Source organism: Scyliorhinus torazame, unplaced genomic scaffold (genome assembly GCF_047496885.1).
Source record: "Scyliorhinus torazame isolate Kashiwa2021f unplaced genomic scaffold, sScyTor2.1 scaffold_151, whole genome shotgun sequence".
Taxonomy (NCBI): domain Eukaryota; kingdom Metazoa; phylum Chordata; class Chondrichthyes; order Carcharhiniformes; family Scyliorhinidae; genus Scyliorhinus; species Scyliorhinus torazame.
Window position 1 is genome coordinate 27177 of NW_027307878.1, and position 144179 is coordinate 171355.

The 144179-nt window shown below is 47.8% G+C and overlaps 1 protein-coding gene, 1 long non-coding RNA gene and 1 gene segment (V, D, J or C); 1 reads left to right on the top strand and 2 right to left on the bottom strand.

The window, feature by feature from the left end:
• Positions 1–9253: 9253 nt before the first annotated feature.
• On the top strand, positions 9254–39924 carry LOC140405618 (uncharacterized). The gene is made up of 3 exons (XR_011938718.1): positions 9254–9476; positions 30593–30731; positions 38007–39924. It is a non-coding gene; the product is annotated as an uncharacterized lncRNA (long non-coding RNA).
• Positions 10274–21821, bottom strand: LOC140405617 (uncharacterized). Of its 4 annotated transcripts, none has more exons than XM_072494163.1 (3): positions 21733–21821; positions 20354–20469; positions 10274–11738 (listed from the first exon to the last, which is right to left on the bottom strand). In XM_072494163.1, exon 3 carries the CDS (start codon positions 11620–11622, stop codon positions 10417–10419), a length of 1206 nt encoding a protein of 401 aa, XP_072350264.1. In that variant the 5' UTR covers positions 11623–11738; positions 20354–20469; positions 21733–21821; the 3' UTR covers positions 10274–10416. The 4 variants fall into 4 exon arrangements, with proteins under 4 accessions (XP_072350264.1, XP_072350261.1, XP_072350262.1 ...); XM_072494160.1 differs by having other exon boundaries at positions 21626–21779; XM_072494161.1 differs by having other exon boundaries at positions 20347–20469; positions 21626–21779.
• Positions 39925–41801: 1877 nt separating the features above from the next.
• Positions 41802–63579, bottom strand: LOC140405616 (Ig heavy chain C region-like). The segment is given in 7 exon segments: positions 41802–42251; positions 43726–44034; positions 44859–45170; positions 45370–45669; positions 61777–61817; positions 63017–63341; positions 63470–63579. Coding segments are annotated over 7 exon segments (1737 nt in total).
• Between the last annotated feature and the right edge of the window lie 80600 nt (positions 63580–144179).

Here is a 144179-nt window from a genome sequence, read left to right on the forward strand (position 1 = left end):
AAAATTTCAATAACCTCCAAGATGGGGCTGAAGTTTCCCATCAGCAGAAACAAACAGTGAAAGTGATGAACAGCAGAGTCCCACCCCTGCAACCACATGTAAACTCACCGCTCTCACAATAGGTGCTGTGACTGAGTGAACCCTTTTCACACACAGAGCAGGTGAATGGCCTTTTCCCAGTGTGAGTCTGCTGGTGCCTCATCATTGTGGATGGCTGAGTTAATTGTTTCCCACACACAGAGCAGGTGAATGGCCTCTCCACCATGTGAACCCGCTGGTGCCTCAGCAGGGTGGATGACTGAATGAATCTCCTCTCACACACAGAGCAGGTGAATGGCCTTTTCCCAGTGTGTCTGCTGGTGCCTCAGCAGGGTGGATGACTGAGTGAATCCCTTCCCACACACAGAGCAGGTGAATGGCCTCTCCCCAGTGTGAACCCGCTGGTGCCTCAGCAGGGTGGATGACTGAATGAATCTCCTCTCACACACAGAGCAGGTGAATGGCCTTTTTCCAGTGTGAGTTTGCTGGTGCCTCATCAGGGTGGCTGACTGAGTGAATCCTTTCCCACACATGGAGCAGGTGAGCGGCCTCTCTCCAGTGTGTGTGTGTTGGTGTTGCATCAGGTTCTTTCTGCTTTTCAAGCTCTTCCCACAGTCAGAACATTCTAAAGGTCTCTTATTGGAGTGACCACGCTGGTGTGACTGCAGGTGTTGTGACTGAATGAAATCTTTTCCACACAAGGAGCAGGTGAACGGCCTCTCCCCTGTGTGACTGCGTCGATGAGTTTCAAGATGGGATGGGTAATTGAATCCCTTCCCACAGTCCCCACATTTCCATGGTTTCTCTATGGTGCCGGTGTCCTTGTGTCTCTCCAGGTTGGATGGTCAGTTAAAGCCTTGTCCACACACAGACCACGTGTATGGTTTCTTCTCACTGTGAATGGTGGAATTTTTGTTCATGCTGTGTAACTGGTTAAATCTCTTTCCACAGTCAGTTCACTGGAACACTCTCACTCGGGTGTGTGTGTGTGTGTATGTGTCTCGGTGCTTTTCCAGTCACACTGATATTTGAAATCTTTTCCCACAGACAGAAGACAAACATTTCTCCTTCCACATTCAAAGGCCAATGAGATTCAGGTCCCAATGAATCGAGCAACTTTGTTGAATCTTGATGTGATGCTTAGTTTGAATTTCCCGTCTGTAAATTATCCCCGTTGAATATCCTGTAAATGGTGATTACCAAAGTCAAAGCTGTAAATCCCCGTCCCACACACTCTCCCTCCTCCCTGGGCTGAAATCCAAACCCATCTCACCATCTGCACCATTTCTTTCCTCCACTCCCAGTTTTCTCCCTCCCTTTCCTCTGCCTGGGTTCAGTTCTCCAGCTCCTGTCTGCAAACTGACAATAAAGTCAATGGGTCTTATAGCAGGGGAGGGGGGGGGCTCTCCTTATCCACCTGAGTCCAGAGCATGAACCCGCTCTGCACATGGTTCAGCTGACAATGCCCGAGTTCGGATTGATGGCATCTCTGGACCAATAGGAAGCAGCAGTTGGGCTGGAGGACCGAGCGGGAGCAACTGGTCCTCTAACCAATCGGAATGAATGAGGGGCGGGATTGAGCCCGGATCTGCCTCATTGGCTGAATCTCTGCATAATTTTGAAAACTGATTTGTCTCAAATATGAGGAGAAAAGTGGACCGTTTTAAAAATAAATTTAGAGGACCCAATTCATTTTTCCCATGAAGGGGCAATTTGCCGTGGCCAATCCACCTATCCTGCACATCTTTGGGTTGTGGGGGCGAAACCCACGCAGACATGGGGAGAATGTGCAAACTCCACACGGACAGTGACCCAGAGCCGGGATTGAACCTGGGACCTCGGCAAGACAGGCCAGCAGCACTGTTCAATTCCCGTACAAGCCTCCCCGAACAGGCGCCGGAATGTGGCGACTCGGGGCTTTTCACGGTAACTTCATTTGAAGCCTCCTTGTGACCATAAGCGATTTTAATTTCATTTCATTTCACATGCAGTGAGCGGGACTGCCCTGGAGCTCAATTATACTCAAATTCTGATAATGTTCAGGTTCTGATGAACTGAGTGACTCTGTTCGAACTTGATGTGATCTTTGATTTGAGTTTTCTGTGTGTAAATCCAGCCATCCCAACCCCCTGTGAAAGGAGTTTGCAGAATCCATCCCTGTCAGTCCAGCAGAGAAATTCACAACATTCTCTCCTCCGGCTGACAGGACAGGGAGTATCGCGCATGCGCCCAGAACCCGGGCCTCTCACTCCAGATGCGGTTCCGCCGCCTCCGCCGCACAGATATAAACCCGACACCGGCAGCTTCTTATTCCGGTGTCAGAGCTGCATCAGGGACTCACGGACCCTCTGAGGCACGATCAATTTGACGGAGACAAAGTTGAATCCAAACTGAGGCTTTATTAGTATCAGATGTGTGGGCTCCCACAGCAGCTGGCGAAATGGCTGCGAGCTGGAGGTCACGCATATTTATAACCCACCTCCTGGGTGGAGCTAGCATGCAAGGGCCACAGGTGAACCTGTAGTGCAGGTTCTACCGTACAACCTCTAATATCAGAACACAGTGGTTTACCACATTCACCCCCTGTTAAAATTGAGTCCGGCAGGGATGGTGGATAACCATGTACAATTAGCAATTTTTTATATTTACAGAGTAGTAAAAAAATGACTCTGGTCATCAGGCGATCCGGTCAGAGGTTCAGCCGGTCCGGTGCCTTGATGGTCTTTTGAGATCGACAAAGTGGTGACAGTGATGTTGGCGCTGTCGTGGTCGAAGTTGACTCCGGGAGCATGCCAAAATCCTCTTTATCAATGGGGGTGGGCAGGGGGAGGACGGACGGTCCTAGGGGGGTGGGGGGTGATGGGGGTGGCGGGGGAGGGGAGGGTGGCACCGGGGTGGTGTGAGGGTTGAACCTGCTGGTGCCAGGTCCCTGAGGGAGACGGTATCCTGGCGGCCGTCAGGGTACGCCACGTAGGCGTACAGTGGGTGTGCGTGGAGCAGGTGCACCCTTTCTACAAATGGATCCGCCTTGTGGAGCCGCACATGTTTACGGAGAAGCACGGTTCCCAGAGCTGTGAGCCAAGTTGAGAGCGATACCCCGGATGTGGACTTCCTGGGGAAGGCAAAAAGACGTTCATGTGGTGTACTGTTAGTAGCAGTGCAGAGTAATGAGCGAATGGAATGTAGTGCATCAGGGAGGACCTCTTGCCAGCGGGAGGCCGGGAGATTTCTGGACCGCAGGGCCAGCTGGACGGCACTCCATACCGTCCCATTCTCCCTTTCTACCTGTCCATTTCCCTGGGGGTTGTAACTCGTCATTCTGCTGGAGGTGATACCCCTGCTGAGCAGGAACTGACGTAGCTCATCACTCATGAATGAGGATCCTCTGTCACTGTGGATGTAGGCGGGGAAGCTGAACAGAGTGAAGATAGAATTAAGGGCCTTAATGACGGTGGCCGACGTCATGTCGGGGCACGGGATGGCGAAGGGAAACTGGGAGTATTCATCGATCACACTGAGGAAATATATGTGACGGTCGGAGGAGGGGGCCTTTGAAATCCACGCTGAGGCGTTCAAAGGGGCTGGAGGCCTTCACCAGGTACGCGCGGTCCGGACGGTAGGAGTGCGGCTTGCACTCCGCACAGACCTGGCAGTCCCTGGTGATTGCTCTTACTTCCTCAACGGAGGAGGGCAAATTTCGTGCCTTAATGAAACGGTACAACCGAGTGACCCCTGGGTGACAAAGGCTGTTGTACAGGGTCCGGAGTCGGTCTACCTGTGCGCTGGCACATGTACCTCGGGATAGGGCGTCTGGGGGCTCGTTGTGTTTGCCAGGGCGATACTTAATCTCGTAATTATAGGTGGAGCGCTCGATTCTCACCCACAAGATTTTATCATTTTTGATCTTGCCCCGCTGTGTGTTGGTGAACATGAAAGCTCCGACTATTGGTCAGTGAGGAGAGTAAATCTCCTGCCGGGCAATGTCGCACAGCCTCAACGATAGCCTGGGCCTCTTTTTCGACGGACGAGTGCTGAATTTCGGAGGCATGGAGGGTGTGGGAAAAGAATGCCACGGACTTGCCTGCCTGGTTGAGGGTGGTGGCAAGGGAGACGTCCGATGCGTTGCTTTCTACTTGGAAAGGAAGTGTTTCGCCTGCAGCATGCATTCCAGCTTTGGCAATATCAGCTATGATCCGGGCGAAAGCCTGTTGGGCCTCAGCCGTCAGGGGGAAATGAGTGGACTGTGTGGGTGGGCGGGCCTTGTCCGCATTGTTTGGGACCCACTGCGCGTAATATGAGAAGAACCCCAGGCAGCGTTTGAGGGCCTTGTGGCAGTGGGGAAGGGGGAGCTCCATGAGGGGGAGCATGCAGTCGGGATCGGGCCCCAGAACTCCGTTCTGGACCACGTAGCCGAGGATGGCTAAGCGGTTTGTGTGGAACACACACTTCTCCTTGTTATACGTGAGGTTGGGGAGAGTGGCGGTGCGGAGAAATTTAGCGAGTTTGGCGTCGTGGTCCTGCTGATCATGTCCGCAGATGGTCACATTGTCTAGGTACGGAAACGTGACCCGCAAGCCGTACCGGTCGACCATTCGGTCCATCTCCCTATGGAAGACCGAAACCCCATTGGTGACGCCGAAGAGGACCCTAAGAAAGTGATATAACCGGCCGTCTGCCTCGAAGGTGGTGTATGGCCGGTCCGATTTATGGATGGGGAGCTGGTGGTAAGCGGATTTCAGGTCTACCATTGAGAAGACCCGGTACTGTGCAATCTGGTTAACCATGTCAGATTCTATGCGTGGGAGGGGGTATGCGTCGAGCTGCGTGTACCTGTTGATGGTCTGGCTGTAGTCCATGACCATACGGTTTTTCTCCCCAGACTTAACCACTACCACTTGAGCTCTCCAGGGGCTGTTAATGGCCTCGATGACGCCCTCCCGAAGCAACCGCTGGACCTCGGACCTGATGAAGGCCTTATCCTGGGTGCTCTACCGTCTGCTCCCTGGTGGCGACGGGTTTGCAATCTGGAGTTAGATTGGCAGAGGGAAGGAGGATCGACCTTTATGGTCGCGAGGCCGCACACAGTGAGGGGTGGTAAGGGTCCGCCGAATTTAAGGGTCAGGCTCTGGAGGTTGCACTGGAAGTCCAGGCGGAGGATAAGTGCTGCGCAGAGGTTAGGGAGGACGTAGAGGCGAAAGCCGTGGAACTCTATGCCTTAGACTGTGAGTGTGACCGTGCAGTACCCCCGGATCACTACGCGATGGGATCCGGAGGCCTTACCGTATTTGGGTGTACAAAGCTCTCGGTGCTCCCGGAGTCCAGTAGGCAGGAGGTCACATGGCAGTTGACTTTCACACTGGTGGATGCGTTGGTCAGATTATGTGGTCGGGACTGGTCGATTCCCATGGAGGCGAGCCGTGGTTAATCGTCGGGTAGTGAGGCGGCCGATGAGTTGTGGTCCTGGAACGCCGTTGGTGTACATGTGCTGCGGGGTGGACAAGATGGCGGCGCCCGGAGATCCTGGGGATTACAAAATGGCAGCGCCCATGGAACGCATGTTGCGGGGGTGGAGCAAGATGGCGGCGCCCATGAAACGCACGCGTTGTGCGGGGGAAAGATGGTGGCGCCCATTGGTCGCACATGGCCTGGGGGGGGGGGGGGGGAAGAGGAGGATGGCAGCGCCCATTGTCTGTTACCGGCGGGGGGTGGGGACGACCGCGGCCGCTGGGCGGGCCTGGCACACCGCAGCAAAGTGGCCCTTCTTCCCGCAGGCCTTACAAAGGGCAGCGAGGGCCGGGGAGCGTTGGCAGGGATGTTTTTGCTGGCCGCAAAAATAGCTTCGGGGCACCCCGGAGATCACTGGCTGGCGGGTAGCGCAGGCGCATTGGGTGGATAGCGCCCCCGCTGGGGCGGCTGCATGTGGGGCCCATGAAGCGTAGGAGGAGTGGGCCGTGCGGTTGGGGGCGTCGGACTGGACATTGCGCAGGGCACCCGTCATGGAGAGCGCTCGAGTTTTAGTCTCTGCGAGGTCACGTGTGGCCCCTTCTAGGAGCCGCTGCCTGATAGCATCAGAACCAATTCCACGTCCTGGCAGTCACAGTCTGGAACTAGTGGGATCAGGGCCCTCCAGAAGTCCTCGATTGACTCACCAGGTAGTTGAGTCTGCATTGCGAGCGTGTGTCTGGCGAAGAGCATGTACGTCTTCTGTTCATAATTTTTGTTGAGTCGAGTCATGGTAGCGTAATTGGGCGCATCCTGGATCAGCGGGAAGACTTTGGAGCTGAGTCTGGAGTACAATATTTGAATCTTCTGAGCCTCTGGAACAGGGGTCGGCGCCGCGTTGATATACGCTTCAAAACAAGCTAGCCAGTGCTGGAAGTCCTTTCTGGCGTCGCTTGCGTGTGGATCCAGCTCCAGGTAATCTGGTTTAATCCAGAGGTCCATCTTCAGAATCGATACGAATAAATTGAGGCACGATCAATTTGGCTGGGGACGAAGTTGAATCCAAAATGAGGCTTTATTAGTATCAGATGTGTGGCCTTCCACAGCAGCTGGCGAAATGGCTGCGAGCTGGAGGCCATGCATATTTATACCCCGCCTCCTGGGCGGAGCTAGCATGCAGGGGTCACAGGTGAACCTGTAGTGCAGCTTCTACCGTACAACCTCTAATATCAGAACACAGTGGTTTACCACACTCTCCCCGTCCACCCCTCGGCTCCGTTTCTCCCTCCATTCCGCCACTTCCCTCACCGCCGGTGGATCTGACAAACAAGCTTCTGTCCCTGCACACCACCCGCATTGCACATGCTCAACGTCACAATGCCCGGGGAGTGATTGACGGCAGCTCCGGGCCAATAGCAAGAGGGGGTGGGACTGGAGGACTGAGCGGCAGCGGGTTGTCCTCCCACCGATTTGATTGAATGAAGGGGGGAGCTCAGCACTGACTGAAGCATGAGCCATACGAGCCCCAGGGCCGGAAGAAGGCGGTCGGGTTGAGGTCACAAAGGGTGAGAAGTGAATCCGGGGGGGGGGGGGGGGAAGAGGAGTTGTGAACAAAGCGGGAGGTTGGGAACCAGGGATGAGATGTTGGTGGAGTGGGAATGTCCCTGGGCGGGTATTACTGAGTCCCCGAGGGTAATGGTCTGAGGAGCTAGTGGAATATTCCCAGTTACCAAACAACTAAATTCAATTCATAAAACATAGTGAAAACTAGCATCAGTACTGGTAACCAGGCAGCTATCACTGGTTGTGTTTAAACGGATCTGGTTCACTAATGGCCTTTAGGAAATCTGCCATCCCTACCTGGTCTGGCCTACATGTGACTCCAGTGCCACAGCAGTAAATCTGCCCTCTGAAATAGCCCAGCAAGCCATTCAGTTCAAGGGCAATTCGGGATCGGCAACAAATAGTGGATTCACCAGTGATTCCCACAGGAATTGTCATTTGTGGGAGAGAATTCCAAATGTTTCCCAGACTGTGTGTCAACAAGTATTCCCTCATTTCACACTGAGTTCTGTGACCTGGCTACAATTTTTAGGCAATGTCCCAAGTCCTTACTCCCCAGTCAGCAGAAATCACCCCTCTCTGTCTTTGATTAAATCATGCTGTAATTTACTAAACACCAGGACGTGGAGATGCCGGCGTTGCACTGGGGTGGGCACAGTGAGAAGTCTTACAACACCAGGTTAAAGTCCAACAGATTTGTTTCGAATCACGAGCATTCAGAGCATAGCTCCTTCCTCAGCTGTGCTCCAAAAACTAGTGCTTCGAAATAAACCTGTTGGACTTTAACCTGGTGTTGTAAGACTTCTTACTGTGCCCACCCCAGTGCAACGCCGGCATCTCCACATCATGGCCTGAAGATGAGTCAAACAAGCGTCTGTCCCTGGGCATGAGCCGCAGTGCCCATGCTCCACATCACAATGCCCGGCGAGTGATTGACGGTAGCTTTGCACCAATAGGAAGAGGAGGCGGGACTGCTGGACCGAACGACAGCTGCTGGTCCTCCAACCAATCGGAGTGAATGAGGGGCGTGGCTGCTCTCAGATCTCCCTCATAGGCTGAGACTCTGCATCATTTTGAGTTCTTCCCATTAGCCACGGGTGTGGGTTCAAAAACCTCATTTCCTGTCTGAGAGATGTTGACCAATGGGAGGAATTGGAGGACTGGATGGAGTCTGCTCCTCCAGCCAGTCAGACCTGCCGGCTTTGTGTGAATAAAAATGGAGCTTCACACAGACTGAAACATGTTCCTGTGTCAAACATCTGAGTAAAACGTTTTCTTTCCACTTCAATGGACTTTTCTTTAGAATCCATTGACCCTTCGACAGAACTGTTACAAGGAACAGCAAACGTTTACTGTTTCTCTCGCCACAGATGTGGCACAGTGGTTAGCACTGCTGCCTCACAGCGCCAGAGACCAGGGTTCAATTCTGGCCTTGGATCACTGTTTGGAGTTTGCACATTCTTCTCGTGTCTGCGTGGGTCCCGACAGGTACTCCGGTTTTCTCTCACGAGAATGTGCAGTCTTGGTGGATTAGCTATGCTAAATTGTCCCTTAGTGTCCAAACGTGAAGTGGGGTTAGGGGGAAGAGGGTGGGGGAAGTGCACCTGGGTGGGGTGCTCTTTTGAAGGTTGGTGCAAACGCGATGTACCGATTGGCCTCCTTCTTCACTGGAGCAATTCTATGATACGACCAGACCTGTTGAGTTAATCTAGCATTTTCTGTTTTACTCTATATTACACACATTTTTAATCCACTAATTATATTTATTGAGCCACTATACCATCAACTACCTGGTGCAGTGTTATGTTTCAGCTATCCGGCCTTGAGTGACTGTGTGAAGTTTGCACATTCTCCCCGTGTCTGTGTGGGTTCCCTCCCGGTGCTCCAGTTTTCGCCCACCATCCAAATTGAGGTTGATTGGCCATGCTAAATTGCCCTTTTGTGTCCAAACAAAGGTTAGGTGAGGTTACTGGGTTACAGGGATGGGCTGAAGTAGGATACTTTCTGTGGGCCAGTGCAGGCTTAATGGGCCGAATGGCCTCCTTCTGCACTGTACATTCTATGATTCTGTTGGAATTTCTCTCCCACAGTCTGACCCAGTGGGTCTGTCTGGTGGTATTTCCCTGGTACTGTCCATGTATTTGAATGTTTGGGTATTTTAGGGAGCAGCTAAAACTTCCTTGGTTCTACCTGTGTCTTTGGTTAATGTGTCTGGAGTCTTTGAGTTCTTTCAGTCTATCTCCAATTCTCCTTCCTGCCTCGGGTGTATGGGTGTAGGTAGCTTGGTGTGATTCGTGTTGTTCTATTGTCTGTCTGTTTCCAGCAGGTATTGTTGCCTCTCGATAATGACTGTGCTGCTACCCTTGTCTTCTGGTCTTATGAACATATCCGTGCTGGATCCAAGCTCCTGGATTGTCTGAATTTCTCTCCGGGTAAGATTCTGTATTTATTTCACTACTATCATAGAATTTAGATATCATAGAATTTACAGTGCAGAAGGAGGCCATTCGGCCCATCGAGTCTGCACCGGCTCTTGGAAAGAGCACCCTACCCAAGGTCAGCACCCTACCCAAGGTCAACACCTCCACCCTATCCCCATAACCCAGTAACCCCACACAACACTAAGGGCAGAGACCTGATTGAAGGATTCAAACATGGGAATTCTGGGAAAGATAGTCAAGGATTTGGGAGGTGACAACATGTTCAAGGAGTTTGGAGAGGAGAGGGAGGTTGAAGATGGGGCAGTAATTTGTAAGGATGGCAGGGTCAAGGGTTTATTTTATTGAGGAGGGGGTGATGATGGCAGATTTGAAGGACAGAGGGACAGTACCTGAAAAGAGAGAAATGTTGACAAAACTCTTGGCACAGGGTAGTTAGCTGATCAGTAGCTCAGTGGGAATAGGGTCGATGGAGCAGGAGCTGGGTCTCATGGACGAGATGAGCTCTGAGAGGGCATGAGGGGAGATGGGAGAGAAAATAGAGAAAGATGTGGGTTCAGGGCTCGGGAAAGGATGAAATTTAGAGACAGTTTGGTCCGGTGGGCTCGTGGAAGGGAGGGAAGCAGCAGAGGCAGCTGATCGGATTTACTCAATCTCAGTCACAAAGAAGCTCCACAAGCTCCTCACATTTCTTGTTGGAGCTGAGGATGGAAGAGACAGGGGAGAGCGAGAGTACTTCAAAAGGAACTAACTTGTGTCAGAGATATTAGAAAGTTTCAACACACTGCGTATTTCACACAAATCTAATTTATTTGACTTTTAGCCAGAATATTAGCCCCTGTAAATGGGCTGGAGTTTGTTATCAGCAGAAAGAGACCCAAATGAACATGGTTCAGTCCTGAATGTGAGGAACAGCAAAATCCAATCACTGTAGTTACTTGTGGCCTCGTTGGTGTCTCAGCAGGTAGGATGAAGTGGTGAATCCCTTCCCACACATGGAGCAGATGAATGGCCTCTCCCCAGTGTGAACTCGTTGGTGCTTCTGCAGGGCGGATGACTGAGTGAATCCCTTTCCACACTTGGAGCAGGTGTATGGTCTCTCCCTAGTGTGAATTCGCTGATGTGCAGTGAGGTGAGATGATTGTCTGAACCCAGTCCCGCATTGAGAGCACCTAAACGGTCTCTTGTTAGTGTGAACACGTTGATGGCGAATCAGTTCCCCAGAACGTTTGTAGCACTTCCCGCAGTCTGGACATTGAAACGGTCTCTCATCAGTGTGAATTCGCTGGTGATTCAGAAGTTCGGATGACTGAATGAATCCCTTCCCACACTCGGAGCAAACGAATGGCCTCTCCCCAGTGTGAATTCGCTGATGTACAGTGAGGTGAGATGATCGCCTGAACCCAGTCCCGCAGTGAGAGCACCTAAACGGTCTCTCGTCAGTGTGAACACGTTGATGTTGTAACAGTTCCCCAAAACGTTTATAGCACTTCCCGCAGTCTGGACATTGAAACGGTCTCTCATCAGTGTGAATTCGCTGGTGCTTCTGCAGGTCGGATGGCTGAGTGAATCCCTTCCCACACTTGGCACAGACGAATGGCCTCTCCACTGTGTGAATTCGCTGATGTACAGTGAGGTTAGATGATCGTCTGAACCCTGTCCCGCAGTGAGAGCACCTAAACGGTCTCTCGTCAGTGTGAACACGTTGATGAAGCATCAGTTCCCCCGATCTTTTATAGCACTTCCCGCAGTCCAGACATTGAAACGGTTTCTCATCAGTGTGAACTTGTTGGTGACTCAGCAAGTGGGCTGAAATAGTAAATCCTTTCCCACACTTGGAGCAGGTGAATGGTCTCTCCCCAGTGTGAACTCGCTGGTGTGTGGACAGAGCGGATGGCTGAGTGAATCCCTTCCCACACTTGGAGCAGGTGAATGGTCTCTCCCCAGTGTGACTGCGCCGATGAGTTTCCAGCTTGGATGGATAAGTGAATCCTTTCCCACAGTCCGCACATTTCCACGGTTTCTCCTCAGTGTGACAGCATTTGTGTCTCGTTAGGCCTGATGATCGAGTGAATCCTCGTCCACACACACAACACGTGAACGGTTTCTCCCCACTGTGAACGATGCTTTTTCCTTCCATGTTCAAAATATAATGATATTCAGGATATGATAAATTGAGGACTCTGTCAGATCCTGATGTGATGTTTGGTTTGAGTTTCCAGACTTTGCAGTCTCCCCTTCAAACATCCTGTGAAACTGATTGAAAACAGAAAATAGGGAGTGAAAGAGAACCCACAAAAACACAAAGGCAGGTTGTGAAATTGAGCTGAATGAATCTGGTAATTTGTGGGGCCGGCACTGGGAAAAAGTGACCATGAAAACTGCTGCATTGTTGTAAAAACCCAACTGGCCTCTTTGGGAGGAGAGAGGAAGAGGTGAAGAGGAATTTTGTATATCTACAAGACATATTAAGAGAGTAGTTGGCAAAGCAAATTCGACCTTGAGCTTCATAAACAGTAATACTGACACAGAAACTATGCTTCTGGTGGCAAGGTGATGAGCACTGCTGCCTCACAGTGCCAGGGACTCGGGTTCAATTCTGGCCTTGATGACTGACTGTGTGGAGTTTGCACTTTCTCCCAGTGTCTGCGTGGGATTCCACCCGGTGCTCAGGATTTCTCCAACAGACCAAAAAATAATGATAATGATAATAGTTTATTGTCACAAGTAGGCTTCAATGAAGTTACTGTATAAAGCCCCTAGTCGCCACATTCCGGCGCCTATTCGGGGAGGCCGGTACGGTAATTGAACCCACGCTGCTGATCTTGTTCTGCATTACAAGCCAGTTGCCTTACCCCACTGTGCTATACCAGCCCCAAAGTCCCTGGTCGCCACATTCCGGCGTCTGTTCGGGAGGCTGATCCGGGAGCAAGTTAGGTGGATTGGCCTTGATAAATTACCCTTTAGTGTCCAGGGATGTGCAGATTAGGTGGGGCTATGGGGTTACAGGGTAGGGGTGTGGGCCTCGGCAGGGTGCCCTTTCAGAGAATCAGTGCAAACTCGATGGGCCGAATGGCATCCTTCTGCACTGTAGGAATTCTATGGTTCTAATTCTATTCTATGAATCTTTCTAAAGCTCTGGTCACCACTCTTCAGGAAGAATATGGAGGTTCTTGGAGAAGGTGCAGAGGAGATTTACCAGAATGGTTCCAGCAAAGGAGGTTGAGGGGAGATTTGATTCAGGTACACAAGATTATGCCAGGTTTCCATCGGGTGGACAAAGAAACTCTGTTTCCATTCACTGATCGTACAAGCAGTCAGGACACAGATTTAAAGTTTTGGGTAAAACCTAGATTGAATGATATAAGATCCTGAGGGGTCTTGACAGGGTGGATGTGGAGAGGATGGTTCCTCTTGTGGGAACAAGGGGGTCACTGTTGCAAAATAAGGGGTCACCCATTTCAGATGGGGATGAGGATTTTTTTTTCTCTTGAGGGTTGTAAAAGAGGGGGTGGCACAGTGGTTAGCACTGCAGCATCACAGAACCAGGGACCCAGGTTCACATCTGACCCTGGGTGACTGTGTGGAGTTTGCACGTTCTCCCCGTGTCTGTGTGGGTTTCCTCCGGGTGCTCCAGTTTCCTCCCACAGTTCAAAGATTTGCAGGTTAGGTGCTAAATTGCCCCTTCATCTCCAAGGATGTGCATGTTGGGTGGGATATGTGGATGGGGCAGGGTTGGGGGGGGGGGGGGGGGGCGGGGGTTTCGGAGGGTTGGTGCTGACTTGGGCTCCTTCTGCACCGTTGGGATTCTACAACTTAGAACTTCCGTCCTTAAAAGGCAGTGGAAGCAGTGTCCTTGAATATTTTTAAGGCAGAGCTGGATAGATTCTTGATAAGCAATTGGGTGAAAGGTTATCGGGGTCGGCAGGAATGTGGAGTTTCGGTTAGAATTATTGTATGATGGAGCAGGCTCGAGGGGCGACTCCTAGTTTGTGTGTAAGGAGCAGGCTCGAGGGGCTGACTCCTAGTTTGTGTGTGAGGAGCAGGCTCGAGGGGCAGGCTCCTAGTTTGTGTGTAAGGAGCAGGCTTGAGGGGCGACTCCTAGTTTGTGTGTAAGGAGCAGGCTCGAGGGGCAGGCTCCTAGTTTGTGTGTAAGGTGCAGGCTCGAGGGGCCGACTCCCAGTTTGTGTGTAAGGAGCAGGCTCGAGGGGCCGACTCCCAGTTTGTGTGTAAGGAGCAGGCTCGAGGGGCCGACTCCCAGTTTGTGTGTAAGGTGCAGGCTCGAGGGGCCGACTCCTAGTTTGTGTGTAAGGAGCAGGCTCGAGGGGCCGACTCCCAGTTTGTGTGTAAGGAGCAGGCTCGAGGGGCCGACTCCCAGTTTGTGTGTAAGGTGCAGGCTCGAGGGGCCGACTCCTAGTTTGTGTGTAAGGAGCAGGCTCGAGGGGCAGGCTCCTAGTTTGTCTGCAAGGAGCAGGCTCGAGGGGCAGGCTCCTAGTTTGTGTGTAAGGAGCAGGCTTGAGGGGCGACTCCTAGTTTGTGTGTAAGGGGCAGGCTTGAGGGGCGACTCCTAGTTTGTGTGTAAGGAGCAGGCTTGAGGGGCGACTCCTAGTTTGTGTGTAAGGGGCAGGCTCGAGGGGCCGACTCCTAGTTTGTGTGTGAGGAGCAGGCTCGAGGGGCCGACTCCTAGTTTGTCTGCAAGGAGCAGGCTCGAGGGGCCGACTCCTAGTTTGTGTGTAAGGGGCAGGCTCGAGGGGCGACTCCTAGTTTGTGTGTGAGGAGCAGGCTCGAGGGGCCGACTCCTAGTTTGTGTGTAAGGAGCAGGCTCGAGGGGCTGACTCCTAGTTTGTGTGTAAGGGGCAGGCTCGAGGGGCGACTCCTAGTTTGTGTGTGAGGAGCAGGCTCGAGGGGCTGACTCCTAGTTTGTGTGAAAGGAGCAGGCTCGAGGGGCCGACTCCTAGTTTGTCTGCAAGGAGCAGGCTCGAGGGGCCGAGTGGCCTGCTCCTAGTTTGTATGGAAGCAAGCAAATACAGCAGGCGGTAAAGAAGGCAAATGGTTTTTTGGCCTTCATAGCCGGATTCGAGTAGAGGAGTAGGGATGTCTTGCTGCAATTGTACAGGGCCTTGGTGAGGCCACACCTGGAATATTGTGTGCAGTATTAGTCTCCTTATCTGAGGAAAGATGATCTCACTAAAGAGAAAGAGCAGCAAAGTTTTGCCAGACTGATTCCTGGGATGGTGGGACTGACGTATGAGAGATTGAATCAGTTAGGATTGTATTTGCTGGAGTTCAGAAGAATGAGGAGGAATCTCATAGAAACCTATAGAATGTGGGCTGCACGATGGTGCAGTGGTTAGCACTGTTGCCTCACGTCGCCAAGGACCTCGGTTCGATCCCGGTCCCGGGTCACTGTCCGTGTAGCGTTTGCGCATTCTCCCTGTGTCTGTGTGGGTCTCACCCCCACAACCCAAAGATGTGCAGGGTAGGTAGATTGGCCATGCTAAAATTACCCCTTAATTGGAAAAAAAGAGAATTGGGCACTCTAAATCTATATTAAAAAAAAGAAAACCTATAAAATTCTAACAGGGCGAGACAGATTAGATTCGGGAAGGATGTTCCCGATGGTGGGTGTGTCCAGAACCCTGGGTCACAGTCTGAGGATACGGGATAGCACGGGCAGCACAAGTGGCTAGCACTGTGGCTTCACAGCGCCAGGGTCCCAGGTTCGATTCCTGCTGGGTCACTGTCTATGCGGAGTCTGCACGTTCTCGCCGTGTCTGTGTGGGTTTCCTCCGGATGCTCCGACTTCCTCCCACAGTCCAAAGATGTGCAGGTTCGGTGGATTGGCCATGCTACATTGTCCTTCGTGTCCAAAAAGGTTAGGAGGGGTTATTGGGTTACGGGGATAGGGTAAAAGTGAGGACTTAAGTGGGTCGGTGCAGACTCGATGGGCCGAATGGCCTCCTTCTGCACTGTATGTTCTATGACAGACCATTTAGGACAGAGGTGAGGAGGAATCTCTTCACCCAGAGAGTGGTGAGCCTGTGGAATTTGTCGCCACAGGAAGAATTGAGACCAAAACATTTCATGTTTTCAAGAAGCAGTTAGATACAGCACTCAGGGTGAAGGGGATCAAAGGATATGGGGGGAAAGCGGGATTAGGTGATTGAGCCTAATCAGCTCTGATCGTAATGAATGGTGGAGCAGGCTCGAAGGGGAAAATGACCTCCTGCTCCTATTTTCTACGTTGCTCTGTGTCTATGCACGTAAATGGTCCAGGAGGTATGAGGAAGAATGTTTTTACACAGCCAGTGGCAATGACCTTAAACTTGCTGCCTATGACGGAGTTTAGAAATAGACACCAATTAAATGATTTTTTTAAAAATTAGATAGAAACCTGAGAGAAATAAAGCTGTTAGGATACAGGGATAAAGCAGGAGAATGAGACTGACTGGATTGCTCCAGATAACAGTAATCTTTATTAGTCTCACAAGTATGAATGTTTGAGGTGAGGGACGCCGTCAGTGTCCCTGCTGATTTCACCTGTGGGAAGCGCACCCATCTCCAGCTCCTCAGAAACCGCGTTAAGGAGCTGGAGCTGGAGCTGGATGAACTTCGGATCATTCGGGAGGCAGAGGTGGTCATAGAAAGTAGCTTCAGGAATGTAGTTACTCCGAAGAATCAAGATAGATGGGTGATGGTGAGAGGGGCTGGGAGGAAGCAGTCAGTGCAGGGATCCTCTGTGGTCGTTCCCCTCAGTAACAGGTATACCGTCTTGGATACTGTTGAGGGGGACGACCTACCAGGGGTAAGCCACGGTGAACGGATCTCCAGCACTGAGTCCGTCCCTGTAGCTCAGAACGGAAGGAGGGTGAGCAGGAGAGCAATAGTTATTGGGGACTCGATAGTTAGAGGGACAGATAGACGGTTCTGTGGCAGCGAAAGAGATTCACGGATGGTATGTTGCCTCCCAGGTGCCAGAGTCCGTGACGTCTCGGACCGCGTTTTCAGAATCCTTAAAGGGGAGGGGGAGCAGTCACAAGTCGTGGTACACATCGGTACCAACGACATAGGTAAGAGAAGGGACGGGGATTTAAAACAGGAATTTAGGGAGCTAGGGTGGAAGCTGAGAGCCAGAACAAACCATGTTGTTATCTCTGGTTTGTTGCCGGTACCACGTGCTAGGGAGGTGAGGAACAGGGAGAGAGTGCAGATAAACACGTGGCTGCAGGGATGGTGTAGGAGGAAGGGTTTCCGGTACGTGGATATTTGGAACACATTCTGGGGAAGGTGGGACCTGTACAGACAAGACGGTTTGCACCTGAACCAGAGGGACACCAATATCCTGGGAGGGAAATTTCCGACGGCTCTTCTGGGGGGTTTTAACTAATTTGTCAGGGGGCTGGGGAAACGAGCTGTAGTCCAGAAGCCAGTGTTGAGAGTAGTGAGGTACTGAGGAGGGTATCAAGGTCGCAGGAGTGTACCGGCAGACAGAAAGGTGGGTTGATGTGTGTTTACTTCAATGCAAGGAGCACCCGGAATAAGGTAGGTGAACTTGGAGTGTGGATTGGTACTTGGTACGATGTTGTGGCCATTATGGAGACATGGTTAGAACAGGGACAGGAATGGTTGTTGGAAGTTCCGGGGTATAGATGTTTCAGTAAGAGTAGGGAAGGTGGTAAAAGAGGTGGAGGAGTAGCATTGTTAAGGATAGTTTAACAGCTGCAGAAAGGCAGTTTGAAGGGGATCTGCCGAAGTTAGAAATAGGAAAGGAGCTGTCACATTGTTGGGAGTTTTCTATAGGCCCCCAAATAGTAATAGAGATGTGGAGGATGAAATTGCAAAACAGATTCTGGATAGGTGTGGAGGTCTCAGGGTAGTTAACATGGGTGACTTTAACTTTCCAAATATTGATTGGAACCTCGAGAGGTCGAACAGTTCGGGTGGAGCAGTTTTTGTACAGTGTGTGCAGGAGGGTTTCCTGACACAATATGTGGATAGGCCGTCAAGAGGGGGGGCCACATTGGATTTGGTACTGGGTAATGAACCGGGCCAAATGTTAGATTTGTTTGTGGGAGAGCACTTTGGAGATAGTGACCACAATTCAGTGTCTTTCATTATTGCAATGGAGAGGGATAGGGCCATACGGCAGGGCAAGGTTTATAATTGGGGGAGGGGTAATTATGATGCGATTAGGCAAGAATTGGGAGCATAAGATGGGAACAGAAACTGTCAGGGAAAGGCACAAATGAAAAGTGGAGCTTGTTCAAGGAACAAATAATGCGTGTCCTTCATACACATGTCCACGTCAGGCAGGGTGAAAATGGCCGTGTGAGGGAACCATGGTTCACAGAAGAGGTTGAATGTCTTGTCAAGAGGAAAAAGGAAGAGTATGTAAGGATGAGAAAACAAGGTTCAGTAGGGTCGCTTGAGGGTTACAAGGCAGCAAGGAATGAGCTGAAAAAAGGGCTGAGGAGAGCTAGGAGGGGGCATGAGAAGTCCTTGGCGAGTCGGATCAAGGAAAACCCCAAGGCTTTTTACTCTTATGTGAGAAATAAAAGAATGACCAGGGTGAGGGTAGGGCCGGTCAAGGACAGTAGTGGGAACTTGTGCATGGAGTCAGAAGAGATAGGAGAGGTGTTGAATGAATACTTTTCTTCAGTGTTCACAAAGGAGAGGGGCCATGTTTTTGAGGATGAGTGTGTGATACAGGCGGGTAGGCTGGAGGAGGTAGATGTTCTGAGGAAGAATGTATTGGCAATTTTGAAAAGCCTGAGGGTTGACAAGTCCCCTGAGCCATATGGGATATATCCAAGGATTCTTTGGGAGGCAAGGGATGAGATTGCAGAGCCTTTGGCTTTGATCTTTGGGTCCTCACTGTCCACGGGGATAGTGCCAGAGGACTGGAGAGTGGCAAATGTTGTTCCTCTGTTCAAGAAAGGGAATAGGAATGACCCTGGTAATTATAGGCCAGTTAGTCTTACTTCGGTGGTCGGTAAGATAATGGAAAAGGTCCTGAAGGATAGGATTTTTAACCATTTGGAAAGATGCAGCTTAATCCGTGATAATCAACACGGATTCATGAAGGGTAGGTCTTGCCTCACAAATTTGATTGAATTCTTTGAGGAGGTAACTAAGTGTGTAGATGAAGGTAGAGCAGTTGATGTCGTATACATGGATTTTAGTAAGGCGTTTGATAAGGTTCCCCATGGTCGGCTCATGAAGAAAGTAAGGAGGTGTCGGATAGAGGGAAATTTGGCCAATTGGATAAGTAACTGGTTATCACATAGAAGACAGAGGGTGGTGGTGGATGGAAAATTTTCAGACTGGAGACCAGTTACCAGCAGTGTACCACAGGGATCAGTGCTGGGTCCTCCGCTATTTGTGATTTTTATCAATGACTTGGAGGAGGGGGCTGAAGGGTGGGTCAGTAAATTTGCTGATGACACCATGATTGGTGGAGTAGTGGATGAGGTGGAGAGCTGTTGTAGGCTGCAAAGAGACATTGATAGGATGCAGAGCTGGGCCGAAAAATGGCAGATGGAGTTTAACCCTGATAAGTGCGAGGTGATTCATATTGGCAGAAAAAAATTGAATGCGGATTACAGGGTCAACAGCAGGGTTCTGAGGAATGTGGAGGAACAGAGAGATCTTGGGGTTCATGTCCACAAATCTCTGAAGGTTGCCACTCAAGTGGATACAGCCGTGAAGAAGTCTTATAGTGTGTTAGCGTTTATTAAAGGAGGCTTGAGTTTAAGAGCCGCAGGGTTATGCTGCAACTATACATGACCCCGGTGAGACCACATTTGGAATATTGTGTGCAATCCTGGTCACCTCATTATAGGAAGGATGTGGAAGCATTGGAAAGGGTGCAAAGGAGATTTACCAGGATGCTGCCTGGTTTGCAGGATAGGTCTTATGAAGAAAGGTTGAGGGAGCTAGGGCTTTTCTCTTTGGAGTGGAGGAGGATGAGAGGCGACTTAATAGAGGTTTATAAGATGATGAGGGGGATAGATAGAGTGGACGTTCAGAGACTATTTCCTTGGGTGGATGTAGCTGTTACAAGGGGGCATAACTATAAGATTCAGGGTGGGAGATATAGGAGGGATGTCTGAGGTAGGTTCTTTACTCAGAGAGTGGTTCGGGTGTGGAATGGACTGCCTGCTGTGATAGTGGAGTCGGACACTTTAGGAACTTTCAACCGGTTATTGGCTAAGCACATGGAGCACACCAGAATGACAGGGAGTGGGATAGCTTGATCTTGGTTTTGGACAATTCTCGGCACAACATCGAGGTCCGAAGGGCCTGTTCTGTGTTGTACTGTTCTATGTTCTAAGAAGGCTTACATTAACACGGCAATGAAGTTCCTGTGAAAAGCCCCTAGTCGCCACATTCCGGCACCTGTTTGGGTACACAGAGGGAGAATTCAGAATGTCCAATTCACCTAGCAAGCACATCTTCCGGGACTTGTGAGAGGAAACCGGAGCAACCGGAGGAAACCCACGCAAACAAGGGGAGAACGTGCAGACTCCACCCATTCCGTGACGCAAGCCAGGAAAGAAACCGGGTTCCCTGGCGCTGTGAAGCAATGGTGCTACCGTGCCGATTAGAGAGCTGGCATGGACCGATTGCTTTTCTCCATACTGACAGATTTTTTTGCGCAATCTAGTTTTGTAATTTAACCCCGGGGCGTTAACATATCACTCAGGTAAATCTGTGCTACACTCCCTCCGAGGCCATTCTATCCTTCCTCAGGTCTGTTGCCCAGAACTGAACACAGTTCTCCAGGTTTGGTCGAACCAGGGTTTGTGAATCTCAGGGCTTTTCTAATCACACTGAGACCTGAAATCTTCCCTCACAGACAAACCTTTTACCTTCCACATCCAGATGCTGCTGATATTCAGTTTCTGATGAACCGAGTGACTCTGTCAGATCGCGATGTGACGTTTGGTTTGCGTTTCCCGTCTGTTAAACCTCCAATTCCAGTATCCTGCAGATTTACAGAAACCTCACTGTCAGTTTAGGATAGAAATTCACAACATTCTCTCCTCACCAACTTTGATTAAACGTATTCCTGGAGGTTTGATCACATGACCTGACCCCCATCCTCCAGCCATTAATCGGTCAACACATCCATCCTTGTGACACACTGCCTTCCTTGGCCAATTGGGAAGCAAAATGACTAATTACCTCAAAGGACAGTGTTTGACTGTCAGCCAATCAACCTGTATCCCATTTTCAATATTTTTATATCCGCTTAAGAGAAATGTTCAAAAAACTATTTTTTACAACCCTAATCATTTTCCAAAGATCCAAAAATATTTTCCACTGTCCTAATGATTTCCTAGGTATGAATCTCACCGAGACAGAAGGTAAAATTTGAATTCATTGCAAGTCTACTGATGACCATGAAACCATTGTCAATTGTTGTAAAGACCCATCTGTTCACTCATGTCCTTCAGTGAAGGAAATAATCTATCCTTACCTGGTCTGGCCGACACGATTCCAAATCACAGCAATATGGTTGACTCTTTAAATGCCCTCCGAGATGGCCGAGCAAGCCGCTCAGTTCAAGGGAAATTAGGGATGGGCAATAAATGTTGACCCAGCCAGTGACTTCCACAAATGATTAAAATAAAATCTGGGGGCAGCACAGTGGGCGATCCCTATTGCCTCACGCCGCTGAGGACCTGGGTTCGATCCCTGCTCTGGGTCACTGTCTGTGTGGAGTTTGCACATTTTCCCCATGTTTACGTGGGTTTCGCCCCCACAACCCAAAGATGTGCAGGGTAGGTGGATTGGCCACACTAAATTGCCCCTTAATTGGATCAAATTAATTGGATGCACTAAATTTCTGAAAAAAATAAAATCCTGTACACTCCACTCAGTGAATCCGCGAGAGTTGGCATCCGGTCCAGGCTCGCAGCGCATGCGCCCTGTGGCAACTTGTCCTCTGTGAAGATGGCGGCCGGTAACCCGGGCCTGTTACCGCTCAGCTCTCAGTCTATAGAGAAACGACCAAAGCCACAACAATCACCAGCTCTGAGGACACACCGTAGCTCCCTTTCCAATCTGAAAGCAGCCTGAGCTGGATTTACATTCCCCTTAATTGATCATTGCTGGGTGATAATCCTGTACTTCCTCACCTCACACCACTGTGACAGCACCTTCACTACACAGACTGCAGCAACTGACCAAACATCACCTTCCCAGTTATTCCTGAAGGCACCGCCTTCCCAACCTGCCCCCTTGCCTGAGATGTGGTGATCCTCAGGTCACATCACCGCCGGTCAGCTCTCTCCCGGGACCAGGCCCTGGTTCACAGCCGCCATCTTGGGGAAACAGAGCGCATGCGCTGGCGTCTTTGTGACGCATCAGCTAGTGGGTGGGGCCTTAAGGTTTCTGTTCCCAGGCGTGTCCTAGTGCCGGTGAGCGGTTTACAGGCGAAAAGGTTTTTAATACGTTTCACCCACTCCCAGGCTCCAGCTGATGTTTGTCGCCTGGAGGTGTCTATGGATCACGTGTACGTTCAGTGTGAGAGGCTGCAGCCTCTATATAGCTACCTGAAGGGGGTTATACAGCGTTTGATTACATCCCTTCCAGTCCATTATTAGGATGTTTGTGTGATATTTTCTTACCCTCAGTGTGATATTTCTTTATTTAAAATACATTTCAGCAGCAGGCTTACTGGTCATTTTTAATGGAAAGGAGGTTATTTATTATCACACCCTTTCCCTGGATGTTTGAACATCTCAGTCTCTCGTCTCTTTCACACTCACTGACACATACACAGAAATTAGGTACAGATCAAGTTAAAGCTGTAATGATGAAAATGGAATGTAGACTGCAATCTTTATATCGCTGCAGGTCTGTTGTCTTCTTGTTGAGCTGATCCTTTAGTTGGAGTGAAGGGTTTTTAGAAACAAATAATTCTCATGAGGCTTTGAAGCTTCTTGTAGATGAATAGCCAGGAGGTTGGTTCTCAGGTGGGTTTGGAAGTTGGAATAAGTTCAGTACTGTGGCTGCACTGGAAAACATTCAGCTCTGCTGTTTCAGTTGTTTCCTGCTGCTTCAGTTGCCTCTCACACACACACATTTTCTTTGTTCAGGGTTTATTGTACTGCATCCCTGACGATTAACTGCAGAGTTAAAACTCTGAGACCCAGAACATCCCGATACAATAGCAGTTTACGATGCTCACTCACGCTTATCTCTATCCCAATTCGAGCTCATTCTCCAGTGTTCAATACGGCACTTGGCGACTAACAGTCCCGAGATTTCATATTCCTCAAATGCTGGTTCACCGTGACACAACGAGACATTTAAACTTCACAGGTGGCTCAAAGTTTCCTTATTCAGGACCGTGTTTAACTAATTATTGGTCACAGAATCGAATATTGCCCACAGTTTAATGTCCATAATAACCTGTTAAATTGCAGTCATCTTGGCAGAGTTTGTGGATCTTACAGTCTATAATATCTAGTATCCTTGTGCCGAACGTGACATCCTGAATCTACTCTTGGGTCTGGATAAAACAGTGCATTGTAGCTGGGTGAGGACCTTGGAGGTGGGTGGGTGGTTACTCTGGCTGCTGACTGTGTTGCGTGGTTTTGTCTATTCCCAGTGGCTCTGCAGAGGGAGCATGCGGTATCCACCGGAATGCTTGACACCTTCCACAACCAGTGGAATGCTTGACACCTTCCACAACCACACCTCAGCGGACAGCTGTTTCAGAGACACTGGGAACAATATTCTGGTTCAGTTAGGAAGGTTCCCTACACTTTTGTTGGGACTTCTAGCTGATTTTGGTCTTTTTGTTTGACTGGACCACATGCTTGGGGAAAGCAAGAGAGGAAAGAAGGTTCTATAGAAACTAGAATGATCTGTTGTGAATTTCTATCCTATTCGTACAGTGATCATGTTTGGAAAACTCTTTTTCACAGCATTAAAATGGGAGGTTTGGCAGCTGGGCAACTCGAACCAAACATCATATTGAGATCTGACAGTGTCATTCAATTCATTACGACCTAAAAAACACAAACTTTCAATGTGTTTGCCTGTTCTGTCTGGGGGCAAAGATTTCAAATATCAGTGTGATACCCAAGTGAGAAGGTTCCAGTGAATTGACTGTGGAAAGAGATTTAACCAGTTTCACAGCCTGAAAGAACATCACACCATTCACAGCAAGGAAAGACTGCACACGTGTTCTGTGTGTGGACGAGGATTCAACTGATCATTGGGTTGGATTGGATTGGATTTGTTTATTGTCACGTGTACCGAGATACAATGAAAAGTATTTTTCTGCGAGCAGCTCAACAGATCATTAAGTACATGAAAAGAAATGGGAATAAAAGAAAATACATAACAGGGCAACACAAGGTACACAATGCAACTGTGTAAGCACCGGCATCGGATGAAGCATACAGAGGTGTAGTGTCAATGAGATCAGTACATAAGAGGGTTGTTTAGGAGTCTGGTAACAGCGGGAAGAAGAGGACTTCTGGTGGTGGCTATGAAGGAGTAAGTCACACACTTGCTGGCTCCCACTCGAGTCAGCATTTTGGGCCTTTCCCCCCAATTTTCTACCGGACTTGAATTGTAAAACTGATGACAGAGGCAATTGTGTACTGAATTCCCACATTGGTGCATGGAGAGAAGGACTAGACATGCTCATCAAGGCAGAAACAGAAAGACAGAGAAGGCTTGGGCTGAAGCTGCAGCGGGAGACAGCATAGCGGATGACCGGACCTCTGGTTTGTCAACCCAGCAGTCTCTGGAGCAGCTGATGCAAGTTATTCAGGAAGGCTTTGCTTAGCAGAAACTGGACAGCTTGGACCCGATAAAAGTGTCAATTGAGCGGCTGGAGCTTAGATTGGACGCCCAAGATTGGGCGATCCTGAAGGTAGAGAAGGCACTGGCTGAGCAGGAGGAACATCAAACTGCAGTGGAGTTGGAGGTGGGGATGCTGAGAGACCAGCAGAAGCAGCCCCTGGAGAAGGTGGAGGACCAAGAGAATAGGTCTCGCCGGCAGAAATTGAGAATTGTTGGGCTCCCGGAGGGGTCTGAAGGAGTGGTTGCTGGGGCATACATCGCGGACGCTGGGGCATACATCGCGGACATGTTTGAGAAGCTGCTGGGGGATGGGACATTCCCCCGACCCTTGGAGGTTTAGCACACTGGGCTAAATCGCTGGCTTTTACAGCAGACCAAGGCAGGCCAGCAGCACGGTTCAATTCCCATACCAGCCTCCCCGAACAGGCACTGGAATGTGGCGACGAGTGGCTTTTCACAGTAACTTCATTTGAAGCCTACTTGTGGCAATAAGCAATTTTCATTTTCAGGTGGACAGGGCTCACAGAGCGCTCGCGAGGAAGTCATGAATGGGAGACCCCCAGAGGGCAATGGTGGTGAGATTCCACAGGTGCTTGGATAAGGAGCGCATTCTACAGTGGGCCAAGCCGACACGGAGCTGTAAGTGGGACAACAGTATCCTGCGGATCTATCAGGACCTGAGTGTGGAGGTGGCCAGGAGAAGAGCAGGCTTCAACCAGATCAGGTCGATCCTTTTTAAGAAAAAGGTGAAATTCAAACTGTTGTATCCGGTCCGACTTCGGGTCACGCACGAGGAGCAGCACTTTTATTTTGAGTGGCCCGAGGACGCGCTGGACTTCGCGAAAAGGAAAGGACTGGTGGTGGACTGAGAACTTTTGAACTTTGCTACAATGTTCATGTTTTTTTTTGGCTTTTCTGTTCTTCTTTTAAAAAAAAGTTTCTTGTTTCTCGTTTTATGGAAGCTGTTTGTAATGCATTTTGCATTGATTTGGGACCAGCGGTAGAGCTGAGTGAGTTAAGGTTTTCATTTGCACTGTTGGGGATGGAGGTATGCTTGTTTAGATTTTGGTGTTTTCTGTCGGGGATTGTGTGGGGATTGTATGACGTTGGAGTTTGTTTGTATGAGCAAGGGGAGGGTGGTGAGGGAACAATAGGTGGGAGACTATCCAGCGCCAGGGATGGGGCCACCAAGCGAGCTGGGCGGGTTTGCTCACGAAAGCGCAGTGGTGGGTGTGCATATGTTCGGTTTATTAAAGAATTTGGGTTACAGAGTGTGGTTACTTGGGGGAGGGAGGGGGTGAATGTTCTGCTGACGAAGGAGGGATTTGGGCTAAGGGACAGAGAGGAGGTTGGGGATGGAGGCTGTCTGGGGGCGGGCTGGTGGAGGCGTGGAGCATGGGCTGCAGGTGGGCCCAAAAAAGGGGATGGCTGATCGGTGAAAGGGGGAGGCAATGAGCCCCCCAACTAGGCTGATCACCTGGACTGTTCGAGGGTTATGTGGGCCGGTCAAGAGGGCATGTGTGTCGCACATCTTAGGGGACTGAAGGTGGATGTGGTAATGTTGCGGGAGATGCACCTTAGAGTAACTGATCAGATTTGATTGAGGAAAGGCTGGGTCAACCAGGCCTTCCACTCGGGACTAGACTCAGAGACTGGAGGGGTTGCGATCCTGATCAATAAGCGGTTGGTGTTTGAGGCGGGTAGAATAGTCTCAGATGTGGGAGGTCGGTACATTATGGTCTGTGGGAAACTGGAGGGGGTGCAGGTGGTATTAGTAAATATGTACGTGCCAAATTGGGATGATGTGAAGTTTATAAAGAGGCCGCTGGGGAAGATACCGGACCTGGACTCGCAAAGTTGGTCATGGGAGGGGATTTCAACATAGTTATTGACCCTGGCTTGGACCTGTCAAGCTCGAAAACGGGCAGGGTGCCAGCAATGGCAAAGGAACTAAAGGGTTCATGGAGCAGATGGAGGGGGGGGGGGGGGGATCCATGGAAATTTTGGGCAGCCGAGGGTGAAGGAGTTCTCCTTCTACTCACACGTGCAGTACTCCCGGATTGACTTCTTTGTTTTTGAGTAGGTGAGTAGGTCCTTATTGACAGGGGCGGTGGACACAGGGTACTCGGTGCTCACAATCTCAGACCATGCTCCACACTGGGTTGACCTGCAGGTTAGTAAAGACAGTAACCAGTGCCCACACTGGAGGTTAGATGTGGGAATTTTGGCCGACGAAGGGGTGTGTGAGCGGCTGAGGAAATGTATTCAGAATTACCTGCAGGTCAATGACATGGGGGAAATTTAAGCAGCAATGGTCTAGGATGCAATGAAGGCAGTGGTCAGAGGGGAGCTGATCTCGTTACGGGCCCAGAGGGAGAAGGTGGATAGAGCAGAGACGGGCCAACTGGTAAAGGAGATACTACAGATTGATAGGAGGTATGCGGAGACCCCAGAGGCAGGGCTTTGAAGGGAATGGCGGAGGCTACATCGGAGTTCAGCTTGTTAACCACAGAGAGGGCGGTGGAGCAGCTGAGAAAGGCGAGGGGGGCGATCTATGAGTATGGAGAGAAGGCCAGCAGAATGCTTGCACAGCAGCTTAGAAAGAGGGAGGCAGCCAGGGAGATAGGGAAAGTAAATGACGGAGATGGGAACCTGTTTGGAGATTCAGCAGGGGTGAATAAGGCGTTCAGGGATTTCTACAGTAGGCTGTATAGATCGGAACCCCCAGCTGGGACGGAGGTGCTGAGGCACTTCTTGGAGGGACTGCATTTCCCAAAGGTGCACGGGGAGCTGGTAGAAAGGCTGGGGGCCCCGATTGGGTTGGAAGAGATAGCGGAGGGTCTGAAGGCCATGCAGTCGGGTAAAGCCCTGGGGCCAGACGGGTACCCAGTGGAGGTTTATAAAAGATTCTCTGAGATATTGGGGCCGGTGTTGTTGAGGATGTTCAATGAGACAAAGGAAAGAGGGGTGCTGCCCCCGACGTTGTCACAGGCCACGATTTCGCTGATCCTTAAGCGGGACAAGAACCCGGAGCTGTGTGGATCCTACAGGCCGATCTCCCTGTTGAATGTGGATGCCAAATTGCTGGCCAAAGTTTTGTCCTCCAGGATTGAGGATTGAGTTCCTGATGTTATTGGGGAGGACCAGACGAGGTTTGTTAAGGGTAGGCAGTTGGTGGCCAATGTAAGAAGGTTGTTAAACGTGATCATGATTCCCCCGGAAGGTAGGGAGTTGGAGGTAGTGATCGCAATGGATGCAGAAAAGGCCTTTGATCGGGTAGAATGGGATTATCTGTGGGAGGTACTGGGATGGTTCGGATTTGGGCAGGGTTTTATTGACTGGATCAGGTTGCTGTATAAGGCTCCTGTGGCAAGTGGACCGATGAATAGGACAACATCGGACTATTTTAGACTGCACAGAGGGACGAGACAGAGATGTCCCCTTTCCCCACTGTTGTTTGCGCTGGCGATTGCTCTGAGAGCCTCAAGGGGCTGGTCCGAGGGGGGGGGGGGTTGGAGCACAGAGTCGCGCTCTATGCAGATGCTCTGCTTCTGTATGTATCGGACCCAATAGAGGGGATGGAAGAAATTATGAGGATTCATGGGGAAAAGTGGGATGTTTGTGGCCCAGACGAGAGGTCAGGAGATGGCATCTGCTGTGGACCGGTTGTGGCGGTATGCGAATTGCAGTGGATCAAGGCGTTCTGTGAGTATGGAGGTGATGCGCTTCATGACCAACCTATCGAAGTACTTCATTATGACTGAAGTCAGGGCCACCGGTTGGTAGTCATTGAGGCACGCTGCCTGGTTCTTCTTTGGCACCGGTGTATGATGGTGGTCTTCTTGAAGCCAATCTGGACAGACACAAGAACACTGGCACCATGGAGAAACCATGGAAATGTGGGTATTGTGGGAAGAGATTCAGATCCCTGTCTGTGCTGGAAACTCATCAATGGAGTCACACCGGGGGAGGCCATTCATCTGCTCAGCATGTGGTCAAGGATTCACTCAGCTATCCAACTTACATAAACACCAGAGAACTCACACCGGCGAGAAACTGTTCATCTGCTCTATTTGTGAGAAGGAATTATCAACTAACTGACCTCACTTCAAACCGACTTCTTCACTCTGACTTGAGGCCGTTTAAATGCTCCAGCTGGGAAAAGAGCTTTAAAAGTAACAAGCTTTTGCTGACTCACCGGCGAATTCACAGTGGGGAGAGGCTATTCACCTGCTCCGTGTGCGGGAAGTGATTCACTCATTCAGCCTACTGAAACACCACCAAATTCACACCGGGGAGAGACCATTCACCTGCTCCGTGTCTGGGAAGGGATTCACTCAATCATTCAGCCTGCTGAAACACCAGATTACACCGGGAAGAGACCGTTCACTGCTCTGTGTGTGGGAAGAGATTCACTCAGTCATTCACCCTGCTGAATCACCAGTGGGTTCACACTGGGGAGAGACCATTCATTTGCTTCATGTGTGAGAAGCGATTCACTCAGTTATCCCAGTTTCAGAGGCGGTGTATAGGGGAGATGGTGGCGTAGTGGTCTTGTCGCTGGACTAATGATCCAGATCCCCAGGATAATGACCTGTGGACCTGGGTTCGAAGATGATTGGGCCTAGTACACTACCCTGAGGAACTCCTGCAGTGATGTCCTGGAGCTGAGATGATTGACCTCCAAACACCACAACCATTTTCCTTTGTGCCAGATATGACTCCAGTAAGTGGAGAGTTTCCCCCCTGATTCCCATTGACTCCAGTTTACCTAGGGCTCCTTGATGCCATAGTCTATCAAATGCTGCCTTGATGTCAAGGGCAGTCATTCTCACCTCTCACATTCAGCTCTTGTGTCCATGTTTGAACCAAGGTTGTAATCAGGTTAGGAGCAGATTGACCCTGGCGGAACCCAAACTGAGCATCCAAGAGAAGGGTATTGCTGAGTAAGTGCCACTTGATCGCACTACTGATGACTCCTTCCATCACTTTGCTGATCATGGAGAGTAGATTGACAGTGTGATAATTGGCTGGATTGCATTTGTCATGTTGTATACAGGACACACCTGGGCAATTTTCGACAGTGTAGATGCTAGTGTTCTAGCTGTGCTGGGACAGCTTGGCTAGGGGTGCGGCAAGTTCAGGAGCACAAGTCATCAGTACTATTGTCCCTATATTGTCAGAGCCCATAGCCTTTTCAGTATCCAGTGCCTTCAGCCGTTTCTTCATATCACGTGGAGTGAATTTATCGGCTGAAGACTGACATCTGTGATGCTGGGGCCCTCCGAAGGAGACCGAGATGGATCATCCACTCGGTACTTCTGGCTGATGATTGTTGCAAATGCCTCAGCCTTGCCTTTTGCACATATGTGCTTAGCTCCTCCATCATTGAGGATGGAGGTATTTGTGGAGCCTCCTCCTCCAGTGAATTGTTTAATTGTCCACAACCATACGTGACTGGATGTGGCAGAACTGCAGAGTTTGGATCTGATGTGTTCGTTATGGAACCGTTTAGCTCTGTCTATTACTTGCTGCTTATGCTGTTTGGCACACAAGAAGTCCTGTGTTGTAGCTTCACCAGGTTGACACCTCATTTTTTGGTATGTCTAATGTTGTTCCTGGCATGTTCTCCTGCACTCTTCATAGAACCAGTGTTGATCCCCTGGCTTGGTGGTAATGGTAGAGTGGTGGCCATGAGGGTGGCAGGTTGTGGTTGAATACAATTCTGCTGCTGCTGATGGCCCACATAGCCTCATAGACACCCAGTTTTGAGTTTCAAGATCTGTTCGAAGTCTATCCCATTTAGCACAGTGGTAATGCCACACAACACGATGGAGATAATATCCTCAATCTGAAGACGTGACTTTGTCTCCACAAGGACTGTGCGGTGGTCACTTCTACTGATACTGTCATGGACAGATGCATCTGCAGCAGGCAGATTGGTGAGGATGAGGTCAAGTATGCTCTTCCCTCTTGTTGGTCCCCTCACCACCTGCTGCAGTCCCAGTCTAGCGGCTATGTCCTTTAGGGCCCGGCCAGCTCGGTCTGTGGTGGTACTACCAAGACACTCTTAGTGATGGACATTGAAGTACCCCTCCCAGAGCATAATCTGCTCCCTTGCCACCCTCAGTGCTTCCTCAAAGTGGTGTTCAACATGGAGGCGTACATCATTCATCAGCGGATGGTGGCCGGTACATTGTAATCAGCGGATGGTGGCCGGTACATTGCCCATATTTAACCTGAAGCCGTGGGACTTCATGTTGTCTTCATGTTCTCAACAGAGCCCATGTTGAAGACCCCCAGGGCATCTCCTTCCTGAATGTATACCACTGTGCCGCTGCCCCTGCTGGATCTGTCCTACCGGTGAGACAGGACATACCCAGGAATGGTAACAGTGCTGTCTGGGACATTGTCTGTAAGGTATGATTCTGTGAGTATGACTATGTCAGGTTGTTGCTTAACTAGTCTGTGAGGCAGCTCTGCCAAGTTAAATATAGTCTTAAACTCAAAGTTAAAACGTATCTTGGCAAATATATTCCCAGAGGTTTGGGAAAGTTTTCAGAAAAAAAACAATAGATGAGCAAAAACAGGGAGGACATATACCATGAGGATAAACTAGGAAGTAATATAGAAATGGACTGCAAGAGTTTCCTTAAATTCTTAAAAATGAAGAGAGGCACTGAAGTGGACGTCGGTTCCTGAGAGAATGAGACTGCGGAAAGAATAATGGGGAGTCAGGAAATGGCAGAGGAGTTAAATAAATACTGTGAGTCAGTCTTCACGGTAGGAGACAGTAATAGCATTCCACAAATACTAAATAATCAAAGGCAAAAGGGGAAGGCAATAAACACAATAACTAGACCGGAGAAAAAGTATTCTGGAAACGAATGGAGCAAAAGTCTGCTATGTTCCTGGCCTGACGGGTTGCATCCCAGGATAGTAAAGGAAGTAGCTGCAGAGATAGTGGATGCCCTGGTCAAATTCTTGACAAGTCCCGAAGGATTGGAAAACTGCTAATGCAACATCGTTATTTAATAAAGGAGGGAGACAAAAAACAATAACGATAGGCCAATAAACTTAACATCTGTCATCGGGAAAATGTTAAGAGCCCATTATAAAGGATGTAATAGCAGAACATTTTGAAAAGCATAATATCATCAAACAGAGTCAGCATGGCTTCATGAAGGGGAAATCATGTTTGAAACATTTTTAGAAATTTTTGAGGTGGTAACAAGCAGGATAGATGACGGGGAGCCAGTAGATCTAATACACTTGGATTTCCAAAAAGTGTTTGATAAGGTACCACACAACCGGCTACATAATAAGATAAGAGCTCATAGTGTTGGGAAACTGACCATGATAATGCACGTTCTCCCCGTGTCTCCGTGGGTTTCCTCCAGGTGCTCTGGTTTCCTCCCACAAGTCCCGAAGACGTGGTTGTTAGGTGAATTGGACATTCTGAATTCTCCCTCAGTGTACCCGAACAGGCGTTGGTGTGTGGCGACCAGGGGGTTTTCACAGTAACTTCATTGCAATGTTAATGGAAGCCTACTTGTGACAATAATTATTACTATTATAAAAGACAGGAAATTGGGATAAGGGGGCATTTTCAGAATGGCAACGTAACTAGCGGAGTGCCGCTGGGATCCATACTGGGGCCACAGTTATTTACCATATATATTAATGACTTGGACGAGGGAAGCGAATGCACTTTTGCAAACTTTGTGGATGACACAAAAATAGGTGGGAAGTCTACACACGGCTATAAACAGGTTAGTTGAGTGGGCAAAAACTTGAGAAATGGAATATAATGTAGGAAACCGAAAATGTATGCACTTTGATGGGAAGAATAAAGGAGTTGAATATTATTCAAAGTGAGAAAGACTACAGAAAACTGCAGCACAGAGGGGCCTGGGGGCCTGGGGGTCTTTGGGCATAAATCACAAAAGCTAGCGTGCAGGTTCAGCAGGTCATTGGGAAGGTAAATGGAAGGTTGGCCTTTATTTCAAAGGGAATGCAGCATAAAAATAGAGAAGTCCAGCTGGAATTATACAAGGCAATAGTTAGACCACACTTGGAATACTGTGAACAACATTAGTCCCCTTTCCTGAGGAAAGATATGCGGGCATTGGAGACAGTCAAGAGAAGGTTCACTAGGTTAGAACATAGAACATAGAAAAATACAGCACAGAACAGGCCCTTCGGCCCACGATATTGTGCCGAACCTTTGTCCTAGATTAATCATAGATTATCATAGAATTTACAGTGCAGACAGAGGCCACTCGGCCCATCGTGTCTGCACCGGCTCTTGGAAAGAGCACCCTACCCAAGGTCAACACCTCCACCCTATCGCCATAACCCAGTAACCCACCCAACACTAAGGGCAATTTTGGACACTAAGGGCAATTTATCATGGCCAATCCACCTAACCTGCACATCTTTGGACTGTGGGAGGAAACCGGAGCACCCGGAGGAAACCCACGCACACACGGGGAGGCGGTGCAGACTCCGCACAGACAGTGACCCAAGCCGTAATCGAACCTGGGACCCTGGAGCTGAGAAGCTATTGTGCTATCCACAATGCTTCCGTGCTGCCCTTAAGAACAAATTAATCTACACTGTATCATTCTACCATGATCCATGTACCTGTCCAATAGCCGCTTGTAGGTTCCTAATGTTTCCGACTCAACTACTTCCACAGGCAGTGCATTCCATGCCCCCACTACTCTCTGGGTAAAGAACCTACCTCTGACATACCCCCTCTGTCTTCCACCATTCACCTTAAATTTATGTCCCCTTGTCATGGTTTGTTCCACCCGGGGAAATGGTCTCTGACTGACTACTCTATCTATTCCCCTGATCATCTTATAAACCTCTATCAAGTCACCCCTCATCCTTCTCCGTTCTAATGAGTAAAGGCCTAGCACCCTCAACCTTTCCTCGTATGACATACTCTCCATTCCAGGCAACATCCTGGTAAATCTCCTTTGCACCTTTTCCAAAGCTTCCACATCCTTCCTAAAATGAGGTGACCAGAACTGTACACAGTACTCCAAATGTGGCCTTACCAAAGTTTTGTACAGCTGCATCATCACCGCACGGCTCTTAAATTCAATCCCTCTGTTAATGAACGCGAGCACACCATAGGCCTTCTTCACAGCTCTATCCACTTGAGTGGCAACTTTCAAAGATGTATGAACATAGACCCCAAGATCTCTGCTCCCCTACATTGCCAAGAACCCTACCGTTAACCCTGTATTCCGCACTCATATTTGTCCTTCCAAAATGGGCAACCTCACACTTTTCAGGGTTAAACTACATCTGCCACTTCTCAGCCCAGCTCTGCATCCTATCTATGTCAATTTGCAGCCGACAACAGCCCTCCTCATGATACACAACTCCACCAATCTTCATATCGTCTGCAAATTTACTGACCCACCCTTCAACTCCCTCATCCAAGTCATTAATGAAAATCACAAACAGCAGAGGACCCAGAACTGATCCCTGCGGTATGCCACTGGCAACTGGGATCCAGGCTGAATATTTGCCATCCACCACCACTCTCTGACTTCCAGCGGTTAGCCAGTTCATTATGCAACTGGCCAAATTTCCCGCTATCCCATGCCTCCTTACTTTCTGCATAAGCCTACCATGAGGAAACTTATCAAATGCCTTACTAAAATCCATGTACACTACATGCACTGCTTTACCTTCATCCACATGCTTGGTCACCTCCTCAAATAATTCAATAAGACTTGTAAGGCAAGACCTACCCCTCACAAATCCGTGCTGACTATCCCTAATCAAGCAGTGTCTTTCCAGATGCTCAGAAATCCTATCCCTCAATACACCTTCCATTACTTTGCCTACCACCGAAGTAAGACTAACTGGCCTGTAATTGCCAGTGTTATCCCTATTCCCGTTTTTGAACAGGGGCACGGCATTCGCCACTCTCCAATCCCCTGGTACCACCCCTGTTGACAGTGAGGACGAAAACATCATTGTCAATGGCTCTGCAATTTAATCTCTTGCTTCCCATAGAATCCTTGGATATATCCCGTCAGGCCCGGGGGACTTGTTTATCCTCAAGTTTTTCAAAATGCCCAACACATCTTCCTTCCCAACAAGTATTTCCTCGAGCTTACCAGTCTGTTTCACACTGTCCTCTCCAACAATATGGCCCCTCTCATTTGTAAATACTGAAAAAAGTACTCGTTCAAGATCTCTCCTATCTCTTCAGACTCAATACACAATCTCCCGCTACTATCCTTGATCGGACCTACCCTCGCTCTAGTCATTCTCATATTTCTCACATATGTGTAAAACATCTTGGGGTTTTCCTTGATTCTACCCGCCAAAGATTGTTCGTGCCTTCTCTTAGTTCTCCTAATCCCTTTCTTCAGTTCCCTCCTGGCTATCTTGTATCCCTCCAGCGCCCTGTCTGAACCTTGTTTCCTCAGCCTTACATAAGTCTCCTTCTTCCTCTTGACAAGACAGTCAACCTCTCTTGTCAACCATGGTTTCCTCACTCGACCATCTCTTCCCTGCCTGACAGGGACATACATATCAAGGACACGTAGTACCTTTTCCTTGAACAAGTTCCACATTTCACTTCTGTCCTTCCCTGACAGCCTATGTTCCCAACTTATGCACTTCAGTTCTTGTCTGACAACATCGTATTTTCCCTTCCCCCAATTGTAAACCTTGCCCTGTTGCACGCACCTATTCCTCTCCATTACTACAGTGAAAGTCACAGAATTGTGGTCACTATCTCCAAAATGCTCCCCCACTATTAAATCTGCCACTTGCCCTGGTTCATTACCAAGTACCAAATCCAATATGGCCTCCCCTCTGGTCGGACAATCTACGTACTGTGTTAGAAAAGCTTCCTGGACACACTGCACAAACACCACCCCATCCAAACTATTTGATCTAAAGAGTTTCCACTCAATGTTTGGGAAGTTGAAGTCACCCATGACTATTACCCTGTGACTTCTGCACCTTTCCAAAATCCGTTTCCCAATCTGTTCCTCCACATCTCTGCTACTATTGGGGGGCCTATAGAAAACTCCCAACAAGGTGACTGCTCCTTTCCTATTTCTGACTTCAACCCATACTACCTCAGTAGGTAGATACTCCTCGAACTGCCTTTCTGCAGCTGTTATACTATCTCTAATTAACAATGCCACCCCCCCCCCACCTCTTTTACCACCCTCCCGAATCTTATTGAAACATCGAGAACCAGGGACCTCCAACAACCATTTCTGCCCCTCTTCTATCCAAGTTTCCGTGATGGCCACCACATCGTAGTCCCAAGTACCGATCCATGCCTGAAGTTCACCCACCTTATTCCTGATGCTTCTTGCGTTGAAGTATACACACTTCAACCCATCTCCGTGCCTGCAAGTACTCTCCTTTGTCAGTGTTCCCTTCCCCACTGCCTCACTACACGCTTTGGCGTCCTGAATATCGGCTAACTTAGTTGCTGGACTACAAATCCGGTTCCCATTCCCCTGCCAAATTAGTTTAAACCCTCACGAAGAGTACTAGAAAACCTCCCTCCCAGGATATTGGTGCCCCTCTGGTTCAGATGCAACCCGTCCCGCTTGTACAGGTCCCACCTTCCCCAGAATGCGCTCCAATTATCCAAATACCTGAAGCCCTCCCTCTTAGACCATTCCTGCAGCCACGTGTTCAACTGCACTCTCTCCCTATTCCTAGCCTCGCTATCACGTGGCACCGGCAACAAACCAGAGATGACAACTCTGTCTGTCCTGGCTTTTAACTTCCAGCCTAACACCCTAAACTTGTTTATCACCTCCACACCCCTTTTCCTACCTACGTCGTTGGTAGCAATGTGCACCACGACTTCTGGCTGCTCCCCCTCCCCCTTAAGGATCCTGAAGACATGATCCGAGACATCCCTGGCCCTGGCAACCAGGAGGCAACATACCTTCCGGGAGTCTCGCTCGCGACCACAGAATCTCCTATCTATTCCCCTCACCATTGAATCTCCTATTACTATTGCTTTTCCATTCTCCCCTCTTCCCTTCTGAGCCCCAGAGTCAGACTCAGTGCCAGAGACCTGGCCGCTAGGGCCTTCCCCCGGTAGGTCATCCCCCCCCCAACAGCATCCAAAACGGTATACTTGTTTTGAAGGGGAACGGCCACGAGGGATCCCTGCACTGTCTGACTGTTTGTTTTCTTTCCCCTGACTGTAACCCAGCTACTCTTGTCCTATACCTTGGGCGTGGTTACCTCTCTGTAACTCATCTCTATAACCCCCTCTGCCTCCCGGATGATCCGAAGTTCATCCAGCTCCAGTTCCCTAACACGGTCTCTAAGGAGCTGGAGTTGGGTGCATTTCCCACAGGTATAGTCAGCGGGGACACTGGTGGTATCCCTCACCACCCACATCCTACAGGAGGAGCATGCAACTGGCCTAGCCTCCATCCCCTCTTACCTTACAGAATATAGCTGCCCTGTGGACCAACTGGACCTCCGCCCTCCGACTCTGCTCCCAGTCAGTTGCACTCTCTGTAAACTCCTGGCTCCCTTCTCACTCTTTGAGGAAATGTAGGAAACAAAATGAAAGGAGCACCTTACTCCCTCCTCCCCCAGCTCCCTCAGTCACCAAACTCTCACTATAGCACTCAAATGCACCAAATTCAGCACTCAGTGCAAACAAAGTCTGCACTGTCGGTGGATCACTTTTATACTGTGAATCTAGCCTCTGAAAACTGGCCTAATCCAATTAACTAAAGGTTCGTCCCGGATATGGAGAGATTTTCTGATTGGAAGAGGTTGAGTTGTTTGGGCCTGTACTCATTGGAGTTGAGACGAATGAGAGGTGACCTTTTTGAGACATAAGCATTCTCAGGGGGGTTGACAGGGTAGATGCTGAGAGGATGTTTCCTCTTGTGGGAGAGTCCAGGACCAGAGGGCATAATCTCAAAGTAACGGGTCTCAAATTTAAGACAGACATGAGGCGACATTTCTTCTCTCAGAGCGCAGTGAATCTGTGGAATTCTTTAGCTGTGCAATCATCCTGTCGCTGGAGTTTAACCAGAAAAAGGCAAAGGTGAAGATGTGTTTACCCGGATGGACCGCTTGGTGGCGCAGTGGCTCTTTCACTGAGGGGCCTTGAGTTCAGACACATCCCAGACAGGACTGGTGAGAAATATCTGTCTGGGAAAGGGGAGAAAACTGGATAATCGGGGAAATGGAGCGGTGCCGATTGGCCTGAGAGAAAGGATTCAGACAAGTCTTATTTTCTTCATTTTTCATTCAATATTTATTAAAATTTCAGAGAAAATATTACACAAAAGTTTATTTTGAAGTTGACGAAAGGAAACATAACGATTGAGGGTCACAGTGAGAACAGAACACATGCCCTCTGAGCTGCCAAATGTATGTACAACTGTAACAGACACCAGAAAGAGAGAACAGGAGCTCAATGTAAAGGGAAGGCCAAAGTTATGAGTAAGGAACGAGATAAGTTACTTTATTTAGACATGATATTGAGGGAAATTATTAGCTACAATTACATTACAGCCAAAATTATCTCGTACATTTCAAACTGGGAAACAGAAATACTGTCCAAGATTGTCTCAGTTACAGATGCAGAATAATAAACTGAGAGAATTTTACTGTTAGAGTCACCAAGAGGAAATATTGTATTTGTGTCACACACAGATCATAATAAACAGCTGAGGAAAATCTACAGCGTCCGAACGTCAACCGATCACTTGATCTGTAAAAGAGAGAGAGAATGATGAAGCAGATGTTTATAATCTGGGACATTGATGTTAGAGTTTTTAATCAATCAAACATTTAGCGATTTTTGAAACGGCTTCTGTCAGTTTGAAGTGTGAGTGGATTGAATCTTCTCACCTTCACCAGAGTGACTGCAGCGCTGTAGGAAATGCTCAGGAAGAACAGGGTGATGAATGTGGAAGCGGTTGTCCAGATGTTGCCGTTATCATCCTCATCGTCTTCAGTCCAGGTGTGTTCTGTGGTATCTACGAAGATAGAGCCGAATAAGTATAATCAGATTGTTCATTAATCCACGATTTATTTTTAATATTCTCGTTTCATTTTCTCCAGCTGCTAATTCATTCTTTAATATATTTGTCATTGCATATCTACTGTTGCGTTCATGACACTCAGAAATTGATGTCTTTAACTTTTTTTTTCTAATTAAGGGGCAATTTAGCATGGCCAATCCACCTACCCTGCACATCTTTGGGTTGTCGGGGTGAGACCCACGGGTCATGGGGAGAATGTGAAAACTCCACTGGGACAGGGACCCAGGAGCGGGATCAACCCCAGGTCCATGGTGGCGTGAGGCAGCAGCGCTAACCACTATGCCACCGTGCCGCCATTGCCTGCCGTTTCTGTTTGTTCCTTCGCTTTTGTGTCTGTGTCGATGCGAAATTCCGTGTTTTGATTTACTCCCCTGTTGTGTGTCCAGATGTCTGTGTAGGTTCACTGTGTGTTCATCGTGTCAATGAGTATTGGTCTGTGTATTTGTGTGTCAGCGCCTGTGTGTGAACTTTGTTTGTCTTCTGTCAATGTGTATATATGAGTGATATATTGTATGTGTATGTGTTGAAATCTATGTTTATATATTATTGCCTGTGTTAATATGTGTTTATACTTTCCTGTCTAGTAATATATGTGTTAATGTGTCTTTTTGCGTTCAACATGCATGCCAGTGTCTTAATGTTTGTGTCTGGATAACTGCGTTTGTGTGTGTGTGTGTCAATGCGCGTATTTCATCACAGAATCATCATCATATAATCCCTACAGTGGAGAACGAGGCCATTCGGCCTATTGAGTCTGCACCGACCCTCCGAAAGAACACCCTCCCGAGGAGAACGGTGCACGCCCTGCCTATCCCCAGAACCTCGTAACACCACCTAACGTTTTGGGCGCGAAGGGGTGATATAGCGTGGCTAATCCACCTAACCTGCACATCTTTGGACTGTGGGAGGAAACTGGAGCACGCGGAGGAAACACGGACACGGGAGAATGTGGAAACTCAACACGGACAATCACCCGAGGCTGGAATTGAACCCGGGTTTCTGGCGCTGTGAGGCAGCAGTGCTATTTGTGCGTTGATGTTTGTTTATATCTATTGCTGTGTATTGACGCCTCCATGTGTATTCATGTGTGTTTGTATGAGCGTGTGTACGAATCTGTTAATATGTAACTACATGTGCCCATTAGTGTGTTAATGTGGATTATTGTCTCTGTTTTAATGGAAATATTTCTGTCATTGTGAAATTGTGCGATTACGGGCGGCGCGGTAGCACAGTGGTTAGCACTGTTGCTTCACAGCGCCAGAGTCCCAGGTTCGATTCCTGGCTTGGGTTACTGTCTGTGCGGAGTCTGCACGTTCTCCCTGTGTCCGTGTGGGTTTCGTCCGGTGCTCCGGTTTCTTCCCACAAGTCCCGAAAGATGTGCTTGTGAGGTAATTTGGACATTCAAAATTTTCCCTCTGTGTACCCGAACAGGCGCCAAGAGTGTGGCGACTAGGGTTTTTTCACAGTAACCTCTTGCAGTGTTAATGTAAGCCTTCTTGTGACAATAAACTTTATTTTTACTATTATGTATATGTTATTGCTTACAGTTGTGTTTCATATTCTTGGGTCAGTCTGCATGTATGGTTTTATATGTTTGTGTTTGCATATTTGTGTGTCTGTGTGGACATGTGGATGTTTGTGCATGCCGGCTTGTGTGTGTGGATTTGTGTGTGTGTGTACACGAGTGTCTTTGTGTACATAAACGTGTGCTTGTTTGTGTTTATGTGCATGTTTGTAAATTTTTGTTTGTTTGTGTGTATATGTATGCATGTGTTTCTATGTGTACATCTATGTGTGTGTTTGTGTCTATGTGTGCTCATGTATATGGTTGTGGGTGTGTGTACGTGTGCATGTATGTTTAGTGTTTGTGTCTTTATCTGTCTGTGTATTTGTATCAGCTGCCTGTAGCTTTGCCAGTTGTGGGTATTATTGGTACCGATGTGGAATATGTTGAACTTTCTGCTTATAAATGTGTTTTCTGTGAGGTGCAAGCTGACATCATTGACAGAATGCAAAAATACAAGGAAGTGCCTCAGGAGAGAACAGTGAAAACCCAGGGAGAATTCAATCACCATCTGGATTTGGATTTTGGGAAATCAGTTGTCGCATATGGATAAGAGGAACAAGGGTGCTAAAGAAAAATATGTTGCGTGAATAGATAGTTTAAGAACATATTTAGCATGATGGGCTTTTAAAATCTTCAGCCAGTAAGCTACAAGCCATCTTGTAATGTCAGTAACTGAATCCTTAGTGTAGAGACACATCCACTCCCAAATTCCCTGCTTGGGGAGTAGGTGGATAGTGATTTAATAGTCTCTCCCTCTCTGGCCAGCTGAACAAATTCTCTTTGGGTTCCCCCTGCTGAGGAGGTGGAGATACAGAGAGTTCACTCATCACATTCCTTCTCTTTTGGTCGGGAAAGTGGAGGTAAAATGGGTTTATAATGCCCATCCCCCTCTCTCTGTTGGGGAAGTGGGCGGACAGTGCATTTATTTAGGCCCTCCCACTCTCTTTGTTGGAAGCGGCTGTACAGTGAATTAACTAATGCCCCAGCTCTTTGGTGGGAAAGTGGGGGTACAGGGTTAATTAATGCTCCTCCCCCACTATTTGTTGGGGCGTGGTGATACACTGGATTAACTACTGCCCCCATGCTTTGGTGTGGAAGTGAGGGGTATAGTGGGTTCACTAAGTCCCTTCCTCTTTGTTAGGGAGTTGGGGTGCAGGGCATTAGCGAACGTCCATTCCCCACTCTCTGTTGGAGAAGTGGGGGTGCAGTCGATTAACTATAACCCCTCCCCCTCTCTGTTTGGGAAGTGTGGTTGCAGTGGATTAATTTATGCCCCTTCCTCTCTCTTTTGAGGAAGTGGCAGTTGAGTGCATTAACTAATGCCCCTCCTCCTGTCTCTGTTGGGGAGGTGGGGGGGGGGACAGTGGATTAACTAACGCCCCTCCTCCTGATTTTGTAGGAGAGGTGGAGATATAATGGATTAACAATTTCTCTTTTCCCTCTCCGTGATGGGCGATTGTTGGTCCTTGTTTCTGTTTGATTCTCAATTCAGTTCCCAGTGGGTGTGATGCAGCAATTTTAAGCTGACATCAATTTTAAAGGGATGGGCAATGGGAGAAGCAGGAACACCGAGATCTAAATGTGATGTGTTTGTCTGTCTGAAATGGGAAATTGTCCGATTTCTCCTCAGCGAGAAGAAAGTCAATGAATATATTTTGTGAATACTGCAATGAATGAATTTTACTCTGTCTCTGACCCAGGGTGTATCTGAGCTCGGAGCTCTGGTTGTATCAGACTTGGGGCTGAGACCTGTAGAAATCTTGGTCTCCTTGAACAGATCTAATATCAGCAAAGTCGAAGCTCCATTAATTAAGCGGCTGTGCATTTAAATCACAATTAGAGGAAAAAAAACTTTATTATTTTTAATTTAGTTCGAAATGCAATTGATAGATTCTCATTGACATGAATTAACGGTGTCCATCAGAGCGAGGGAAATGTTCACAAAACTGGGTTTACCGCTGGATTTATCAACCGTTCTGTTGATGATCTTCAAGGGGATGGCTTCATGTCCCACCACACAGGAGTAAGAAGCGCCGCTGGCCCACTCCTCCGCTGCAATGGATAACAGGCTGTACATGAAGAAGGAGCTATTGCCGTTCTCCGCCATCACCTCGGTGTTCTTGTAGTTCCCGGGATTCACCGGCTTGTCATTGACGGTCCACTTGACGAAGATCTCTCGGGGGGAGAAACCTCTCACTAAGCAGCTGAGGGAGACGAATCTCTGAGCGGAGACGTCTTCAGCCGAGGGCAGGAGGACAGAGACGGACGGTTCCCGCGGATTGGGATCTGCAGAAGATGTACAATAGATGTCAGTAAAATGGGGAATTCGGGAGACATTGGAACCGCGGGTTAGATGTGAGAGAAATGTGTTTTGTGTTGGATTTTAAAGGTTTCCATTTTCCACTTTGGGATCTGTCCGGTTTCCCAGCTCGGAGCTGAGGCGGACACAAGCCTTTTCCCTGAGAATTTACGGATATTGGATTCGAAAGTTTCAGAAAGTGTACAGCAGGGAAACAGGCCATTCGGCCCGCCTGTTCTGTGCTGGTGTATAAGCTCCACACCAAGCCCCTCCCACCTTACTCCCAAAGGATTGGGAAACTGCCAATGTAACACCCTTATTCAAAAGGGAGGGAGACAAAAACATGTAATTATCGGCCAGTGACCTTAACATCTGTCAGTGGGAAACGGTTAGAGTCCATTATAACGGATCCAATCGCTGAGCATTTAGAAATACACAATATAATCAACAGAGTCAGCGCGGCCTCGTGAAGGCGAAATCAGTGCCGAACAAATTTAGATGGAGAAAGACTGGATAAAGCTGAAGTAACGGGGGAATTGGGGGCCCTCGTGCAGAAACCACACAAAGCAAGTTCTGCAGGTAATATGGAGACAAATTGAATGTTGGCATTTATTTCAAAGGAAATAGAATATAAACATGGGGAAGTCTGGCTAAAACTATACAAGGCACTAGTTAGTCGACACCTGGTATACTTTGAATAGTCTCGGTGCCCTGATCTACGGAAGACAGATTGGTTTTGAAGGCAGTCCAGAGAAGGATCACGAGGTTGATCGCGAGTATGGAGGGATTTTCTTATGGGGAGAGGGTAAGTAGGCTGGGCTGTACTGATTGGAGTTTAGAAGAATGAAGGCGACCTAATCGAGACATGAAAGATTTTCAGGGAGCTTCTTAGGATAGACGCTGGGAGGTTGTTTTCCCCTGTGGGAGCGTCTAGGACCAGAGCGCAGGATCACAAAGTGAGGGTTCTCCCATTTAACAAAGAGATGAGGTGGACTTCCTCTCTCAGAGAGTAGTGAAGCTGTGGAATTATTTAACCCGGGGGCAGTAGATTCTGGGTTGTTCAATATGTTCAAGGTTGAGAGAGAAATATTTTAAATCAGTAAAGGCGTCAAGAGATATGGGGATAAGTCGGGAAAGAGGAGTTGAAGATTATCACATCAGATCAGTCATGACCTCACTGCCGGCTGGACCGGTGTTGATGGGCCCAATGGCCTATGTCTGTTCCTAAGTCTTGTGGTCTATGGTCTCGCTCCATCTAAACCCAATATCACTGCTTTCAATTCATTGTTCGATCATCTGCATATCAATTTCCCCCTTAAACTCTAAACGCCCAGAGTATTTAGTTAGTGGAATTCCCAATCAGAATGGACCATAAATACCCTGAATGCTAAATACTGACCGCTGCACTGACACTAGAAATAGACACAATGACTCACTTATTGCTCCAATCTCTCTACCCACCTATTTTTTTGTGGATTGAAATTCTTAAAGGAGTTGGCAGGTCCTGATGGCTCGCCACACAGTCAAACACAGCACCACTCAGCCAGGCTTGTGTCGAGATGTTTAATTTGCTGACCACGCTTTCAGTATCTGCCCCAGGCTGGTCGGCAATCTCTGATTTCAGCGGCTTCTTCGCTTCACTCCAGGACACGTTGACTCCATAAGGAGCCTTCGAAATGACGCAGGTTAAGGTTACAGTCGCCTCCAATAAGACCTGTTCTATTGGTGGTGGCAGTATTGTTACTGAGGCATCAGTGCAACCGGAAGGATCTGCGAATGAAAAAAGTGGAAATTAACCCAAGTTTGATCTTCAGAATCAGGGCAGCAGGATTCAGCCTGAACTCTACATGGGAATAAATCAACTTAGAAACATCAACCTCTAAAGATCGCCTTTAATCTTCTGTAAGCAATGGAAAACCAGTTTGGTTTGTGAAAACTATTCTCATTGTGAAATACAGTCAGCCCCGATATCATTCTAACGAATCAGTATTTCAGCATTCCCAATACAAATATTCCATTCCTGATCTCAGGAACGAAGTACTGGCGGCTGATCCATAAATAGGTTGGATGAACTTTCCAACACTTTCCCCCGGAGCTGTTATCAGTTAAGTGTTTGAGACACCCACTGACTCAAATATAATCAGCTGTCTCAGGATAAAGCTGGCATCAAGTACCCCAGGGGCTGGTTTAGCACAGGGCAAAATAGCTGGCTTTTAAAGCAGACCAAGGCAGGCCACCAGCGCGGATCCAATTCCCATACCAGCCTCCCCGAACAGGCGCCGGAATGTGGCGACTCGGGGCTTTTCACAGTAACTTCATTTGAAGCCTACTTGTGACAAGAAGCGATTTTAATTTCATTCATTCACCTCACTCACTAAATGACTTCAAATTATACGGATACATTTATTTCTATATTCATAAAATCGTGAATGATTAGCAACCCTCATGCAGCTCTTACATCAGAATGAAACACAAACGACATGGCAGTAAATTAGAAGTTATTCTGTGCTTTGCACTAACTTCAGTAAATTCCTGATTTGGATTAACATCAGAGTGCAGGATGATTTATTGTTTCCTCTGTTTGAGTCTCTTACCAGACGCGGTGATGTTGCGACTTTGGGTGACCTCTTGATGAGTGACCAGGCAGGTATAGACGGCTTTGCTGAACCATTCCCGAGCGGAGACTGTCAGCCGACTGCTCGCCGAGAAGTTCCCGTTCACTTCACAGGGGGGCGAGGTGACAAATCCTGAACCCATGGGTTGTCCATTCTTCAGCCACTTTACCGTCATTGACTTTGGCTGGAAATCGTTGATTGAACAGACCATGGTTGCAAATTTCTGTCTTGAGATTTCTTCATTGGAACTCACGGTGAGGAGAACATTTGGAGTGTTGACAGGTGGAGGGCCTTCAAGAAACACAAGTTAGACATTTCTTGAAGAAGATGTTGTAACGAATAAAATGACGAATTATATTTTAACAGTTTCTCTGTGGTCACTATTTCGCGCAGGAATCAGAACTATGCAGAGAACCATAAATGTGTAATCACCAAAGATGTAAATAAAGTAATCAAAGCATCTGTTTCTCACAGATTCCACAAAACTTACATGGAATTCCAATGCTCTTGTCTGAGCCGCTGTGTCGAACCTCACAGCTGATTTTGCTGCATCCCCCCTCTGACTCGGTGATGGTTAACTGGCTGCTCAGGGTGTAGGTTCCCTTCTTGTTTCTCACTGACGGGTATTTCTTAACTCCAGTGGTGATCAGCTGCCCATCTTTCTTCCAGGTAAGGCTGGTGATTTCTGGGGAGTAGTCCATCGCCAAACAGCCGTAGGTCACGGAGCCGTCATTGTTGTGTTGCTGACAGGAGGAGACCAGGCTGTAGAGAGTGGGTGGAGACGGTGTTGCTGGGAAAGAATGGCCCATTCAACAAGTTAGACTCTGTTATTTGTGATCTATAAGTTACCAAGCACATCAAAATGTGACGATGCATTTAACCTAACATGTTTTCATTAACTGTTACATCCATATTTCAGCGTCTATTAGTTCTATGATTTGAGAATCACCATCTCTTTGCCGCCTCATTAGAAACTCGCATCCCTTTCTCCGTTTCTAACACATACAAAAAAATAACATTTGATGCCGCCTGAATGATGTAACTGTCATTGGATTGAAGGAGAGGAGCAGAGAGTTTCCCCCATTATTTCAGCCACCATGTAAAATAAAATAGAAATGTTGCCATAGTCCCGGGGACTGCCCTTTCCTTCTGAGAGCTGACTGGTGGTGATTTAACCTGAGGGTTAAATCTTTATGAATATCCTCAGCCGGTACAATAATTGAATCCGCGCTGTTGGGATTGCTCTTCATCACAAACCAGCCGTCCAGCTAACTGAGTTGTATACGTCACAATCCAGCTAACTGAGCTGCGTACGTCACAATCCAGCTAACTGAGCTGTGGACGTCACAATCCAGCAAACTGAGCTGTGTACGTCACAATCCAGCTAACTGAGCTGTGTACGTCAAAATCCAGCTAGCTGAGCTGTGTACGTCACAATTCAGTTAACTGAGCCGTGGACGTCACAATCCAGCTCACTGAGCTGTGTACGTCACAATCCAGCTAACTGAGCTGAGTACGTCACAATCCAGCTAACTGAGCTGTGGACGTCACAATCCAGCTAACTGAGATGTGTATGTCACAATCCAGCGAACTGAGCTGTGTACGTCACAATCCAGCTAACTGAGCTGTGTACATGACAATCCAGCCAACTGAGCTGTGTACATCACAATCCAGCTAACTGAGCTGTGTACGTCACAATCCAGCTAGCAGAGCTGTGTATTTCACAATCCAGCTAACTGAGCTGGGTACGTCACAATCCAGCTAACTGAGCTGTGTACGTCACAATCCAGCTCACTGAGCTGTGTACGTCACAATCCAGCTAACTGAGTTGTGTACATCACAATCCAGCTAACTGAGCTGTGTACGTCACAATCCAGCTCACTGAGCTGTGTACGTCACAATCCAGCTAACTGAGCTGTGTACGTCACAATCCAGCTAACTGAGCTGTGTACGTCACAATCCAGCTAACTGAGCTGTGTACATCACAATCCAGCTAACTGAGCTGTGTACGTCACAATCCAGCTAACTGAGCTGTGTACATCACAATCCAGCTAACTGAGCTGTGTACGTCACAATCCAGCTAACTGAGCTGTGTACGTCACAATCCAGCTAACTGAGCTGTGTACATCACAATCCAGCTAACTGAGCTGTGTACATCACAATCCAGCTAACTGAGCTGTGTACGTCACAATCCAGCTAACAGAGCTGTGTACTTCACAATCCAGCTAACTGAGCTGTGTACGTCACAATCCAGCTAACTGAGCTGTGTACGTCACAATCCAGCTAACTGTGCTGTGTACGTCACAATCCAGCTCACTGAGCTGCGTACGTCACAATCCAGCTACTGAGCTGCGTACGTCACAATCCAGCTAACTGATCTGTGGACGTCACAATCCAGCTAACTGAGATGTGTATGTCACAATCCAGCAAACTGAGCTGTGTATGTCACAATCCAGCTAACTGAGCTGTGTACGTCACAATCCAGATAACTGAGCTGCGTACGTCACAATCCAGATAACTGAGCTGCGTACGTCACAATCCAGCTAACTGAGCTGCGCACGTCACAGTCCAGTGAGGGTGTGTGTGAGTGAGGGTCAGTGAGTGAGCTGTGTGAGTGAGGGTGTGTGAGTGAGGGTGTGTGAGTGAGGGTGTGTGAGTGAGGGTGTGTGAGTGAGGGTGTGTGAGTGAGGTTGTGTGAGTGAGTGAGGGTGTGTGAGTGAGTGAGGGTGTGTGGAATAGGGTGTGTGAGTGAGGGTGTGTGAGTGAGGGTGTGTGAGTGAGGGTGAGTGAGTGAGGGTATATGTGAGTGAGGGTGAGTGAGTGAGGGTGTGTGAGTGAGGGTGAGTGAGTTAGGGTGTGTGAGTGAGGGGGTGTGAGTGAGGGTGTGTGAGTCAGGGTGTGTGAGTCAGGGTGTGTGAGTCAGGGTGTGTGAGTGAGGGTGTGCGAGAGGGTGTGCGAGAGGGTGTGCGAGTGAGGGTGTGCGAGTGAGGCTGTGCGAGTGAGGCTTTGCGAGTGAGGGTGTGTGAGTGAGGGTGTGTGAGTGAGGGTGTGTGAGTGAGGGTGTGTGAGTGAGGGTGTGTGAGAGGGTGTGCGAGTGAGGGTGTGTGAGTGAGGGTGTGTGAGTGAGTGAGTGTGAGTGAGGGTGTGTGAGTGAGGGTGTGTGAGTGAGGGTGTGTGAGTGAGGGTGTGTGAGTGAGGGTGTGTGAGTGAGGGTGTGAGTGAGGGTGGGTGAGTGAGGGTGGGTGAGTGAGGGTGGGTGAGTGAGGGTGTGTGAGTGAGGGTGTGTGAGTGAGGGTGTGTGAGTGAGGGTGTGTGAGTGAGGGTGAGTGAGTGCGGGTGTGTGAGTGAGGGTATGTGAGTGTGGGTGTGTTAGTGAGGGTGTGTGAGTGAGGGTGTGTGAGTGAGGGTGTGTGAGTGAGGGTGTGTGAGTGAGGGTGTGTGAGTGAGGGTGTGTGAGTGAGGGTGTGTGAGTGAGGGTGTGTGAGTGAGGGTGTGTGAGTGAGGGTGTGTGAGTGAGGGTGTGTGAGTGATGGTGAGTGAGTGAGGGTGTGTGAGTGAGGGTGTGTGAGTGAGGGTGTGTGAGTGAGGGTGTGTGAGTGAGGGTGTGTGAGTGAGGGTGTGTGAGTGAGGGTGTGTGAGTGAGGGTGGGTGAGTGAGGGTGGGTGAGTGAGGGTGTGTGAGTGAGGGTGTGTGAGTGAGGGTGTGTGAGTGAGTGAGTGTAATTGAGGGTGTGTGAGTGAGGGTGTGTGAGTGAGGGTGTGTGAGTGAGGGTGTGTGAGTGAGGGTGTGTGAGTGAGGGTGTGTGAGTGAGGGTGGGTGAGTGAGGGTGGGTGAGTGAGGGTGTGTGAGTGAGGGTGTGTGAGTGAGGGTGTGTGAGTGAGGGTGTGTGAGTGAGGGTGTGTGAGTGAGGGTGTATGATTGAGGGTGTGTGAGGGAGGGTGTGTGAGTGAGTGTGTGTGAGTGAGGGTGTGTGTGTGAGGGTGTGTGAGTGAGGGTGTGAGTGAGGGTGTGAGTGAGGGTGTGTGAGGGAGGGTGTGTGAGTGAGGGTGTGTGTGTGAGGGTGTGTGAGTGAGGGTGTGTGAGTGAGGGTGTGTGAGTGTGGGTGTGTGAGTGAGGGTGTGTGAGTGAGGGTGTGTGAGTGAGGGTGTGTGAGTGAGGGTGTGTGAGTGAGCGTGTGTGAGTGAGAGTGAGAATGAGGGTGTGAGAGTGAGGGTGTGAGACGGTGTGTGTGTGAATGTGTCTGTGAGAGGGTGTGTGAGTGAGGGTGTGTGAGTGAGGGCGTGTGAGTGAGGGCGTGTGAGTGAGGGCGTGTGAGTGAGGGTGTGTGAGTGATGGTGTGTGAGTGACGGTGTGTGGGTGAGGGTGTGTGGGTGAGGGTGTGTGAGTGAGGGTGTGTGAGTGAGGGTGTGTGAGTGAGGGTGTGTGTGTGAATGTGTGTGTGTGTGAATGTGTGTGTGAGTGAGGGTGTGTGAGTGAGGGTGTGAATGAGGGTGTGAGAGTGATGGTGTGTGAGTGAGGGTGTGAGACGGTGTGTGTGTGAATGTGTGTGTGAGAGGGTGGGTGAGTGAGGGTGGGTGAGTGAGGGTGGGTGAGTGAGGGTGTGTGAGTGAGGGTGTGTGAGTGAGTGTGTGTGAGTGAGGGTGTGAGAGTGAGGGTGGGTGAGTGAGGGTGTGTGAGTGAGGGCGTGTGAGTGAGGGTGTCTGAGTGAGGGTGTGTGAGTGAGGGTGTATGAAGGTGTGTGAGTGAGGGTGTGTGAGTGAGGGTGTGTGAGTGAGGGTGTGTGTGTGAGGGAGGGTATGTGAGTGAGGGTGAATGAGGGTTTGTGAGTGAGGGCGTGTGAGTGAGGGTGTGTGAGTGATGGTGTGTGAGTGAGGGTGTGTGGGTGAGGGTGTGTGAGTTAGGGTGTGTGAGTGAGGGTATGTGAGTGAGGGTGTGTGTGTGAATGTGTGTGTGTGTGAATGTGTGTGTGAGTGAGGGTGTGTGAGTGAGGGTGTGAATGAGGGTGTGAGAGTGATGGTGTGTGAGTGAGGGTGTGAGACGGTGTGTGTGTGAATCTGTGTGTGAGAGGGTGGGTGAGTGAGGGTGGGTGAGTGAGGGTGTGTGAGTGAGGGTGTGAGAGTGAGTGTGTGTAAGTGAGGGTGTGTGAGTGAGGGTGTGTGAGTGAGGGCGTGTGAGTGAGGGTGTGTGAGTGAGGGTGTGTGAGTGAGGGTGTGTGAGTGAGGGTGTATGAAGGTGTGTGAGTGAGGGTGTGTGAGTGAGGGTGTGTGTGTGAGGGAGGGTATGTGAGTGAGGGTGAATGAGGGTGTGTGAGTGAGGGCGTGTGAGTGAGGGTGTGTGAGTGAGGGTGTATGAGGGTGTGTGTGAGAGGGTGTATGAGTGAGGGTGTGAGTGAGGGCGTGTGAGAGAGGTTGTGTGAGTGAGGTTGTGTGAGAGGGTATGTGAGCGAGGGTGTGTGAGTGAGGGAGTGAGACGGTGTGTGTGACTGTGTGTGTGAAAGTGTGGGTTAGTGAGGGTGTATGAGGACGTGTGTGACTGCAGGTGTATGAGTGAGGGTGTGTGTGAGGGTGTGTGTGTGAGGGTGTGTGAGTGAGGGTGTGTGAATGAGCGTGTGTGAGTGAGGGTGTGTGAGGGTGTGTGTGTGAGGGTGTGTGAGTGAGGGTGTATGATTGAGGGTGTGTGAGTGACGGTGTGTGAGTGAGGGTGTGTGTGCGAGGGTGTGTGATTGAGAGTGTGTGAGTGAGGGTGTGAGTGAGGGTGTGTTTGTGAGGGTGTGTGAGTGTGTGTGAGTGAGGGTTTGAGTGAGGGTGTATATGCAAGGGTGTGTGAGTGAGGGCGTGTGAGTGATGGTGTGTGAATGAGGGTGTAAGTGAGGGCGTGTGAGTGAGGTTGTGTGAGTGAGGGTTGTGTGAGTGAGGGCATGAGAGTGATGGTGTGTGAGTGAGGGTGTGTGAGTGAGGGTGTGTGAGTGAGGGTGTGTGAGTGAGGGTGAATGAATGTGGGTGGTTGAGTGAGTGAGATCTATGAGAGTGTGTGTGTGAGAGGGTGTGTGAGAGGGTGTGTGAGTGAGGGTGTGTGAGTGAGGGTGTGTGAGTGAGGGTGTGTGAGTGAGGGTGTGTGAGTGAGGGTGTGAGAGTGAGGGTATGAGAGTGAGGGTGTGTGAGTGACGGTGTGTGAGTGAATGTGTGTGAATGAGGGTGTGTGAGTGAGGTTGTGTGAGTGAGGGTGTGTGAGTGAGGGCGTGTGTTTGAGGGTGGGTGAGTGAAGGTATGTGAGTGAGGGAATGTGAGTGAGGGTGTGTGAATGAGGTGGTGTGTGAATGAGGGTGTGTGTGTGAGGGTGTGTGTGTGAGGGTGTGTGAGTGAGGTTGTTTGAGTGAGGTTGTTTGAGTGAGGTTGTTTGAGTGAGGGTGTGTGAGTGAAGGTGTGTGAGTGAAGGTGTGTGAGTGAGGGTGTGCGCGCGCGAGGGTGTGTGAGTGAGTGTGTGTGAGTGAGGGTGTGTGAGTGAGGGTGTGTGAGTGAGGGTGGGTGAGTGAGGGCGTGTGAGTGAGGGTGTGTGAGTGAGGGCGTGTGAGTGAGGGTGTGTGAGTGAGGGTGTGTGAGTGAGGGTGTATGAAGGTGTGTGAGTGAGGGTGTGAGTGAGGGTGTGTGAGTGAGGGTGTGTGTGTGAGGGAGGGTATGTGAGTGAGGGTGAATGAGGGTGTGTGAGTGAGGGTGTGTGAGTGAGGGTGTGTGAGTGAGGGTGTATGAGGGTGTGTGTGAGAGGGTGTATGAGTGAGGGTGTGAGAGTGAGGGAGTGAGACGGTGTGTGTGAATGTGTGTGTGAAAGTGTGGGTTAGTAAGGGTTTTTGAGGACGTGTATGACTGCAGGTGTATGAGTGAGGGTGTGTGTGAGGGTGTGTGTGTGAGGGTGTGTGAGTGAGGGTGTGTGAATGAGGGTGTGTGAGTGAGGGTGTGTGAGGGTGTGTGAGTGAGGGTGTGTGAGTGAGGGTGTGTTAGTGACGGTGTGTGAATGAGGGTGTATGAGTGAGGTTGTGAGAGTGAGGGTATGTGTGTGAGGGTGTGTGTGTGAGGGTGTGTGTGTGAGGGTGTGTGAGTGAGGGTGTATGATTGAGGGTGTGTGAGTGAGGGTGTGTGAGTGAGGGTGTGTGTGCGAGGGTGTGTGATTGAGAGTGTGTGAGTGAGGGTGTGAGTGAGGGTGTGTTTGTGATGGTGTGTGAGTGTGTGTGAGTGAGGGTTTGAGTGAGGGTGTATATGCAAGGGTGTGTGAGTGAGGGCGTGTGAGTGATGGTGTGTGAATGAGGGTGTAAGTGAGGGCGTGTGAGTGAGGTTGTGTGAGTGAGGGTTGTGTGAGTGAGGGCATGAGAGTGATGGTGTGTGAGTGAGGGTGTGTGAGTGAGGGTGTGTGAGTGAGACTTTGAGTGAGGGTGAATGAATGTGGGTGGTTGAGTGAGTGAGATCTATGAGAGTGTGTGTGTGAGAGGGTGTGTGAGAGGGTGTGTGAGTGAGGGTGTGTGAGTGAGGGTGTGTGAGTGAGGGTGTGTGAGTGAGGGTGTGTGAGTGAGGGTATGAGAGTGAGGGTGTGTGAGTGACGGTGTGTGAGTGAATGTGTGTGAATGAGGGTGTGTGAGTGAGGTTGTGTGAGTGAGGGTGTGTGAGTGAGGGTGTGTGAGTGAGGGCGTGTGTTTGAGGGTGGGTGAGTGAAGGTATGTGAGTGAGGGTATGTGAGTGAGGGTGTGTGAATGAGGTGGTGTGTGAATGAGGGTGTGTATGTGAGGGTGTGTGTGTGAGGGTGTGTGAGTGAGGTTGTTTGAGTGAGGTTGTTTGAGTGAGGTTGTTTGAGTGAGGGTGTGCGCGCGAGGGTGTGTGAGTGAGGGTGTGTGAGTGAGTGTGTGTGAGTGAGGGTGTGTGAGTGAGGGTGTGTGAGTGAGGGTGTGTGAGTGAGGGTGGGTGAGTGAGGGCGTGTGAGTGAGGGTGTGTGAGTGAGGGTGTGTGAGTGAGGGTGTGTGAGTGAGGGCGTGTGAGTGAGGGTGTGTGAGTGAGGGTGTATGAAGGTGTGTGAGTGAGGGTGTGAGTGAGGGTGTGTGAGTGAGGGTGTGTCTGTGAGGGAGGGTATGTGAGTGAGGGTGAATGAGGGTGTGTGAGTGAGGGTGTGTGAGTGAGGGTGTGTGAGTGAGGGTGTATGAGGGTGTGTGTGAGAGGGTGTATGAGTGAGGGTGTGAGTGAGGGCGTGTGAGAGAGGTTGTGTGAGTCTGTGTGTGAGAGCGTGTGTGAGAGGGTGTGTGAGTGAGGTTGTGTGAGAGGGTATGTGAGCGAGTGTGTGTGAGTGGGGGAGTGAGACGGTGTGTGTGAATGTGTGTGTGAAAGTGCGGGTTAGTGAGGGTGTATGAGGACGTGTGTGACTGCAGGTGTATGAGTGAGGGTGTGTGTGAGGGTGTGTGAGTGAGGGTGTGTGAGTGAGGGTGTGTGAGTGAGGGTGTGTGAGTGAGGGTGTGTGAGTGAGGGTGTGTTAGTGACGGTGTGTGAATGAGGGTGTATGAGTGAGGTTGTGAGAGTGAGGGTGTGTGTGTGAGGGTGTGTGTGTGAGGGTGTGTGAGTGAGGGTGTATGATTGAGGGTGTGTGAGTGAGGGTGTGTGAGTCAGGTTGTGTGAGTGAGGGTGTGTGAGTGAGGGTGTGTGATTGAGATTGTGTGAGTGAGGGTGTGAGAGTGAGGGTGTGTGAGTGAGGGTGTGAGTGAGGGTGTGTGATTGAGAGTGTGTGAGTGAGGGTGTGAGTGAGGGTGTGTTTGTGAGGGTGTGTGAGTGTGTGTGAGTGAGGGTTTGAGTGAGGGTGTATATGCAAGGGTGTGTGAGTGAGGGCGTGTGAGTGATGGTGTGTGAATGAGGGTGTAAGTGAGGGCGTGTGAGTGAGGTTGTGTGAGTGAGGGTTGTGTGAGTGAGGGCATGAGAGTGATGGTGTGTGAGTGAGGGTGTGTGAGTGAGGGTGTGTGAGTGAGGGTGTGTGAGTGAGGGTGAATGAATGTGGGTGGTTGAGTGAGTGAGATCTATGAGAGTGTGTGTGTGAGAGGGTGTGTGAGAGGGTGTGTGAGTGAGGGTGTGTGAGTGAGGGTGTGTGAGTGAGGGTGTGTGAGTGAGGGTATGAGAGTGAGGGTGTGTGAGTTGCGGTGTGTGAGTGAATGTGTGTGAATGAGGGTGTGAGAGTGAGGTTGTGTGAGTGAGGGTGTGTGAGTGAGGGCGTGTGTTTGAGGGTGTGTGAGTGTGGGTGGGTGAGTGAAGGTATGTGAGTGAGGGTATGTGAGTGAGGGTGTGTGAATGAGGTGGTGTGTGAATGAGGGTGTGTGTGTGAGGGTGTGTGTGTGAGGGTGTGTGAGTGAGGTTGTTTGAGTGAGGTTGTTTGAGTGAGGGTGTGTGAGTGAAGGTGTGTGAGTGAAGGTGTGTGCGCGAGGGTGTGTGAGTGAGGGCGTGTGAATGAGGGTGTAAGTTTGGCGTGTGAGTGAGGATGAGAGAGTGAGGGTTGTGTGAGTAAGGGTGTGTGAGTGAGGGTGTGTGAGTGTGGGTGTATGAGGGTGTGTGAGTGAGGGTGTGTGAGTGAGGGTGTATGAGTGAGGGCGAATGAATGTGGGTGGGTGAGTGAGGGTGTGTCTGGGTGGGAGAGTGGGAGCTGTGAGTGTGTGTGTGTGTGAGAGGGTGTGTAAGAGGGTGTGTGAGTTTGTGTGTGTGAGAGGGTGTGTGAGTGAGGGTGTGTGAGTGAGGGTGTGTGAGTGAGGGTGTGTGAGAGGATGTGTAAGTGAGGGTGTGTGAGAGGGTGTGTGAGTGAGGGTATGAGAGTGAGGGTGTGTGAGTGACGGTGTGTGTGAGAGAGGGTGTGTGAGAGAGGGTGTGCGAGTGAGGGTGTGCGAGTGAGGGTATGTGAGTGTGGGTGTATGAGGGTGTGTGAGTGAGGGTGTGTGAGCGAGGGTTTGTGAGTGAGGGTGTGTGTGTGAGGTTGTGTGAGGGTGTGTGTGTGAGTGAGGTTGTGTGAGTGAGGTTGTGTGAGTGAGGTTGTGTGAGTGAGGGTGTGTGAGTGAGGGTGTGTGAGTGAGGGTGTGTGAGTGAGGGTGTGTGAGTGAGGGCGTGTGAATGAGGGTGTAAGTGAGGGCGTGCGAGTGAGGTTGTGTGAGTCTGTGTGTGAGAGGGTGTGTGAGTGAGGTTGTGTGAGAGGGTATGTGAGTGAGGGTGTGTGAGAGTGTGTGTGAGTGAGGGTGTGAGACGGTGTGTGTGTGAATGTGTGTGTGAGAGGGTGGGTTAGTGAGGGTGTATGAGGGTGTGTGTGACTGCGGGTGTATGAGTGAGGGTGTGTGAGTGAGGGTGTGTGAGTGACGGTGTGTGTGAGAGGGGGTGTGTGAGAGGGTGTGCGAGTGAGTGTGTGTGAATGAGGGTGTGTGAGTGAGGGTGTGTGAGTGAGGGTGTGTGTGTGTGTGAGGGTGTGTGTGTGAGGGTGTATGATTGAGGGTGTGTGAGTGAGGGCGTGTGAGTGAGGGTGTGCGAATGAGGGTGTAAGTGAGGGCGTGTGAGTAAGGTTGTGTGAGTGAGGGTGTGTGAATGAGGGTGTGTGTGTGAAAGGGTGAGTGAGCGTGTGTGAGTGAGGCTTGATGTGTTAGAGTGGGTGAATGCACTTTGCTGAAAGAGGATGAGTGAGTGGGGATGTGTGATTTAGGGTTGATGTGTTAGAGTGGGTGAGTGCGTGGTGCTGAAAAAAGTTGAGTGAGAAAACAATTTAGAACTGGGACAATGAACATTCCTGCGACTTAACGGATTTTCATTTTGCAAATGGGATTTTTGTGCCCGTAAAAGTCTTGTCATATTGTGTCAGAGACAGTGTGTTGTGTTTATTCATTCTTGTGATGTAGGCTCGGCCTGCATTTATCTTCCATCCCTCATTGACGTTGAGAAGGTGCTGAGCTTCCTTCTTTAACCGTTGCAGTCCATGTGGTGTTTCCCCGAGTCCGATACATGATGTTGAACCAGCGGCAGTGCAGGAACGGAGATATATTACATAGTCATGATGGTGAATGGTGAGGAGGGGACCTTCCAGTTGGTGATGTTCCCATGTGTCTATTGTCCTTGTCCAAATGGCCGCTGTCAACGGTTTGGATGATGCTGCCTACGGAGACACGATGAGCTTCTGCAGCGGATCTTTAGACAGTCGACAGGCTTTGGGGAGTCAGAAGATGGGTTTTTCACCTTTGATCTGTTCTTCTGGCCTCAAAATTTCTATGACTCGCCCAGATCACTTTCTGGTCCATGTTAAGCACCAGGAGGTTGTTAGTGAGGATTCACTGATGGTAATGCCAGTGAATGTTAAGGGGCGGTGGTTAGATCCGTTCTTACTGGAGGTGAGCATTGCCTTCAATTGGGTGACTTGACTGTTACTTACCACTTGTCAGCCAGAACCGGATAGAGCCTCCATGTTGCTTTATTTACATGTTTATTTAGTGACTGCACAGTTGCAAATTGTGCTGAGCATGGTGCAATCATCTGCCATCAACCCCTGTTCAGACCTGATGATGGAAAGAAGGTCATTGATGAACAAGCTGAAGACGGTTGGACCTCGGACACTGCCCTGAAGAAGTCTCGCAGTGATGTCCTAGAACTGAGCTGATTGGCCTCCAGCAATGGAATCCATCCACCTTGGTGCTGGTTGTGACTCCAACCAGCGGAGATTCTTCCCCTGATTCCCATCCATTCATTCTTTGGTTGGGCTGCTTGAGGTCTCACGTTTCAATGCTGCCTTGATTTGGCGGCACGGCAGCACAGTGGTTAACCCTGTTGCTTCACAGCACCAGGGACCCGGGTTCGATTCCCACTTGGGTCATTGCCTGTGCGGAGTCTGCACGTTCTCCCCGGAGTCTGGGTGGGTTTTCTCCGAGTGATCCGGTTTCCTCCCACAAGTCCCGAAAATCGACCTGTTAGGTGGTTTGGATATTCCGAATTCTCCCTCTGTGTACCCGAACAGGCGCCAGAGTGTGGTGACTGGGGGCTTTTCACAGTAACTTCATTGCAGTGTTAATGTAGGCCTACTTGTGACAATAATAATGATTATTATTATTGATGTTAGTTCAGTCGCTCTCACCTGTGTATCTGAAAGTGTGTGCGTGTCAGAGTGTGTGTGTGTGTGTGTGTGTGTGTGTGAGGGAGAATTTGGGTATGTGAGAGCCCGTGACTGTGTGTATGCATGTGTCTGCATGCATGCGTGTGATTGTTTCTGCGAGAGATGGATCAAGAGAGTGGGAGAGAGAGAGTACACGTGTGAGTGTGTGTGTGCGAGAGAGTATCTGTGTGCGAGAGTATCTGTGTGTGAGAGAATATCTGTGTGTGAGAGCGCGATTGTGTGTATTTCTGCGAGCGACAGGATATCTGTGTGTGTGAGGGAGCAAAATAGTGTGCACAGGAGAGAGACTGCATGTGCAAAATTGTGTGTGTGAGACAGCATGTGAGTGAAAGAGTGCTTTCACAAGAGAGCATGTGTGTGAGAGAGCATGTATGCACCAAAGCATGTGAGTGAGACAGCATGTATGTGAGAGCATGTGTGCGAGAGATCATGTGTGTGAGAACACGTGTGTGTGAGTGTGTAACAGACCATATGTGTGAGAGAGCATGTGTGCAAGAGAGCATATGTGTGAGAGAGCATGTGTGTGAGAGAACGTGTGCATGAGACAGCATGTGTGCAAAAGAACATATGTGTGAGAGAGCATCACTGCGAGACAGCATGTGTGAGAGAGCATGTGTGCGAGAAATCATGAGTACGAGAGAGACCATGAGGTGTGTCAGAGTGCGTGTGTGCAAGAGAGAATGAGAGAGAGTGTGTGGGTGTGAGCGTGTGTGTCAGAGTGTGTGTGTGTGTGAGCATGAGTGTCGAGAGTGAGTGTATGAGAGAGTGTGTATGTGAGAGAGCAAGTGTATGAGAGAACATGTGAGTGAGAGGGCATGTGTGTCAGGGAGCGTGTGTGCAAGAGAGCGTGAATGTGAGAGATATGTGATTGAGAGAGTGTGCGTGAGAAAGCATGTGTGGGAGAGTACATGGGTGTGAGAGCATGTGTGCAACAGAGCAAGTGTGTGAGAAAGCATGTGTGTGAGAGAGCATGTGTGTAAACGAGCATGAGTGTGAGTGAGCAAGTGAGTGAATGTGCGAGAGAGTGTGAGTATCAGAGCGCATGTGTATGAGAGAGCATGTATGCAAGAGAGGATATATGTGTGAGAGAGCAGGAGTACAAGAGAGCATGTGTGAGCGAGAGGCTGTGTGTGTGCGAGAGAGCGTGTGTGTGAGAGCATGTGTGTGAGAGAGCATGCCTGCAAGAGACCATGCATGTCAGAGAGAGTGTATGTGTGAGAGAGTGTATGTGTGAGAGAACGGATGTGTGAGAGAGCCTGTATGTGAGAGAGCGTTTTTGTGTTGGAGAGATGTGTGTGACAGGGCATGTTTGTGAACGAGCGTGTGTGCAAGAGATAATGTGTGCGAGAGTGCATGTGCGCGAGAGTGTGTGTCTGTGAATGATTGTGTATGTGAGTGAGATTGGTAAAACGTGTAAGAGAGAGTGTGTGTGAGAGTGTGAGAGAGGGAGATTGTCTGAAAGAGAGAGAGGGATAATGTGCCTGTGTCTGTGAGAGAGCGAGTGACAGTCTGTTGGTGTGTGAGGGAGAGTTGGAGAGAGAGAAAGTTGGAGACAGAGAGTATGTAAGAGAATGAGTGTGTGAGGCAATGCGTGTGTGACCGAGTATGTGTGTGAGAGAGACTGTGTGTTTTTGAAGAGCTATCGTGGATGTGAGAGTGTCTGTGAGAGAGAGTGTCTGTGTGTTTGAGGAATAGTCCGGGTTTCTGGGAGAGAGGGAGTGTGTGAGGGAGAAACAGTGTGCGGATGAGAGTGTACCTAGTGTGTCAAATTTCACTCTGAAACACAGGGGATCGAATCATTCAAACTGCTTGATTCTAATTGATAAATGGTCAACTTACGACAAATGAAATTAATAACCACTGTGAAATTAAACTGATATAAATTTCAAACTCCCTTCGCCTTTCAGCTATTTCTCCTGTCTGAACTGGGCAGAATGTATTTTCACTGAGAATGAACACATTAAATAGAACAGATTGAGGGGAGTTTAATGTCTGTGACAGGGATCCAGTGTTTGATAAGAAATAAACAAACCAGGAAACATTCACATTGGAAACTGATTACCCGATTTGATCCAATGTCTTAATTAAATACAATCAACAAAACAATGGAGGCGGGCCACCTATTCAACCGGAGCAAATAAATGTATTGTTTTCTAAATTATTTTCAGGGCAATTAAACATTCTCCAATAGCTTTGATATAACACGCCAGTATGCTACTCAATTGTAGCAGTTAATTTATGTTGAATTAGTTAGTACTAAAGTCGCATTGCAAGTTATTGCCAATTGTCAATTAGTTGACCTGTCAGCTGATTTGTACTCATAATATAAATAATAAAACATGGTTCTCTGTAATTCAAAACCTGCTCCTGCCTGAAATTTGATAAATATTTGGATTTAATTAAATATTAAACTTCAAATTATCGGATGGAATAATTCAGACATGTGTAATATCTAGAAAATGATGGAGAAATGTTTTTGTTCAATTTACGAGTTAAGAAGAAATAAGCTTGAGGCTCAGATATAATCTATTCTTCGATTGTATAATTTGTTTTATTTCAATAATGTTATATTGTGTACAGCACAGCTCTGCGAGACAGGATGTTATTATTTTTTGCAAAGCTAATATTCTCTTTTTGTAATTAAATTAATCTCTTTGAATTTCAAGCTTTTACTTGTCAAGCTCCAGCACTGTGCAGTCTGGACATTCCTACAATTCAGATAAAATCATAAGAACAATTCCTGCACTGTCAGCGACTTCCACCTCTGAGAAAACTCTTTATGATTAGGTCAGAGACAACTACAAATGACGTTGAAGAAATAATTAATATTCTTGCTGCTGCACATAAATAATACTATAACCGGATACATAAATTGCCAAACTGCAATATAAAACTCCTATTTAAGTAACTGCAAACGTAATCAGAGAAATAAAAATTAATTCAAATATATCTTGTGTAATTGAACAGTGCTGTAGAATCAGTATGTTATTATTAAAACAGTTTCATAAATAATCACAAAATATTCCCAGCCTACAAACTTTTCCGGTCATGCTGATGGTGTGCAAAGCACAGCAGAATTGTGGAAGGAGATTGATGATTAATGATATTAATATGGAAACATATTTGGATAATATGGTGATAATACCGCATTATAATTGTTTAAGTTATATTAATTTTACTCACGAATTTGAAAACGTTTTAATTAAATAGTTTCAGACTGCAGTAACGAATTGCGTTCTTAATGACGCCATGGTTTAGTTTAATCAGTAATCATTAGGTAAAATTTAAAAATGTCAATCAAATCTTTAATTCCTTTCTTTATTTTCGAAACCGGCCACGTTTACTCCCCACAATTGTGTTTCAAGGAGATTCAAACGCGCAAACCTTTTTACATTTAACCAGAAAACGTGTAACTGCTCAATGTCACCCAGTTTGAACAATGCAGAGACAACGTAGAAACAGAAAACCGCTTCACAAATTGTACTTATTCAAAGTCACCCAGACACACCATCTCCTCAGCAGCAAAACACCAAAACTCATCGTGAGGACTGAACCCGTTTCATTGAGAAGCAGCTCAATTCTACATTCAACAGAATCAAACGTAACATTTCAAAAACATCTGAATATCGAATCCAGCAAATCAGTTCGGCACCAAATGTATGAATTATCAAACTAAATAGAAATACAGAACAACAGTAATATCACTGTGAGCAGGTGGGGTATGTCCAAAATATTTTTGAAACTTTACCATATTTTATTCATGTTGGACCATATTTCAAACGCATTTCAACAGTTGACAGGAGAGATAAAAGCTGCATCCATCAATCCCACCAAGATGGAACATTGAAGAAAAGTCAGGCTGTGATTGCAGGAACAAATTATGTTCGGAAAGAGCATTTTAAACTGTGGCTTAGTTTAATCTGCAATCATCACTTTTAAAAAACTCTAAAATCCTGACCGTTGTCCACCCACAATCGTGTGCCAAGCAGTTTCAAACACGAGTCTTATTTTCATTCAATTACAAAACATGGAAACGCTCAATATCACCGAGTTTAAAGAGTATAGAAACGCCAGAACCGTTTCACAAACTTTACTCATTCAAAATCACCCAGACACAATCTCCTCAGCAGAAAACACCAAATTACATCACCGAGGGGCTGAAACTCGTCTCATGGAGAACCAGCTCAATTCTTCAAACACTTTCAATAGAATCAAACAGCATTTCAAGAAAAGTATATCTAGAACCCACCAAATCCGCCTTTCAGCAAGTGAATGAACAATTAAAACAAACAGAAATATGGAAGAATATCATCAGCATTGTCAATATGCGGGAAGTGTTCAATAAATTGACACAGATACTTCAGCATATTTTGTGAATATTGGGTAGATTTCTAACACTTGTGCAGGAGGCGGTAAAATCTGCAGCCACCAGGTGTCACCGAGATTAAACATTGCAGAAATACCAAACTGTTTAACAGGCGTTAGGTATTTAAAGTAACCCGGCCACAGTATCCTCAGCAAATAAACATCAAATCATAACATGCAGGGACTGAATCCCTCAGCAGCACCTTTTGTCAAGAGGCAGAATAATTCATTTTTCAGCAGAATCACATGAAACATTGCAACAAAATCTCAATACAGAATCCAGCAAACCCGCAATTCAGTGAACGAATGCATAGTTAAAATAGAAATAAATAAATAAAATAAAGACTCAAGTAAAACAGTTCATAAATAATGGAATGGTTCTTACCTGCAGTCACCGTCACCATGGTGCCTTGTCCCCAGTAGTCCATAGCGTCACAGTGTCACATTCCCTGGGCAGCTCCGTACAATAACCGCACCTGCACAAAATAGACAGAAATCCAGCATTATTTTAAATATTCACAACCCAGCGGCAAAGTAAACTTGTAATGAATTTTCAGTAAATTAGAATTGCATTTGTGGAGATCGCTTGCTGTTCAGAAATGACCCTAATGTTTTATATTTCAGAGTAACACATTATCATGTTCTTGAAATCACTAACTAATGAGTGAAGAATTATCACAGATTTCCATATTAATTATTGTCATTTTGTCAGTGCTGGACATGAATAATACTTCACTGTGAATAAAGTTGGATTGTAAAAGCGATCACTGACCCAGCCTCAGTTAATTGGTGCTGAGGGGCTTTTTGTATTGACAGTAACTGCTGTGATCCAGTTATCACAGTGAGACCCAGCGTGTCAAATACTGCGGCAGACTGTTAACTGTAAAATACAGAGATTTAATTTCACTGCGCGTTCAAAAAACTAACTCTGTCTCTTCCAAGAGCGAATCTGTGAGTTATTTCAGCTTGTCCTGGTCATTACATTTATAAAGAGGATCGGAACACTTTTAAACCCTCGGGGCACATTTCGCGTGTCGGTCAACAATGATAAAGTGGAAGATTTTTATACCTTTTTACAAACTAATATTGTGTTTTATTTAAGCCTCATTTAAGTTGACAATCCTGCTGGGGCCCTGATCACCAATTTGGATAAACTCTTTCACTGAGGTTTTTGTATGAGGATGTCGCTGTGGACAGCACTGTGACCCCACTGCTGTAGTCACAGTGACAGACACCCGCACAAAAACTGCACTCACTCTCTGTTCAGTCCTGCCGCTCAATATTCTCTTCAAATAGATGCGTCGTTTAGAATTCATGCAACATTTCACAAAACACAATGCACAAAGGTCTCCTCTGTGTAACAGACATATTCAAGATAACATTATATCCAGACCTGTAATTGCTAAAACTGCTAACAGAGAAGATAAACACAACTAAAGTCTCACCACATTAAGTAGGTTGGTTTGTTAGATTTTACGATTACATTTTCTCCAGATTGGTTTTGTAGCGGACGGCTTGGGGTCTGGCTCACTGATATTAACATTACATTTAAAACAAGTACTGACCTTCAGGTTAAGATGAAAGTTGCTGAATTCCCTCTCGAGCTGTTCTTGTGCGGGTCCAGCCCTGGTTCCTCTCGCTGTGTCTGTCTTGCACAGTAATAGATGGCGGTGTCTTCGGTCTTCAGGTTCGTCATGGCGAAAGCGAAGATGCTGTTTGAAAGGTCTTTGGACGCAGTGAATCGGCCTTGAATCGCTGAGGCGTAGTACTGATAGGATGAAGTATAGTAGGCAGCCAGCCACTCCAGCCCCTGTCCGGGAACCTGGCGGACCCAGTGCATGTAGTAGCTGTTGAGATCGAAGCCGCTGGTTTTACAGGTCAGTCTCAGGGAGCCTCCGGGACGCCCGCTCTCTGCCTCCGGCTGAGTCAACACAACATCCGACTGGACACCTGTAAAAATATATCAAAAAGCCCGAGGATTAATGCTGGTGAAATGATTGGTGATTCTGGAACATTCCAGAGAGAGACTAACACTGAGACAGTAACAGTGAGAGACTTGGACAATAAAAACTACTCACGGGATAAGAAAGTCAGCAACAAACTGAGAGAAATGGCCCACCTCATCCTTCTGGTCATTTGGGGGAAATGGTTGTGTCCGGAACTCAGTGAACAAACCAGCTCCCGGACTGTTGGATTCGGGTCCCAGTGAGCGGCATTTAAATACCCGGCAGAAGGGGGCGGGTTTCCAGGCGCCGCCTGTTGATTCCCTGGTGGAGGCGGCGACTGGATCCACGTCCCACCTTCCACACCCCAACAGAATGGGCCCAGAGATTTACTGTAGGTTATTATTAAATAGACATTTATCTGTATCGGGATATTTGTTTGTCTGAATTTATTCTTTATAATGTCCCCATTGCGAACTTACGTTTGCTCATCTGTTAAGAAAAGAACTATTCCATTGTAAATTCAGTCCCTTTATTTCTACTCCAATATATTGAGATGATCTTAAAAATACTAATTATTTTGTCAGGGAATAGGTTGTGTGTCAGTCTGATTTGCAACACTCCGGGTCCCTATTCCATTTGCAAAAAAGTATAATTTATCAGAGGAATTGTTGACGATTTATGTCGGAATGCGGGAATGAACAAGGTGATTCCATTTGCAGTGCGGATGGCTATCACTGAGCATTGCGGGTCTGCAGACAAGGCTCCTAACATTACACAATGACTCTCCTTACATTTCTGGAACTGTCCCTGAGCCTCAGACAGTCCTGTGAAAATTAGCGGTAAAAGAAACCCGCTTGCAAACATGAAATTGACATTAACATTTGACAGAATGAATCATAACGGACAGGGCGATCAGCAAAGTTATCCTTCAGCATCCAAATCAATGCCGCTAATTTCACTGACCACCGGCTGTCTAACATGCGCTATGTTGGGAACACAGGATATCAGGATTTTGCGGAATATTACACAATATCACAAGAATAAATGTTTTATCTTCCACTGAAGCAGGTCATGAACTGGTCATTTCTCCACTCATTGGCAGAAATGAGAGGGACTGTTAAATAATAATGGAAATCAGCACAAATTAAACTGCACAGAACACGGTGCTAATCAGGTATAAGAGACGCCTCCGTTTAAGTGAAGTCAACAACTCGGAGAATATTCCAGGAATCCAGGCGGGTTCAAGGCAGTTTTATGATTTTATTTAAGTACCTCGTCTTATTGGGCTTGTGGATTGGGTCCATCAACACCACTCACTCTCACTTCATTAGGTTCTTAACAAACGGACTTCAATAACTACAGTGACCTTGACTCGGAACTAATATACATTAAATAGCATCTGGTCAGTTTACAATGTTCCGATCGCGTCTAACCTCAGCGTGATCACAGCATTCACTGAATATATTTATTTAGATGGAACACCATTTAAAACGTTTACTTCATGTGCGACTGAAACATTTATTGTTTGAATGGATAAATCCCATTTTGTCCATTCATATTCAGGCTAATCTGCCCCACACAGTATTTGGCAGCAATCCAACCGCCTGCAGCAGGCAGGCTCGAATGTTCAAAGTTGTTTACAGGAAACATCTGGATCTTTTTTTCAGAGATCTGTTTCCTCAGTACTGACCGTTTGGCTGCAAGCCAACTTCAAACTCTTAACATTGTCAATGAGGACTATTTATAAACAAATCTACCCAGCAACAGTACTGGAGATCATTTTACGTTTTAAATTGCGAACCTATCTGAACTGTTCCCATCTCAGGAAAGGAGAGTTATCCAGCTTTTCTGGACCCTCTTAGCAACAACAGCCGGCTGGAGATCTCTCCCACATCTCATAACATTGTGATGATGGATAGAAATACAATTAGACTATCAGACAATTAGACTATTAGACAGATCAACATGGATATTCTGTCTTTTTTCCTACATGCTTCCATGGAATGTGGGACTCACTGGCAAGACCACCATGTGTTCCCTGTCCCTAATTGCTGTTGAACTGAGTGGTTTGCTGGGGCAGCTCAGAAGGAACTGAAGAGTCAGACATGTTGCTGTCTGACTGGAGCCACATGTAGGTGAGACCAGGGAGGGATGTCACATTTCCTTCATTGGTGAAGCGGAGGGGATTCCATGGACACAGTTAGTCTATATTCCAGATTTATTAATTGAACTCAAGTTCCCCCACCGGCCATGGTAGGATTTGTTCGCGAGTTCCCACAGAATTAGCCTGAGCCTTTGCATTATTGGTTCAATGGCATTAATACTCCCCCACCGCCCAACCAAAAGATAAAAGGATGACTGCTTTGATGTAGGGATGGATGTTGGTTGGATGCCTAAATATGTTGATTGAGGAATCAGTGAATGGGGTTGATGGATGGATGGATAGATGGTCCTGAAAGATGCTGTTCTACATTCTCAGTTTTGCGCTTGATGACTTCACAAATTAAAGCTGGTCCTTTATAAATTGCATCAGAATGATACAATCGGTGGCTGAAGATTTCCTGTGTGAATTCCATCCCCAGACTATTGGGAACAGACCAGCTGGGCGTTACTAGGAGGAAACTGGAGATACTCCTGTGGTGCTGGTGTTATTCTCTGCTGATGGTGAATCTTCATCTCAAAGACAGAAAGCGGGAACATGATTAGGTTGAGGAGGGACGGTAATATTTGGAACATTTCATGTACAATAAGTCACTCAAGATGTCCTCCCCCAAATTAATGAAGACACCAGACTAAAAACATATTAATGTGAATACAGAAATACCGTGAAACTCAGTGGACAGCTGCAGACTTTGAATTACTTTCCAAAACAGTGTAATAACAAATCGGGATTGAAAGGTGCAATAACGTCACATTAGGTACAGACATTTTCATTTCTACCATCACCACCTGGAAATTCCGCTCCAAATCACTGACTATCCGGACTTGGAAATATATCGCCGAATCTTCGCTGTCGCTGGTTCAAATGACTAGAACTCCCTCCCTAACAGCATCGTCGGTGTGCCTGCACCAGAGTGACGGCAGAGGTTCAAACACGCAGTTCACCGCCACTTTGTGAAGGGTAATTAGCGATGGACAATAAATCATGGCCTAGCCTGCGACGCCCACACCGTATAACTTAATTTAAAACTGTTGTAATCTTTGTGAAACGATGGTAGTTGGTGAATCTAATTATTTATGTTCATAAATAAATGAAAAACTGTGAATATAATTACTATGTTTCTGAACATTTATGGCCTGCTCCTTCTCTGCTGGAAGATATAAACCATCCCACAGGAGATCCATGATGCAAAATCATAACCAATATGTGAAAGCAAAGTGGACAGAGGAGACTGCAGCAACTATTGACATATCTCACTCATAGCAGCACTGGGAAGGCCTTTGCTAGTTTCACACTTTAAACACTTCATCTGCTTGCAGGCCGAATGTAGCTGGAAGCAAGGTGCGGTATTCATGTCGCAAGATTTACTCTGGACATGATCTGCTCCCTCTGCCACACCCCTTCACCTTACTTTCATCAATCTCAATAAACTTTCGGCACCGTCAGCGGAGCAGGGACTATACGATTTGGAGACATTTGGCTGTCTGCTAAAGCTCCACTGTTTCATTCACTCTTTCCCTGGCAAAACACTGTACAGATTGATGATTCCACTTCCGACAGATTCTAAGTGAATAATTGAATGAAAGAGGACCGTGTCCCACACCCAACTTTATTGGACAGCATCCTGCTGATCTTCGCCTTCCCTGAAGATATGGATGAAGTCCACTTGCACACTAGGCCAGGCTGCAACCTCTACAACCTTCCAGTCATCAAAACGGAGACATAATCACAATACATCCTCCACAGAGAATTCCTCTACGCGGAATCATCCAAACAAAACTTCATCTACAGAAACTATGTCTCCGGTGTCTATAACTTGTTCTTCCTTACCAATGAGTAGTATGAGGAAAACCGTGGTCGTGGGACAAGGTGTTGCAATTTCGCCAATGGTCACGAAAAATAAGAGCAGGCGATAATTTCTGCTGCCGAGTTTCCGCGCTGAGAGGCTGCCTTGAAGTAGAATGTGATGCTGACATGGGGAAAGCAGATCCGACCTTTGTTTTACTCATTGAATGTCCATGGAATAATATCAAGCTGACCCTTTGGAGCAAGCTGATGGTTTATAAGGCCCGAGCTCTCAGAACCTTGTTGTATGACTGTGAAACAACGACTTACAGCTGTCAAGAAAAATAGCTCAGCCAATTTCATCTTTGTTGTCCGCAATGCATTATGGATATTTACTGGCGGGACAAAATCAGAAATGCGGCAGTTCTCTCAAAGACAGAGCTTCCAAGTCTCTCCAAGACAATTAAAAATAGGTGGTTTGCACATTTCCAGTATGGTCCCTAAATGTGACATGGCCACACGACCAAGGAATTTCCACTTTGCGAAGTAGCCGGAGCCACGCATCCAGTGGGAAGCCCGATATTCCGCTTCAATGATTCTTCCAAGTGTGACATAATGTCCCTAAACCTAAACATTGATCATCACACTTGGGTGTCACCAGCTGCAAACGGAAAATAATGGCGACACCTCCGGCGGGCTGGTGTGAACCACCAGGACCAGTGGATTTAGCAGCTTTGAAATAGACACAAACCGAGAAAATGACAACCCAGAAGACAATTGGGAGCTTCAGGTGCAACATTTGTGGAACTATTTGCTGTGTATCTATTGGAAAAAGAAGGATGCCGTGGCCTTTGTGAAATTTAGTTGTACGCAACATGTGTTTCACACAAACACACACACACACACACAGTCTCTCACACACGCATTCTCTCTGCCTTACACGCACACCCACATTTCCCCTTTAAAATTAAAATCCCATGTTAACTTCCTGGGAAGCGTCGGAGACAATGACCCCAACCATTTTCCAGGTGGTATAATGAATCAATAAACTCTCCCCAACACTATGTTTGTTAGATGAATGTTACATTTCCCACGGACTCCATTAAGCGCCCAGGTAAAGATTCCTCCATTTAACAAAGATGAACATAAATGCATGACCAGGAATTGAGCCGCTTTGCTCTGGTGCTGATCTCAATGTGGGAGAATCAGCCAGCGACACCTGCAATTAGTTACACTTTAAATGTTGGCACCTCCCGCAGAAGGCGATGTGATTTTACATTTGTGGGAATGGATTATGGATACATCAACATCATAGATTATACCTGACAGCGACATTTTCACAGTAACTGCAATTGCAAATTTTGGCCAGCAGATAGAATTTAAATCGAAATGCCTTGCATTACATGAAGCAGACATTGCCTCAATAATTACTGCTGTCTCTGCTCATTTTAAATTGGACTCCATCTGTATTTTTGTCAGACTAGACTCTGTCTTTGTTTATAATACGCGACTCTCTGTTTCAATTAGTACTGCACCAGTACTTGTTAATGTTTATATCACACAATCAATGTGATCCTATTTTCAATATACAGGATCTATCTCTGCAGTTTTGCCACATCCAGTCCTGAATATTAATGAATAAATAAACAAGTAGCCGGAATAGGAGCATCAATAAAATTTCCCTCTTCAATGATGGGGGACCCCAGCACGTCAGAGCAAAAAACAAGACTGAAAGTTTCTGCCAGAGGTGCCGAGAGGATGATCCATCTCGGCCTCCTCCGGTGGTCCGCATCATCATGGGTGTCAGTCTTCAGGAAATTTGATTCACTCCACACGATATCAAGAAATGGCAGACGGCGCTGCAAATGCATTATCCTTGGCAACATTCCAGCAACAATGTTGAAGGTTTGTGCTCCAGAACTGGCTGCGCCCCAGACAAGTTCCTCCAGTACAGGTACAGCACTGGCATGTACCCAACAATGTGTATCATTGCCAAACATGACCCGTCCACAAAAGGCAGGATAAATCCAACCCAGCTAATTATTTCCCTATCAGTCCGCATTCGATTATCAGCAACTTCATGAGAAGTGTCAAGGATCACCCTGTCACATATAGTCTCCATAGCATAATGTCCCCGGCCCTAGCTTCACAATTCATCATAACGTCAGAAGTGGGATGTTCGCTGATGATTACTAAATGTTCTGCACCATATTCGACTCCTATAATACTGAAGCAGTCTGTCTTCATATACAGCAAGACTTGGACAACATTCAGACTTGGACTGACAAGTGTCAGGCAATGACTATCCCAAAAAGGGAGATTCTAACCATCTCGCCAGGATTTTAAATGACACCACCGTGATTGAATCACCCACTATCAACATCCTCTGTATTATCATTGATTAATAACTGAATTGGAAGAATATTTTAAATACTATGGCTACAACAGCAGCTCAGTGGCTGGAAATTCTGCGGTGAGCATCTCACCTCCTGACCTCCTAACCCAGATCCATCATCGATAAGGCAGAAGTCAGGAGTTTAACTGAATGTTCTCCATTTGTCTGAAGTGTGCCCATCAAGCAACACTCGAGAATCGCGACGCCATCCACGACAAAGCAGCCGACTCGACGAACACCCCATCCACCAGCTTAAACATTCACTGCCTGAATCACGGGTGTACAATTCTAGCAGCGTGAACGATATTCAAGGATCTATTGCAGCAACTGCCTCCTCCCAAACCCACAAACTCAGCCATCTAAAAGGACCAGGCCCGACCGATGCATTACAACAGCAGGCCTTGCAAGTTCTCCGCCAAGCCACACACCATCTTGATGGGAACTATGTTTCTGTTCCTTCACTGTCACTGGTCAAAATCCTGGAATCCCTTCCTATCAGCACTGTGGGTGTACTTAGTCAGTATGGAATGCAATGGTTCAATAAGAGGGCTCAGCACCTCATTCTCAAGGGCAATTAGGAATTGGCATCGAATGTTGACGTTACTGGTGACGCCAAGATCCCACTAAACCATTTTAAACATATCGCTCAACTTACATTCACCCAGCCCCCGCCTCGGATTACATTACACTCGGCCGTGTCTCTATCACATTGCAACAGGCTCTCTCTCAGTTTTCCTGCACTCGGCTGAATATCAGTTGTTAATATACCAGCTCACACCCTGTTTATATTACAAATCATTAATTATGACGCACTGACCCATGTCTAGGTTAATCTGGTAAGAAATGCGTCACAATCGTTGCTGCATCAGAACTTTTATCTGTGCATCGTAAACTGGAACAACATTCTGTTTGCATCACATGTGGTTCTGTCTCAATTATTACTCGACTAGATATTTAGATTCTAATAAAGTCAATCCTGCTTTAGTTAATGCTACACCTGCCCATGTCCCTGTTTATATAACACTAGGCCCTGCCTGTTATTCTTGTATTGTACAATATCCTTCTTATTGCTGCATTGTTTATGTCTCAATTTGTATCAGTCGACACTCCGCTAGACCAGAACTCAGTTTAGATTGCACTAGACCCAGTCTCTGCTTATGGTGCCGGCGGCACGGTGGCACAGTGGTTAGCACTGCTGCCTCATAGCTCCAGGGTTCAATTCTTGACTATCGTGCCGAGATTGCACTTTCTCCCTGTGTCTGAGTGGCTTTCCTCCGGGTGCTCCGGTTTCCTCCCATAGTCCAAAGATGCGTCGGTTAAGTTTATTGGCCATTCTAAATTGCGCAGGTCATGGTGCAAGGGCGGGGGATGGGGGAGGGTGATCTTTCATAGGTAGGTGCAGATGCTATGGGCCCAGTGACCTTCTGTCCTATAGGGATTCTATATTTGATCCTGAATCTGCCTATTTTTTCCGAGACCTGCTCGCTTTTATTAATGCACCATATGATACCTCTGTTTTTAACTGTGGGAGCATTATACCACATGTCTTTGAGATGGAAATATAATATATTAAATACATATTTTGGACAAGAAATCAGTATATGGCAACAGCCTGAAACGGGATGTATAGTGTCTACAGTGTGTGCGATGCAACATTTGATATTCATTTTCAGTGCAGTTAGCGAATTAGATTTCAGTTGGCATTTCTTCTTTGCCAATGCCCAAGACCAATTTCTGCCCCAGAGAGCTGTATGTGTAGGAGGATGCAGAGTATTGTGTTCCCATGTGCTTGCTGCCCTTGTGATTCTCGGAGGTCTCGGGTATGGAAGGTGCTGTTGAAGAATTCTTGGCGAGTTGTTGCAGTGCATCCCGTCGATGTTACACACTGCAGCTACTGTGTGGCCGTTGTGAAGAGAATGAATGTTGCTGTAACATTAAGTACTCAGTTATTTATCTAATGGTCCTTTGCTTATGTTGCACAATTACAACTGGTCCATTCCCTTAGTTTATTGCACTAGGCCCAGGCAATAGAAGTTAAGTTGCACAATTTGAAATGGCTGCAAGAAGATCAGGGAGATCTGTGGTTGTATGTACACACAACTAGGGTGCTGACAAGACAGATGGCGACGTTTATCTGGGCATAGATCAGCATTGTTCGCTGAAGAATTTTACATTATTACTGTTCCCTCAGTTTTTCTTTATCTTCACAATTTCCAGCCACTTTCAACATTATTGTGCATGGTGTACCGCAGCAAATACTGAGGCCGGGCCCAATGTAATATGAACAGAGATATGGCCCAATGCAGAACTGAGGCTGTGTCTAATTTAATACACAGACAGGTTTAAATTAATAGAAACAGAGTCAGGTTCTAGGTTAATGTAAACAGAGACAAACAGATTCCATGTGTCCATAAGATATAGGAGCAGAATTAGGCCATTCGACCCATCGAGACTGCTCCGCCATTAAATCCTGGCCGATATGTTCCGAATCCCCATTCTCCTGCCTTCTTCCAATAACCCCTGAACTCCTTATTGATCAAGGCATGTCCTCTAATTGGTGGCCTAGTTTAATATGAACAATCAGTGGAAGGAATAACAGGAATGTGGAATATTTGGCTAATGGAAAAGTTCTTGAAAGTGTGGATGAGCAGAGGGATCTAGGTGTCCATGTACATAGATCCCTGAAAGTTGCCACCCAGGTTGATAGGGTGGTGAAGAAGGCCTATGGAGTGTTGGCCTTTATTGGTAGAGGGATTGAGTTCCGGAGTCAGGAGGTCATGTTGCAGCTGTACAGAACTCTGGTACGGCCGCATTTGGAGTATTGCGTACAGTTCTGGTCACCGCATTATAGGAAGGACGTGGAGGCTTTGGAGCGGGTGCCGAGGAGATTTACCAGGCTGTTGCCTGGTATGGAGGGATATGAGGAAAGGCTGATGGACTTGATGTTGTTTTCGTTGGAGAGAAGAAGGTTAAGAGGAGACTTAATAGAGGCATACAAAATGATTAGGGGGTTGGATAGGGTGGACAGTGAGAGCCTTCTCCCGCGGATGGAAATGGCTGGCACGAGGGGACATAACTTTAAACTGAGGGGTAATAGATATAGGACAGAGGTCAGAGGTAGGTTCTTTACGCAAAGAGTAGTGAGGCCGTGGAATGCCCTACCTGCTACAGTAGTGAACTCGCCAACATTGAGGGCATTTAAAAGTTTATTGGAGAAACATATGGATGATAATGGTATAGTGTAGGTTAGATGGCTTTTGTTTCGGTGCAACATCGTGGGCCGAAGGGCGTGTACTGCGCTGTATTGTTCTATGTTCTATGTTCTATAATCAGAAACAGATCCTTATTGAATATAAACTGACACGGGTACGAGGTAGTATAACATAAACAGAGGTGGGTTCACGGCCTGGTACAATACAGAGGCAGGGCCTACTGTCCCTTCAAACACTCGCAGGACAGTTGCATCATTGGTTGGAGGCAAGATGTTGCCAGGACTTCTTCAATCATACTGTCCCCATCAAACATTCCCAGAGCAGCTGCAGATTGCATGAGGGGCTGGTTTAGCACAGCGGGCTAAAAAGCTGGCTTGCAATGCAGACCAATGCCAGCAGTGCGGGTTCGATTACCATACCGGCCTCTCTCAACAGGCGGTGGAATGTGGCGACTTGAGGCTTTTCACAGTAACTTAATTGAAGCCTACTTGTGACAATAAGCAATTATTATTTTGTGGAACGAAATTCCCTCTACATAACTCGCTTAGACATATTAAAGGCCTGAAAATCAAGGGTTCTATACCAGGCGAAAGCTCTTCTGCACTCTTCATTCCGAGATCCCCAAGCCAGGTTGACAGTGGGGTTAGTTACTGGGTAAAGAAACCTCTGCATTTTTCCATCAAACTCACCCAGGTCAGGTCCAGCAGAGTTCAGATACGGAGTAAATCTCCCTGTGCACATCCATAACAAACACTCACAGGCCAGGTTTAGTGCAGGTTACATGCAAGTAAAGCTTGCTCCACCCTGGGCAAACAAATGCTCCAAGGTCACGGCAGCTTGGTGAAGTACAAGGAAAGATTCTCCGGCCCTGCCACATCAAATCCTCGCCACCAGGCCCAGCCCAGATAGGGTAAAATTTTCCTACAGTTCTCATTAAACACTCCAAGATCATTGAATGCTCCAACCACATTTTAGAGTTAAACTCCCTCTACGTATTCCAATTCATTGGATTCAACCCATTTAGTTGGAAACCAATGGGGTGCGATTGGGCTGAGAGAATGTATTGGCCACATGTTGACTTCATGTTGTCGATTAAGCACAATGACCCATCGTGGAGAGTTATCAGAAAGGCAGAGAAGGAGATAGGATACAGAAAAACTCTACGAACACATTTTGCAGGTCCTTATACTTAGAGATTAGAGGGAATCTTTCCTAATTCTGAACATGGATATCATCATGAAATTTTTCTCATATAACTGATAAATAGAAAATGTCGAAAAACAAGCATTACTGGAATCCGTTGATCTATTTGCATCCTTGCCTCTATTTCAGTGTTCTGTTGGTGGGGAAATATTTGTTTTGTTTTTCTCAGTCCACAATCTAAACTGGGACTTCTATTTCTGTGTTTATTTACCTAAACACCTCACTGGTCACAATTAAGTGTGCATTTCAGCAAAACGAGATAAACATATTCACGTATTGATTGGTTTCAACTCCAAATAGTGGTTTATTTTAAGAATATTGACAGTTGGTTAAAGTGAATAGAAACTTCCATTAGAACAGATGTTACTTAATTGAAAGAAAAATAGATTTAAATTAAATATTCATTCTGAAAGTTATGAAGCCTCAATTAATAAAGCACCTTTAACCAGCTACTTTTCCACTGAATGTTACTTTGATTGAAATATTAACCAGTTTAAAGTATTTAAATTAAAACGTAAGGCAGAGGAGTGATCTATTGTCACATTAATCTCAGATCATTCGACATGTTACAACTTGCAGTTTAAAATGTAAACATTTGGAAAGAGCTTGCTTTTGTAAAACGCTTTACCCGATCTCAGGTCATCCCAACGCCCTTACAACTCACTGATATATTTTTGCTGAATTTAGTCACTGCTGTAATGTTGGAAACAGAGCAGGGAATTTGTGCACAGCAAGCTCCCACAAACTGAGATGTGATAAGTGACCAGCTAATCTGTGATTTTAGTTGAAGAACGGACATTGGTCTAGCATACTGGGAAAAGCAGCTCTGCTCTTTAGAATTATGTCAATGAGGTAATCCACCTGAAATGTGAATCTGTTCCTCTCTCTGCTGATGCTCACTGACTTGCTGAGCAGCCTTTTTTGTTGTTTTAGTTTTAGATTTCCAGAATCTGCAGCACTTTGAACAGTTTTGGATTCATTTCCGCCATATGGCCATCAGTAACACAGTCAGCATTAACTGTCCATCCCGAGGAGCCGGATGGGAACCACCTTTTTGATAAGGTGCACTTCGGGCGGTTTAATTCACATTTGACTTTCTGTAGCATCGTCCCATCAACTGACTTGCTTGCTCGGCAATATCAGAGATAGTTAATAGTCAACCCATCATTGTTGAACTAGAGTTACATATAGGGCAGAGAGATTAAGGAGGGAAGCTTTCTTCTCCTGAAGGACATTGGTGAATCTGCTGGGCTTGGCGAAATTTCGATAGCTTCATGAGTATTATGAAAGACAAGATGATTTTTATTTCTGATTTATTAATTCATTCAATTGCTATTTCCCCCAGCTACCATAAAACTATAAGAGGGAGGAGCAGATGTTGGCCATTCAGCTGATGGAATATGATCTGCCATTCAATGAGATCGTGGCTGATCTGATAAAATCCACAACTGCTTCCGGTTGCAGCTATGCGGAGCTAAGCCGCACGATTCGGCAGCTCCCGCTACCACGGACTTTCGGGCTCGCTAGAGGAGCCCCAACGGAACTTTTTTTGACGTCAACCCGTGGGGAAGGGAAGAGAGAGGTCCCCCTCCAACTTCTATGAAAGGGACCAGAAGTGTAACGGCCAAAAAATCGTCACTGGAGCAGCGGGAGAAGCGAGGGAAAGAAAACAAAATGGCGGCGGCCAGAGACAAAGGGGAGCTGCAGGAGTTCATCAAGCGCTGCTTCGAGGAGCAGCGCGAGGAGATGCGCAAGGAGATGCTGGCGCCTATGCTTTCGGCAATTGAAGGACTCGGGATCACCCAGAAGGCCCACGATGTTAAGATCCAGGAGGTAGAGAAAAGAGTCAGTCAGCACGAGGACGAGCTCTTGGGCCTGGCGGTGAGAGTGGAGCAGCACGAGGCGCTACACAAGAGGTGGGCGGGAAGACTCGAAGACCTGGAGAACAGGTCGAGGAGAAAGAATCTGCGGATCCTGGGTCTCCCTGAAGGATTGGAGGGGGCCGATGCTGGGGCATATGCGAGCACGATGCTCGGGGCGATGATGGGCAAGGAGGCCCCTTCGAGGCCGCTGGAGTTGGACGGGGCACACCGGGTGCTGGCGAGGAAGCCCCAGGCAAATGAGCCGCCAAGGGCGATGCTGGTGAGGTTTCACCGGTTCACGGACAGAGGGTGGGTCCTGAAATGGGCCAAGAAGGAGCGAAGCAGTAAGTGGGACAATGCAGAGATCCGAATATACCCGGACTGGAGCACGGAGGTTGCAAAGCGGAGAGCAGGTTTCAACCGGGCCAAAGCGGCGTTGTACCGGAAAGAAGGGAAATTCGGAATGCTGCAGCCAGCGTGACTGTGGGTCACATACAAGGGCCAACACTATTACTTCGAAACGCCTGAAGAGGCGTGGACCTTTATTCAAACCGAAAAGTTGGACTGTTACTGAGGGTTTGTGAGGGTGGGGGGGACGTTTGAGGTTTGATGTGTGATGGTTGGTGTATATAGGGGGTCAACCACGCGCAGGAATGTTACATGGTCTGGGGGAGAGAGACAAGGCCGCGACAGGAGATGCGCCAGAGGGGGCGGAGTGGGCTGTGGAAAGCGTGGTGTTGGGAAGAAAGGCGGGAAGGGGAACGAAGGAATGCAGATAGATTGGGGGACTCCCACACGGGGAGGTCAATGGGACACCGGGGGAATCCGGGGTCAGCAGGTGTCAGCTGACTTACGGGAGTGACATGGGGGGAGCAAAAAAGCTAGACAGGGGTCTAGCGGGGGGGAGGGGAGAGGGGGAAGGGGGGTGGGGGGGGAAAGGGTTGCTGCTGCACTGGCCGAAAGGGAATGGGACACAGAAGAGGTGGTCGGGGCGGGGGTCCCCGTCTGGGGGACTGGAGGGCGAGGGAGGTGTGGACACGGGACTGGCCCAGAAAAGGAGATGGCTAGTCGGCGGGGGGGAGGGGGGGGGGGGGGTGAGAGCCCTTCCAATCCAGCTGATAACGTGGAATGTGAGGGGCCTGAATGGGCCGGTGAAGAGGGCTCGAGTGTTCGCGCACTTAAAGGGACTGAAGGCGGACGTGGCCATGCTCCAGGACGTGGTCATGCTCCAAGAGACACACCTGAAGGTGGCGGACCAGTTCAGGCTAATAAAGGGATGGGTAGGACAGGTATTCCACTCGGGACTGGGCTTGAAGAATAGAGGGGTGGCAATATTGGTGGGAAAGCGGGTGACATTTGAGGCCAAGACTATTGTAGTGGACAATGGAGGGCGATATGTAATGGTGAGCAGTAGGCTGCAAGGACGTGGGTGGTGTTGGTAAACGTATACGCCCCGAACTGGGATGATGCAGGATTCATGAAGCGCATGTTGGGGCGCATTCCGGACCTGGAGATAGGAGGCGTGATAATGGGAGAGGACTTCAATACAGTGTTGGATCCAGCACTGGACCACTCCAAATCAAGGACTGGAAAGAGGCCGGCGGTGGCCAAGGTACTTAAGGGGTTTATGGATCAGATGGGGGGAGTGGACCCATGGCGGTTTGCAAGGCCGCAGGCCAGGGAATTTTCTTTCTTCTCCCATGTACACAAAGCCTACTCCCGGATAGATTTCTTTGTTCTGGGTAGGGCGCTCATCCCGAGGGTGGAGGGGATGGAGTATTCGGCTATAGCCGTTTCGGACCATGCCCCTCACTGGGTGGAACTGGAGCTGGGAGAGGAGAGGGACCAACGCCCGTTGTGGCGGCTGGATGTGGGACTGCTGGCGGACGAGGTGGTGTGTGGGAAGGTGAGGGGGTGTATCGAAAGGTACTTGGAGGCCAACGACAACGGGGAGGTGCGGGTGGGGGTGGTATGGGAGGCGTTGAAGGCGGTGATCAGGGGAGAGCTAATCTCCATTAGGGCCCATAGGGAGAAGACAGAGGGCATGGAAAGGGAGAGGTTAGTGGGGGAGATTTTGAGAGTGGACAGGAGATACGCAGAGGCCCCGGAGGAAAGATTACTTGGGGAAAGACGACGGCTCCAGACGGAGTTTGACCTGTTGACCACAGGGAAGGCGGAGGCACAGTGGAGGAAAGCACAGGGGGCGACCTACGAGTATGGGGAAAAGGCTAGTCGGATGCTGGCACACCAGCTCCGTAAGAGGATGGCAGCGAGGGAAATAGGGGGAGTCAGAGATGGAAGGGGTGCCACGGTTTGGAGTGCGACGAAAATAAACGAGGTATTTAAGGCCTTCTATGAAGAGCTGTACAGATCCCAGCCCCCAGCGGGGGAAGAGGGGACGAGACGATTCCTAGACCGGCTGAGATTCCTGAGTGTGTAGGAGCAAGAGGTGGCTGGTTTGGGGGCACCAATTGGGTTGGAGGAGCTGATCAAGGGTTTGGGGAGGCCGATTTGGGTTGGAGGAGTTGAGCAGGCGGGGAAGGCCCCGGGACCGGACGGGTTCCCGGTGGAGTTCTACAGGAAGTACGTAGACCTGTTGGCCCCGCTATTAGTGAGGACCTTTAATGAGGCAAGAGAGGAGGGGACACTGCCTCCGACAATGTCAGAAGTGACAATTTCTTTGACCCTAAAGCGGGACAAGGACCCACAGCAATGTGGATCAAACAGGCCGATCTCGCTCCTGAATGTGGATGCAAAGTTGCTGGCACAAGTGCTGGCCACGAGGATCGAAGACTGTGTACCGGAGGTGATCCATGAAGACCAGAAGGGATTCGTAAAGGGCAGGCAATTAAACAGTAACGTGCGGCGGCTCTTAACCGTTATGATGACGCCACCGGTGGAGGGAGAGGCGGTGATAGTGGTAGTTATGGACGCGGAGAAGGCCTTTGACCGAGTAGAGTGGGAGTACCTCTGGGAGGTGCTGCGTAGGTTTGGGTTTGGGGGACGGTTTATCAGTTGGGTTAAACTCCTTTACAGAGCCCCGGTGGCGAGTGTAGTGATGAACCGGCGGAGGTCGGAATACTTTCGACTGTACCGAGGGACGAGGCAGGGGTGCCCCCTGTCCCCCCTGTTGTTCGCATTGGCGATCAAACCATTGGCCATGTTATTGAGGGAGTCTAATAAATGGAGGGGGGTGGTCCAAGGTGGAGAAGAGCATCGGGTGTCGCTATATGCAGATGACCTGTTGCTGTATGTGGTGGATCCAATGGAGGGGATGGCGGAGGTCATGCAGACTCTAAGGGAGTTTGGAGACTTTTTGGGCTATAAGCTCAATGTAGGGAAGAGTGAGCTCTTTGTATTACAGGCGGGGGACCAAGGAAGAGGGATAGGGGACCTACCGCTGAGGAGGGCGGAGGGGAGCTTTCGGTATCTGGGAATCCAGATAGCCAGGATTGGGGGGCCCTACCTAAACTGAATCTGACGAGGCTGGTGGAGCAAATGGAGGAGGATTTCAAAAGTTGGGACATTTTACCGCTTTCGCTGGCGGGTAGGGTGCAGTCGGTCAAAATGGTGGTCCTTCCGAGGTTTCTGTTTGTATTTCAGTGCCTTCCCATCGTGATCACTGAGGCCTTTTTTAAGAGAGTAGGTAGGAGTATAATGGGTTTTGTGTGGGCGAACAAGACCCCGAGGGTAAGGAGAGGGTTCCTGGAACGCAGTAGGGACCGAGGAGGGTTGGCGCTGCCAAACCTGGGGAGCTACTACTGGGCAGCAAATGTGGCGATGATCCGCAAGTAGGTTATGGAGTGAGAGGGGGCGGCATGGAAGAGGATGGAGATGGCATCCTGTAAAGGAACGAGTCTGTGAGCGTTGGTGATGACACCGCTGCCGCTCTCGCTGTCAAAGTATACCACAAGCCCGGAGGTGGCGGCAACGCTAAAGATCTGGGGCCAGTGGAGACGGCACAGGGGTGCAATGGGAGCATCGGTGTGGTCCCTGATCAGGGGTAACCACCGGTTTGTCCCGGGGAAGATGGATGGGGGGTTCCAGAGCTGGCATCAGGTGGGGATTAGAAGAATGGGGGACCTGTTCATTGACGGGACGTTTGCGAGTCGAGGGGCACTGGAGGAAAAGTTTGAGTTATCCCTGGGAAACGCCTTTAGATATATGCAGGTGAGGGCTTTTGTGAGGCGACCGGTGAGGAAGTTCCCATTGCTCCCGGCACAAGAAATTCAAGACAGTGTGATCTCGGGTGTATGGGTCGGGGAGGTCAAGGTGTCGGCAATACACCAGGAGATGAAAGAAGATGGGGAAGCGCTGGTAGAAGAGTTGAAGGGTAAATGGGAGGAGGAGCTGGGGGAAGTGATCTAGGAAGGTTTGTGGGCTGATGCCCTAGGTCGGGTTAATTCCTCCTCCTCATGTGCCAGGCTCAGCCTGATACAATTTAAGGTGGTTCACAGAGCTCACATGACGGGGGCGAGGTTGAGCAGGTTCTTTTGGGTAGAGGACAGATGTGGAAGGTGCTCGGGGAGCCTGGCGAACCATGTCCATATGTTTTGGTCATGTCCGGCACTGGATTGGTTCTGGAGAGGAGTGGTGGGAGCAATATCTCAGGTGGCGAAAGTCCGGGTCAAACCAAGCTGGGGGCTAGCACTATTTGGAGTAGTGGACGAGCCGGGAGTTCAGGAGGCGAAAGAGGCCGGCATTCTGGCCTTTGCATCCCTAGTTGCCCGGCGAAGGATCTTGCTAATGTGGAAGGAGGCAAAGCCCCCCCAGCGTGGAGGCCTGGATAAATGATGTGGCTGGGTTCATAAAGTTGGAGAGAATTAAGATTGCCTTGAGAGGGTCTGCGCAGGGGTTCTACAGGCGGTGGCAACCGTTCCTAGACTATCTCGCGGAGCGTTAGAGGAAGGTCGGTAAGCAGCAGCAGCAACCTGGGGGGGGGGGGGGATGCCCTGGGCAGGGGGGGGGGACTGCCTGGGAGGGGAACGAGCAAGAGTTAACATGAAGGATTGGGGAAACTGGCACGTACGGGAGAGAGCCAGTGTACAAAGCTATGTAAATATATCATCTTGTCATGTATATATCTTCCTCCGCGCGATTTCTTGCTCTTTTGTTACCGGGGTAAGGTGCCGCTCATTTCAGACGAGGATGAGGAGGAATTTCTTCTCTCAGAGGGTCGTGATTCTATGGAATGCTTATTGTTATTGTTTGTAAGGGAGAAAAAGTGTGTTAAAAAACTTTAATAAATATATATTTTTTTAAATATCCACAACTCCACTTTGCCGCCTCATCCCCATAACCCTTGATTGCCTTACTGATGAAAAATCTGCCTGTCTCAGCCTTGAACATATTTATTGATCAGGCCAACTCTCTACGGCAAAGCATTCCATAGAATCGCTACCCTCTGAGAGAAGAAATTCCTCCTCATCCTCGTCTGAAATGAGCGACACCTTACTCTGAGCTTGTGGCCTATGGCCCTAGACTCACGCACAAGCCGAAACAACCCCTATAGTCTCCACTGTCAAACCCCTTAAGAACACTATATATCTCAGAAAGTTCACCACTCATTCTTCTAAACTCCAATGCGTGTCGGCCTAACCGGCTTAAACTCTGCCCATGTCAGTCTCTGAAGTGCAATTGGTCAGCGTGTTTGGCTGTTTACCGAAAGGCCTGTGATTCAAGGCCAGATTCTTCTTTTTCTGCTGACAGGTAGAGTAACGATGGGCCGAAAGGTCTCTTTCTGTGCTGTGAAATGCTACCTAGCTTTGAAAATCCCTCCATACTCGGGCTTAACCTGAAGAACCTTCTCTGGACTGCCTCCAAAATATCTATCCTTATATAAGGAGACCAAAACTGTTCACAACATTACAATATGCCCTGGTGGAATTTGTACTCCTGTGTCTGGAGTATTAGTTCAGACCTCCAGATTACCAGTTTTGTAATAATATTGCGAGACTATCCCAAAGACTGTAATATCATCACATCTAAAAGGTGGAACAATTGAACATTAAACACTCCTGCATTGGATCACAGGTCTGGATCATGTGCTCAGCTATCTGTTGTGTGAGGTGATATTGATTCTACTGAGACAAGACTGTTAACCTATCATGGTTTGCTTTTTGACATTCTGAAATATTGCTCGGGGAATCTAAAGTTCAAACTCAGGGTCCAGTCTTACATGGGTCAATTTAATTTTCAGAGGCTGGTCTTTTATTAGTCTTGGGTCTTATGCTGACACGATGCTAGTGGTGAATCGGATTCCATTGGCTCCATACAAAATATCAGTTATTCCAAAAATAGAGCAAGGCAGAAACATAAGTACAATTTGATCTTCCCACTGCATGAGCTGCACGATCAGAGCGGTTGGAAGCTGGGATTGTTTTCCTTTAACCGAGCAGGTTATGGCAAGGCCTGGTAAAAATGTTCAAAATTAAGAATTGTTTTGTTTGATTAATTAGGAAGAAACTTGATTCACTGGCAGGAGGGTCAGAAAAAGAGGACACTGATTAATTAGATATTAATTAATTCCCCCCCCCCCTCTAATTCTAAACCGATCAAATTGCAACATGACTAGACAGGGCGGATACAGAAAGGATGGTCCCGATGGTGGGGGAAGCTAGAACGAGGGGTCACCATCTAATAATACGAGGTAAACCATTTAGGATTGTGATGAGGAACAATATCTTCACCCTGGGAGCCGTGAATCTGTGGAATTCTCTACCACAGAACGAAGTTGAGTCGAAAGTATTGCATGTTTTAAAGAAACAGTTAGACATAGCTCTTGGGGATCAAAGCTCTAAAGGGACCAAATGAAACGGGGAAAAGCGGAGCAGGCTCGAAGGGCAGAATGGTTTACTCCTGCTCTATTTTTTATGTCACTGTATTACATCAAATCCGTTCTCAAGCCGAATGAGACCCTGTCTTTATTTAAATTAAAGTAAACCCTGTCCCTGTCTATACTACACTGTTCTGTTTCTGTTACACGCATTTAATACTACATTAGACCATGCATAGGATTATATTACATTAAGTTCCGCCTCTTTTATGTTCCACAGGAATTTGTCTCTTTACATCACACTAGGGCCTAACTCTATTGATATTTTACCGGACCATGTTCCTGTTGCCTGTCTCGATATAACGAATGATTGTATATTTTTGCTTGTTTGTACGAGTACAATCATTGTTGATTTGGAGATTATATTCATTTTTGTTAATACCTATAAGTAGTTCAATGAAATTTGTATTTGCTCTGCTATCATGTGGGTAATATTGAGTTCAATATTTTACCAACGTCCCAGTAATGAACTGGGCTTGAGGGACAGGTCTACATATGATCACCGGTGCACAGCACTTTCCAAAAGTTAATGGAAATCTCTGTTTTGTTCAAAATGATGAATTTACTCTTGTGTTACACTCTATCCATTGGAAAGTTGTTTTATGGCGAGGATTATTTTCCTGCCTCGTTTTATATTCACCAATCATCTGATACACTGGCAATGTTAGACAGATCAGTGCTCGCACAGAATCCCCAGATTGGCACCCACAGGTCCACCCAAGCATAGAACTCTCATCTGGCTAAGAAGAGCAAGTGAATTCTCTGCAAAAAGGTATTGACCGTTCGTGTAGGTGTTTATATAAAATATTGTTCTTAAGTTTTGCAACTGTAATTGATCAAGACGTAATGTTATCTTCAGAATTAATTGTTTCACTTTGCGATGTCTTCATGCATCTCGGCCCTAATCTCTGGTATGCAATCCGTACTCCTCTTTACCTCAATTCCCTGAATAAAATCATCCCATATACCCTGCCTCGTCGACCAAGTTTTTAATCATCTGACCTAATACGTCTTTACACATATATTAACCCAGATCCTGCAGCAGGAATGACTGCAATAGACCCTACCTCAGTTGAAAATATTCCAGACACTGAATCAATAATCACTGCTCTACATCCTATATCATTTAAGGGTAATCAACCTTTGTATCAGTGATTTCTGCACCAGAACCTGTCTCGGTTTATGTTAGTCTAGACCTTGCATCAGTAATCACTGCACGAGATCCAATCGCAGTCGCACTGTTGCTTCACAGCGCCAGAGTCCGAACTGTGCACGTTCTCCCCGTGTCTGCGTGGGATTCCATCGGGTGCCCCGGTTTCCCCCCACAAGTCCCGAAAGATGTGCTGTTCGGTAATTTGGACATTCTGAATTCTCCGTCTGTGTACCCAAACAGGTGCCGGAATGTGGCGACTAGGATTTCTTCACAGTAACTTCATTGCAGTGCTAATGTCACCTTACTTGTGACAAAATATTATTGGATTAGTTTAGGTTAATCTCCATCCTATATGAGTGATAATCCTTTTAGACCTTGTCATAGAGTCATGGAGAATTGGTGGTTTACAATACAGAAGGATGCCCTTCACCCACCATATCTGCGATGGCAATCAAGCACCTTTCTATTCTAAGATCATCCATAGATGGTCTTCCTACCATAAAACCATAAGACACAGGAGAAGAATTCGACGATTAGACCACTTGAGTGTGCTCCGCATTTAATCACGACTGTTATGTTTCTCATAGCCTATCTACTGCCTTCTCGCCATAACCCCTGATCCCCTTATTACTCAAAAAACTATCTATCTCTGTCAGACTGGTTAGATAAAGGGAAAGATCCTTCGGCACTGCCACATCAAATGCTCACCACTCTGTGCAGCTCAGGTTAGATGCAGGGTAATTTTTTCTCTACAGTTCTCATTAAACACTACAAGGTAATTGAATACTCCAACCACATTTTAGAGTAAAACTCCCTCTATATATTCCAATTAATTGGATTCGATCCATTTAGTTGGAAGCCAATGGGGTGAGATTGGGCTGAGAGAATATATTGGGCACATGTTGACTTCAAGTTGTCGATTAAAGGCAATGGCCCATCATGGGGAGACATGAGACAGAAGCAGTTCGGAGAAAGACACAGATATCAGATACAGGAAAACTCTACGAACACATTTCGCATGTCATTATATTTCGAGATTAGAGGGACACTTTCCTAATTGTGAACATGGATATCATCATGATTTTTTTCTCAAAAACCGATAAAGAAACAAATGTCCAAAAACAATCACTACTGGAATCCGTTGATCCATTTACATCTTTGCCTCTATTTCTGTGCTGTGTCGGTGGGGAAATAGTTGTTATGTTGTTGTCAGTCTATAATCTAATCTGGGACTTCTATTTCTGTGTTTATTTACATAAACACCTCACTGGTCACAATGAAATGTTCATGTCAGCAAAACGAGATAAACACAGTCACATTGATTAGTTTCAACTCAAAATAGCGGTGTATTTTAAGAATATTGACAGTTGGTTAAAATGTATAGAAACATCCATTAGAACAGATGTTACTTAATTGAAATAAAAAATACGTTTAAATTAAGTATTCATTCTGAAAGTTCTGATGCCTCAATTAATGAAGCATCTTTAACCAGGCTGTTATTCCACTGAATATTAATTTGATTGAAATAGTAACCGATTTAAACTAGATAAATTAAAACATCAGGCAGAGGAGTGACCGATAGTCACAGTAATCTCAGATCTTTCAACATATTACAACTTGCATTTTAAAATGTTAACATTTGGAAAGAGCTTGCTTTTGGAAAACCCTTTACCCGACCTCAGGACATCCCAACGCCCTTAAAACCCACTGATATATTTTGCTGAATTTAGTCACTGCTGTAATGTTGTAAACGGAGCAGGGAATGTGTGCACAGCAAGCTCCCACATACTGAGATGTGATAAGTGACCAGCTAATCTGTGATTTATGTTCAAGAACGGACATTGGTCGAGGATACTGGGAAAATCAGCTCTGCTCTTTAGAATTATGTCAATGAGGTGGTCCACCTGAAATGTGAATCTGTTTCTCTCTCTGCTGATGCTCACTGACCTGCTGAGCAGCCTTTTTTGTTGTTTTTGTTTGAGATTTCCGGAATCTGCAGCACTTTGCACAGTTTTTAACATTCATTCTCGGCCTATGACCCTCACTGGCAAAGTCAGCATTAACTGTCCATCCTGAGAAGCCGGATGTGAACCACCTTTTAGATAAGGGGCACATTGGACGGTTGAATTCACATTTGACTTTATGTAGCAGCTTCTCTTCGGCTGACTTGCTTGTTCGGCAATACCAGAGGTAGATAAGCGTCAACCACATCACTGCTGAACTAGTCAGATATAGGCCAGACAGGGTAAGGAGGGAAGATTTCTTCTCCTGAAGGATGTTGGTGAACCAGCTGAGCTTTGGGAAATTTCGATAACTTCATGAGCATTATGAATGACACGACGATTTTTATTTCTGATTTATTAATTCATTTAATTGAAAGTTCCCCCAGGTGCCATAAAATCATAAGAGGGAGGAGCAGCAGTAAGGACATCACGGTAGCACACGTGGATAGCATTGTAGCTTCACAGCGCAAGGGTCCCAGGTCTGATTCCCCTCCGGGTCACTGTCTGTGCGGAGTTTGCACGTTCTCCCCGTGTCTGCGTGGGTTTACTCCGGGTGCTCCGGTTTCCTCCTACAGTCCAAAGACGTGCAGGTTAGGTGGATTGGCCATGCTAAATTGTCCGTAGTGTCCAAAAAATGGTTAGGAGGGGTTATTGGGTTACGGGGATAGGGTGGAAGTGAGGGCTTAATATGGGTCGGTACAGACTCGATGGGCCGAATGGTCTCCTTCTGCACTGTATGTTATATGTTCAGTTCGCCTTTCGGCCCATGGAATCTGATCTGGCATTCAATGAGATCGTGGCTGATCTGATAAAATCCTCAACTCCACGTTTCCACCTTATCCGCATAACCCTTGATTACCTTACTGATGAAAAATCTGACTGTCTCAGCCTTGAACATATTTATTGACCCGGCCTCTCCAATTCTCTGTGGAAAGAATTCCATAGAATCACTCCCCTCTGAGAGAATAAATTCCTCTTCATCCTCGTCTGAAATGAGTGACACCTTACTCTGAGACTGTGCCCAATGGCCCTAGACTCTCCCACAAGCAGAAACAACCTCTAGCATCCACGCTGTCAAGTGCCCTGAGAATACCAAATATCTCAGTAAGTTCGCCTCTCATTCTTCTAAACTCCAATGCGTGTCGGCCTTACCTACTGAACCTCTCCTCATGCAAATCTCTTTGGTGCAATTGGTCAACGTGTTTGGCTGTAAACCGAAAGGTCTGCTTCAAAACCATCTCGGGCCGGATTCTTCTCTGTTTGATGACAGGCGCAGTAACGATGGGCCGAAGGACCACTTTCTGTGCTGTGAAATTCCAGCTGCCTATGAAAATCCATCCGTATTCGAAATTAACCAAACGAACCTTCTCTGCACTGCCTCCAAAATATCTATCCTTAGGTAAGGAGTCCAAAACTGCTCAAATCATTGCAGTATACCCTGGTGGAGTTTGTACTCCTGCCTCTGGAGCAATAGCTCAGGTCTCCAGATTACCAGTCTAGTAATAATATTGCGAAGCACCCCTAAGATTGTAATATCATCACATCCAAAAGATGGAGCAACTGAACATAAAACGCTCCTTCTGCTTTGGATCACAGGTCTGGATCATGGGCTCAAGAAACTGTTGCGAGAGGTGATATCGATTCTACTAAAAGAACACTGTTAACCTATCATGGTTTGCATTTTGACATTACATTCTGAAATATTGCTTAGTGTATCTAAAGTTCAAACTCTTTAATTTAATTTTCAGAGGCTGGTCTTTTATTAGTCTTGTTCTGACACGATGGTAATGGTGAATGGGAATTCCACTGGCTCCATATAAAATGCCAATAATTCCAAAAATAGCATCTAAAAACAAGCAAGGCAGAAAAATATATACAACTTGATCTTCCCACTGCATCAGCTGCACGGTCAGAGCGGTTGGAAGCTGGGATTGTTTTCTTAAGAACCTAGCAGTTTATGGGCAGGCGTGGTAAAGGCGTACTAAATTCTGAAGGATTTTGTTTGATTAATTAGGAAGAAGCGTCGTTCACTGGCAGGAGGGTCAGAAATCAGCAGGTACTATTTCCTGAAATATTAATTTCCCCCTCTGATTATAAAGTTATCAAATTGTAACAGGATTAGACAGGGCGGATGCAGAAAGGATGTTCCCGATGGGGAGGGGGGGGGGGGGGGCGGGGAAGCTAGAGCCAGGGGTCATAGCCTCAGGATACGGGGTAAACCATTTAGGACTGAGATGAGGAGCAATATCTTCACCCTGGGAGTCGTGAATCTATGGTATCCTCTACCAGAGAACGAAGTTATGTCCAAAGTATTGTATGTTTTCAAGAGGGAGTTCGATAAAGCTCTTGGGGATCAAAATTCTGGAGGGACCAAATGATATGGGGGAAAGTGGGAACAGGTTACTGAGGTGGATGATCAGCCCTGATCAGAATGAATAGCAGAGCAGGCTCGAAGGGCAGAATGGTCCACTCCTGCTCTATTTTCTATGCACTGTATTACATCAAATCTGTTTATTCTCGTGTTGAATGAGACCCTGTCTTTATTTATATTTAAGTAAACCCTGCCCTTGTCTATGCTACACTGTTCTGTTTGTGCTACACTCAATTAATACAACGCTAAAACCATACATTGGATGATATTACATTAAGTTCGGCCTCTTTTATATTCCACAGGAATTTGTCTCTTTCCATCACAGCAGCACCTGTCTCTGTTCATATTACACCAGACCATGTTCCTGTTGCCTGTCTCGATATTAAAATTATTGTATATATTTGCTTGTTTGTACAATAGAATCATTGTTGATTTGGAGATTATGTTAATTCTTGTTAATTAGTTGTATGACATTGGTGTTTGCTCTGCTATCATGTGGGCAATATTGAGTTGAATATTTTACCAACGTCCCAGTAATGAACTGGGCTTGAGGGGCATGTCTACATGGGAACACCGGTGCACGGAAATTTCCAAACATTAACCGTGTGCAGCACGGTAGCATTGTGGATAGTACAATTACTTCACAGTTCCAGGGTCCCAGGTTCGATTCCGGCCTGGGTCACTGTCTGCGTGGAGTCTGCACATCCTCCCCGTGTCTGCGTGGGTTTCCTCCGGGTGCTCAGGTTTCCTCCCACAGTCCAAAGATGTGCAGGTTAGGTGGATTTGCCATGATAAATTGCCCTTGGTGTCCAAAATTGCCCTTAGTGTTGGGTGGGGATACTGGGTTATGGGGATAGGGTGGAGGTGTTGACCTTGGGTCGGGTGCTCTTTCCAAGAGCTGGTGCAGACTCGATGGGCCGGATGGCCTCCTTCTGCACTGTAAATTCTATGATATTAATGGAAATCTCTGTTTTGTTCAGAATTACGTATTTACTCTTGTGTTCAGGTGAGGAAGGAGCAGCACTCCGAAAGCTAGTGACATCGAAACAAACCTGTTGGACTTTAACCTGGTGTTGTAAAACTTCTTACTATCCTTCCTTAGATACGGGGACCAAAACTGCTCACAATATTCCAAATGGGATGTGTCCCAAGCCTTATACATCAGAAGTGCATCCCTGTCCTTGTTTTCTAGCCCACTCAACATGAACGCCAACATGCATTTTCCTTTAAAACTGCCAATTGAAGCTCCATGTTAACCGTAAGAATTTAAAAGTAAATTACTGCGGAGGCTGGAATCTGAAACAAAAGAGGAAATGCTGGAAAATCTCAGCAGGTCTGGCAGCATCTGTAGGGAGAGAAAACAGCTAAGGTTTCGAGTCCAATTACTCTTTGGCAAACCATAGAGAATCCTGACCTAGAACTCCTAAGTCCCTTTGTGCTTCTGATTTGCTGAGCCTTTTCCCAATTGAAAAATAGTCTATGCCCCTATTTTTCCAACCAAAGTGCACAATCTCAATCCCACACTTTTCTACATTGCATTCCATCTGCCAGTTCTTTGCCCACTTTCTTAGCGCGTCCAGGTCCTTCTGCAGCCTCCCTGCTTCCTCAACACAACCTGTCGCTCTACATACCTTTGTATCATCTGAAAACGTAGCAACAGTGCCCTCAGTTTAATAAAAATAAAAATCTTTATTAATGTCACAAGTAGGCTCACATTAACACATGAAGTTATGGTGAAAATCTTCGAATCGCCATAGTACAGCACCTGTTCAGGGACACTGAGGGATAATTCAGAATATCCAATTCAACTAACAGGACATCTTTCGGAACGTGCGAGAGGAAACCGGAGCACCCGGAGGAAACCCAGCAGACATGCGGGGAACATACAGACTCCGCACAGACAGTGACCCAAGGCGGGAATTGAAACCGGTTCCCTGGCGCTGTGAAGCAACAGTGCTAACCACTGTGCTACCATGTCGCCCTGTTCATTTATCCAGATCATTAATGCATACTATGAATAGCTGTGGTTCTAACACTGACCCTCCTTGAAAAAGACCCCTGTATCCACACTCTCTACCTTCTGTCGTCATCCAATCCCCTCTCCATGCCAGTATCTTTCCCATAACACCATGGGTTCTTATCTTATTTAACAGCCTCCTGTATCATATTGTCAAAGACCCTTTGGAAATCCCAATTGATCACGTCCACTGGTTCTCCTTTGTCGAACTTCCTTTTTACCTCCTCAAAGAATTCTAATTGATTTGTGAGGCACGAGCTCCCATTGAAGAATCCATGCTGACTCAATCCTATTTTATCATGGATTTCTCAATATTCCGAAATCTCATCCCTAATTTTTAAAAATAATTAATTTAGAGTATCAATTCTTTCTTTCCAATTGAGCGGCAATTTAGCTTGGCCAATTTACCTACCCTGCACATCTCTTTGGTTTATTGGGGTGAGACCCATACAGAAATGGGGAGAATGTGCAAACTCCACATGGACTGTAACCCGGGGCCAGGATCGAACACTGGTCCTTGGTGCCGTGAGACAGCAGTGCTAACCACTGCGCCACAGTGGTTCCCTCACTCTCATCCTTAATAATAGACTCTAAAATCTTACCAACAACCGAACTCAAGCTAACCAGCCTATAATATCATGTCTCCTGCCTCCCTCCCTTCTTAAACAGGGGTGTTACATTAACCATTTTCCAATCCTCTGGGAACGTCCCTGCCGCCAGTTAATCCTGAAAGTTTACCACCAATGCCTCCACGATGTCCTCAGCGATCTATTTTAGAACCCTGGGCAGTAGTCCATCCGGTGGGTGTGAATTATCCACTTTCAGACCTTTCAGTTTCCCCAGCACCTTCTCCTTACCCCAGCACCTTCTCCTTAGTGATGGCCCCTTCATTCACCCCTGTCCCCTGACTGCTGAAGATCTGGTATCCCACTGGTGTTTTCCACTGTAAAGAAAAATGCAAAGTACCTATTCAGTTCCCCTGCCATTTCTTTGTTCCCTATTACTACACCTGCAGCCTCAGTGGTCCATTCTGGCCTCGCTTCTACCTTTTATGTATCGGAAACAATCTCTCAGCAATATTATTATATATTATTAGCCAGCTTACACTCATATTTAATCTCCCCCCCCCTTATTGATTTTTAGTTGTCCTCTGCTTGCTTTGAAAAGCTTCCCAATCCTCTGGCTTCCCAATAATCTTCGCCACATTGCATGCATTTTCCTTTGCTTTCATGCTGTCATTGACGTCCCTCGTCAGCCATGTTTCCTCCGCTTTAGGATTAATTTATGTTGTCCTTGCTAATAATCCCCCCAAACTCCTCTCATTGCTGTTCAACTGTCTTCCCTGCTTGGCTCATTTTCCAATCAACTCTGGTCAGCTTCTCCCTCATAACTTCGTAGTTACCTTTAATCATCTGATTCCAACTTTTCCCTCTCAAACCGGAGGGTAGATTCTTTCATATTGTGGGCACTGTCCCGAAAGGTTCCTTCACCTTAAGTTCCCTAATAAAATCCGCCTCATTACATAATACCAAATCCAGAATTCCTTGTTCCCTAGTAGGCTCTGTCTCAAGCTACTCCAAAAAAAACATCTATTTCGCATTCCAAAAATTCCTTTCCTTGGGATCTGCTGCCAACCCGATTTTCCCCAATCTAACTGCATATTGAAGTCCCCCATGATTATTGTAATATTGCCTTTCTTACGTGCATTTTCTGTCTCCTGATTTATTTTCTGCCCCACATTCTGATTACTGCTCGGGGACCTGTACATAACACCCAACAGGGTATTTTTTCCTTTGCGATTCCTCAACGCCACCCACAGAGATTCTATACTTTCTGACCCTATATTGTTTCTTGCTATTGAGTTAATTTCATTCCATACTAACAATGTAACCTGCTCCTTCTGTCCCTCTCCCTATCCTTTCGTTTGGACACCTATCCTTGTATATTTAGATCCCAGCTCTGATCCCCTTGGAGCCACGTCTCTGTGATGTCCACAACACCGTACCAGCTCATTTTAATGTGCGCAATGAGTTAATTTACCTTGTTTCATATGATGCACACATTTAGGTACAACACCCTCTGTCCTGCGTTGATCACCCCCTTCTCACCTTGTCCTCTTTTCTGCTGTGCCCAAAGTTGGATACCTGCCACTTTTGTACATATTCTTCCACTGCCCATTTAATCGCATGAACATCAATTTTGCGCACTTTTCAAATATGACACGGGCATTAAGGCAATGGTCCCAGACTTCTCCATTTCCTGCGCCCATCAAAATTCCAAGGGCAGATTTAGTAACGCTCTTCTTGTCTAAAATATCGCGTCAAATTCTCGCAAGACAGGTACAGCACGCGGTTGTATACAGAGCAAAGCCTCCTGCACACCGAACCAGCAAACACTCTCAGGCCAAACACATCACAGGATTCGATAAAAAATAACGCTTCCTGAAACCTGTCCCATTATACACTCCCAGGGCACCAACAGTAAAGATTTAGTTACCGAGCAAACTGCCCTTGTCAATCTCCCCTCAAACACGCGGACAGGTACAGTACAGAGGAAAGCACTCTTCGCAACATGCGCTATCTAACATGTGAAGGACAGGTAAAGCACATGTAAGGAACAGAGTAAAGCTTCCTCTTTGCCGCACCATCAGATACTTGCAGGGCAGGAAAAACGCGGGGTTATGTAGAGAGTAAATTTCCCCATACTCCGTCCCATTAATTGGTGTATAAACAAAGGAATTATTTGTGTGTTTGTACAGGAGTTTGGTGTGAAAATGTCCACACACACACAAACACACATAAAAAGACGGACATGTGTCTTCATGTATATAATCTCAACCCTGTAAGGGTGAACACAACACTCAGCCCTATATTGATTAACATTAATCTTGGGCCGACCCTTCAATCGACCATGTCTCGTTTTGTGCGCATCTATACCGGGAATCAGTAATCACTGCATTAGACCTCATCTCGGTTTTCGTTAATCTTGATCCTGTAGCAGTAATTACCACATAGAATATGACTCACTTTGTATTAATCTCGACCCTGCATTAGCAATTAGTGCATTAGACCCCTGTCTAAATTTACATTAATCTAGACCCCCCGCGCCCCGCCCCCCCCCCCCCCCACCCCCGCCATCAGCAATCACTGAAACCGGTCCAGACTCAGTTTGTATTAATCTAGACCCTGTATCAGCAATTAGTGCATTATACCCCTGTCTGAATCTACCTTAATGTAGACCCCTTCCCCCACCAGTAATCAATGACCTCGGCCCTGTCTCAGTTTAAATTAGTGGAGACCCTGTATGAGGATTTACTGCACTAGTCCCTGTTTCAGTTTAGATATATTTTAGGATTTGTGGCATAACATAGAAACATAGAAGCATAATCTATAGGTGCGGGAGTAGGCCATTCGGCCCCCTCTTCTATTCATTATGATCACATGGCTGATCACCCAATTAAACCTACTGTTCTCGCTTTCCCTCCATATCCCATGATCCATATAGCTACAAGAGCTATACATAATTCCTTCTTGTCACCATACAATGTTTTGGCCTCAACTGCTTTCTGTGGTCGAGAATTTCTCCCCACCTCAGTCCTAAATGGTCTGCCCGATATCCTTAGACTGTGCCCCTTATTCTGGACTTCCGTCCATTAATCATTGCTGCACACCCTGTCTCAGTTATTATGAATATACACCCTGCAATCGTAACCACTGCATTAGAACACTTTCCCAACAAAGAACAAAGAAATGTACAGCAGAGGAACAGGCCCTTCGGCCCTCCAAGCCCGTGCTGATCATGCTGCCCGACTAAACTACATTCTTCTACACTTCCTGGGTCCGTATCCCTCTATTCCCATCCTATTCATGTATTTGTCAAGATGCCCCTTAAATGTCACTATCGTCCCTGCTTCCACCACCTCCTCCGGTAGTGAGTTCCAGGCACCCACTACCCTCTGCGTAATAAACCTGCCTCGTACATCTACTCTAAACCTTGCCCCTCTCATCTTAAACATATGCCCCCTAGTAATTGACCCCTCTACCCCGGGGAAAAGCCTCTGACTATCGACTCTGTCTATGCCCCTCATAATTTTGTAGACCTCTATCAGGTCGCCCCTCAACCTCCTTCGTTCCAGTGAGAACAAACCGAGTTTATTCAACCGCTCCTCATAGCTAATGCCCTCCATACCAGGCAACATTCTGGTAAATCTCTTCTGCTCACTCTCTAATGTCTCCACATCCTTCTGGTAATGTGGCGACCAGAATTGAACACTATACTCCAAGTGTGGCCTAACTAAGGTTCTATACAGCTGCAACATGACTTGCCAATTCTTATACTCAATGCCCCGGCCAATGAAGGCAAGCATGCCGTATGCCTTCTTGATAACCTTCGCCACCTGTGTTGCCCCTTTCAGTGACCTGTGGACCTGTACTCCTAGATCTCTTTCACTTTCAATACTCTTGAGGGTTCTACCATTCACTGTATATTCCCTACCTGCATTAGACCTTCCAAAATGCATTACCTCACATTTGTCTGGATTAAACTCCATCTGCCATCTCTCCGCCCAAGTCTCCAAACAATCTAAATCCTGCTGTGTCCTCTGACAGTCCTCATCGCTATCCGCAATTCCACCAACCTTTGTGTCGTGTGCAAACTTACTAATTAGACCAGTTACATTTTCCTACAAATCATTTATATATACTACAAACAGCAAAGGTCCCAGCACTGATCCCTGTGGAACACCACCGGTCACAGCCCTCCAATTAGAAAAGCATCCTTCCATTGCTACTCTTCTATGACCTAGCCAGTTCTGTATCCACCTTGCCAGCTCACCCCTGATCCCGTGTGACTTCACCTTTTGTACTAGTCTACCATGAGGGACCTTGTCAAAGGCCTTACTAAAGTCCATATAGACAACATCCACTGCCCTACCTGCATCAATCATCTTAGTGACCACCTCGAAAAACTCTATCAAGTTAGTGAGACACGACCTCCCCTTCACAAAACCATGCTGCCTCTCACTAATACGTCCATTTGCTTCCAAATGGGAGTAGATCCTGTCTCGAAGAATTCTCTCCAGTAATTTCCCTACCACTGAATTAAGGCTCACCAGCCTGTAGTTCCCTGGATTATCCTTGCTACCCTTCTTAAACAGAGAAACAACATTGGCTATTCTCCAGTCCTCCGGGACATCACCTGAAGACAGTGAGGATCCAAAGATTTCTGTCAAGGCCTCAGCAATTTCCTCTCCAGCCTCCTTCAGTATTCTGGGGTAGATCCCATCAGGCCCTGGGGACTTATCTACCTTAATATTTTTTAAGACACCCAACACCTCGTCTTTTTGGACCTCAACGTGACCCAAGCTATCTACACACCCTTCTCCAGACTCAACATCTACCAATTACTTCTCTTTGGTGAATACTGATGCAAAGTATTCATTTAGTACCTCGCCCATCTCCTCTGGCTCCACCATAGATTCCCTTGCCTATCCTTCAGTGGGCCAACCCTTTCCCTGGCTACCCTCTTGCTTTTTATGTACGTGTAAAACGCCTTGGGATTTTCCATAACCCTATTTGCCAATGACTTTTCGTGACCCCTTCGAGCCCTCCTGACTCCTTGCTTAAGTTCCTTCCTACTTTCCTTATATTCCACACAGGCTTCGTCTGTTCCCAGCCTTTTAGCCCTGACCAATGCCTCCTTTTTCTTTTTGACGAGGCCTACAATATCTCTCGTTATCCAAGGTTCCCGAAAATTGCCGTATTTATCCTTCTTCCTCACAGGAACATGCCGGTCCTGAATTCCTTTCAACTGACACTTGAAAGTCTCCCACATGTCAGATGTTGATTTGCCCTCAAACATCCGCCCCCAATCTATGTTCTTCAGTTCCCGCCTAATATTGTTATAATTAGCCGTCCCCCAATTTAGCATATTCATCCTAGGACCACTCTTAATCTTGTCCACCAGCACTTTAAAACTTACTGAATTGTGGTCACTGTTCCCGAAATGCTCCCCTACTGAAACATCTACCACCTGGCCGGTCTCATTCCCCAATACCAGGTCCAGTACCGCCCCTTCCCTAGTTGGACTGTCTACATATTGTTTTAAGAAGCCCTCCTGGATGCTCCTTACAAACTCCGCCCCGCCTAAGCCCGGTCTCTGTAATGGCAACAACATCATAGTTCCAAGTACTAATCCAAGCTCTAAGTTCATCTCCCTTACCCATAATACTTCTTGCATTAAAACATATGCACTTCAGGCCACCAGACCCGCTGTGTTCATCAACTTCACCCTGTCTGCTCTGCCTCAGAGTCCCACTGTCCCTATTCCCTAGTTCTCCCTCAATGCTCTCACCTTCTGATCTATTGCTCCTGTGCCCACCCCCCTGCCATACTAGTTTAAACCCTCGTGTGTGACACTAGCAAACCTCGTGGCCAGGATATTTATGCCTCTCCAGTTTAGATGCAACCCGTCCTTCTTATATAGGTCACACCTGCCCCGGAAGAACTCCCAGTGGTCCAGATAACGGAAACCCTCCCTCCTACACCAGCTGTTTAGCCACGTGTTTAGCTGCTCTATCTTCCTATTTCTAGCCTCACTGGCACGTGGCAGTTATAATGCATCCCGGTTTGTCGGTATACACTGCACTACACTGTCTCCACTTGTATTAATCAACCCCCAATTTTAGTAATTCCTGTACACCTCCGGCTCTGTTTATTTAATGCCAGTTCTGTGCCTGTAAATGTTGCGCTACAGATTGTTTTAGTTATTACTGTGCGAGACAAGGCCATTATTAAGAGTACGAAGTCTTACAACACCAGGTTAAAGTCCAACAGGTTTGTTTTGATGTCACTAGCTTTCGGAGCGCTGCTCCTTCCTCAGGTGAATGAAGAGGTATGTTCCAGAAACAAATAGAGAGACAAATTCAAAGCTGCCAGACAATGCTTGGAATGCGAGCATTAGCAGGTGATTAAATCTTTACAGATCCAGAGATGGGGTAACCTCAGGTTAAAGAGGTGTGAATTGTATCAAGCCAGGACAGTTGGTAGGATTTCACAGGCCAGGTGGTGGGGGATGAATGTAATGTGACATGAATCCCAGGTCCCGGTTGAGGCCGCACTCATGTGTGCGGAACTTGGCTATAAGTTTCTGCTCGGCGATTCTGTGTTGTCGTGCGTCCTTTGGACGCGCGACAACGCAGTCCAACGCGCCGCCTTGGAGAACGCTTTCCCGGAGATCAGAGGCTGAATGCCCTTGATTGCTGAAGTGTTCCCCGACTGGAAGGGAACATTCCTGCCTGGTGATTGTCGCGCGATGTCCGTTCATTCGTTGTCGCAGCGTCTGCATGGTCTCGCCAATGTACCACGCTTCGGGACATCCTTTCCTGCAGCGTATGAGGTAGACAACATTGGCTGAGTCGCACGAGTATGTACCGCGTACCTGGTGGGTGGTGTTCTCACGTGTAATGGTGGTATCCATGTCGATGATCTGGCACGTCTTGCAGAGATTGCCATGGCAGGGTTGTGTGGTGTCGTGGTCACTGTTCTGAAGACTGGGTAGTTTGCTGCAAACAATGGTTTGTTTGAGGTTACGCGGTTGTTTGAAGGCAAGTAGTGGGGGTGTGGGGATGACCTTGGCAAGATGTTCATCTTCATCAATGACGTGTTGAAGGCTGTTAAGAAGATGTCGTAGTTTCTCCGCTCCGGGGAAGTACTGGACGACGAAGGGTATTCTGTCGGTTGTGTCCCATGTTGGTCTTCTGAGGAGGTCGGTGCGGTTTTTCGCTGTGGCGCATTGGAACTGTCGATCGATGAGTCGAGTGCCATATCCAGTTCGTATGAGGGCATCTTTCAACGTCTGTAGATGCCTGTTACGCTCCTCCTCGTCTGAGCAGATCCTGTGTATACGGAGAGCTTGCCCATGGGGGGTGGCTTCTTTGATGTGTTTAGGGTGGAAGCTGGAGAAGTGGAGCATCGTGAGGTTATCCGTGGGTTTGCAGTAAACCGAAGTGCTGAGGTGACCGTCCTTGATGGAGACAAGTGTGTCCAAGAATGCAACTGATTTTGGAGAGTAGTCCATGGTGAGTCTGATGGTTGGATGGAACTTATTAATGTCATCGTGTAGTCGTTTCAGTGATTCATCGCCGTGGGTCCAAAGAAAAAAAATGTCATCGATGTATCTGGTGTATAACATCGGTTGAAGGTCCTGTGCAGTGAGTAGGTCCTGTTCAAACTTGTGCATGAAGATGTTGGAGTATTGGGGTGCGAATTTGGTCCCCATGGCTGTTCCGTGCATCTGGATGAAGAACGTGTTGTCGAAGGTGAAGACGTTGTGATCCAGAATGAAGCGGATGAGTTGCAGAATTGCGTCTGGAGATTGGCAGTTGTTGGTGTTGAGTACTGAATGCTCACATTCCAAGCATTGTCTGGCAGCTTTGAATTTGTCTATATATGTGTTTCTGGAACAGACCTCTTCATTCACCTGAGGAAGAAGCAGCGCTCCGAGAGCTAGTGACATCGAAACAAACCTGTTGGACTTTAACCTGGTGTTGTAAGACTTCGTACTGTGCTCACCCCAGTCCAACGCCGGCATCTCCACATCATTATTAAGAGTGCAATGGGTTGCATTTCATTTATTACCGCACTCCCCCATATCTCGGTTTGAAATAAAATAGGTCCTTTCTCACTTCTCTCTAAATTATACCCTCTCAGAGTTTATATCTTTTGATATTATAACAGTTATTAATACACTAGATCATTCATCTGTGCCCCCTTTAATTTACTCTATTTGAATTTTTACTGTAATTAGACTACATCTTTATTTATATTTTATGATACATTGTGTTCCGCAGTATTACACTGAGCCCTGCTTCAATTATCATTGTACTTAACCGTGTCACATCTTTTATTACCCTAGGTCTTGTCTTTGTAATGATTGTACTGGCCATGTTTCGTTTTACCTTTGTATCTGTGTGTGTAATGCTATCTGCAGTTGAACCTTTGAATAAGGAGGACCATGTTTCTATACAAACTACAATTCATCCTGTCTCAGTTATGACTGCAAGAGATTGTGTTTACTACTTTTTAAAATAAATTTAGTGTATCCAATTATTATTATTTTTTTCAATTATGGGGCAAGTTAGTGTGGCCAATCCACATACCCTGCACATCTTTGGATTGTGGGGATGAAACCCACTCAGACATGGGGAGAATGTGCAAATTCCACATGGACAGTGACCCAGCGCCGGGATTCGAACCCGAGTCCACTGTGCCGTAGGCAGCAGTGCGAACCACTGTGCCACATGCCGCCTGTGTTTTCTACTTTAACCAATAGGTGCAGTCACGTTCGGAAATGCACTGAGCGACTTCCAGTTGTGGCTATGCCGAGGTAGGTCGCACGTTCAGCAGCTCCCGCCAGGAACGGACTTTCGGGCTCTTTAGAGGGGCCCCAACGGCAATTGTTCGACGTCTCCCAGTGTGGGAAGGTGACAGCAAGGTTCCCCCGGCACTGTATGGATTGGACCAGGAGTGGAGCGGTTAAGAAAGTGATTTTGGTGCAGCAGAAAGTGCGAGGGAGGAGAAACAAGATGGCGGCGGGTGGAGACCAAGCAGCGTGGGCACAGTGGTCGCAGGAGCAGCAGGAGTTCCTCAAACGCTGCTTTACGGAGCTGAAGGCAGAAATGCTGGCGCCAATGAAGGCATCGATTGAGAAGCTGGTGGAGACCCACAACGCCCAAGGGGCGGCGATACGGGAGGTGCGGCAAAAAGCCTCGGAGAACGAGGACGAGATCTTGGGCCTGGCAGTGAAGGTGGAGGCGCACGAGGCGCTGCACAAGAGGTGGCAGGAAAAATTTGAGGATCTGGACAATAGGTCGAGGAGGAAGAATCTTCGGATTCTGGGTTTCCCTGAAGGAGTGGAGGGGTCGGATGCTGGGGCATATGTGGTCATGATGCTCAATTTGCTTATGGGCGTGGGAGCTTTGCCGAGGCCCCTGGAACTGGATGGGGCTCATCGGGTCCTGGCAAGGAGACCCAAAGCCAACGAGTCGCCAAGGGCTGTAGTGGTGAGGTTCCACCGCTTTATGGACAGAGAGTGCATCCTGAGATGGGCCAAAAAAGCATGGAGCAGCAGGTGGGAGAACATGGAGATCCGAATCTACCAGGACTGGAGTGCGGAGGTGGCTACGAAGAGGGCTGGTTTCAACCGGGCTAAGGCAGTTCTCCATTGGAAAGGGGTGAAGTTCGGGATGCTGCAGCCAGCACGATTGTGGCTCACGTTCCAAGATCGGCACCACTATTTTGAGACACCTGATTAGGCATGGAACAATTTCCAGTCTGAAAAGTTGGACTCGAACTGAGGGTTTGTCGGGCAGGGGGTGGGGGAGGGGGGTGTTTACGGTGTTTACTGCGTTCTGGGAATTTTGGTGCTTTTTGTTTTGGTGCTGGGTGGGGATGGGTGAATGGATTTTATGTGGGGGCGGTGTGAGAGTGTGGGCATCAATGTTGGAGGGGCACGACCCCACGGAGGAAGAGGGGTAGTGGAGGCCCGGGGATGGGGAGTTGGGGTAAGGCCGCAAAAAGGAGCCGCGCCAGAGGGGGTGGGGTCAGCTCAGATGGAAAGCGCGGGCTTTTTCCGTGCTAGGGAAGGAAGGGGGCGGGGCCTGGGGCGAAGGGCGGTGCTGGAGAGGAGCACACACTGATTGCCAAGGGGAGGTGGGGGGATTCTCACACTGGGGGTTTGATGGATTGGCGGGAGAGGCCGGGGTCAGCAGGAGTCAGCTGACTTACGGGAGTGTCATGGGGGGAGCAAAATGGCTATATGAGGATCTAGCGGGGGGGGGGGGGGGGTTGTAGGCAAGGGAGTGGGGTGGGGGGTAACTGGGTTGCTGCTGCATTGGCCAAAGGGGAGCTGGAGGGAGGAGAGGCAGTCGGGGTGGGGGTCCGCCGGCTGGGGGACTGGAGGGTGCGGGAGGCGTGGGCAACTGGCTGTCATAAAAAAGGAGATGGCTAGTCGGCAGGGGGGGGGGCGAGTAGACCCCTGATCCGGCTGATAACTTGGAATGTGAGGGGCCTGAAAGGGCCGGTCAAGAGGGTCCGGGTGTTCGCGCACTTAAAGGGACTGAAGGCAGATGTGTTTATGGTCCAGGAGACACATCTGAAGGTGGCCAATCAGGTTAGTCTGAGAAAGGGATGGGGAGGGCAGGTCTTTCATTCAGGGCTGGATGCGAAGAACAGAGGGGTTGCAATACTGGTGGGGAAGCGGGTGTTGTTCGAGGCACTGAATTTTGTGGCGGATAATGGAGGTCAATATGTGATGGTGAGTGGAAGGTTGCAGGGGGTGCGAGTGGTACTGGTGAACATATATGCCCCGAATTGGGATGATGCCAGATTTATGAAACGCATGCTGGGTCGGATTCCGGATCTGGAGGTAGGAAGCTTTATAATGGGGGGACGGGGGGGGGGGGGGGGGACGGGACTTCAGCCCGGTGCTGGACACAGCACTGGACCGTTATAGGTCCAGGACGGGTAAGAGGCTGGCTGCTGCCAAGGTGCTCAGGGGGTTAATGGACCAGATGGGGGGAGTGGATCCATGGACGTTTGCCAGGTCGATGGCCAGGGAAATTTCCTTTTTTTCCCACGTCCATAAAGCCTACTCCCGGATAGAATTCTTCATCTTGAGTAGGGCGCTAATCCCGAAAGTGGACGGAACGGAATATTCGGCCATAGCCATCCTGGATCACACCCCACATTGGGTGGAACTGGAGTTGTGAGAGGAGAGGGACCAGTGCACGTTGTGGCGCCTCGATGTGGGAATGTTGGCGGATGAGAAGGTGTGTGGGCGGGTTCGGGGGTGTATTGCAAGATACTTGGAGGCCAACGACAACGGGGAGGTGCAGGTGGGGGTAGTCTGGGAGGCGTTGAAGGTGGTGGTCAGGGGAGAGCTAATCTCCATTAGGGCCCACAGGGAGAAGAGAGAGAGGAGTGAGAGGGAGAGGTTGGTGGGGGAGATTTTAAGGGGGGACAGGAGCTATGCAGAGGCCCCCGAGGAGGGGCTACTTAGGGAATGACGAAACCTCCAGACGGAATTCGACCTGATGACTATGGGGAAAGCAGAGGCACAGTGGAGGATAGTGCAAGGGGCGGCGTATGAGTATGGGGAGAAGGCGAGTCGGATGCCGGCACATCAGCTTCGTAAGAGGGAGGCAGCGAGGGAGATTGGTGGAGTTAGGGATAGAGGGGGGAATACGGTGCGGAGTGCGGTGAGATTAAACAAGGTATTTAGGGACTTCTATGTGGATCTGTACAGATCTGAGCCCCCGGCGGGTGAGGAGGGGATTCGATGGTTCCTTGATCAGCTGAGGTTCCCGAGGGTGGAGAAGGAGCAGGTGGTCAGGCTGGGGGCGCCGATTGGGCTGGAGGAGCTGGTTAAAGGATTGGGAAGCCTGCAGGCGGGGAAGGCCCCGGGGCCGGATGGGTTCCCGGTTGCATTCTACAGGAAATACGTGGACCTGCTGGGCCCGTTGCTAGTGAGAACTTTTAATGAGGTGAGGGAGGAGGGGATCTTGCCCCCGACAATGTCCAGGGCGCTAATTTCTTTGATTTTGTTGCGGGACAAGGATCCATTGTAATGTGGGTCGTATAGACCGATCTCGCTCATCAATGTTGACGCTAAGTTGCTGGCGAAGGTTCTGGCTACGAGAATTGAGGACTGTGTCCCGGGGGTAATTCATGAGGACCAGACGGGATTTGTGAAGGGTAGGTAGCTGAATACTAATATGCGGAGGCTCCTCAATGTGATTATGATGCCCTCGGTGGAGGGAGAAGTGGAGGTAGTGGCAGCTATGGACGCGGAGAAGGCCTTTGATTGGATGGAGTGGGAGTATCTTTGGGAAGTGTTGCGGAGGTTTGAGTTCGGGGAGGAGTTCATAAGTTGGGTCAGGCTACTATATAGAGCCCCTGTGGCGAGTGTGGCTAAGAACCGGCGGAGGTCGGATGACTTTCGGCTGTGCCGGGGGACGCGGCAGGGGTGTCCCATATCCCCCTTGTTGTTTGCACTGGCAATTGAGCCACTGGACATGGCACTGAGAGAGTCCAGGAAATGGAGGGGATTGGTTCGGGGGGAGAGGAACACTGAGTGTTGTTGTATGCTGATGACCTGTTGTTGTATGTTGCGGATCCAGTGGAGGGGATGGCGGAGGTCACGTGGATCCTTAGGGAGTTTGGGGCTTTTCGGGGTATGAACTCAACGTAGGGAAGAAAGAGCTCTTTGTGGTGCATCCAGGGGACCAGGGAAGGGGGATAGGTGAGCTACTGCTGAAGAGGGCGGAAAGGAGCTTTTGCTACCTGGGGATCCAGGTAGCTAAGAGTTGGGGGGCCCTGCACAATCTCAATTGGTTGGTGGAGCAGATGGAGGAGGATTTTAAAAGATGGGATATGCTGCCACTCTCACTAGCGGGTAGGGTGCAGTCGATCAAAATGACGGTCCTTCTGAGGTTTCTCTTTGTGTTCCAGTGCCTTCCCATTTTGCTCCCCAAGGCCTTTTTCAAACGGGTAAGCAGGAGCTTCATGGGATTTGTGCGGGCGAATAAGACCCCGAGGGTGAAGAGAGTGTTTCTGGAGCGTAGCAGGGACAGCGGGGTGGGGGGGGGGGGGGGGGCTGCTGGCGCTGCCGAATCTATGTGGCTATTAATGGGCAGCCAATGTGGTGATTATCCGTAAGTGGGTAATGGAGGGAGAGGGAGCAGCGTGGAAGAGGTTAGCGACGGCGTCCTGTGTGGGCACGAGCCTGAGGGCGCTGATGATGGCACCGCTGCCACTCCCGCCGACAAGGTACACCACGAGTCTGGTGGTGGCGGCGACGCTGAACATCTGGGGGCAGTGGAGGCGACACGGGGGCGAGGTGGGAGCATCGTTTTGGTCCCCGATTTGGGAGAATCATTGATTCATCCCGGGAAGGATGGATGGGGGTTTCGGAGCTGGCATCGGGCAGGGATTCAAAGAATGGGGGGCCTGTTCATCGATGGCACGTTTGCGAGCCTAAGGGCGCTGGAGGAGAAATTTGGGCTACCCCAGGGAATGCTTTCAGGTAAATGCAAGTGAGGGCATTCGTGAGGCGGCAGGTGAGGGAATTCCCGCTGCTTCCAGCACGTAGGATTCAGGACAGGGTGATTTCGGGTGTATGGGCAGGAGAAGGCAAGGTGTTGGCGATTTACCAGGAGCTGCAGGAGGAGTTAAAGGGTAAGTGGGAGGAGGAGCTTCGGGAGGAGATAGATGAGGGTCTGTGGGCTGATGCTCTGAGTGGGTTAATTCTTCCTCCACTTAAGCCAGGCTCAGCCTAATACAGCTTAAAGTTGTTCACAGAGCGCAAATGGCAGGGGCGAGGTTGAGTAGGTTCTTTGGGGTGGAGGACAGATGTGTGAGGTGCTCTGGGAGCCCAGCAAATCACGCCCATATGTTCTGGTCGTGCCCGGCGCTGTATGGGTTTTGGAGGGGTTTTGCGAGGACTATGTCCAAGCTGGTGAACGGCCGGGTCAAGCCGAGCTGGGGGTTAGCAGTATTTGGGGTACTGAACAAGCCGGGAGTGCAGGAGGCGAAAGAGGCCAGTATTCTGGCCTTTGCATCCCTGATAGCCCGGTGGAGGATTTTGTTACTGTGGAAAGATGCAAAGTGTCCCAGTGTGGAAGCTTGGATCAATGACATGGCAGTTTTCATCAAGCAGGAGAGGATAAAATTTGCCTTGCGAGGATCTGTGCAAGGGTTTTTCAGACGATGGCAACCGTTCCTAAACTATCTCGCGGAGCGTTAGGAGGAGGTCAGCAGCAGCAGCAACCGGAAGGGGGGGTGCGGGATGGAGGGGGGGGGGTTCTTTTGGGGTGGCGTTTGGCTTAAAGTGGGGTGTTTCCCTATTTGTGGTTTCTACTGTTATATGGGGGTAATTGTATTTGGGGGAAATCCTATGTCTAATTTCTGCTTGTTGTGTTTTCGTTTCTTTTTCTTGATGGGGGTGGGGTTGTTGAAAATTTGTTGAAAAACTTGAATAAATATATTTTTTTTCAAAGAAATGCACTGAGCCAGACTTCTCCATATACTGCAATTGACTCTTCTTTCATGGTTATTGCATTAGACCTCGTAACTGTTAACATTACATTATATGCAGATTCAGTTATTAATGCATGAATCCTTGCTGCTTACATGCTCGAAGTTCCATGGATAGGGTGGGGATAGAGGGATATGGGCCAAATGCGGCCAAGTGGGACTAGCTTAGTGACAGAAACTGGGCGGCATTAACAAGCTGGGCCAAAGGACCTGATTACATGCTGTTAACATCTATGCCTCTGTGACTCTAAGTGTACATTTCGGATCTGTTGTTCGACTGCAGCAAATCTCCATTTGCATCACGTTAAGTCCACTCTCTGAAATTATTGTCAGAAGTCTTACATAGAACATAGAACATAGAACAATACAGCGCAGTACAGGCCCTTCGGCCCACGATGTTGCACCGAAACAAAAGCCATCTAACCCACACTATGCCATTATCATCCATATGTTTATCCAATAAACTTTTAAATGCCCTCAATGTTGGCGAGTTCACTACTGTAGCAGGGAGGGCATTCCACGGCCTCACTACTCTTTGCGTAAAGAACCTACCTCTGACCTCTGTCCTATATCTATTACCCCTCAGTTTAAAGTTATGTCCCCTCGTGCCAGCCATTTCCATCCGCGGGAGAAGGCTCTCACTGTCCACCCTATCCAACCCCCTGATCATTTTGTATGCCTCTATTAAGTCTCCTCTTAACCTTCTTCTCTCCAACGAAAACAACCTCAAGTCCACCAGCCTTTCCTCATAAGATTTTCCCTCCATACCAGGCAACATCCTGGTAAATCTCCTCTGCACCCGCTCCAAAGCCTCCACGTCCTTCCTATAATGCGGTGACCAGAACTGTACGCAATTCTCCAAATGCGGCCGTACCAGAGTTCTGTACAGCTGCAACATGACCTCCCGACTCCGGAACTCAATCCCTCTACCAATAAAGGCCAACACTCCATAGGCCTTCTTCACAACCCTATCAACCTGGGTGGTAACTTTCAGGGATCTATGTACATGGACACCTAGATCCCTCTGCTCATCCACACTTTCAAGAACTTTACCATCAGCCAGATATTCCGCATTCCTGTTATTCCTTCCAAAGTGAATCACCTCACACTTCTCTACATTAAACTCCATTTGCCACCTCTCAGCCCAGCTCTGCAGCTTATCTATATCCCTCTGTAACCTGCTACATCCTTCCACACTATCGACAACACCACCGACTTTAGTATCGTCTGCAAATTTACTCACCCACCCTTCTGCGCCTTCATCTAGGTCATTGATAAAAATGACAAACAGCAACGGCCCCAGAAAAGATCCTTGTGGTACTCCACTTGTGACTGTACTCCATTCTGAACATTTCCCATCAACCACCACCCTCTGTCTTCTTTCAGCTAGCCAATTTCTGATCCACATCTTTATTCCTGACATACCTATAGAAAGCTTTTGGGTTTTCCTTGATCCTTCCTGCCAAATACTTCTCATGTCCCCTCCTTGCTCGTCTTAGCTCTCTCTTTAGATCCTTCCTCGCTACCTTGTAACTATCCATCGCCCCAACCGAAACTTCACACTTCATCTTCACATAGGCCTCCTTCTTCCTCTTAACAAGAGATTCCACTTCCTTGGTAAACCACGGTTCCCTCGCTCGACGCCTTCCTCCCTGTCTGACCGGTACATACTTGTCAAGAACACGCAGTAGCTGATCCTTGAACAAGCCCCACTTATCCAGTGTGCCCAACACTTGCAGCCTACATCTCCACCTTATCCCCCCCAAGTCACGTCTAATGGCATCATAATTGCCCTTCCCCCAGCTATAACTCTTGCCCTGAGGTGTATTCTTATCCCTTTCCATCATTAACGTAAACGTCACCGAATTGTGGTCACTGTCCCCAAAGTGCTCTCCTACCTCCAAATCCAACACCTGGCCTGGTTCATTACCCAAAACCAAATCCAACGTGGCCTCGCCTCTTGTTGGCCTGTCAACATATTGTTTCAGGAAACCCTCCTGCACACACTGTACAAAAAACGACCCATCTATTTACTCGAACTATATCTTTTCCAGTCAATATTTGGAAAGTTAAAGTCTCCCATAATAACTACCCTGTTACTTTCGCTCATATCCAGAATCATCTTCGCCATCCTTTCCTCTACATCCCTAGAACTATTAGGAGGCCTATAAAAAACTCCCAACAGGGTGACCTCTCCTTTCCTGTTTCTAACTTCAGCCCATACTACCTCGGAAGAAGAGTCCCCATCTAGCATCCTCTCCGCCACCGTAATACTGCTCTTGACTAGCAGCGCCACACCTCCCCCTCTTTTGCCTCCTTCTCTGAACTTACTAAAACACCTAAACCCCGGAACCTGCAACATCCATTCCTGTCCCTGCTCTATCCATGTCTCCGGAATGGCCACAACATCAAAGTCCCAGGTACTAACCCATGCTGCCAGTTCCCCTACCTTGTTTTGTATACTCCTGGCATTGAAGTAGACACACTTCAAACCACCTACCTGAACACTGGCCCACTCCTGCGATGTCAAATCTGTGCTCCTGACCTCTATACTCTCATTCTCCCTTACCCTAAAACTACAATCCAGGTTCCCATGCCCCTGCTGCATTAGTTTAAACACCCCCAAAGAGCACTAACAAATCTCCCCCCCAGGATATTTGTGCCTCTCAGGTTCAGATGTAGACCATCCTGTCTGTAGAGGTCCCACCTTCCCCAGAAAGAGCCCCAGTTATCCAGAAATCTGAATCCCTCCCGCCGGCACCATCCCTGTAGCCATGTGTTTAATTGCTCTCTCTCCCTATTCCTCATCTCACTATCACGTGGCACGGGCAACAACCCAGAGATAACAACTCTGTTTGTTCTAGTTCTGAGCTTCCATCCTTGCTCCCTGAAAGCCTGCCTGACATCCTTGTCCCCTTTCCTACCTATGTCGTTAGTGCCAATGTGGACCACGACTTGGGGCTGCTCCCCCTCCCCCCGAAGGACCCGGAAAACACGATCCGAGACATCACGTACCCTTGCACCTGGGAGGCAACATACCAAACGTGAGTCTCTCACGCTCCCACAAAATCTCCTATCTGTGCCCCTGACTATAGAGTCCCCAATTACTAATGCTCTGCTCCTCTCCCCCCTTCCCTTCTGAGCAACAGGGACAGACTCCGTGCCAGAGGCCCGTACCCCATGTCTTACCCCTGGTAAGTCCCCCCCCCCCACAAGTATCCAAAGCGGTATACTTGTTTCTCAGGGGAACGACCGCTGCTTTTTCCCAGTCCCTCTTACAGTTACCCACCTATCTCCAATCTTTGGTGTAACTAATTCCCTGAAGCTGCTATCTATGACCCCTTCTGCCTCCCGAATGATCCAAAGTTCTTCCAACTCCAGCTCCAGTTCCCTAACTCGGTCATGGAGGAGCTGGAGATGGCAGCACTTCCTGCAGGTAAAATCAGCAGGGACACGAACTGCATCCCTCACCTCAAACATCCTGCAGGAGGAATATTGCACTACCTTCCCTGCCATTCCTCTAACTTTCTACCAAGATCTGGCTAACAACTAAATTAAATTTTTTATAAAAAATAATAATAATATAATAAAATATGGTACTGACCTCAGACCAATGGGTTTTATTATTAGGTTAGAGGAGGAGGGCGGGTGGGAGACACTACACGTGTAGTGTCTCGGGTTTCCTCTCCACCAGAATTTATTGGTGAGGGTCTTCCCAGACGTCCGCGGGTCGACTTCCTGTTCCCGCCTAAAACACTAATTAAAAAAAAAAATTCTCAGCTCCTGCAAAGACAAGTGCTTTTAAAGGTTGACTTACCTCCCAGCAGCCACTTCCGCAATGCTCCCGCTGAAACTGACTCACCAGCTGTTCTCACGCCGAAATCGACTGGCCTGCCCCTGCAAAGACAAGTGCTTTTAAAGGACAGACTTACCTCCCAGCAACCACTTCCTCAATGCTCCCGCTGAAACTGACTCACCAGCTCCACTCCCGCCGAAATCGACTGGCCTGCCCCTGCAAAGATAAGTGCTTTTAAAGGTTGACTTACCTCCCAGCAGCCACTTCCGCAATGCTCCCGCTGAAACTGACTCACCAGCTGTTCTCACGCCGAAATCGACTGGCCTGCCCCTGCAAAGACAAGTGCTTTTAAAGGTTGGCTTACCTCCCAGCATCCACTTCCGCAATGCTCCCGCTGAAACTGACTCACCAGCTGTTCTCACGCCGAAATCGACTGGCCTGCCCCTGCAAAGACAAGTGCTTTTAAAGGACAGACTTACCTCCCAGCAACCACTTCCTCAATGCTCCCGCTGAAACTGACTCACCAGCTCCACTCCCGCCGAAATCGACTGGCCTGCCCCTGCGAAGATAAGTGCTTTTAAAGGTTGACTTACCTCCCAGCAGCCACTTCCGCAATGCTCCCGCTGAAACTGACTCACCAGCTGTTCTCACGCCGAAATCGACTGGCCTGCCCCTGCAAAGACAAGTGCTTTTAAAGGTTGGCTTACCTCCCAGCAGCCACTTCCGCAATGCTCCCGCTGAAACTGACTCACCAGCTGTTCTCACGCCGAAATCGACTAGCCTGCCCCTGCAAAGACAAGTGCTTTTAAAGGTTGACTTACCTCCCAGCAGCCACTTCCGCAATGCTCCTGCTGAAAATGACTCACCAGCTGTTCTCACGCCGAAATCGACTGGCCTGCCCCTGCAAAGACAAGTGCTTTAAAAGGTTGACTTACCTCCCAGCAGCCACTTCCGCAATGCTCCCACTGAAACTGACTCACCAGCTGTTTTCACGCCGAAACCGACTGGCCTGCCCCTGCAAAGACAAGTGCTTTTAAAGGTTGACTTACCTCCCAGCAGCCACTTCCGCAATGCTCCCGCTGAAACTGACTCACCAGCTGATTCTCCCGCCGAAATCGACTGGCCTGCCCCTGCAAAGACAAGTGCTTCTAAAGGACAGACTTACCTCCCAGCAACCATTTCCTCAATGCTCCCGCTGAAACTGACTCACCAGCTCCACTCCCGCCGAAATCGACTGGCCTGCCCCTGCAAAGACAAGTGCTTTTAAAGGTTGACTTACCTCCCAGCAGCCACTTCCGCAATGCTCCCGCTGAAAGTGACTCACTAGCTGTTCTCACGCCGAAATCGACTGGCCTGCCCCTGCAAAGACAAGTGCTTTTAAAGGTTGACTTACCTCCCAGCAGCCACTTCCGTAATGCTCCCGCTGAAACTGACTCACCAGCTGTTCTCACGCCGAAGTCGACTAGCCTGCCCCTGCAAAGATAAGTGCTTTTAAAGGTTGACTTACCTCCCAGCAGCCACTTCCGCAATGCTCCCGCTGAAACTGACTCACCAGCTGTTCTCACGCCGAAATCGACTGGCCTGCCCCAGCAAAGACAAGTGCTTTTAAAGGTTGACTTACCTCCCAGCAGCCACTTCCGCAATGCTCCCGCTGAAACTGACTCACCAGCTGATTCTCCCACCGAAATCGACTGGCCTGCCCCTGCAAAGACAAGTGCTTCTAAAGGACAGACTTACCTCCCAGCAACCATTTCCTCAATGCTCCCGCTGAAACTGACTCACCAGCTCCACTCCCGCCGAAATCGACTGGCCTGCCCCTCCAAAGACAAGTGCTTTTAAAGGTTGACTTACCTCCCAGCAGCCACTTCCGCAATGCTCCCGCTGAAACTGACTCACCAGCTGATTCTCACGCCGAAACGACTGGCCTGCCCCTGCAAAGACAAGTGCTTTTAAAGGAAAGACTTACCTCCCAGCAACCACTTCCTCAATGCTCCCGCTGAAACTGACTCACCAGCTCCACTCCCGCCGAAGTCGACTGGCCTGCCCCTGCAACGACAAGTGCTTTTAAAGGTTGACTTACCTCCCAGCAGCCACTTCCGCAATGCTCCCGCTGAAACTGACTCACCAGCTGTTCTCACGCCGAAATCGACTGGCCTGCCCCTGCAAAGACACGTGCTTTTAAAGGACAGACTTACCTCCCAGCAACCCCTTCCGCAATGCTCCCGCTGAAACTGACGCACCAGCTGTTCTCACGCCGAAATCGATTGGCCTGCCCCTGCAAAGACAAGTGCTTTTAAAGGTTGACTTACCTCCCAGCAGCCACTTGCGCAATGCTCCCGCTGAAACTGACTCACCAGCTGTTCTCCCGCCGAAATCGATTGGCCTGCCCCTGCAAAGACAAGTGCTTTTAAAGGTTGACTTACCTCCCAGCAGCCACTTCCGCAATGCTCCCGCTGAAACTGACTCACCAGCTGATTCTCCCGCCGAAATCGACTGGCCTGCCCCTGCAAAGACAAGTGCTTCGAAAGGACAGACTTACCTCCCAGCAACCATTTCCTCAATGCTCCCGCTGAAACTGACTCACCAGCTCCACTCCCGCCGAAATCGACTGGCCTGCCCCTGCAACGACAAGTGCTTTTAAAGGTTGACTTACCTCCCAGCAGCCACTTCCGCAATGCTCCCGCTGAAAGTGACTCACCAGCTGTTCGCACGCCGAAATCGACTGGCCTGCCCCTGCAAAGACAAGTGCTTTTAAAGGTTGACTTACCTCCCAGCAGCCACTTCCGCAATGCTCCTGCTGAAACTGACTCACCAGCTGTTCTCACGCCGAAATCGACTGGCCTGCCCCTGCAAAGACACGTGCTTTTAAAGGACAGATTTACCTCCCAGCAACCCCTTCCGCAATGCTCCCGCTGAAACTGACTCACCAGCTGTTCTCCCGCCGAAATCGACTGGCCTGCCCCTGCAAAGACAAGTGCTTTTAAAGGTTGACTTACCTCCCAGCAGCCACTTCCGCAATGCTCCCGCTGAAACTGACTCACCAGCTGTTCTCACGCCGAAATCGACTGGCCTGCCCCTGCAAAGACAAGTGCTTTTAAAGGTTGACTTACCTCCCAGCAGCCACTTGCGCAATGCTCCCGCTGAAACTGACTCACCAGCTGTTCTCACGCCGAAATCGACTGGCCTGCCCCTGCAAAGACAAGTGCTTTTAAAGGTCGACTTACCTCCCAGCAGCCACTTCCGCAATGCTCCCGCTGAAACTGACTCACCAGCTGTTCTCACGCCGAAATCGACTGGCCTGCCCCTGCAAAGACAAGTGCTTTTAAAGGTCGACTTACCTCCCAGCAGCCACTTCCGCAATGCTCCCGCTGAAATTGACTCACCAGCTGATTCTCCCGCCGAAATCGACTGGCCTGCCCCTGCAAAGACAAGTGCTTTTAAAGGTTGACTTACCTCCCAGCCGCCACTTCCGCAATGCTCCCGCTGAAACTGACTCACCAGCTGTTCTCACGCCGAAATCGACTAGCCTGCCCCTGCAAAGACAAGTGCTTTTAAAGGTTGACTTACCTCCCAGCAGCCACTTCCGCAATGCTCCCGCTGAAACTGACTCACCAGCTGTTCTCACACCGAAATCGACTGTCCTGCCCCTGCAAGGACAACTGCTTTTAAAGGTTGACTTACCTCCCAGCAGCCACTTCAGCAATGCTACCGCTGAAACTGACTCACCAGCTGTTCTCACGCCGAAATCGACTGGCCTGCCCCTGCAAAGACAAGTGCTTTTAAAGGTTGACTTACCTCCCAGCAGCCACTTCCGCAATGGTCCCGCTGAAACTGACTCACCAGCTGATTCTCCCGCCGAAATCGACTGGCCTGCCCCTGCAAAGACAAGTGCTTCTAAAGGACAGACTTACCTCCCAGCAACCACTTCCTCAATGCTCCCGCTGAAACTGACTCACCAGCTCCACTCCCGCCGAAATCGACTGGCCTGCCCCTGCAAAGACAAGTGCTTTTAAAGGTTGACTTACCTCCCAGCAGCCACTTCCGCAATGCTCCCACTGAAACTGACTCACCAGCTGTTCTCACGCCGAAATCGACTGGCCTGCCCCTGCAAAGACAAGTGCTTTTAAAGGTTGACTTACCTCCCAGCAGCCATTTCCGCAATGCTCCCGCTGAAACTGACTCACCAGCTGATTCTCCCGCCGCAATCGACTGGCCTGCCCCTGCAAAGACAAGTGCTTTTAAAGGTTGACTGACCTCCCAGCAGCCACTTCCGCAATGCTCCCGCTGAAACTGACTCACCAGCTGTTCTCACGCCGAAATCGATTGGCCTGCCCCTGCAAAGACAAGTGCTTTAAAAGGTTGACTTACCTCCCAGCAGCCACTTCCGCAATGCTCCCGCTGAAACTGACTCACCAGTTGTTCTCACGCCGAAATCGACTGGCCTGCCCCTGCAAAGACAAGTGCTATTAAAGGTTGACTTACCTCCCAGCAGCCACTTCCGCAATGCTCCCGCTGAAACTGACTCACCAGCTGTTTTCACGCCGAAATCGACTGGCCTGCCCCTGCAAAGACAAGTGCTTTTAAAGGTTGACTTACCTCCCAGCAGCCACTTCCGCAATGCTCCCACTGAAACTGACTCACCAGCTGATTCTCCCGCCGAAATCCACTGGCCTGCCCCTGCAAACACAAGTGCTTTTAAAGGTTGACTTACCTCCCAGCAACCACTTCCGCACTGCCCCGCTGAAACTTACTCACCAGCTGTTCTTACGCTGAAATCGACTGGCCTGCCCCTGCAAAGACAAGTGCTTTTAAAGGTTGACTTACCTCCCAGCAGCCACTTCCGCAATGCTCCCGCTGAAACTGACTCACCAGCTGTTCTCACGCCGAAATCGACTGGCCTGCCCCTGCAAAGACAAGTGCTTTTAAAGGCTGACTTACCTCCCAGCAGCCACTTCCGCAATGCTCCCGCTGATACTGACTCGCCAGCTGTTCTCACGCCGAAATCGACTGGCCTGCCCCTGCAAAGACAAGTGCTTTTAAAGGTTGACTTACCTCCCAGCAGCCACTTCCGCAATGCTCCCGCTGAAACTGACTCACCAGCTGATTCTCCCGCCGAAATCGACTGGCCTGCCCCTGCAAAGACAAGTGCTTTTAAAGGACAGACTTACCTCCCAGCAACCACTTCCTCAATGGGGGATGAATGTAATGTGACATGAATCCCAGGTCCCGGTTATAGATAGATAATCATCCCCCACCATCTGGCCTGCTAAATCCTACCAACTGTCCTGGCTTGACACAATTCACACCTCTTTAACCTGGGGTTACCCAATGTCTGGATCTGTAAAGATTTAATCACCTGCTAATGCTCGTATTCCAAGCATTGTCTGGCATCTTTGAATCTGTCTATATATATGTTTCTGGAACATACCTCTTCATTCACCTGAGGAAGGAGCAGCGCTCCGAAAGCTAGTGACATCGAAATAAACCTGTTGGACTTTAACCTGGTGTTGAAAGACTGTGCTCACCTCAGTCCAACGCTGGCATCTCCACATCATGATATTATTGTGTCAGATTCTGTTTCATTCACGGCTGAAGTCTTCTGTGTCTTATTTTATATTACAAACGGTCCTACCCCACAGCATAATGTACCTGATGTTTTTTCACTGGTTACCGCACAATCAAAATCCTGGGAGTTATCATTTGTTTTTTTAAATTTAGAGTACCCAATTCATTTTTTCCAATTAAGGGGCAATTTATTGAGGCCAATCCACCTAGCCTGGACATCTTTGGGTTGTGGGGGTGAAACCCACGCAGACACGAGGAGAATGTGCAAACTCCACACCGACAGTGACCCAGAGCCGGGATCGAACCTGAGAGCTCGGCGCCGTGAGGCAGCAGGGCTAACCCACTGCGCCACCGTGCTGCCCTCTGGGAGTTATCATTGACCGGAAACTGGACGAGCCAGATGAATAACGTGGTTGCCAGAGCAGTCCAACGTTTAGGAATCCTGGAGCGAGCAACTGACTTCCTGATTGCCCAAAGCCTGTCCATCGTCTGCAAAGCAAAATTCAGGAGTGTAATGGAATATTCTCCACTTGTCTAGAGTGCAGCTTCAACAAACCTCAAGAAGCTTTACACCATCCAGGACAAAGCAGTTCGCTTGACTGGTGCCATCCACAGAATTTACTGTAGGAACAAATCAAGGTTCCATAGTCAGCACCTACCATACCCCACGGTAACAAGCATCAACAAGGACAAGAGCAGCAGATACCTTGGAACACCTGGAGGTTCCTCTCCAAGTCATTCACCATCTTGACTTGGAAATATATCGTCATTCCTTCACTGTGGTTAGGTAAAAATACTGAAATTCTCTCGCTAATAGCTGTACGGGTGTAACTGCATGTCAGGGACTGCAGTGATTCAAGAAGGCAGCTCACCACCACCTTCTGAATGGCAACTAGGAATGGGCCATAATTCCTGACCCAACCAGCGATGCCATATCGCGCAAATGAATGAAAGAAATAACGGGTGTCTAATAGATAGATCGATAGAAAGATAGATAGATAGATAGATAGATAGATAGATAGATAGATAGATAGATAGATAGATAGATAGATAGAAAGAAAGATAGATAGATAGATTTTTTTTAATAAAAAATTTTATTAAACGTTTTCATAAAATATCAATAACAAAATGAGAAAAAAAAGAACCCAACGGGGTTAAGTACAAAACACAGTCCAGAGAAGCAACCCTCCATACCCCCCTCCCCCCTGTACATAAATAATAAATTAACATTAAACCCCGACTTACACAACTGGCATATACAACCCCTCAGACCCTTCGGTGTAAATAACAAAAACAGTAATCAAGTAAACCGCCCCCCCCCCCCTCCCCCCCTCCGAGCTGCTGCTGCTATTGACCAATGTCTATCGTTCTGCCAGAAAGTCTACGAATGGTTGCCACCGCCTAAAGAACCCTTGTAGCGACCCTCTGAAGGCGAATTTCTCCTTCTCCAATTTAATAAACCCCGCCATATCGCTGATCCAGGATTCCACGCGTGGGGGCCTCACATCCTTCCACTGAAGAAGAATCCTTCGCCGGGCTACCAGGGATGCAAAGGACAAAATACCGGCCTCTTTCACCTCCTGCACTCCTGGCTCCTCTGTCACCCCAAATATTGCGAGCCCCCAGCCCGGTTTGACCCTGGATCCTACTACCTCGACACCATCCTCGCTACGCCCTTCCAAAATTCCTCCAGTGCTGGGCAGGCCCAGAACATATGGGTGTGATTTGCTGGGCTCCCTGAGCACCTAACATACCTGTCCTCGCCCCCAAAAAACCGGCTCATCCTTGTCCCGGTCATGTGTGCCCTGTGCAGCACCTTAAACTGTATGAGGCTGAGCCTCGTGCACGATGAGGAAGAGTTTACCCTCCCCAGGGCATCTGCCCACGTCCTTTCCTCAATCTCCTCTCCCAACTCCTCCTCCCACTGACCTTTTACCTCCACCACCGACGCCTCCTCCTCCTCCTGCATCACCTGATAAGTTTCCGAGATCTTCCCCACTCCCCCCTCCCCCCCCCCCCCCCCCGAGAGCACCCTGTCCTGCACTGTGTGTGGCAGTAGCCGCGGGACTTCCACCATCTGCTGCTTGGCAAACGCCCTTGCCTGTAAGTACCTGAAGCTGTTCTCAGGGGCGAGCCCGTACTTCTCCTCCAGCTCACCCAGATTCGCGAACTTCCCGTCCACAAACAGGTCCCCCAACTTACGTGTCACTGTCCTGTGCCACGCCAAAAACTCTCCACGTGTTCTTCCTGGGGCGAACCGGTGGTTCCCCCGTATTGGGGTCATTGCCGATGCCCCAACATCCCCCCTGTGCCGTCTCCACTGACCCAAATTTTGAGGGCAGCCGCCACCACCGGGCTCGTGGTATACCTCCTTGGAGGGAGCGGTAGCGGCGCCGTTGCCAGCGCCCCCAGACTCGTACCCACACAAGACGCCGTCTCCAGCCCCTTCAATGCAGCCCCCTCCCCTTCCATCACCCACTTGCGCACCATCACCGCATTGGCGGCCCAGTAGTACCCGCAGAGATTGGGCAGCGCCAGTCCTGCCCTATCTCTCCTCCGCTCCAGGAACACCCTTCTCACCCTCAGAGTCCCTCGCGCGCACACAAACCCCATTATACTCCTATTAACCCGTCTGAAAAAAGCCTTCGGGATAAACACGGGGAGGCACTGGAACAGGAACAAAAACCTTGGGAGCACCGTCATTTTGATTGACTGAACCCTACCCGCCAAGGACAGCGGCAACGCGTCCCGCCTCTTGAACTCCTCCTCCATTTGCTCCACCGGCCTTGTAAAATTAAGCCTATGCAGGGCCCCCCCAGCTCCTGGCCACCTGTACCCCCAAATACCTGAAGCTCCTCTCCGCCCTTTTCAGTGGGAGCTCGCCAATCCCCCTCTCCTGTCCCCTGGATGAACTACGAACAGCTCGCTCTTCCCCATGTGGAGCTTGTACCCTGACAAGTCCCCGAACTCCCTAATAATCCTCATTACCTCCGGCATTCCTCCCACCGGGTCCGCCACATACAGCAGCAGGTCGTCCGCATTAAGCGACACCCGATGCTCCTCCCCACCCCGCACCAACCCCCTCCAGTTCCTTGACTCCCTCAGTGTCATACCCAGGGGTTCAATCGCCAGTGCAAAGTGCAGGGGGGACAGGGGACACCCCTGTCTCGTCCTCGGTGCAACCAAAAGTACTCGGACCTCCTGCTGTTTGTGGCCACACTCGCCATCGGGACCTCATACAACAGCCTAACCCACCTGACAAACCCCTCCCCAAACCCGAACCTCTTCAGCACCTCCCACAGCTACCCCCACTCTACCCTATCGAAGGCTTTCTCAGCGTCCATCGCCACCACTATCTCCGCCTCCCCCTACCTCGCCAGCATCATAATAACGTTCAAAAGCCTCCGCACATTCGCGTTCAACTGCCTCCCCTTCACAAACCCCGTCTGGTCTTCATGGATCATCTGTGGCACACAATCCTCAATCCTCGTGGCTAAGACCTTCGCCAGCACCTTGGCTTCTACATTTAGCAAGGAAATCGGTCTGTAAGACCCACATTGCAGGGTATCCTTGTCCCGCTTCAAGATCAAGGAGATCAGTGCCTGGGACATCGTCGGGGGCAAAGCCCCCCCCCCCCCCCCTCTTGCCTCATTGAAGGTCCTGACTAACAGCGGGTCCAACAGACCCATATATTTTTTTAGAACTCGACCGGGAAACTGTCCGTCCCCGGTGCCTTCCCCGCCTGCATGCTTCCTATCCCTTTGATCAGCTCCTCCAGCCCAATCGGGGCCCCCAATCCCACCACCAGTCCCTTTTCCACCTTTGGAAACTCAATTGTCCAGGAAGTGGCCCATCCCTCCCTCCTCCTGTGGGGGCTCAGATCGGTACAATTCCTCGTAAAAGTCCCTGAAGAACCCATTGATGCCAAACCCTACTCCGCACCACACTCCCTCCCTTGTCCTCAACTCCCCTGAGCTCCCTAGCTGCATCCCGCTTCCGAAGCTGATGCGTCAGCATCCGGCTTGCCTTTTCCCCATACTCGTAAATCGCCCCCTGTGCCTTCATCCACTGCACCTCCGCCTTCCTGGTGGTCACCAGGTCTAATTCGGCCTGGAGGCTACGCCTCTTCCTCTACAATCCTTCCTCGGGCTCCTCCGCATACCTCCTATCTACCCTCACCATCTCCCCCACCAGCCTCTCCCTCTCCCCCCTCTCCCTCCGCTCCTTGTGGGCCCTACTGGAGATCAGCTCTCCCCCCACCACCGCCTTCAGCCCCTTCCATATCATCCCCACTCAGACATCCCCGTTGTCGTTGGTCTCCAAGTACCTCTCTATACTTTCTCGAACCCGGTCGCTCACCTCCTCGTCCGCCAACAGCCCCACCTCCAAGCGCCACAGCGGGCGCTGGTCCCTCTCCTCCCCCATCTCCAAGTCCACTCAATGCGGTGCGTGGTCCGAAATGGCTATTGCCGAATACTCAGTATCCTCTACTCTCGCTATCAGCGCCCTACTCAAAATGAAAAAGTCGATTCGGGAATAAGCCTTATGGACATGTGAGAAGAATGAAAATTCCCTAGCCCCCGGCCTTGCAAATCTCCAAGGGTCCACCCCTCCATCTGGTCCATAAACCCCCGCAGCACTCTGGCCACCGCCAGCTTCCTACCCATCCTAGACCTGGAGCGATCCAGTGCCGGATCCAGCACCCGGGTGGGAGCCCGGGTCCCCAGAGCTTGACTCTGTGTCTCTGGGTTATTAGTCCGGCGACACTACCACTGCGCCACTGCCTTGGGGGCGTGAAAAGGGGCACTCACTTCTGTTTTTAAGAATACATTTCGTCGTGTCAATAACTATTAGGGGTTGTGGACGTTCCTTTCAAAAGCAAATACAACTTTCAAATTACTGCCGATCTGTTCTCATCTCTTCGTTTCAGACTGCACGTAGATTAATTAAGCTCCCTTTTCTCTCTCAGATTTAATTCACTGACAAAAGCATAATGAATAACTATTTACATAAAACATACAGCGCAGAAAGAGGCTATTCGGCCCATCGAATCTGCCCCGACCCATATAAGCCCTCACTTTCACTCTATCCCCATAACCCAATAACCTCTCCTAACCTTTTTTTCGGACACTAAGGGCAATTTAGCATGGCCAATCCACCTAACCTGCACGTCTTTGGACTGTGGGAGGAAACCGGAGCATCCGGAGGGAACCCACACAGATACGGCATAGACAGTGACCCAGCGGGGAATCGAACCTTGGGCCCTGGCGGTGTGAAGCCACAGTGCTAGTCACGTGTGCTACCGTGCTGCCCTACGGTGTTGGTGTGATTGCTCCGGTGATATGTGTGTAATATTTTGCTGAAAGTTTGGAGTGAGTCATGTGACATTCACTTCATCAACAGAGAGAAGAAGAGGAATAAAGGAGCCATATTGAATTTCACATCACACAGCACAGTCACAAGCTCCATTGTGGTAGATATCACTAATTCATACTTGTGTTTATCTGTGACAATTACTCACTGTTTTTTTTAATGGTGCCAATTGTCTTTCACCCTTTTTGCTGAAGGGATTCTTTTTGCTTTTGCTGTGGCCAATGATTGAGAGAGACAGAGTCTGAAAGTGTGTGTGTAAGTGTGTGTGTGTCTGTATGTCTATGGCGGTCCGTTGGTCTGGAACACATCATTTTTCATTTTTTACAAAATGGTGGTACAAATAATTGAAATTATTTTCAGCACATGACGACATTGTGTTGAGATTACCTTCCAGATCCTATGCTGCAGTCAATATTTACTGTTTTTGAGTTATCGTGACAGTAATATCAAGCTGTTCATTCCCTTTCAAAGGCAAATATATGTTTCAAATTACTTACATATCAGCACACCTCGCTTTCTCTGTTGATCCCTCTTCTCTCTCTCAGACTTAACTCCCATACACAGGCACACAGCAGCCGGGTCTGGCACCTAACGTTTAAATCTTTTTTTGTTGAAGGCACTTTATGTCTTTAAAGATTAATCTCTCTCTCCCTCTCTATCGCTCTCTATCTCTCTCTTTGTCTGTCTCTCTCACTCTCAGTCTCTCACTCACAGCGACATCAACGTACTTCAAACGTTTTACTTTAGCATAACCTCTGTTAGCGAAATTGTTGTTTTAATTCCCCTTCTTCTCCCCCAGTGACAACCCTCTATCCATCTCCCCTTCGGTTAATGTGTTTTTACACAAGTACTCTCACCTTTTAAAGGGAATGGGAATGGAGGCGAATGTAATGCTGAGAGCGGCAGCAATCTGTGTGGTTGTTCTTGATGCTGTCAGAGTGAGTTCACCCCCACAGGCAGGAAGACTGTTCACGGTGATAACATGAAACTGACGCCTGCTGTTTCATTCTCAGGTAACACAACTTCCTGTTACTCTGCTGCCGGTTCCAAACCGCACATCTCACTTCTCAGCAGAATATAAATCCAGGGACCACAATCTGGCGAGAACATCTGTCAGTGCGGCCTCTATCTGCCCACAGAGTCAGGGCAGAGTCACACAGATCACATTGTGGTGACAATTACAAATGAGCCTGGTGTGATCTGTTTAGACCTTCCACTCCAGGGCATAATTGGATAGTCAGTGGATCAGTCACTCGGTTCTCTGAATCCAGGAAATGATATCTTGCTACCTTTCAATATTTTATCATTCTCCCTCTCTCTGTGTAATTCGGTTTTACTGTTTCTCAGCTTTTTTCTTTCAACCCACCGTCTCTCTTTCTCCTCTTCATATTTGTTTGCTCACTTTTACTCTGCCTCTCTCTCCCTGTATCTCTCTCCATCTCTCTGTGTTGTCTATTTAACCAAACTGCTAAAACCATGAAGATTTGAACAGAGTAATTAAAGAGAGACTATTACAACTGGCAGGAGGCTCTGTGACCAGAGGACACAGTTTATTGTATTGAACAGGAGGATTGTTTTTACACAGCGAGTTGTTATGAACTGGAAAACACAGCTGGAAAGAATGATAGAATCAGATTTAATAGTATCGTTGTAAAATGTACGATAAATATTTTAAGGCGTTAAGATATGCAGAATTATAGGCAATGGGGCCAGTCGGATGGCTCATTTCGAATCATTGTCCCAGTATCTCTTCTGTTTCGACCTCTGTCCTTCATTGACATCGAATTAAATGCAATCATTATATAGCTTTGCTCTTGTGCTAATCCCGTCATTTTGCAGAACCTGGGCGTGTGTAGATAATTGTCAGGAAACTTTCAGCGGCACGGTGTTTGGCACTGCTGCCTCACAGCGCCAGGGAACAGACGATTCTGACCTCGCGTGACTGTGTGTGTCGAGGTTGCACTTTCTCTCCGAGTCTGCGTGGGTTTCCTCCGGGTGCTCCGGTTTCCACCCACAGTCCAAAGATATGCAGGTTAGGTGGATTGGCCATGCTAAATTGCCCTTAGTGTCCAAAGGTTGGGCAGGGATACAGGACAAGATCGGCGATTGGACCCAGGTAGAGTGCTCTTTCGAAGGGTCTGCGCAGACTCGATGGCCATCTTCTGCACTATAGCGATTCTATGAGAAATTAGTTACTTTGAACAAAGAAACACTGGATAGAACTTGCTCGGAAAAAGTACAATTATCTTTAACATTTGTGGCACGAATTCTTCATGCGATAGGGTTTTGATGATTTAGTTTCCATAACCTGGCGGATGCGGCTTCTCTGTGTCTGTATAAATGGAGAAGTGTTGGTAAGAATGAGAAGAAACAGATGTTTTCGGTTCCCCTGAACGATACATCATTATCACCTCAGATATCAGAAGTCTCTCGAGTCCGCCATGATTGTCCTCCCATTGGGTATAAAAGATCCCAGGTGGAGTCAGTCACACGCTCCTCACTCAGAGATGGTTGCAATCACTTTTTAATGCAAGGAAGACTGGGCCAAGGCCCGAGGCATCATACCTGTCTCACAGTTTCACTTGCGAATAAAACTAAGCTCCCTGCCTCCCGTCATATATGGTATCAGCAGACGGCTCTGTGATTATTATTATACCAGACCCCAGTCTGACCCCGGGCCCGGCAGTCTCTGTTATTGATACACTGGAGCCGGTCTCTGTGATTATTATTATACCTGACCCCAGTCTGAGCCCGGGCCCGGCAGTCTCTGTTATTGATACACTGGAGCCGGTGTCTGTGATTATTATTATACCAGACCCCAGTCTGACCCCGGGCCCGGCAGTCTCTGTTACTGATGCACTGGAGCCGGTCTCTGTGATTATTATTATACCAGACCCCAGTCTGACCCCGGGCCCGGCAGTCTCTGTTATTGATACACTGGAGCCGGTCTCTGTGATTATTATTATACCTGACCCCAGTCTGACCCCGGGCCCGGCAGCTTCTGTTATTGATACACTGGAGCCGGTCTCTGGGATTATTATTGTACCTGACCCCAGTCTGACCCCGGGCGCGGCAGCCTCTATTATTGATGGTAGAGAACCTTGGTTTTCCGGATGTTTAGTCTGAGATCCATTCTCTCATTTGCCTCGGTCAACGATGATTTGCAGCTCAGCCTCTGAATGTGTGAATTTTGTTGCTGCAAAGATGATGGAGAAATGAGTTGGTGCGATGACGCAGCTCTGTTTGGCTCCAGTTTACACACGTATTGGATCTGAGTTGGTTCCTTTGATGAGGACCACGGCCTGCATGTCATCATGGATCTATGCTTCCTGTAATATCAGTAATCACGGTGTCACTGCCATCCACTGGCCAAACATTGCTATTGCAGTTGCTGATTTAAAATATATATTTTGTGGCCTGTGGGGCCCACTGGCAAGGTCAGCATTTGTTGACCACGTTTGACCCCATGAACTGATATGTTACTGCGCCATTTTGTCGGCTGTATTAGGATTTAAACACATGACCTTAGAGAATTAGCCTGCGCATCTCAATTTCAAGCCAGTGACGTTACAGCTAACCCACTGCCCTATCTTTAAACATAGTCAGAGCACATTATCAGTGCAGAAGAAGGCCATTTGGACCGACATGTATGTGCTGTCCGATTGAAGGAGAATGCACACTATCACTCTTTTCTCCGATGCATAGCACTGTGTTTTTTTCCCTTTGAGATAGTAATCCATCAATTGACCCTGCCACCACCATACTCTTCAACAGTCCAGTCCACATCCTAACCATTCACCTATGTCTCCATTAATATTTTTCGAATTAACTTCCATCTGTGCCCTCTGGTACTCGATCCTCTTATCAATGGGATTAGACTCCCAAATCTGCTCTGTCTAGAACCCTCATGATTTTCAATACCTCTGCCAGATCACTTCTCAGCATGTGTGTCAAGGAAAATAGTCGTAACTTCTCTAATCTATCTTCGTCACTGAAATTGCTCATCTCCGGAACCATTCTTTTAATATCTTCTTCATTCACTCTCATCATTTCACACTGGTGATGCCAGTGCTTATGCAGTCACATTGTGTATCTTGTGTTGCCCTATTATGTACTTTCTTTTATTTCCTTTTATTTTCATGTACTAAATGATTTGTTGAGCTGCTGGCAGAAAAATACTTTTCACTGTACATCCGTACACGTGACAATAAACAAATCCAATACAATCCCTCGGCTAAGTGTGGTGCCCACAATGCTTCAGTTCATTCCGAACCAGAATTTACTACACGTTTAACATTACGTCTTTTCCTGTGTATTCTATATTCCCATCGATAATGCTCTTTATTAATTGCTTTATTGACCGTTTTCTCAACCTGTCCCACCACCATCAATAATTTATGCACATATGCACACACTGCTCCCTCTGCTCCTGTACAGCCTTTTGAATGATTCCCTTTATTTTCTTTTGCCTACAATCTTCTACACTTCCTGGGTCCGTATCCGTCTATTCCCATCCTATTCATGTATTTGTCAAGATGCCCCTTAAATGTCACTATCGTTCCTGCTTCCACCATCTCCTCCGGCAGCGAGTTCCAGGCACCCACTACCCGCTGTGTAAAAAACTTGCCTCGTACATCTACTCTAAACCTTGCCCCTCGCATCTTAAACCTCTGACCCTAGTAATTGACCCCTCTACCCTGGGAATAAGTCTCTGACTATCCAGTCTGTCTATGCCGCTCATAATTTTGTAGACCTCTATCAGGTCGCCCCTCAACCTCCGTCGTTCCAGTGAGATCAAACCGAGTTTATTCAACCTCTCCTCATAGCTAATGCCCTCCATACCAGGCAACATCCTGGTAAATCTCTTCTGCGCCCTCTCTAAAGCCTCCACATCCTTCTCGTAGTGTGGTGACTTGAATTGAATACTATACTCCAAGTGTGGTCTAACTAAGGTTCTATATAGCTGCAACATGACTTGCCAATTTTCATACTCAATGCCCCGGCCAATGAAGGCAAGCATGCCGTATGCCTTCTTGACTACCTTCTCCATCTTTCCGTGACCTGTGGACCTCTACACCAAGATCTCTCTGACTGTCAATCCTCTTGAGGGTTCTACCATTCACTGTATATTCCCTACCTGTATTAGGCCTTCCAAAATCCATGACCTCACATTTATCCAGATTAAACTCTGCCATCACGCCGCCCAAGTAGCCAGACGATCTAAATCCTGCTGTATCCTCTGACAGTCCTCTTCGCTCCCGCAATTCCACCAATCGTTGTGTCGTCTGCAAACTTGCTAATCAGACCAGCTACATTTTCCTCCAAATCATTTATATATCCTACGAACAGCAAAGGTCCCAGCACTGATCCCTGCGGAACACCACTAGTCACAGCCCTCCAATCCGAAAAGCACCGTCCCATTGCTACTCTCTGCCTTCTATGACCTAGCCAGTTCTCTATCCATCTTTCCAGCTCACCTCTGATCTCGTGTGACTTCACCTTTTGTACCAGTCTACCATGAGTGACCTTGTCCAACGCCTTACTGAAGTCCATATAGACAACATCCACTGCCCTACCTGCATCTATCATTTTAGTGACTTCCTCGAAAAACTCTATCAAGTTAGTGAGACACGACCTCCCCTTCACAAAACCGTGCTGCCTCTCCTAATGCGTCCACTTGCTTCCAAATGGGAGTAGATCCTGTCTCGAAGAATTCTCTCCAGTAATTTCCCTACCACTGACGTAAGGCTCACCAGCCTGTAGTTCCCTGGATTATCCTTGCTACCCTTCTTAAAGAAAGGAACAACATTGGCTCCTCTCCAGTCCTCCGGGACATCTCCTGAAGACAGTGAGGATCCAAAGATTTCTGTCAAGGCCTCAGCAATTTCCTCTCTTGCCTCCTTCAGTATTTTGGGGTAGATCCCATCAGGCCCTGTGGACTTATCTACCGTAATATTTTTCAAGACACCCAACGCCTCGTCTTTTTGGATCTCAATATGACCCAGGCTATCTACAAACCCTTCTCCAGACTCAACATCCACCAATTCCTTTTCTTTGCTGAATGCTGATGCGAAATATTCATTTAGTACCTCGCCCATTTCCTCTGGCTCCACACATATATTCCCTCCTCTGTCTTTCAGTGGGCCAACCCTTTCCCTGGTTACCCTTTTGCTTTTTATGTACGTGTAAAAAGCCTTGGGATTTTCGTTAACCATATTTGCCAATGACTTTTCGTGGCCCCTTTTAGCCCTCCTGACTCCTTTCTTACGTTCCTTCTTACTTTCCTTATATTCCAAACAGGCTTCGTCATTCCTGCATCCAGCCTCTCCGGCCCAGTCAGAATTGCATACGCTTCAATGAGACCCCCTCTCTTTCTGCTAAACTCCAGTGAATGTAGGCCTGGTCGACCGAATCTCTCATCATACAAGAATCCTGCCATCCCAGGCATCAGTCTGATGGACAATCGTTGAACTCCCTCGAGGAAAAGCATTTCCATTCTGGGGTAAGGAGACGAAAACTGCTCACAATATTCCTTCTGTTTCCCCACCAATGCCTGTAGTAAGACAGACTTGCTCCTGTACTCAAGTCAACTTGCTATGAAGGACAACACACCACTTGCCATCCCAACTGTTGATGCACCTGCATGCTTGTTTTCAGTAATAGGAGTGTAAGGACTTCCAAGTCCCTTTGTAGATCAACATTCCCAATCTATTGCTATTCATATAATATTCGGCCACTCATTGGGTCAACTGGACAGTATTTAATCAACTATCAAGTGTGAGAAGGGGCAAGAGGCACAGAAAATCACCGAAAGGCAAAATGGAGGATAAAGTAACTGAAATACAATTGAGAAATTGTATTTATTGCTAAAAGAGAGACATGTTGCCGAAACTAGTCGTCTTGCACTCATCAGGACAAACTTCAGAATGACAATTTTCAGGCCATCTCAGCAATACACACAACAGGAGGAAAAGCTGCTAATTGTTTGGCAAGTCGACATTGATCGGCTGAAGATGTGCCTCAGAGAAATCAGTGGGGAACTATAGACCTCCCAAAGTCCAGGACAATTAAAAACGGTCTGCAAATTTTGTTTGCCGAACTGTTCATAAATAATGAGCGAACTTTCTGAACTAAGAAACTGTAAGGGAACGTTCATTGTTAAGTCTGAATTTTATCAGTTGTTACATTGAGACCCCGTCAGTCAGTATTGGTTCCTGCAACGTGACAGGCGGTGGGATGCGCCACATGGTGGTCGGTTTGAATGAATCTCCCTTCAAATGACGTCACAGACAGGGTAATGGTCCTAGTTGTCCTGGGCCTTTCTCTCTGTGTTGACCTGAGCACACAGCGCTGTCAGTGAGCTGCAGCCCATTCAATATGAAAATTGTGATATTCTTTGGCGTATTCAGAAGGAAAACGAATGTTAACCTAATTCGTTCCATCGAAACGTGTATGAAGTACGAAAGTGGGAGCCATGTTCTGGGTCTGACAATAAAAGTTGAACAGAAAAGTTCACATTTGGAGACTGAACAGATACAATATATGCTCAGCGACATTGAGCTTCTGTTAGTCGCTGCCCCACCCGATCTCCACAAATCACTCCTATTTATGGTTAACCGACAGAGCAGACTGAAAAATTAATAGAAAGTTAGCTCATAAGGTTGATGGTTGCGTCGATAGATTAGATGGTTATATCAATCGATAGCTCGATAGATAGATACGTAGATAGACAGATGGAATGAATACTAAAGCTGATAATATTTTCTCTTTTTTAAGAACCCGACAGACGGGTGGACTAATGGAGAGACTGGGTGAACCAACCCGAATGTAATACAACTTATAAAGTAATACAAAGGGTAGTCGCTTTTATAAATCGACCCTCACGGTTAATGGGAAATACATTCTCGGATGTTCATGCTGCTAAAATGTACAGTTTAATCGCAATGAGTATCCAACATGACATTACCACATTGACACAACCTCAGGGATTTCCACCTCAGAAAGCTCACCCTGAAAGTCCAAGGTATTTGAAAGTGTCTCTGACTGAATTTCTCCTTTGTGTTTCTATGGCTGTGTTAATCTGGTTGCTTATTTACTTTAATGGTTGTCTGTATGTCTTGTTGAGAGATCCGTTTGTGGGTCGATCACTGTGTTTACCTGTCGCTGTGTCTATGTTTGTGCTGATTCTGTGCTGCAAACGAGGCTGCTGGGAGGTGGACATATTCACTTACTTTCATCATTAGCAATTCAGACTAATATGTAATCAAAAATCATGTCAACGAATGTTAGAATTTATTGCAGTGCCTGTGCATGTCTGAATGGATGTTTACGTACATGTCGTTGCACGTGGCCGTGTGTTTCCAATAGGCGGTTGTGCTGTCCACAGGAGGGCGCTCTCTGATCACTTATCAAACATTACCGATCCGTTCCAGAGGAAGCAACTGCTTTAAGACGTGAAGGTGGGCGGAGCGAAGAAATCGGATTCGACCTCATAGCATCTCGCTAACTGTTTCATCTCCGCCAATTGCAGGGCTGGTCCAGTCATTGATAACTGTCTCTGTTTCTGGAGTTCAGATTCGAACCATGGGGCTGACTCTCTGTCTGTCTCTGGTTATTGTCCTGATGACAGGTTGGTTACATTGAACCTCTGCACTGAATCCTCCCATTACCAAATGTGTTCTTATTTCCATCTCCGGAACCCATCCTCCTCACGTTTCGCCTTCTGACCGGCTTTTTCTTTTCAGGGATGAGCAAGGGAGACTCAGTGTCTCAGGAAGAACAACGAGTCGACGCAGAAGAGGGTGAAGATTCAGCAATACCCTGCAGTTATTCGGTATCGATTTCAGCTACAGTATATTATCTGTTCTGGTATCGTCAGTATCCACACCGATCTCCTCAGTATCTGCTCAGAGCCGATAGTTCTGGGTTTAACCAGACAGTTCCCGGCTTTGAACACTTCAGCGGGAAACTCAACCCGACACAGAGCACTTTTCACTTGTCCATGAAAGATTTGAAGATGACAGACAGCGCCGGGTAGTACTGCGCGCTGAGACCCACAGTGAATGAGGGCCCGGCGGGGCTCACACACAAACTGGCGCAATTTGCTTATCAAGAAAGCACAAAGAGTTATATTGCGTTGCAAATGTACAGATAATAAACGGGACAACCCAGCTCCATCTGAATGGTTTTCCCTCAATGAGGTCAATGGTTGTCACTGTTGGGCTATTTGACTTTTGGTGGTCATATTACCCCAGGATCAAATTCCAACATTTCCCGATCCCATTTACAGAAACCTGCATATATCCCGGGTGAATCATTTCATCAATCTGTATTTGTGAAACTTCTTGATCAGGCGGTAATCTACCATGCAGCACTTTCTAAAAGTGAACTAATATCAGAGTTATCACTGTTTAAATTTCCTGGGGTACAAATGATGACTGACTGAAATGAGTACTTTACCGGTACAAGAGTTCCCCCGGTGGAAGCGCTTCTTGGTGTAGAATTGGATGACTATTTATCCCGGGTACCCTTAAAACAGTAATTATTAATTATGTTCGTGCACTGAGTGGCCTCATTAACATCTGTGCGTGCGACTGATTTTAAAATGTTTATTTCATCTTTCACATTTATTAGGGAGAAATATCTACCTCAGGAAAGATGTGAACGTTGAAATGAAATGAAAATTGCTTATTGTCACAAGTCGGCTTCAAATGAAGTTACTGTGAAAAGACCCTAGTCGCCACATTCTGGCAGCTGTTCGAGGAAGCTGGTACGGGAATTGAACCCGCGCTGCTGGCATTGTTCTGCATTGCAAGCCAGTTATTTAGCCCACTGTGCTAAACCAGCCTCAATGAAATCGAAGGAAAGCGATTTCAACCGAGAAAGAGACAGAATGACGGCAATGTGAGAAAGAGAGTGAGAAAAACAAATACACAGCCAGGGATGGAATGTGACTGGAGAGGACCCGCCGTAATAAACCCTCCGCGAACAGTGATTGGTCCTCAGCTGACATCAGAGCTGAGAGACCAATCATTCGCAACACTGAGAAACGCCCCTCAGTTTCCCAAGAATTGATCTGCGTTTCACCTTTGCCTCTGATCAGAGTTTACTCTGTGATATCAGGGCAGCACGGTAGCATGGTGGTTAGCACAATCGCTTCACAGCTCCAGGGTCCCAGGTTCGATTCCCAGCTTGGGTCACTGTCTGTGCGGAGTCTGCACATCCTCCCCGTGTGTGCGTGGGTTTCCTCCGGGTGCTCCGGTTTCCTCCCACAGTCCAAAGATGTGCTGGTTAGGTGGATTGGCCATGCTAAATTGCCCTTAGTGTCCAAAATTGTCCTTAGTGTTACTGGGTTATGGGGATAGGATGGAGGTGTGGGCTTGGGTAGGGTGCTCTTTCAAAGAGCCGGTGCAGACTCGATGGGCCGAATGGCCTCCTTCTGCACTGTAAATTCTATGAAAACATTCTATATGAGACTAGAAGCAGCAACATATTTGAAACAGTGTCTCTGTTTACTGTCCAATCAGGAACTGTGTGCTTTACTGATAATAATGGTCCTGCTGCCCGGTGAGTCTGAGCTCAAATCCTAAGTCTGTTTCATGGGTTATATTTACTCCCAGATTTCTGACACATTCTATATCTTGTTACAGGAACCAGTGGCCAAGATTCAATTCCCCAGTAGCCACTTCAATTAACGGTTCAGGTAGGACAGACAGCAATATTGAACTGCAGTTACAAAACAAAATATACTGACCAGAATCTCTTCTGGTACATCCATTATCCAGGGGATGCTCCGAAATATCTACTGAAGAAATATAGTACGGGGAAGGGAGAAAGATCTTCAGATTTCCCTGACCGATTTTCTGCTGATTTAGACCAGGAAAATAAAACAGTTCCTTTAAATATCACCGGGGTCTGTGTCTCTGACTCTGCCGTGTATCTCTGTGCGCTGAGCCCCACACTGCTACAGAGGGATTCTCAACTCGTGCAAAAACCGGTAAAGCACTCTCACCTCGGCTCACTGAATCAGAACTATTAATTGTGAACTATTAATGTAAACAAAGCAATATTATAAAGAGCAGCTAGCCCTAATTATTTCTTTTGCAGTGCTGAACGTGTAGCATTGTCTGCTAAATCCATTTTTATAGTTTCTGTGTTTTGCGAGCAGCTCTCCAAATGCCACCGTCATCACAACACTAAATAGCATCCATCTGTGCCCTGCCTCAAAGATACGCTCAGTAACAGGACCAACATTCGCTTTCATGCCCTCTCTGTGTTACAGAGAGCGACGGTTGTTCGTCGTTTAGTTGTTTCGAGACATATGTTGGATTTGGGCATATTCGGGGAAATAAGGGATATGAGGGTGGTGCAGGAAAGTAGATTTCAGGTCGAACAACTATGTTCTTGGACAATTGCAGAGCACCCCCAAGTGAAGGGGCAAATTGTCCACTGCAGCTCCTGCTCCTTATCCTCTGATGTTCTTGTGTCCAGTTCATTGTTCTGAAAACAGGTGCAAGTGGTTCCGTGCTCCTAGCTCTGACGTAACAAAGCAAGCGATCTAATTGGATGAACTGTAGGACAAAGGATCTTTGAGCTGATTGGGTGTCGCCTGCTGGCTCTGTCAGAAATGAACCAATCGGTAGTGAGGCCGGATATTACTCGACAACTTCTGAACTCTGGACTGCAACAATTCAGCTGTAACTCACTGAGTTCAAATCCACTACTATCTCTGTGAACATGTTGTGTATTACCTTTTACATTTTCATCACAGGTGCAACTCACTTAACTGGTAAGTTCCCAAGGCGCACAATTTCCAGACAGCTCGCGATACTGACATTGTCATCCACCCTTAAATGTAATATGTGCAATTCCGTGATTGCATGATTCCTAACAAAGTAATACAAAGTTTAAGCTCGGATTTCTATTTTTTGCAGGTGTTATCGGTGCAGATTCGGTTTCACAGGAACCGGTTACAGCGACAAAGTTTGAAGGAGAATCGATTACTATTGATTTCAGCTATTCCACCACAGCTGATACATATTCTTTGCAATTGTACCGCCAGGACCGGGACAAAGCTCCCATATTCTTGATCTACATTCCTAAATATGGAGATGTTTCCAGAGCAGTGGGTGTGGGGAGTCGATTTTCTGCACATTTGGACAGTTCGAGGAGTGAGGGGAATTTCACCATCCGGGATCTGCGGCTGTCTGACAGCGCGGTGTATTACTGCGGACTGAGAGACACAGTGACAGAAACCAGAGGGAGCCTCGTACAAAAACACTGCCGCAGTGTGACACGGTGAATGGAACTGGGTACATATTGGGAGATAAACCTGCAGATTGTCCTAATTTGAAAAATATTGAAATAAGTATGAAGCCGAAAGCCATAGTGCAGCATTGGGAAAGGTCTGTTCCATTCCATTCACATTGAATACATTCTAAACAGAATGAAAATAAGTGTTTGGAGTATTTATACCGTTTTGTAAATGAACGATGTTGCAAAACAAATGTTGAAATAATACTTAACGATGTGATGTAGCGGTTACAGGAAGTAACACAACCAGTAACTGCAGCCGCAGCAGCAGGTATATAAAGCTGATCAAAAACAGTTTCTTCACCGCTGTTACCAGACTTCTGAATGACCCTCTTATGGACTGAACTGACCTTGTGTGGCGGCAATGGGATTTTCACAGTAACTCCATTGCACTGTTAATGTAAGCCTACTTGTGACACTAATAAAGATTATTATTATACTACACTCCGTATGCTCACCCGATGTCTGTGCCTATATACTTACATTGTGTATCTATCGTATATCCTGTTTTTCATGAATGAAACGATCTGATTGGACTGTACTCAGAACAATGCATTCCATTCTACCTCGGCACATGTGACACCAAATCCAAATCCAAAGCTCAGAACATGTAGTGAAGAGAATGTTCTGGTTATTTTTCAATTTATTCGTTTTTCCGACCATCCGGTGACCATTCCGCTCCCGAAAACATACAACGCCTTACATCACCGTTTACTACACGCTTAATTATTGTTCATCGGCTTCTAATCATGTCCTGAAAATACCCCCTTTATAACTGTTCATATGACTGTTCATTCTTAGTTTTAATATTCCTAAGTGTCTTTAACATTGAGAAGAATTTTATCGGCCTATTATATTTAGTAGTCGTTTCCTCACCATGTTGGATTCGGTTTATACTATAGACTGATATCACAAAGCAAAAGGTCTTTGCTCCTACTCCATGAGTTGTTTCCTCATCAGAGGTACACGGGTGTAACTAGTTCCAGACCACCCACTCGCAGTTGTCGTGGCGAGTTCTCGGAGACTGCAAATAAACAGGAGCAAGTTCCTCCCTCTCACAGTTACTGCAATAATCAGACTGAATCAGTATTCAATGCGAACGATTTTAGGCGGTGCTACTATAGATTGTGGTGTCGTTTGTGCGCATGAGAATCTAGTCACTTGCCAGTATCTGACCTGTTGTTTAAAAAACCTTCAGCATACAGCAGCTGTGACCCAGAAACCTGCGGCAGTTTTTGTTCGAGACTTTCACTCGCTCCCATCACTGTGATTCTGAATGCACAGTAAGAGACCGCGGAGTCAGATAGCTCCGAGATGGTCAATCCGTACGACCTGTCTGATTGTTGGACTGTATCAAAAAATCGTTTCTGCCTTCATTGGATTACCGCCGTTCTTGTGCCTCCTGGCAGCAACTCCAGGCTGTCTGTCAGAGTACGGACGGTACCGGAATAAGTAAAATGCATCGTCGGTATAGGTGTAGGTTCAAGTGACATTTTCTTTCTCTGAATGTGTGAGTGAGGATTCCTGCTGAGTCACAGAATCCCCATCGCTCACACCTGGAACACATGGTTAAAGAAAGTATAAATCATCGATTAAATCTTCAACTGAACTGACAGTAAAAACTCGCAGACTGTGTTCTCTAAAATTAAATAAAATGTATACCCTTGAAAAGAGCATCTGGCTCACTACCTAGATGCTCACACGTCCTCCGAGTATCCAGTAACCAGCTTCAACACACTCGAGCATATCCTTCCAACCCCTCCTGCCTCCTTGTCCCCTTAAATGCATCAATTCCTTTGTCACTAATTGTGATGGACATTTCCATATTCTAACCTCTACTGGGTGAAGACATTTCTCTTACATTCCCCGTTCTTTTTGTGACTCCTATAATTATATTCCACAGTTTTGGAATGTTCGCCAAGTGGAAACATCTTCTCCATGTCTAGCCCATCGAACTCCTTCCTCACTATCGCGTTAACCCTCTGACTGATCTTGACTGGAGGACAGGCTCCCTCTTTGTATGTTGTTAACCGCCAAACCTGGAATCATCATTGCAATAACTCTCTGCATTGTGTCTTGCGCCTGCATATTACTCTTGTAGTGAAAATCACAGAACTGAACACAACGGCTCACGGGTGCTCTAGCCAAAGTCAGAAACATTTTTAACACGAATTCTCTATTTTTTGTTTCGGATTTGTTCCTCACGATAATAATCATGTTTTAAATGTTCAACTTCTTACCCGACAATGACTGTCACCCAGATCACAGCGAGAAAAGGGACTCGTATTGTTGCTATTTTGGGGTTGCAATTAGGTTTTGTATCTCATATACCCGTAGAATATCGAACAAAAAAATCTGATCACATTGGCTGGGACGAACCTGATCACATTTCCTGCGCAATATGTGATAGGAAGAGATGAGAGTGTTGGGTTTGCTGGTTTCGATGTCTTATTCCGTTTGATTTCTGATTGATATGAGATACAGTTTGATCTCTAATTAAATACATCATTTCGTCTTTGTCACGTGAAGGACATTTCCAGATTCTGAATATTCAACCTGAAGGACAGTTTGATCTCTAATTAATAAGAGAGACAGTCTGATCTCTATCAAAGATGCTGTTTAATCCACAATTGATCTGAGAGACAGTTTGAGCATGAACGAATGATATGATGGCCAGTTTCGTCGCTAATACTGAGACAATTTGACCTGTATAATAATCGTTATTATTGTCACACTTTAGCTTACATTAACACTACAATGAAGTTACTGTGAAAAGCCCCTTGTCGCCACATTCCGGCGTCTGTTCAGGTACACAGAGGGAGAATTCAGAATGTCCAGTTCACCTAACCTGCACATCTTTCGGGACTTGTGGGAGGAATCTGGAGCACCCGGCGGAAACCCACGCAGACACGGGGAGAACGTGCAGGCTCCGCACAGACAATGACCCAAGCGGGAATCGAACCTGGGACTGTGGCGCTGTGAAGCAACAGCGGTAACCACTATGCTACCGTGCTGACCGCTATGAAGGACAATTTTATCTCTAATTGACCTGAGGCACGTCTTCTCAAATAAAGAAAGAAAGTTGTTTCATGTAGATAATCATGATCCGTTTAGTTCACTACCTGATATAAATTAGAATAAATTGATAGGCTGAGATCGGTATTAAACCGAATTCTGCCGCATTAACACAGTGGGTAGATTGTTCCTTGTCACTCTGTTAGTGGTGTAACAAAGAGTGAAGGTAGATGGCGATAAATACAAGAAACTCCCTCTTCAATATGCAATAAAAGTGCAGATTGAATAACAAAGCCGCACGAGATATCCCCCCTCATTTACTCATTAAATAGCGAATAAACTCAGGAATATTATTCATCTGTTCAGATCTGATTGGAGCTGTGTTGTTCACACATTGCCAGACCTTTATTTTGGCATCAGCTGGCACTCTACATATCTTCCCACACATTTCGCTATTCTATGCAGCATGTCACAGTGCGGCAGTGTTTTTGTCCGAGGCTCCCTCTGGTTGCTGTCACTGTGTCACTTTTGAATTTGATTTCAATGTTCCTGCCTAATGTAAATGGCTAAAGGTCAACATTACTGCAACATGAAGAGAAACCACTAGGAGAATAACAGTCTTCAGTCCATCATATTCATTTGTTCCCTGTAGAAAGGATGGTCTCTGTGGACCTGCATCTCGGAAAGGAGGGTACATATTGAGGGGAGCAGAGGCCGGTGTGGAGATTGTTCCCTCGCAATGTGAGAAATATCTGAATGGGACCGTCAGGTTTTGCATCTCAGAGTCTCACCGCCGTGTCTGATACGGCAGGGAGGCAAAGCGCAGCGGGCCGAATACTGTGGTTGCACGTTGTCAGAGTTCAATTGGAACTCAGTGTGGGGAGAAAAGATGGAAATCTATTGTGTTGTTGGGGCCTGATCACATCATTAACTTAGTGCTTATATTTCTCCTGGGCTTTACTAAAAAAAAAACAGAAAATAGATAAAAACCGCATTTTCTTCTTGAAAAGGATGCTTCGGTATTAATGGGTGGTCGGGATGTTGGTGGGGGGAGGGGGTGGCTTTGAGGTCTGCTATTGCAGGTATGGCATTGTTTAAATTGGATGTACATTATTGACCATTCTCCTCTACTCCAACAATTACCGACGAGGGCGGCACGGTGGCACAGTGGATAGCACTGCGGCCTCACAGCACCAAGGATCCGCGTTCAACTCCCACCTTAAGTGTCATTCTCCCAGTGTCTGCGTGGATTTTTGCCAGGTGCTCCCACAGTAAAATATGTGCAGGTTAGGTGGATTTGCCATGCTAAATTGCCCCTGAGTGCGCAAAGATGAGCAGGTTAGGAGGAATTACAGGGATAGGGTTAGGGAGTGGGCATAGGCAGTGTGTTCTTTCAGAGGGCGGTGCAGAGTCGAAGGGCGGACTGGCTACCTTCTTTACTGTAGGAACTCTATGGTTCTATCTAATCCTAAATAATCTCATGGAATGGAGTGCAGAAGCAACACTGGGAATGCATCGAAAAATTGAGATGTGTAACTGCACCACCTGGTGGCCAATTCGGCGAAAAGCTTGTTTTTTAATGTGTGAGAGTCAGAAGAGAAGCCGAGAATTCGGGAGGAAAATCGACTCGGCAACAATCGGGAAAACATAGTTGGAGCTGGAGGGAGATAAAGTGACGAAAGGCAGCGATGGAAAACCTGGGAGATGTAGGAGATAAACAGTGGGACAGGCGGTGAAGTACATCACAGTGGTAGAGGGATTACTATTAAAATACATTCACCTGAGGAAGGAGCAGCGCACCGAAAGCTACTGATATCGAAACAAACCTGTTGGACTTTAACCTGGTGTTGTAAGGCTTCTTACTGTATTAAAATAGAGTGAGAGAAACGTACAGGACTATGGAGACAGAGAGCCGGGGAAACTAAAATAAATAAATGAAAAGACATTGAGAGAAACAGCGGGGTATAGTGGGCGACACGTGGCACAGTGGTTAGCACTGCTGTGTCACAACGCCAGGGAGCCGGCTTAGATTCCGACGTCCTCGGGTGATTGTCTGGAGTTTGCGCATTCTCCCCGTGCCTGCATGTTAGGTGAATTGGCCGTGCTCAATTGCCGCTTAATGTCCAAATGTTAGGTGGGGTTACGTGGATAGGGTGGGGTATTGGGCCGAGCTACAGTGGCGTTTCGGAGGGTCGGTGCAGACTCGATGGATTTGGATTCAGGTCAGGAAACTATCCACGGGCGGCAGATTTGTAATAAAAACCAATCGAAGAGACGCAGGACAAAATCACACAATATGATTACAAATAACTCGAATAAACAGAAGAGTCAGTTTTCTGAAATAATCAATTAAGATTATCTCCTGCCGTCTGTGTGGCTCATTGTTCTTAGTAACTGTTTACTTGCAACGATTAATTCCGGAGGAAGTTAAAGGAGAATCACACTGCGGTAGTTCAAGAGAGAGGACGGGTAAGGACGCCAGATATTCTTCACTCCAGGACATTATTGAACAAGTTTGGAATTTATGCACATCTTCAGTGTCAGTGTCACCAGTTGCTTACTCCGACTTTAAGTTAAGATGTCTATTTCCTTAACTGAATTAAAATTCCTGTCTCGCCGTGACCAGAATCCAATTTAAGTTGTCTATTAACTCAACTGAATTAAAATTCCTGTCACGGCGTGACGAGAACCCAAATCATGCAGGCGGATTATTAATCCCGTTCACCTGGTTCACTGATCTGCAACATATCACTTTGTTATCGAATCCCACACTTCCTGCAGTGAAATATGTTTGGCTAACAGGGTTAAGGAAAATCCCAAAGCCTTTTATTCGTATATAAGGAGCAAGAGGGTAACTCGAGAAAGGATTGGCCCACTCTAAGACAAAAGAGGGAATTTATGCGTGGAGTCAGAGGAAATGGGTGAGATTCTTAATGAGTACTTTGCATCGGTATTCACCAAGGAGAGGGACATGACGGATGTTGAGGCTAAGGATGGATGTTTAAATACTCTAGGTCAAGTCGGCATAAGGAAGGGGGAGGTTTTGGGTATTCTAAAAGGCATTAAGGTGGACAAGTCCCCAGGTCCGGATGGGATCACCAGAGTTCAGGTCCATTGTACCCTGAAGGTGGCAACGCAGGTCGATAGAGTGGTCAAGAGGGCATACAGCATGCTTGCCTTCATCGGACGGGGTATTGAGTACAGGAGTCGGCAGGTCATGTTCCAGTTGTATAGGACTTTGGTTAAGCCACATTTGGAATACTGCGTGCAGTTCTGGTCGCCACATTGTCAAACGGATTAGGATGCTTTAGAGAGGGTGCAGAGGAGGTTCACCAGGATGTTGCCTGGTATGGAGGGTGCTAGCTATGAAGAAAGGTTGAGTAGATTAGAATTGTTTTCGTTGCAAAGACGGAGGTTGAGGGGGGACTTGATTGAGGTCTACAAAATTGTGAGAGGTATGGACAGGGTGGATAGCAACAAACTTTTTCCAAGAACGAGGGTGTCAATTACAAGGGGCCACGATTTCAAGGTGAGAGGGGGAAAGTTTAAGGGAGATGTGCGTGGAATTTATTTTACGCAGAGGGTGGTGGGTGCCTGGAACACTTTGCCAGCGGAGGTGGTAGAGGCGGTCATGATAGCATCATTCAAGATGCATCTCGACAGGTATATGAACGGGCGGGGAACAGAGGGAAGTAGATCCTTGGAAAATAGGTGACAGGTTTAGATAAAGGACCTGGATCGGCGCAGGCTGGGAGGGCCGAAGGGCCTGTTCCTGTGCTGTAATTCTCTTTGTTGTTTGTTCCTTGTTCACACACAACACGCTAAAGATGCTCCCTCTAATGGCGGTGTGAGCTAACTGCTATTTGCCTGGGAGATCACTGAATTCCCAAGTTAATGAAGGATCTTGTTGCAGGATTATGCTGATGTCCCTGACTTAACTGTTAAATTATGCTCATTTTACCCAATTCAAAACCACAGAAATACTGTTCAGATTCGGATTCTTAAATATCCACACAAAGAAAGGATATAAGCATGACTCCTGGCTTACACTTAACTGATATCCTGTGAGATTTCAATGCACCTGCGTCAATTTAAACCTTTCTCAGAGTTCCGTTTTGTATATTTTGTCTGATGCTACTGCTCCCTCCTTTATGGAGCACATTGTTTGGAGAAGTTGTCGACATGGCAGACTGGGAGAAAATGCATGTTCCACATTCTGCACTTTCCTTTGTTTAAATAAATTTACAGTCCTCAATTCATTTTGATTTCAATTCAGGGGCAATTTACCGTGGCCAATCCAACTACCTTCGGGATGTGGGGGTGAGGTCCACGCAGACAGGGGGAGACGTGCAATCTCCACATCGACAGTAACCCAGGGCCCGGAACAAACCAGGCTCCTCGGCACCGTGAGGTAGCAGTGCTAACTACTGCGCCGCCCCCATTCTGCGCTTTCCGGACACAGCATCGGGCAGAGAGGTTGGAAAAGTGTCCAGAGAGGGAATTCCGTGCGGCTAGACTGAAGCTATGAGGTAGAGAGCTTTTACGCCATGCATTGGTACAAACAGAAACCGGGCCAGGGACTGGAATGGATTATAAGGAAAACATCGACCAGCGACGGCCGAAGCGGTCGTTTTAAACTGAATCTTTACAGTGATGACAAACGCGGCGAATTGATCATTAAAAACACGGAGAATGCTGATGCCGCTGTTTATTATTGTGCGACTGAGCAGCACAATGAGACAAATCCCGGCATTCACTGCGCAAAAACCTCGCTGCGAGTCGCAGTTCCGGAACAGCTGCAGCAATCTCTCAAATAACAAAGGACAGGCCGGGAGGTTCAATAGAGAACAGCTAACGGAACCTGCGGGCAGGGTTACCGCGGAGAATGCTACTGCAGTGGTTCTCTTTGTAACTGCCATTAGATAGGCGCTTTGATCAGAGATACTGACGATCATAAAATACAGTATCAGAGTGAGGAACTAGGGAGTGCAGTGACTGCTTGCAAAAAGCTTAACTGTGATAATTATCCAAGTAACCGAGACGGTCCCTTTACTGAGAGTTGATTTTATGCCAATGTGTGATGATGCATATAATATTCCGCAGAAGTATACATAGATAAGAGAAGCAGCAAGAGACCATTCGGCCCTACGAGCCTGTTCCGCCATTCATAATGATCATGGCTGATCATCAGGTTCAATACCCTGATCCCGCCTTCCCCCAATAGCCTTGATCCCATTAGCCACAAGAGCTATATCTAATTCCTTCTTGGAATTACACAATATTTTGTCCTCAACTACTTTCTGTGGTACCGAATTCCACAGATTCACCAAGATTAGCCCTAAAGTGTTTGCCTCATATTCCAAAACTATGACAACTAGTTCTGGATTCCACCACTATCGGGAACGTTCTTTCTGAACCTACCCTGTCTAATCCTGTCAGAAATGTGTAACTTTCTATGAGATCTACTCACTCTTCTAAACTCAATGAATATAATCTTGACCGATTTCGTCTCTCTACAGATGACAGACCCGCCATCTCAGGAATCAGTCTGGTAAACCGTCGCGCCACTCCATACAAAGCAAGAGCATCCTTCCTCAGATAAGGAGACCAAAACTGTTCACAATACTCCAGATGTGGCCTTACAAATAGTTTCTTTTTAGAAGGTCATGCTGAACTGTCTTCTTGAACGGCTGCAGTCCCTGGGGTGTGTTTACCCCACACCTGGAATATTGTGTGTAAATGTGGTTTATTTTTCTGAAAAAGGATGTTCTTGCTCAAGGGAGTGCAGAGAAAGTGTACTAGACTGATTCATCGGATGATGTAGGAGGAAGGATTGAGTTTGCTGGGACTGTATTCTCAGGAAGTCAGAAGAATGAGGGGGAATCACAGAAACCTAGAAAACCCTAACAAGACTGGACAGGGTAGATGCAAGAAGGATGTTCCCGATGGTGTCCAGAACCAGGGGCCACAGTCTGCAGATACGGGATAGAACATTTAGGACAGAAATGATGAGATTTTTTTCACACAGGGCGCGGTCAGCCTGTGGAATTATTTACCATATAAAGGCGCTGAGGCCAAAACATATTTTCAAGAAGCAGTTAGATATGGTACTGGGGCGAAGGGGATCAAACGATATTGGGGGAGGCAGGAACAGGTTACTGATTTGGGCGGTGAGCCATGATCATAATGATTGGAGGAGCAGGGTGGAAGGTCAGAATGACCTCCTCCTGCCACTATTTTCGATGTTTCCATATCTTTATAATTCTTTGTCAGGAATTCCCATCCAGTTATAAATATCTATTGTCTTCTTAACTCCTGTAAATCAGATATTATTTTTTGTGAATTAAAATGGCTTATTTTTTATTCTTCATTTGGGAATTGATGGCAAGGACAGTTCTTTTCCAAGTTGCTTACGAAGACATTCTATCACAGGATGACCAAAGGTGATATTTGGCACAAAATGTCCGTCCATCACGTCCAAATGCAGGTAGTCTGCCCCGCAGTCCAGCATCCTATCCATCTCTAATTAGCCCTTTACCTGAATGCCTTGCTCGATTATTGCAGAGGAAAGCAGGGAGGCAACGAGATTTCTGCGGCTCTGGAGTCATATGTGCAACAATAATCAGGTGTGCCAGTTGCTCGTTATAGGCTGTTCAGATTGAACCTCCCTGACTTGATATTCTGAGAAGAGAGAAACATCTTACATCACTACTTTACAGATTATCACGGAATGTTAAAAGATTATGAGTTTACAAATTGGAGAAAAGCGATGAGATGGAACAGACATGGAAAGTATACGGAAAGGCAGAATTTCATCTATGTTCCTAGAGGTGCGTTTGTAAAGTTTATGTTTTTCTAAGTGAGAGATATTAACTAAAGTTAATTTATGGAGTGTATCTCTTCTGATCTTGTTGAATATTGTGTTTCATCAGTTAAACAATAATCACTGTGAATCTCACAGCGGTGGGAGAATTACTGATTTTCTTTTATTAGTGTGGGAGTATCTATTTGTGCCACTTACTGGAACTCCTTCTGTCGTCTTTTGCCAAGGCCCTGCTATATCCCTGCCGCATCGATGGGCTCCATCGCACAGAGATAGGCACTGGCCTCTGAAATCGATATTTTGTTCATCATTTACTCGGTAGTTTAGAACATAGAACATAGAACATCACAGCGCAGTACAAGTAGTTTACTCGCATTACCGAACATGGGAAATAATCGCAATGTAAAGTCGGGGTTCCCGACTTTGATATATCTCAATAGAGATGAAACACATGCTGTGCACAATGTCCATAACCTGACTGTAGATGAACACGTAAGGACTGGAATCTGTTGTTTTCTTGGTGCAGCTGATGGTCACATTACTTTCCTCCTGAACCATCAATTGCGCTACAGGCTGCTTCACTGAATCTTAATGTATCCATCTGACATGCACACCCCTAATATTTACCGATACATCAACATGACAAGAATTTTGCTATCAATAATGTATGTTATACTAAGGAGTCTTACAACACCAGGTTAAAGTCCAACAGGTTATATCTGGAATCACTAGCTTTCAGAACCTGATGACGGAGCTACGCTCTTCAGAGGGTGCAAAGGATGTTTACCAAGATGGTGCCTGGTCTGGAGTGTGTTAGCTATGCGGAGAGGCTGAATAGACTCGGACTGTTTACATTAGAAAGACGGAGGTCGAGTGGTGACCTGATAGAGGTCTACAGGATGATGGGGGGCATGGATAGAGTGGTTGGGCAGGCACTCTTTCCCAGGGTGGAGGGGTCAGTCACCAGGGGGCATAGGTTTAAGGTCCGTGGGGCAAAGTTTAGAGGAGATGTGCGAGGCAGGATTTTTATGCAGCGGGTGGCGAGTGCCTGGAACGCGTTGCCAGGTGAGGTTGTGGAATCAGATAGATTAACGCCGTTCAAAAGTCATCTTGATAAATATATGGATAGGATGGGTATAGAGGGATACGGCACAAGGAAGTCCTGAGGGTTTTGGCCAATGTTGGTATCATGAGCGGCACAGGCTTGGAGGGACGAGGTGCCTGATCCTGTGCTGTATTTTTCTGTACTTTGTTGTGATTGAACTGGGGCGGGTGCAGAGGCGTTTCACCAGGATCTTTCCTGGGATGGAACATTTAAGTTAGGAAGAGAGGGTGAATAGGCTTGGGTTGTTTTCGCTGGAGCAGAGAAGGCTGATGGGTGGTCTTATCGAGGTGTACTAGATTATGGTGTGCACGGGGTAGGTGGAGAGGGAAAAGCTGTTCCCCTTAGTTGAAGGGTCGGTTCGAGGGGACACATGTTCAAGGTGAGGGGTGAGATGTTCAGGGGGCATTGAGGAAAACCCTTTTTACCAGAGGGTGGTGACGGTCTGGAACTCACTACCTGGGTTTGGGGGGTGGGGGGGGGGGGGTAGATGCGGGTTGACTCACATTCTTTAAAAGCTATCTGGATGAGCACTTGGCACGTTTTAGCATTCAGGGCTATAGGCCAAGTGCTGGCAAATGGGATTAGGATTGGCAGATCGGATGCCTTTCATGCGGCGGTGCAGACTCGATGGGCCGAAGCGTCTTTTCTGCACTCTATTTTTCTGCGATTCTCTGAACTCTGCCATCCAGGGAAATGCTCTCTCAGGTGAGAAATATAGATCGTCTCCCATTGAACTGCTGATCCAACCAATGCCATGCAGCGAA

Bases quoted from the DNA above. Each gene is read 5' to 3' on its own strand.
- LOC140405617 (XM_072494163.1), bottom strand. From the start codon at position 11,622: ATGGAAGGAAAAAGCATCGTTCACAGTGGGGAGAAACCGTTCACGTGT.